At 35.9% G+C, this 144,179-nt stretch overlaps 9 protein-coding genes, 1 long non-coding RNA gene and 1 pseudogene across 20 annotated transcripts; 2 read left to right on the top strand and 9 right to left on the bottom strand.

Annotated features, from left to right (window-relative positions):
* Nucleotides 1–4,584: 4,584 nt before the first annotated feature.
* Nucleotides 4,585–5,172, bottom strand: LOC126705034 (uncharacterized). Its single transcript, XM_050403997.1, has one exon. The coding sequence runs from the start codon at nt 5,170–5,172 to the stop codon at nt 4,585–4,587; it is 588 nt and encodes a 195-aa protein (XP_050259954.1).
* A 345-nt stretch (nt 5,173–5,517) lies between these two features.
* Nucleotides 5,518–6,100, bottom strand: LOC126705027 (GDSL esterase/lipase At5g03980-like; annotated as a pseudogene).
* Nucleotides 6,101–8,961: 2,861 nt separating this feature from the next.
* LOC126715666 (putative leucine-rich repeat receptor-like serine/threonine-protein kinase At2g24130) lies at nt 8,962–13,004 on the top strand. Its single transcript, XM_050416398.1, has 2 exons — nt 8,962–11,649; nt 12,360–13,004. Exons 1-2 carry the CDS (start codon nt 9,105–9,107, stop codon nt 12,764–12,766), a joined length of 2,952 nt encoding a protein of 983 aa, XP_050272355.1. The 5' UTR covers nt 8,962–9,104; the 3' UTR covers nt 12,767–13,004.
* A 28,077-nt stretch (nt 13,005–41,081) lies between these two features.
* LOC126707448 (protein AGENET DOMAIN (AGD)-CONTAINING P1-like) lies at nt 41,082–41,996 on the bottom strand. The gene has a single exon (XM_050407094.1). The coding sequence runs from the start codon at nt 41,718–41,720 to the stop codon at nt 41,313–41,315; it is 408 nt and encodes a 135-aa protein (XP_050263051.1). The 5' UTR covers nt 41,721–41,996; the 3' UTR covers nt 41,082–41,312.
* Nucleotides 41,997–42,582: 586 nt separating this feature from the next.
* On the bottom strand, nt 42,583–48,332 carry LOC126715665 (myosin-binding protein 7). 2 transcript variants are annotated; one of them, XM_050416396.1, is made up of 4 exons: nt 48,141–48,332; nt 45,225–45,570; nt 43,165–44,655; nt 42,583–43,017 (listed from the first exon to the last, which is right to left on the bottom strand). In XM_050416396.1, the coding sequence occupies exons 3-4, from the start codon at nt 44,605–44,607 to the stop codon at nt 42,994–42,996; spliced, it is 1,467 nt and encodes a 488-aa protein (XP_050272353.1). In that variant the 5' UTR covers nt 44,608–44,655; nt 45,225–45,570; nt 48,141–48,332; the 3' UTR covers nt 42,583–42,993. The 2 variants fall into 2 exon arrangements, with proteins under 2 accessions (XP_050272353.1, XP_050272354.1); XM_050416397.1 differs by having other exon boundaries at nt 45,225–45,273.
* A 3,634-nt stretch (nt 48,333–51,966) lies between these two features.
* On the bottom strand, nt 51,967–56,152 carry LOC126715664 (uncharacterized). Its single transcript, XM_050416395.1, has 6 exons — nt 55,974–56,152; nt 55,755–55,879; nt 54,969–55,065; nt 54,752–54,861; nt 53,793–53,867; nt 51,967–52,253 (listed from the first exon to the last, which is right to left on the bottom strand). Exons 1-6 carry the CDS (start codon nt 56,041–56,043, stop codon nt 52,203–52,205), a joined length of 528 nt encoding a protein of 175 aa, XP_050272352.1. The 5' UTR covers nt 56,044–56,152; the 3' UTR covers nt 51,967–52,202.
* A 6,223-nt stretch (nt 56,153–62,375) lies between these two features.
* LOC126715663 (uncharacterized) lies at nt 62,376–67,855 on the top strand. Of its 2 annotated transcripts, none has more exons than XM_050416394.1 (5): nt 62,376–62,618; nt 62,794–62,840; nt 65,104–65,289; nt 65,491–65,530; nt 67,603–67,855. In XM_050416394.1, exons 2-5 carry the CDS (start codon nt 62,838–62,840, stop codon nt 67,683–67,685), a joined length of 312 nt encoding a protein of 103 aa, XP_050272351.1. In that variant the 5' UTR covers nt 62,376–62,618; nt 62,794–62,837; the 3' UTR covers nt 67,686–67,855. The 2 variants fall into 2 exon arrangements, with proteins under 2 accessions (XP_050272351.1, XP_050272349.1); XM_050416392.1 differs by having other exon boundaries at nt 62,379–62,618; nt 62,789–62,840.
* Nucleotides 67,856–73,251: 5,396 nt separating this feature from the next.
* On the bottom strand, nt 73,252–73,839 carry LOC126705007 (uncharacterized). The gene has a single exon (XM_050403974.1). It carries the CDS (start codon nt 73,837–73,839, stop codon nt 73,252–73,254), a length of 588 nt encoding a protein of 195 aa, XP_050259931.1.
* Nucleotides 73,840–74,842: 1,003 nt separating this feature from the next.
* Nucleotides 74,843–78,490, bottom strand: LOC126705001 (cysteine-rich receptor-like protein kinase 3). Its single transcript, XM_050403970.1, has 6 exons — nt 78,461–78,490; nt 76,306–76,420; nt 76,003–76,142; nt 75,703–75,913; nt 75,382–75,616; nt 74,843–75,094 (listed from the first exon to the last, which is right to left on the bottom strand). Exons 1-6 carry the CDS (start codon nt 78,488–78,490, stop codon nt 74,956–74,958), a joined length of 870 nt encoding a protein of 289 aa, XP_050259927.1. The 3' UTR covers nt 74,843–74,955.
* A 4,879-nt stretch (nt 78,491–83,369) lies between these two features.
* On the bottom strand, nt 83,370–122,811 carry LOC126715660 (cysteine-rich receptor-like protein kinase 3). 6 transcript variants are annotated; one of them, XM_050416391.1, is made up of 7 exons: nt 122,520–122,811; nt 85,453–85,563; nt 85,226–85,365; nt 84,921–85,131; nt 84,596–84,830; nt 84,277–84,418; nt 83,370–84,168 (listed from the first exon to the last, which is right to left on the bottom strand). In XM_050416391.1, the coding sequence occupies exons 1-7, from the start codon at nt 122,725–122,727 to the stop codon at nt 83,839–83,841; spliced, it is 1,377 nt and encodes a 458-aa protein (XP_050272348.1). In that variant the 5' UTR covers nt 122,728–122,811; the 3' UTR covers nt 83,370–83,838. The 6 variants fall into 6 exon arrangements, with proteins under 6 accessions (XP_050272348.1, XP_050272343.1, XP_050272344.1 ...); XM_050416386.1 differs by lacking the exons at nt 84,277–84,418; nt 84,596–84,830; nt 84,921–85,131; ... (1 more) ...; nt 85,453–85,563; nt 122,520–122,811 and adding exons at nt 99,708–99,852; nt 100,135–100,369; nt 100,468–100,678; ... (1 more) ...; nt 101,119–101,229; nt 101,638–103,195; XM_050416387.1 differs by lacking the exon at nt 122,520–122,811 and adding an exon at nt 86,113–87,043.
* Nucleotides 122,812–127,481: 4,670 nt separating this feature from the next.
* LOC126715662 (uncharacterized) lies at nt 127,482–136,937 on the bottom strand. 4 transcript variants are annotated; one of them, XR_007651890.1, is made up of 4 exons: nt 136,791–136,937; nt 135,965–136,451; nt 129,092–129,445; nt 127,482–128,672 (listed from the first exon to the last, which is right to left on the bottom strand). It is a non-coding gene; the product is annotated as an uncharacterized LOC126715662 (long non-coding RNA). The 4 variants fall into 4 exon arrangements; XR_007651891.1 differs by lacking the exon at nt 136,791–136,937 and having other exon boundaries at nt 127,482–128,528; nt 128,602–128,672; nt 135,965–136,516; XR_007651889.1 differs by lacking the exon at nt 136,791–136,937 and having other exon boundaries at nt 127,482–128,453; nt 128,602–128,672; nt 135,965–136,516.
* Nucleotides 136,938–144,179: the final 7,242 nt, after the last annotated feature.

Raw genomic sequence — 144,179 nt, 5'->3', positions numbered from 1 at the left:
TGTGCTGCCTTACAATCCCTTAAAACATGACTAATGGTTTCTGGCTGATCATGACAAATATCGCAGGTTGGAGAAATTTGGATGCCTCTCTGAGCTAATATCGTCTTAACTGAAATGCTATATGCTACTATGATAGCATTTCCAAAGAAACATATGGATTTTGGGCATAGTTTTTAGCTTCCATAACCAGGCACCCCTGAAGCACTCGTCTTCAGTGTTAGCACCACAGGCAATAAGGTAAGCTCCTTTGGGATCACAATCCCCTCTCGGGCTAGCAATCCATGACAAGTGGTCCTCGCTAGTTGAGGCAGTCCTTATCGGTGTAGCTTTGATGGATTGGTTGAGAAAAGGCGGGAGTAAGAATGATAGCTTATGCAGTTCCCACATGCCATTGGTGTAGATATCACAAACTCGTAAAATTGCCTCATCCTTCTGCAGTGGCCTCTCAATGCATTCCTGTACAATACCCAAGTCCAACCATTTATCATCCCAAAAGGACCGTTGACTATTATTTCCAAGAGACCATTTCGAACCCACTTCACATGCCGTAGCACCGTGAAGTATTGTCCTTCTTTTGTATTTGAACTTCAGTACTTTAGACCAGAGCTCCCCACTCTCTTCCCTCATTCTCCAATAGAGCTTAGCTGCCAAAATGGTGTTTCTTTCCCTTGTAGCATGCAAACCTAACCCCCCTTTGTTTTTTGGCTTTGTCACTTTAGGCTAACCTACCATATGAAGCTTTTTCTTCTCATCCATGGACCCCCATAAGAAATTCCTACACTCCTTATCCAAATTTGCAAGGATTCGACTGGGCAGTAAACACCCTTGCATAGTGTATAAGGGAATGGCCAAGAGCACAGCTTTTGTTAGAGTTAATCTACCTGCCATGGACAGTAGCTTTTCTTTCCATCCCTGAAGTTTATTATGGACTCTTTCCAAAACAAAGTCAAAATCCCAAGAGGAAGAGTTCTTTTGTTGAATGGGGAAACCGAGATATTTTCCCAAGTTGGGCATCGATCTAAAGCCGTTGCATAAAGAGTCACAGGTCTCCTCATCAACATTTGGCGAAAAGAAAACTCGCGACTTGTCCATATTCACTTTCTACCCCTGATAGCTCACAAAAGATATCTAAAGTGTCTCGAATGCTCTGGTAATTCTTCATATCTACTTTGGCAAAAAGAACAAGGTCGTTCACAAAAAAGAGATGCGAAAAGGAAGGTCCACATTAGGAAGATTTGAGTGGGTCCCAAAGATTTAAAGCACATTGATCAGCAATTAGAAACCCCAACATCTCCATGCACAGGATGAATAAATAGGGAGAAAGTGGGTCGCCCTGTCTGATTCCTCCTGAAGGGAGGAAAGGATCAATTTTTCCTCCATTAAAAAGAACCAAGATGGAAGAACCCGAAATGAAACTCATAATAAGCTTCACTGTGTTCTGGGGGAAGTTATAGAGAGTGAGCACATCACAGATAAAATGCCACTCAAGTTTGTCATAAGCCTTCTCAAGATCAATTTTTATTGCCATATATCCTTGCTTACCCTTCTTCGTGCTTATAGTGTGAATGAGTTCCTGCACAATGATCATATTATCAAGCCTTTTCCTGCCCGGGACAAAAAGCAATCTGTAAGGGGGAGACCAGCTTATCCAAGAGAGGTCTAAGTCTTTGTACTATGATTTTTGTCACAATTTTGTAAATAGTATTACAAAGGCTAATTGGTCTGAAAAGGCCAAGGTAGTCAACTCCTGAGCATTTAGGTAAGAGAGTGATCAAGGTTTGGTTTAGATGGCTCGGCATGACCCCAGTGCTAAAGATTTCACACACTTCCCTCACCACCACATCCTTCACAACATTCCAATTCCTCTTATAGAAACCTGTGTGCATTCCATCTGGGCCAGGGGCCTTGAAAGACTTCGTGCTCCAAAGCCCCTCTTTCACCTCCTTTTCTGTGACTAGGCAATTAATCATCTCACCTTCCTCACTTGACAGCTTATAATGCTAGCTTATAACATCCCAGCTTGATATGGGAGCACTTGCTTTGCTTGTAGTGAACAAGGAAATGTAACCCTCCCTAATAATTGAAGCAATAATCTCCTCATTATGCATTAGATTACCCAAGCTATCCTTGAAGCAATATATCCTATTCCTTTTCCTCCGGATTAGAGTTGATGTATGGAAGAAATTTGTATTTCTATCTCCTTGGATCAACCAGTTATACTTGGATTTGACCGACTAGAATTCCTCTTCTTGTTGATTTATTACCCAGTACTCTTCCCTCAACTCTCTCTCCAAAGCTAAGAGGTGGGCATTTGGCCCATTACCAAGGGCTTTTTGGATGCCAGCAAGCCAAGCCTCCACTCTTCTCTTCCTATGGAAAATATTCCCAAAAACCTCCTTGCTCCATATTTTTATTGCCTCAGTGAACTTCAAGAGATTCGTGCTGAGGCTTAAATCACTAGCCTAGTTGCTTGTAAGCACATACGCAAAAAGGGGTGAGATATCTAGATTGGCTGGAACCTGAAAGGTCTAGTCAACCTTAGGGAAAGAGGCTTATCCAAACATAGGAGAATGGGGCAGTGATCTGAATGAACCCTAGTGAGGTGAGTAACTGAGGCCTTCGGATAAAGGTTAATCCAATCCTGATTTGCAAAGGCTCTGTCCAAGCATTCTTGAATGAAATAACCTATATCCTGCTTATTTACCCAAGTGTATCTCGGACCCTGAAATCCAAGATCAATCAAATTGCACGTATCTAAACAATCTTTAAAAATTTGGGCTCTCCTCAAATTTACAGGGTTGCCACAACACTTATCAGCACTAGATAAAACCTCATTAAAATCCCCTAATACTGTCCAGGCTAAATTGTATAGCCCAGAGACTTTTGCTAAATTATCCTAGAGTAGTTTACGCTCTGCAAATCTAGGACTAGCATAAATACAAGATAAAATCCAAGACAGGTTTGAGGAAAGTACTTTTACAATTACGTGAATTTCCTATTCTGTCTTCTCCAAAAGAGTAACTTCCACAACATCTGAATTCCAGAGTAGCCAGAGCCCTCCAGCTAGCATACCCAATAGTATCAGTGTGTATGGCTCCATCGAATGGGAGCCTATCAGTAATGTCTTTTGCCCTCGGACCACCAATGAGGGTCTCTGTCACAATGACAAGTTGAGGATTAAACTTACTCATCAAACTATCCAAGGTATTTCGAAAATGGGGGTTTAAAGCCCTTCTACAATTCCAGCAGATGATATTCATGGACACTAGATGGGGAATAGGCAGATCCCTACTGATCTGAAACCGGTTCCTTGCTTGATTCAGCAAGTTCCAACTCAGCTCCCTCAGCTTGGACTTCGATATCTCCATGTTCTTTCAAATGCATATTGCATGCTCCATAATCCCCATAGGTTGTTCCCTCGAGGTGATTAGAAGATTTATCTATGGATATCTCCCACATACCTATATCACTTTGATGGCTTCCAAAGACCCCACTAAACTTGTTGCTGTTGGTCCATCCGCCATTATTTTCCTTATTTGGACCTCCTCCAATTGGTTTGATTTTGGCAAGAGACGATCCAACGAAGTTAGCGATAGTGCTCTCCACCCCATTATCTCCCCTTTTGCCTTTGTTGGGATGTCCGATGGGAATCTCCACCAGGGGTTGTCCCATACTAACCAAGCCAAGTCGGTCAGAGGTAGAAACCCCAGCTTTTGGCTTTCTGGAGTTAGGGGAAAGATGTGATTCCAAGCTTACATTTGCTCTTGATCGAAGCACCCCCAGATCATGGTGGGAGAAGCTCGGATTTGTTGAATGAAGGATATGGATAGTGGCATAATTTTCCCATGTAGGCTTATTGCCCACTGCCTTTGTGTGTTGTCTCCCATGGCTAGTCGAAGTTTCTCTTGTTTTGGATTTGAGCTTGTGGTTCACTTTTGGGTTAAAAGTGTTAGCTTTAGTCCTAGGTGAGTTCGAAAGCGGTGAAGAGTGACTACTCATGGGGTCTTTTTCCTTCGAATCTGAGGACCTATGAAATGCACTGGGTAGAGCGCCTTGGGCTGCCTTAGTAGCTGTTGCATCAAGAATGAGTGGGGTGGTGGGGTCCATCTGACTTGTATTGTCAAATCTCCTATTTTTACGTTTCCTTTCTGGTGACACAGTAGGTGACCTGGTTGGTGGGTTGGCTTCTGATGTAAGCCTTCTTAGCTGGCCCAAATCCCTAGCATTAAATGTAGAGAATTGCTTCGGATTGGACTTGAGAGAGTGGGAACGGGCTACCCAGGATTTGGACGCGTGCTTCTTACGCTCCACTAACATCCAAGGGCCATAAACCTCCCTATCATTTCCCACTATTTCCCCCTCAAGATTGGAGTGTTCTTCCTTCTCAGCCTCATTTTTTCTTAGGTTACTCTCGCCGATGTTGTCCATCTCCACCACCGTTTCCTTGACTGTGTACGGACACTGAGGTTTTTGATGTCCCATTCTGCCACATGAAAAGCATAGTGAGCCAATGCCTTCATATAAGATGGCTTGCTTTAATCTTCCAATAAGGATACTTCTCGGAAAAGGCATTTCCAAGTCGACCTATACACAAAGTCGAGCATAACGACCCCTAGTGCCTACTGCGGTATTTGCATCAACCCGGAGCACAGGTCCTATGGCCCTCCCGATCTCCTTAAGCACCTCCATTTCGTAGAGCTCAATGGGTAGCCTCGGTAAGCACACCCAAATAGCCACCTTAGAGCATGCAACCACATTGGGCTTGAAGTATGGCTCCCATGCATGGATAGTAAGGTAGTGTTCGCTTATGAACCAAGGTCCCCCCTTTAGGACTTTCTCAAAATCCTCCACCAACCTAAACTTGCATAAATAAAAGTCATTTTCCAGATCAATGTAGTCTAGTCTACCCGCTGGCTTCCAGAGTTGCATGATCCTGGAATGCAAAAAATGGAAACCTACCGTTTGCCCAAAGACTTTCACAATGAGGGAATGAGCCCATTTAGCCCGGATGTTCATCTTGGTCCGTTTGGATAACTTAATGGCAACTGTGCCCTCAGGAGGGTCATCCACCTCTTCATTAGAGAAAGGCTCCTCATTTTCATCGGCATGAAACTTAAAAGCCTGTGCGAAGGCACCAGGGATATCGCCCACCAGTTTTGCCTTAAAGGACATAGTATTACTAGCACCTTCACCCCGCTCAAGACTCGTCTACGAGGAGCCAAGATGTAGATCCTCCTTAACTTTCTTGGTACTATGTTGCAGCTCTGCATCCTCTTCACCAGACCTTACGCGTGACTCAAACTCGCACTCCATTTCTCACCGTTGAAAAAAAAAAAAAAAAAAAAAAAAAAAAAAAAAAAAACTGAGTGCTATTAACAGTGCCACCTTTCTTCTGCCATGCTAAAGTCATAATCACCTCCAAGATCACAGCAAGATTTTTGCACAAATGCATCATCAAATCTTGTACCTTGAAAAATCACAAAATCCATTTCTAAATCTCCATTATATTGTGTCCTATTAATCATGCATTCTATTAGAAGTGTAGAGAGACTCAACAAGAATTGGAGAATAAAGGTAAATCCATTGGAAAGCATTGCAATAATCACCACCGTATACTATAACAACAACAAGATTTTATTTTCTCAAATTTTCAAGGGCTTGCTTGAGTGGATCATTGTGATTTATTGAGAAATTAATCAATCCCTTCAAGTAGTAAATTTTTTCATAAGTAGCAGAATTGTTGGTCTAGAATGCTGCAAGATAGATTAGTAAATAGCATATTGGGAAGATTTTAAGGACAACCACTCGGTATGCACCATAACCAATGACCCTATGGAACAATAATAGAGAATTAGGAATCAATAAACATTGAAAGTCATTTTGCAGGAAAAAAGAAGAAGAAAGAAATGATTTTATTTTGTTTTCTAAAAAGAGTTACTATAACAGCATCCTTTATTGCTTGGACAACTTCTAGAACCATGTATCTAACCTCCTCAATTGTTTTTCCTTGAAACAATGCATAGTTATAATCATTCCTTCCAATTTCTCCAACCATGAATATGGATATTTTAAGCTTCTCAATACATCTAAAATTGTACATTATGTTCTCAGTCCTCCATTTTATGACAGCTTTATGTTCCAATTTGGAATTGCAAAGTTATTGACCAGTGTTTGAATAATGTGAACATGCTGCTGCAAGTAATATGAAATCTTTCTCTCCCTTGGTCTTAAGTTTTAGAAAGGGAAAAGATAAGACAAAAGTCTGTTTAATTTTTTGTTCCTCATGTTTATGCCTAGATTAAGATTATTAATTTCTTATATACAGAAGATCATTTATGTTGCAAGATATCTTTGTCATTGAATATTCTCTTTTTTGGTACAGAAGATCACTATGCAAATTGATTCAAAAAAGAAAAGAAAAAAAAGATCACTATGCAAATTTATTGGAAGGCCTCTGCATATAATGGAACCCTCAAGCTTCGCCTTAAATCAGACAATATTTTCTTGGTCAGTTGGCTACATCAATTTAATTGTGAAACTGCTTCATGTATTTTAAGATTTTGTATCATTAAGCTGTTTTATAAAGTATAGAGATACATTCTTATCAATTACTTAAAAAAAGAAAAGAAGATATACATAAATTCATTATTCATATACACACATGAACATAGAAATATAATACAAACACCCACACCCTCATATATTTCTTCCAATCTCCAAGTTTTGATTTTATACATCAAAATCATTGATTGTAATCAAAGTCTCTCAGACTATTTTCCCTCTCAAGAAAATTCAACGAATATCCCATTTGTCTCCTTTCACATTATCAAGACTCGAGAGCAGTTTTATTTGGAACGAATCAAATATGCCCACGGCCCACCAGACCATTCCACCACAAGACAAAGCCCAAAAGATGGATAAAAAGTACGTGCATTAGAGATTCTGCTGTATTGACCAAACCCATACACACAGGAGGAAGGATCCAAGTCCAGCACATTGGATAATTAGGAGAACTGGATCGGAGGGTAAGGTGATCATTTTGCACCGATAATGGGTTCATTCAAGGACCTTCTGATGGGCTTGGAACACAAAAGGGACCAATAAGCCCATGTCAAGTGCACTGTGCAATGGTAAAAAATAGAAAACGTTTGGGCACTGCCATATACACAGTGATTTCTCAAAAGACTTCCACCCATAGTTTCAGGCAAAGCTTCGTACAGGCAAGTGACTAATATGATTGTTAGCATGTCAGCTGCAGAGTTCAGTCCTAGGCCTTTTTGGCCTTCGGCATTTTTTAAGATTTCATCACCATTTATTCCAATTTAAAAATGTAAAATAAAATGAAAATATGGACTTCTCTTAAAATGTAATTTTGAAATCTCTGATTTATTTACGCCAATATTTTTTTTATTTTTATTTTAAGTCAGAGGTGCTAAATTTTTACAACTTGATTGGACCAATAAAAACTTATCATTTGACTAAAACAACCAAATATTAATTAAATTATCTCTATTCTTCTCCAAATAATAGAGTTTATTCGCTTGAATGTATTAGTTGATACTAAAAATGTCAGATAAGGGGCTTCATCCATGTGCTAATGGAGCTGGTTTATTGAAGAATGAAGATCTGCTCACCACCAAAATTGTGGGATATATGTTAGGTCTATGGTGTGTAGGATGGCAAATTTTGGAAAGTTGTGTTTTTGTACGCCTAAGGCTTTATGACTGAGTTCTCATTCACCATTAAACCAAATAAGATATATATGTAGGTTGGTATCAAGTTGAAATTGCTATATTCAACATAGATATGTTGCTGTGAGAAGCTTCAATGTGTTTAACCAAAACTAAACGAGCAATAAAAAAATCTGTTTAATAAATTCATTGCTATAAAATTGGTTAAACTTTAACAAACATGCATGGTCTAAATTTTCCAACAATATGTGAAAAGAAGAAACAATGCAAGAAGTGTATGATATAACAAGTAACCTTAAGGAGTAATGAAAAATCTCTTGATTGATTAATGAAAATAAGAGCGATGCAAAGGATACTATAAGTTTTACTACAAACAATGATCAAAGATCGTAAACATCTATGATTGATTTTGATACTTTGCAAAATCCAAAACATTGATCAAAGTTTGGTTCTTAGTTGTGGCATCAAACGCAACACATTGATTCCAACCCAATCTCGATCCTCTTGCCCTTTTTCATAGGGGTCATGGAAAATTCTTGATATCAACTAGCTAGTATGCGACAATGTAATTACATACAATATTAACATTCATAGGAATTGTTTCTCAAAAAAAAAAAAAAAAAACATTCATAGGAACTTTTTCTTTATGTTTAGTTTTTCTTTTGTCTTTTCTCTTTCCAGTTAGTTTTCTACTGCTAAATTTACTACAAAATCAATCTCTTTCATTAGATTAGTTGCATGGTGTGCTATATATCTATATATATTTTTGAGAGTGAGAGTGAGTGCAATGCATGATACCCAAATGAGGTTATGTATCAACTTCTGAACTGACATTGATATCAACATAGTGCTAAAAAAACACATCGCTATCTCAACCGACAAGTTTGCCAAAATCAATACCCTCCCAGTTGCCACATCACCGTCCCCTAAGCGTGCTATTATGCTACATTATCTTCCATAACAGCACACCATCCACTAAATATAGCCCAAACTCTCACTAGGAAAAAAACCAAACCACACATGTTTCAACAAAACATAACCAAATAGTAAACTATTTTATAAGTCTGATATTTAATTAGGTCGGTATAGGTGTGCTGACATGTACACCACCATTGCTCCCCAAATCTTAACGTTGCTTACGTGTCATGTCACTGTACCACTCGTGTTCCACACCTATTGGTGACTTTCAAAGTCAATTTTCACAGGCGCCAAACGTACCTTCCCTCCCTTAACGGCAGTTAGGCACAAAATAAAAGAGTTCAAATTTTTTGTAGCATTACATAGTACAATTCCTTCTTTGCATTGAACATATCCATCTCTCTCAAAGGCTTAGTTTTTATCTTCTTATTAAGCCCACGTACATGTTTTTGCATTTCTTGTGTGTCATCCACTCTCTTTCTCTTCAATTCTACAATGGGATTTTGTAAATTTTCCACGTACAATTTCCTATGTTTGGTTATTGTTTTGTATGGTGTCCTTGGTGCACAAAATTCTCAGCTTATGAATGACAAAGCAGCATTGCTTTCTTTCATGTCAGGGATTGTTTCAGACCCTGGACATGTCCTTCAGAATTGGAACTCTTCGGGTGTTCATGTTTGCAACTGGGCAAGAGTGAGGTGCAACAATGAAAGCGACAGTGTCACTGAGCTTATTCTCAATGCAACATGGCTTAGTGGCACTATTTCTCCATCTCTAGCCAATCTTTCTTCCTTGACTGTTCTTGATTTATCAAGGAATTTCTTTAAAGGTCCCATTCCTAAAGAGTTAGGCTCTCTCTCTCAGCTCAGACTACTCAGCTTGTCATGGAACTTTCTTGAGGGGAAAATTCCATACCACTTGGGATTTCTTCAAAATATGGTATATCTTGATTTGGGAAGTAACAAGCTTCAAGGTGAAATCCCGGAATCTCTTTTCTGTAATGGGTCTTTATCCTTGAAGTATATTGACCTTTCTAACAATTCTTTAAGTGGAGAAATCCCCTTAAAGAATGAATGTGGGCTTAAAGAGTTGCAGTTTCTTTTGCTTTGGTCGAATAGGCTTGTGGGACATGTACCACGAGCCCTCTTAAATTCCACACGACTTCAATGGCTGGACTTGGAATCTAATATGTTAACTGGGGAGCTACCATCAGAGATTGTACTTGAAATGCCAAGGTTACAAATACTCTATTTGTCCTATAATAGCTTTGTTAGCCATGATGGTAACAACAACCTTGAACCTTTCTTTGCTTCCTTAGGAAATTGTTCTGACCTTCTAGAACTCGAATTGGCGGGAAATAACCTTCGTGGGAAAATACCTCCCATTATTGGTGATCTTTCTATCAATCTTGTGCAACTTCATCTTGATGAGAATCTTATCTATGGCTTTATTCCTCCTCACATTTCAAACCTTGTTAATCTTACCCTCTTAAACTTGTCTAGTAACTTATTGAATGGTTCAATCCCACCTGAACTATGTCGAATGGGAAAGCTAGAGAGAGTTTACTTGTCAAATAATTCACTCTCTGGTGAGATTCCACCAGCTCTTGGCAACATTCCCCATCTAGGTCTTCTAGATTTATCGAGAAACAAGCTATCAGGTTCAATTCCGGATAGCTTTGCAAACCTTCCCCAATTAAGAAGACTAATGCTTTATCAAAACCAGCTCTCAGGAACAATACCACCAAGTTTAGGCCAATGTGTCAATTTAGAAATTCTAGACCTCTCTTACAATAAGATTTTTGGGGTGATTCCTAGTGAAGTTGCAGGATTGAGAAGTTTGAAGTTATACTTGAACTTGTCTAGCAATCACTTATCTGGGCCTTTGCCATTAGAGCTTAGTAAAATGGACATGGTGCTAGCTATAGATTTATCCAATAACAATCTCTCTAGCACAATCCCAACACAACTCAAAAGTTGCATTGCACTAGAAAGTCTCAACCTTTCGCGTAATTTTTTAGAAGGCCCCCTTCCATTTTCAGTAGGGCAATTGCCTTATCTAAAAACACTTGATGTGTCTTTGAACCAATTGATCGATGCAATACCACAATCTTTGCAGGTGTCCTCTACTCTCAAGCATGCGAACTTCTCTTTCAACAAATTCTCTGGAAATGTATCTAATGAGGGAGCATTTTCATTGCTCACCATAGACTCTTTCCTTGGAAATGATGGCCTTTGTGGCTCAATTGAAGGCATGCCAAAGTGCTCAAATAGACATTCTCATCTTATGCTTATTTTGTCAATTCTCCTCTCATTACTTGCCATTCCCATTGTATGCATACTTGGGTACCGTCTTGTACAAAGGTCAAGAATCCAATCAAAATTGGAAATTTTCAATGGAGGGGACTTGCAGGAGGAAGAACAAGAAAGGAAAGAGCTCAAGCACCCTAGAATCTCATATGGTCAACTCATTGAAGCCACCGGTGGGTTCAGTGCTTCAAGCCTAATTGGTTCAGGCCAGTTTGGTCACGTCTATAAGGGAGTTCTTCATGATAATACAAGAATTGCTGTAAAGGTTCTGGATACAAAGTCAGCTATAGAAACTCCATGGAGCTTTAAGAGAGAATGCCAAGTCCTAAAGAGGACAAGGCACAGGAATTTAATGAGGATCATCACAATTTGCAGTAGGCCAGATTTTAAGGCTCTTGTTCTTCCACTGATGTCAAACGGAAGCTTGGAGAGGCATCTCTACCCAAGCCATGGATTGAAACGTGGTCTGGATTTGATACAGCTAGTGAACATATGCAGTGATGTTGCTGAAGGAGTGGCCTATTTGCACCATCATTCTCCAGTTAAAGTTGTACACTGTGATCTAAAACCGAGCAATATTCTTCTTGATGATGACTTGACAGCTTTGGTAACTGATTTCGGAATTGCAAGGCTGGTTAAAGGGGGTGATGAGAGTGCTAATGTGAAGGAAACAATATCCTTCAACTCAACAGATGGCTTATTGTGCGGGTCTGTTGGCTACATAGCTCCTGGTAAGTATTTTTCTGCCTAAGCTAGAAGCCTAGAATTAAATATGGTTATATTTTCCTCGTGATTTCGTTGTTAGAATTTTTCATAGTGTTTATGTTTCATTATGGTTACTATCACTTATTTGCTGAGCAACTCACAAATCTATATTATATCGTTCTGTTCAACACTTCTTAGCTGGTTTGTGCAAACAAATTATGTTCAACATTCTGCACACCAAATGATTTGTCAAAATTAATTAGTCAGATGGTTTTCCTTCTTAGACACTGAATAGCCCCATACTTCTCAGAAAAATCATCAATAGAGTTCTCTGTAAAGTCTAGTGAAATGATAAGAATAATAATTTAATGAGTTAGGACCTTATTGATTTAAGCATAGTACTCACTAATCACTACACTACAAGATTATTTGGTCACAATGCTAGCAATAATTACAACGTATTGCATGTCTTGGTACCGGTTTTCCATTACACCGAAAGTCTCCTAAGGAAAATGATGCTTCATACTGGGATAAAATATATTAAAGGAAACTTCTAATGCTAATACTGTTTTACTCAAAAATACATATATATATATTTTTTTTTGAAAGCCTCAAAAATACATATTTAAAAATTGACATGATAACAATTATGATTGGCCTCACATCAACAACATAATAAATAATTTTTTTTACTATCATACTAATTCTTCTCTTTCATCAATTTAACGAAATGCAGAATATGGATTGGGCAGAAGTGCTTCAACTAAGGGAGATGTGTATAGTTTTGGGGTCCTTTTATTGGAAATCGTTACAGGAAGACGCCCTACAGAAGTTCTTATTGATGAAGGCTCAAGCTTGCATGAATGGGTTAAGAGTCACTTCCCCCATAAGCTGGATCCCATAGTTGAACATGCTCTTGATAGGTGCACCCCATCAGTCATGCCAAAGGAATACACCAAAATATGGAGAGATGTGATTCTAGAAATGATTGAGCTTGGCCTTATGTGCACACAGTTCACACCTTCAACTAGACCAACCATGCTGGATGTAGCCCATGAAATGGGACGGTTGAAGGATTATCTCTCTAATACTTCCTCATCACTGCCAATTGAAGAAGTGCCTCCTAAAACTGATGATGTTTGATTATGAAAATGGTTACAAGAAAATTGAAACTCAACTGAAATTTCAGATTTATTTTGATTTGTTGAGTACTAATTACATTTGTTTGATTAGTTTTTAATTTGTAAAGACAATTCTAATGGATACTTAGTTTACCATTGGTTCCTCAGCCACAGATGTTATATATTGTTTTACTTTAGTTTATAACCATTGGTTCCTCAGCCACAAATGTTATATATTGTTTTACTTTTGATTCCTTTTCTGTTGAAATTTTCCTTCTTGTATGACTATTGGAGATGTACATGAGGTACAAATGAGATTTTTCTCTTTTCACTGCAGGTCAACAAGCCCTTTTCATTCCAAATTTGCATTATTAATATCCCAACCAAACAACGATGGTCTTTCTGATTTGTTAATATTTTAATTGATTAGTGCAATCAGCAAGGAAGTTTGTGAATTATGAATCGTAAATTCCTTTTCTCCCATTAGTCAATTTATCACTTAAAAAATTGCTAGATATGTGTTTGTAACAACCCAGATCGATTTTTCATGACCAAATTTGCACTCAGATCTCTTTTTGCCTACCATTCATATGGAATTTCCTTAAATAAGTACCTAGTGGAAGGTGATAATAACACAATATTCTCACTTTATATAATGATACAATCCACTTAAATCCTTTTTATCCCTTATACTAGCACGAGGAAGCCGCTGCACCATGATGTATGCTTCAGTAGGTCAAATTGTCCTTCTCAAACGATAAGATGGGAGGGATTATAAAATGAAAATGCAAATCCTCATTCAAATTGAACTCAATAAAAACAAAAAAGAAATGTGAATTCTAATTAAATTATTAAAAAAAAAAAAAAACACACATAAAGATAGAAAACTTAGGCACTAGTGTTGCATGACTAAGTATATAAATATTATGATATATCAAGTTGTCAATGCTTTTTCATAAAATAAAATAAAAAAAATTGAAAGAGTTGCCAATGCTTTTTTTTCCTGAAGAACACACTTTCCACCAATCTCCTGCAAGTTATATAACAAAGTTGGTAACAAAAGATTCTTAAGTCCTAGAATAAATCATAGCCTCTACTCTTTATTTCTTCCCCCATTTCTCACCTCCTATGACCATAACCTACCACTTCCACCACTTCACCATTTATTTCCTTTTCTCTCTTCTTCTTCTTCTTCTTCTTCTTTTTTTTTTTTTTTTTTTTTTGGTTGTGATTTTTTCATATGGAAGTCAAAAACATAAAAATAAAAATTTCAGATGAGAGAGGTATCAATGAAATAACCTTGATTATGGAGTACAAGAATCTCTTCATGGCCTTCAAGGAAAACATGTTTTTTTTTCCTAGTACTTCCGGTACTATGTTAAAAAATATTCTCAAGTTATAATTACCACTGCAACCATAAAAATCCTTGCAGACTGACAATTAAATCTTCTCTTCTAGCTGCATCCATAAGAACTTAAAATTTGTAATTAAATTAAATTGTAATAATAATAAATAAATAAAACTTGAGCAAAGGACCTTAGTCTTTGACCCGGCACTTGAAACTGTATTAATTTATTTACCTGACGATCAGTGGGAGATGCAACTGGGTTCAGGTGTAGGTGGCATCATCATCTAGTGCTGCTAATTAAGTTTCAGTTGTAACAATTTCACAGGCTTATTTTCTCTTCTCTACAAGTATCACTGATCTGTATCCTAAATCTTTATTGCTTTTAAATCTAATGGGAAATGACTCAAGTAATGCTAGACATCCTCTGGTATCCAACCTAGTTTGAAAGGTTTGGTCCAGTAACACCAAAAATATAAGGTTGAATATCCACCGGTATTTAGGTCCTCATGTTCTCTCTTAGTGATTTGATTGGAAATATAAGCCCCTACTTTACTAATCCATCATTATCATTTGTCTGAACAAAAGTTTGAGGGAAACAAATTTTTTTTTTTTTTTTTAAATAAATTAATGTGGGCATTTCTTGGGAAATTAATTAGAGGTGGCAATTCGTATGTGTTGGGTTTGTCGTGTCTATCAACTCGTGAGTATCCAACTATATGGGTCAACATTAACCCGATATGTTTATTAAACGGGTTAAGATTTCTCAACCCTTCTTACGATCCATTTATTAAACGGGTCAGTCGTGTCGACCTTTTTATTAGATATTATCAAAATGAAAAGAAAAAAAATTATAAAAAAACAAACAAAAAATATTTTTAATATAAAATTCAGAAATAAAGAGTAATTGCATCACAAATAATCATTCAAAATTAAAGTATATCTTAATATCACAAATAATCAATCACAATATGTCAAAAAAAATAAACCATAACAACTAATAAATTTATATATCTAGGATTTGAAGGGTATATTGGTAAAATGTCATTTAATTAAACAAGTCAAACAGATTTCATATGTTGAATATTAACTCAATCTATTTATTAAACGGGTCAGTCATGTCAACCCGAATATGACATGAACCCATTAAAACTCAACCCATTAGCTACTAATTTCATGTTGTGTTATGTCGTGTCGAGTTCGCGAGTCGTGTCCAATTTTACCACCCCTAAAATTAATCATTATATTACTGCAACTGCATTTTATTTTATATATATGTATGTATGTATGTATATGGAACCATTAATTAGTACAAATTAGACCTTAGTATTTTAAGGAAGATCAGACATTATTAATGACTAAATTAAGGTGCATTACCAATCAACCATTTAGAAGATGATATGATTTTTTAGTCATTTTCTCCAAAACATAGTAAACACACGTACGTATGCATGTTTTTAAAAAGCTACCGTATATTTGATGAAACAAAAATATTCTAAAAATACATGTTTTTTTATAATTAAGTATATTAAACATTAATCCTAAAAAAAGGTATTAAACATGTATTATACATTTTCCCCGAATATATTTGTACAAAAATACTTTAATTTGACTTAATTTCATTAATTTTGTTGACAACATAATTACTTATTTTGTTAAGGTGTATCAATTAATATATAACTATATATGACAATAAAATTAATCATTTTTTTGTTCCATATTTAAATATTATCGGAATAAACATCAATATTTTCATTTTTTTATTATATTTTTTTATTTACTGAGATTTTTCCATAATCTAAATGCTTAATAATACGTATGTATATTAGATTTTAAATAAAGTGAAAAAAATTATAATACAATAAATACATTTTGTTATAATTATTTTTTTTCTTCTAAGTAAGTGATTGAAGTAATAAATGAAACATCATCTCTCATTAACTTGTTATATATTTTTCACAAAAACACAAAAAAATAGATACAATACTAAATATATTCAAATGCTTAATTAACTTTTTTTTACAACATCTTACAATATTATATTAAGATAATATCATAAGTATGTCATTAAATTAGGATATAATAAAAAATAAAAATAAAAACAACTTTTTCCCTATTTACCTAAGTTCTGTCCTTAACTAGAGCTCAATTAATCATTCAAAGTCTAGTTTAGGCTATCTAAACTACAACCTCGCTGTTCTTTGCCTTACTTTGCAGTTTGTAGGGCAATGCACAGGCTAGACTTCTCTGTATTAAAAATATATATATATATATATATATATATAAATATTTATATATATCTCTCTATGTGTTCTAAAAGCTCTAATGCTAATTGAAAAATTCGACTTAGACCCATTTGTGTTCTAAAAACTCTAGTACTGCGTGAAAAAAGAAAATTCTTATTAATTTGGACCACAACAACTTATGAAGCGAAAGTAATGACATTATTGCACAAGTTTATTATGATATCCACACAAATATCTCAAGAAATTTATAATAACCAAAATTATACTACTGTAGGGTGTTGGTTTTGAACGCTCCTTCTATTTGACGAAAGGTCTCAAGTCCAACTGGCCCAATATAATAAATTTTTAGAGAGTGGGCTTAAGAACTAGGTGTTAGTCTGAACCACAATCACTAAACACGGTTAGGTGTGGACGGACCAATGAGGGAATGGGTTTAAGCCTGAAATGTTGTTCCCGAGTGTTTCGTCCGAGGAGCTTGGTATTCTTCTTCTTCTACTTTCAGTACTAGGTTACCGTGGTTTTCAAGGCCATGCAGACTGCTGCAGTTTTCTCCTTTTTCTCTCTTCCTGTCCCTTTTTCGCGATCCCCCATTCTTGGAGGGTCTCTCTCATTATATACTTCTTTCCAGTCGATCTTGACCCTCCATCTGTTGATTGTGCAGGTCATTACTCGAGTGCTCGTCCCATTAACCACCTTCCCAAACCCTCTGTGAGTTGCGGCAACCAAGGCCGCACTGCTCAGGGCTCCTTTCCTCATTAATGCGGCCAGGACGTTAGTTGGGTGCATTAAATGTGGAGGTGATAGCTTTTCCTTGAACTGCTCCTACACCATACCCCCGTATGCATCCTACTGTACTCGTCCTTTCTTCGGGGAACGCTCTGGGAGGCTGCCTTCAATGGCGTGTTGTTCTTTCCTTCTGGATTTTGGAATGCCGGGGACAGAATCGTCCTCGGCAACATCTCTAGGCCATTTGGATTTTCATCATATGTCCTCGGACATTTTTCTCTCCTCAGCACGGGCCTTAGGCCTAGCACAAAGTGGGCCGAGGTCGCCAAGTTCTCTGGCCCCACAATAGCCCCTCAAAATCCTGTTGTCTGGATCCTCGGACGGAGATGAGGGTTTTGGTAACATCAGGCCTCTGTCATGGCTTGTCAAGTCCTGTCCTCCATTAATGCTAGAGTCTCTTTGTATGCTCAAGACATGTTCTTGGCGCCTTGGTATATGAAGCGTGTCTTCATTAAATGCGGGCGGCTCTGTGCTCCCCACGTTCAATGGTGCGATGGTGATTTGACGGTTGAGATTTCCTCACCTTTATAGGCAGGAAAACCTGCACAGTTATTTTTAATGGGAGGTATAAATACCCATTTGAACGGACTTGTCTCTTTACCTTTGCACTTAAGAGTTCTTGCGCATACATCCTGAGTTCAGTCAAACTTCCAGCCAAACTCAAGTCTCTTTCCAGCATAAAAAGCCTGTCCGATGAGCTTTTCCTTATTTCTGTAAGTTTTCTTCTCTCTTCAACTTGTGTTTTCCCTCTTTTAGGTTTATCTTTCTCTTGCTCCTCTCATTCTTTCGTCATCCCCTGAGTCTCTTTGGCAGTTTCTAAAGATGGGAAAATTAAAAAAGTTGGTTGAGACTAAAGAGGCGATGGAAAAATTCATCGCCGGTTATAGGATACCACCCAATGTGAGCCTGAGGTACTGTGAGGAAGGGGAATGGCACTTAAGGAGAAAAACGGGTAAGGTGGTGATCCCCATACTCGCCTTTATAGAAGGGGGCGTGAGAATCCCCATGGGGCCAGTGATGAGAGATTATCTTAGGCACTTCCGATTAGCCCCCACCCAGTATGCTGCTAATGTGTTTAGGATCCTGGGTTGTGTGGATGCCTTAAACGAGAAAATGGGGCTAAGGTTAACCCACCACGACATAAACTGGTGCTACAACCTCTAACTCCTGAAAGGCAAGTCCTACTATTTGAAGACGAGGGATGGTAAGATTCGGCTTATGCAGTGCCTCCCCGAGTCCAGCAAAGGGTTAAACAAGGACTTTCTCATCGTGTCTGGGGAGTGGCACGATAGCCTTCCTTGCCCCACGGTGGAGGGGGAGCCAGGTGGGGTATCTAGAGTGGGAGAGGGATGACCCCCTTTTTTTTGCCATCATGGTTTGCACGGTTTGGTTACTGATACGAATATGCCTTCTTTTTGCAGATCCACACGCCTTTCAACGGCACTTCCATCTGACCAACAAGGAAGATTTGGAGACTATTCTCAGGACGGCGGTTTTTGTAAACGAGACGGACAACCAAGTCAGGGCCGCTCACAAGATCTTGGGTTACGATAGCCTTCCTTGCCCCACGGTGGAGGGGGAGCCAGGTGGGGTATCTAGAGTGGGAGAGGGATGACCCCCTTTTTTTTGCCATCATGGTTTGCACGGTTTGGTTACTGATACGAATATGCCTTCTTTTTGCAGATCCACACGCCTTTCAACGGCACTTCCATCTGACCAACAAGGAAGATTTGGAGACTATTCTCAGGACGGCGGTTTTTGTAAACGAGACGGACAACCAAGTCAGGGCCGCTCACAAGATCTTGGGTTACGATCCTATTCAGAGGTCATTCGCCGACCCGAAGTACGTGATCAGAGCTAACGATCCCTAACTTCAGAGTAGTTGAGCACGGGTTTCTGATTCCCGAGGGGTCCCCTGTTTGGGAGGGCATCCCGTTGGCCGGCTCTACTTCATCCCACCAAGCGGCGGAAGCCGAGAGTGATTCGAGTTTGCCCGAGGAAGGATTCGGTGTGTTTGACCAGGCTAGTTCGTCTGCGGATCCCGCTGGTGACTTGGGTGACCCCGACCTTTCCGAGGCGGATCTCTTGTTAGCGGGGACATCCTCTCAAGCAGAGATAGGTCTTAAAAGGAAGCCCTAGACAAGCCCGTTCGACCTAATTGAGGACCAGCCGAGGAAGGAGGCACCAGGAAAGTCACAATCCAAACCTCCCCCTCCTCCGCCATAGCCTCAACTTGTTCAAACCAGGTCTTCTCCCGCCCGATCGCGGACACCATCTCCCCGGTCGAAGCTTCTTGCTCCCCCCTAATCTACTCTACCTCCTCGGCCTAAGCCCGCCGACTCAAAGAGGAAAAGGAGTTCTAAGGGCAAGGAGCCAATGGATGAGGGGAAGTCTAGCACACCTCAAGAGGAAGGCGAAGCCCCACAAGCTCAGAAGCAGCTAAAGATTGGGCCTCAAGGCCAAGGCAAGGAGGTCAATGCTCAGTCTGCGCCCGAGGCTTGGCTTCCTACCCCAATGCTCCACGGGGAGCCGTTGATGGAAGATGCCTCCCTGAGGGACTTTCGAGGCGGCGAAGGCGCTTATGTGGCCGACGCGTTGGAGAGGACCCTGTTCCCCCCTACTAACATGAAAGAGTTGAAGAATATGAGGGGGCAGGAGGTCTTCCTCAGCATGAAGAGGTACTTGGCCATGGTAAGGCTTCTGATACTTGTGACTCCGTCGATTTTTGCTCCTTAATTTCCCATTCATAGTGTGTTTGTTCCAATTGGCAGGCCGTCCAAGCCACTTATAGGCTGGAGGATGAGGCTAAGGAGCTGAGCAAGTCCTTGGAGACTGAACGTAATAAGCGCCTGGACACTGCTCTGACCCTTAAGAACTCCGAGGCTGACCTCACTAAGGCCAGGAAGGATCTGAAGGACATGACCAGGGCCAGGGACAGTGCTGAAGCAGGCTTGGCTGGTACCCAAAAACAGGCTGAGGACCAGATAAGGCGCTTGTTCGAAGCCGAGGAACAGCTGAAAATTGCAAAGGAGCAGATCGATGACTTAAAGAAAAAGTCATCCGAGGCAAAGATGGCTAGGAGCGTTGCGGAATGGGCCAGGGATGAAGCTCTAAGGGCTAAAACAGAGGCTGAATTTACCAGGTTGGAGGCTAAGACCTCCAAGGACAAAGCTGAGGAAGAGGCCTATGACGCTGGGGTGGCTGATACCCAGGCCATCCTTAAGGCTCAAATCCCTGGGGTATGCAGGCTTTACTGCTCCCAGGTTTGGAATGAAGCCCTCAAACAAGCTGGGGTGGAGGCTTTATCTGATCTATGGAAGACGGAGAAGGTGTACTATCCTCCGGCCATCCGTGAGACTAACTCCGAGACGGTGAGTGCTCCGGAGGAGGTGGAGGTTGCCCAACCAAGGGGGGCGAGCTTCCTAAGGTGACAGAAACGAGTGGGAGTTCTAACCCTGAAGCGCCCCAAGAGGCTACCGGATCCATAGTCAGCGCTCAAGACCCTCATGCCGAGGAGCCACCTCTATTGGTTCAGCCCCTTTAGTCCATTTCCCCGCCTGATATCACTCAGGGCCCCAAGGCCAATCCTGCTTAGCTTCCCAAGGAAGGGGATGTCTCCCAAGGTCTCGCGGCCAACCTGTTCAGCTTCCCAAGGAAGGGGCCAAAATAAAGTTGAAGAAGTAGAGACTCCAGCCAACTCTTGTATTGGTTTTCCCTTTAGTTTAGTTTTTAGTTAATTTGCTTCTGTTTTAAGAGTCTTGGAATTCGTTTATAATTGAATTTTTCGACTATATATATGAAATTCCTTTCTTCTTTTCTCTTTTGAATCATGTGTTTATTGCCTTTATCGATATTACTATTACTGCAAATCTCGTGGCTTGTGAATTAATTATCCTAACAGGTGTGAATGGTTGTGCACGTAATATATTTGAAATTAACTCCCTAAATACTGTCTTATCGGCATGAAGTGGACGCTTAGTTTACGTCTACCCATATTTCTAGGGGGCTAAGTGTATAATCCGAGGGGCCAAGCGTGCGCTTAGGTCACATCCACAGCTTTTACAAATCTTGAAGTAGCTAGTTTCCCCATAGGTTTGAGTCCGAGGACCATGCAAGGCCTTGGCTCTGTCTAGCACTTAGGTTTTCTTGGAGTGACTAGTTTCCCCATAGGTTTGAGTCCGAGGACCATGCAAGACCTTGGTTTTGTCTAGCACTTAGATTTTCTTGGAGTGACTAGTTTCCCCATAGGCTTGAGTTCGAGGACCATGCAAGACCTTGGTTCTGTCTAGCACTTAGATTTTCTTGGAGTGACTAGTTTTCCCATAGGCTTGAGTCCAAGGACCATGCAAGACCTTAGTTCTGTCTAGCACTTAGATTATTGCCAGAATGTGAGACATGTAATCAAGATGGATTTAAAATATGAACTAGACAAATGCTTTTATTAATAGTAATACATTCTCAGGTTATTTACATTCCATGGACGGGGTACAACTTTTTCAACTAAGTCTTCTACGTAGTGTGCTCATATCCCCGTAACTGAAGTAATCTGGTATGGTCCTTCCCAGTTGGATCCAAACTTTCCCCATGATGAGTTTCTGGTAGCACCCACAACTTTCCTCAGCACTAAGTCCCTTGGTGCTAACGGTCTAAGCTTCACGTTGGCATCATATCCCTGTTTGAGCTTCTGATGGTAATAGGCCAATTAGACCATTGCCTTTTCTCTTCGTTCGTCGATTAGATCTAGGTTCTTCCCCAGTAGTTCGTCATTACTATCCGAGGTGAATGAACTCATCCTCAAAGTTGGGAAGTTTGCCTCTATAAGGATAACAGCCTCCGCCCCATAGGTTATGGCAAAAGGCGTTTCCCCTGTCGACCGTCGTGGTGTAGTCCGATAGGTCCATAGGACGTTCAGCAGCTCTTCCACCCATCTTCCTTTGGCGTCATCCAGTCTCTTCTTAAGTCCGTTGACTATGACCTTGTTGACAACCTCAGCTTGCCCGTTTCCTTAAGGATAGGCTGGAGTTGAGTACCTATTAGTGATCCCCAACTCGCAGCAGTATCTTCTGAAGGCCTTGTTGTTAAACTGGAGTCCATTGTCTGAGATAAGGGTGCGAGGGACTCTGAATCATGTGACAATGTTTCTCCAGATGAATTTCTTAGCATCCACGTCTCTGATGTTGGCCAGAGGCTCAACTTCGACCCATTTGATGAAGTAATCTGTGCCGACCAGTAGGTATCTCTTATTTCCTATTGCCTTTGGAAAGGGTCCTACAATGTCCAGGCCCCACTGGGCGAACGACCACAGACTAGACAGAGGGTTGAGGGCCCTGCCTGGCTGATGAATATTCAGGGCGAACCTTTGGCATTGGTCGCACTTTTTAACATATTCCAGGGCTTCCTTCTGCATCCCCGGCCACCAGTATCCCTGGGTAATGGCTCGATGCGACAGAGATCTTCCTCCGGTGCGACTCCTGCAGATCCCTTCATGCAGCTCTTCAAGCAGTAGTTTTGATGCCTCAGGGTGGACGCACAGTAAATATGGCCCGGAATATGAGCGTTTGTACAATTTGTGGTCCTCGGACAACCAGAACCGAGGAGCTTTTCTTCGTATTTTCTCCTCCGACTTTTCCTCGGGCAAGATGTCATCTTTGAGGAACCTTATGATAGGGTTCATCCAACTAGGGCCCACTCTGACTTCATGAACATGGACCATGCCTTTGACTACTTCATTCGCTCTGTCCAGGTGCTCAACAAGAATAATTCGAGGCAAATCCCCTGCCGAGGAGGTGGCAAGCGTGGCCAGCGAGTACGCATGAGTGTTTCCGCTTATGGGGACGTGCAACAAGCTAAAAAAGTTGAAGCCCGGCTGTAAGCGTTTGACCCGGCTTAAGTACTCTTGCATCCTTGCATCTCTTGCCTCTAATTCTCCCTTTACCTGGCCCACTACCAGTCTCGAGTCTGAGAACATCTCTACTGCTTTTCCTTCCATTTTCTGAACCATGGCAATTCCTTGTAGCAGGGCCTCATACTCGGCTTCGTTGTTCGTGGCTGAGAACCCAAGTCTTAAGGACTTCTCTATGATGGCTTCCTCGGGAGATATTAGGACTAGCCCCACTCCAGATCCCCTTTGATTTGCTGCGCCATCAACGTACAGCTTCCAACACGGGGGTCCTGGTGTAGAGATCACTCCAACCGATTTTCCATCCATGTTCTGCTCCTCTGCCACTATTTCTACTAGGGGTTCAGCAAATTCGGCCACTAAGTCTGCTAAGACCTAGCCCTTTATAAAGGTCCGAGGCATGTATTTAATGTCAAAAGCTCCAAGAATTGTGCTCCATATGGTAATCCTTCCAGTGTAGTCAGCGGTTTGCAGTACAAACTTCAAAGGTAGTTGGGTTAGAACAACCACTGTGTGGGCCTGGAAATAATGGGAGAACTTTCGCGTGGCGTGGACCACAACCAATATGACTTTCTCCAGGGGTAGGTATCTAATCTCGGCTTCATGCAACGACTTACTCACGTAATAGACCGGCTTTTGAATGCCATTGTCATCCCGTATTAGCACCAAGCTCACGGCATGGGGGGCTACAGCAATGTATGCGTACAGAATTTCATCGGCCTTAGGACTGGACATGATAGGTGGCCGGGATAGGTAATCCTTGAGTTCCTGGAAGGCCACCACACAGTCCTCGAACCACTCAAACCCCTTCCACTTGTTGATCAAGAGATAGAACGGCCTATATCTATCCGCCGATTTGGAAATGAATCGATTGAGGGCTGCGATCATCTCAGTAAGCTTTTGGACCTCCTTTGCGTTTTGTGGCGGTTTCAGGTCGTTTATGGCCTTGATCTGGTCAGGGTTAACCTCGATTCCCCTATGGGTAACCCTGTAGCCTAAAAACTTGCCTGACCCCACGCCAAATGAGCATTTGGAAGCATTCAGGCGCAGCTTATGTTTCCTTAAGACGCCAAAGGTGCTGCCGAGGTCCCTTAAATGCTCAGACACCACTCTACTCTTCACCACCATGTCATCGACATAGATTTCGATATTCTTACCTAGCTGTGGTTTGAACATTCTTGTCATCATCCTTTGATAAGTGGATCCCGTATTCTTCAGGCCAAATGGCATTACCTTGTAGTGGTAATTTTCGATTGGTGTTACGAATGCCGTTTTCTCCTGATCCCCCAGCGCTAGTGGTATTTGGTGGTAGCCTTGAAAGGCATCTAAGAAGCTCATCCAAGGATGGCCTGCTGTCGCGTCCACTAGCTGGTCTATCCAAGGCATTAGGAACGGGTCCTTAAGGCATGCCTTATTTAGGTCTGTGAAGTCCACACAAACCCGTCATTTCCCACTTTTCTTCTTGACCACCACCATGTTGGCCAGCCATTCGGGGTAAAAGACTTCTTTGATAGCCCCAGCACGCTTAAGCTTCGCCACTTCTTCTCTAATCGCATCGGCATGCTCTTTTGAAGGGCGACGGGGTGGTTGCTTCTTGGGAATGATGGCCGGGTTGACATTGAGGTGATGGCAAATGAAGGCTGGGTAAATCCCGGGGGTGTCGCAGGCATCCCATGTAAATACGTCAATATTCCTTTTAAGGAACTCAATCAGTTCCTCCTTCTCCTCGAGAGGCAGCTGAGCCCCTACTCGGAAGAACTTCTTTGGGTCCTCGTCAATAACCACCTCTTCCAGGTCTTCGCATTTCGCCTCCCCGATAGTTGTGTTAGGGGGCGAAACCGGGGTCTTTAGTTGTTATAAATTCTCCTTAGCGGAGGTCGAGGACTCCACGTCAAGCCGATGTGAGATGGCCGCTACCACGCATTGCCTCGCTGTAGGTTGGCAACCACAGATTTCAAGGACTTGGTATCCTGATGGGAATTTCACCTTCTGGTACAACGAGGAAGCAACAGCCCCTAAGGTATGGAGCTAGGGCCTACCGACAATGGTTGTATAGGGAGAGTAGGTGTCTACCACGATAAAGTTCACCTCCACTATTTCCGGGCCGGTCTGGATGGGTAGCCTAATCTTGCCCATTGGAATGACAAGCTTCCCGTCGAAGCTCATCAAAGGGGAGTTGTAGGGCATCAAGTCCTCTGGTTTTAACCCCAGCCCCTTGTATAGGTCGGGGTACATAACCTCAGCCGCGCTGCTGCCATCCTACATCACTCTTTTCACATTGTAGTCCCCGATTCGGAGGGTGATTAGTAGCACATCATCGTGGGGCTAGATGGTCCCGATCTTATCTTCCTCTGAAAAACTCAAAACAAGATGAAAGCTAATTTTGGCCCTCTTCGGCCCTGGTTGGGACTCCTCGGCAGACAGTTGAGCCACCAATAACACTCGTGCAGGGCGCGTGCCTGTTCTCCTTGGCACGGCCACGATTACGTTGATCATTCCTGCGGGTGACCTTAGGGCAACATCCTTCCTGGCCTCTTGATGGCCTTGATGACCACTGGAATGATGCAAAAGGTGCTTCAGCTTTCCTTCCCAGACTAGCTGGTCCAGGTGGTTTCAGAGGTTCTTACAGTTCTCCGTAGTGTGGCCATGGTCTTGGTGGTATTGGCAATAAAGGTTCTGATCACGCCTTGAAGGTTCTCCTGTCATCTTATTCGGCTACCTAAAGTATGGCTCGTTCTTGATTTTCTCCAAAACTCGATGTACTGGTTCTTAAAATACGGCGTTGACAGCCTATGCATTGGTTGTTCTGGGTTGCCCTACAAAGTTCCTCCTCGGGCAGTTGCTGCTATACTGGTCCGACCTGAAATCCCTCCTCTCCTGAGGGATAATCTTCTCTTTTCCTCTTCCCTGCAACTGGTCTTCCTCCACTCGCTTGTACTTGTCGATCCTATCCATCAGTTGGTGCATACTGGTGGCGAGTTTGCTAGTCAGAGACTTCTGCAGGCCATGATCGACTGGGAGACTTTTGAAAGTGATAATGGCAACGTCGTCGAAGTTGTCTTCCATTTCATTGTACGTCTCCCAATATCTGTCCGAGTAGGCCTTTAAGGTTTCTCCGTCATGCATGGATAACGACAACAAAACGCTCAAAGGCCGAGGGGCTCTGCGGTTCGTAACGAAGCGGGAGCCAAAAGCTTGGATCAGCTGCCTATACAAGTCGATGGAGTTCGTCTTCAGACCATTAAACCACCTCATCGCCACTAGTCCCAAGCTGGACGGGAAAACCTTGCATATCAACGCCTCGTTCCTAGAATGGACAGCCATCCTTTAGTTGAACTGGCTCACATGCTCCACCGGGTCTGTTCTACCGTTGTAAATGGCGAAGGTTGGCTGCTGGAACCGTCGAGGAAGTATGGCCCCTTCTATGTGATGCGTGAAAGGCGACTTGGAGAGTTAATCCAGTACCTTGCTCATGGCGTCGTTTCCCAAGCCCCTAGGAGATGGGCTTTTGCGCCTACGCCTCCGATAGTGTTCTTCTTCGTGGGAGAAGGTCTCACTTGGGGGAGTCCTCGATCTTCGTCTATAGTCGTCGTCACTTTCATCGTCGGAGGGCGCGTCAAGTCTGGAACAAGATTGCCTTTGTTGTGCATGGTACAGCTTTCTTTTCAAATCGTCTATCTCTCGCTGCATGGACTGCCTATCGTTCTGTTCTGAGACATATGGCTCCTAAGAGCACTACCATCAGGTGTGCCAAATGCCAAATATTTGGCATTTGGCACACCAAACAACAAAATAGACCCTCATGAGGTGTGCCAAATGCCAAAAAATTTGGCACACCACTACAGTACCGTCTCAAATATGAGACGGTACAGACACAAATGCTATAAATTTTTTTTCCTTATTTTATTCTCTTTTCTCTCTCTCCGCAATGCAGTTCTCTCTCTTTCTCTCCTCTCTAGTCTCCATCTCTCCTCTCCATCTCTTCGTCTCTGCGCCTCTTTTTTTTTTTTTTTTTTCCCTGAGAAGGCGATTCCGATCTCAATTTCATTTTTTTTTATCTCTCCTTCTCTGCACCTCTTTCTCTCTCTCTTTTTTTTTTTTGGTTCCTGAGAAGGCGATTCCGATCTGAACCTCTGCTCGCCGATTGAAGCTCGCCAATCTGAACCTCTGCTCGCCCAGGGGTGGTCGCCGATCTTTGCTCGTCGTCCTCCACAGTCGCCGATCTTTGCTCATCGTCCTCCACAGTTGTCGTTCTTTGCTCGTCGTCCTCCACAGCTCTTGCCGCCGATCTCATCGCCGATGGTTGGTTGAGTTTGGTCATTGATTGATCTGTTGGGTTCGGGTTTTGTTGAAGATTTTGAGTTTTTTTTTTTTTTTTTTTTTGGTTGAGGTTTTTGGATTTGGAATTTGTTGGAGGATCCGGTGATTGTGGTTGTTGTGGCGGTGGTTGTAGCGGTGGTTGTTGTTGTGGCGGTGGTTGTAGCGGTGGTTGTTGTTGTGGCGGTGGTTGTAGCGGTGGCTGTTGGACCCGGTGGTGACTGGGCTGTGCATTTGTATTTTTGCTGTGTTTTGGGTAAATATATTATTTTAATGTATAGGAAATATTATTTTAATGTATAGAATTGAAGTATAGAACATCTGATAAATGGTATGTCGTAAAATGATGTTCTAAAATGATAAAGTAGGTTTTTGGTGTGTTAAAATGGCATTTTTTTTTTAGAGAGCTGATGAGAATGCTCTAACTTCCTCCTGTTGCGGGGCCCGGTTGTAATTTCATCTTTGAAACACCTGGCTGCCCGCGCGAGAGTGGCTCCTGCTGGTTTGGGTGGTGTTTATGCTTCCATCTCAAAACCTTCCATTCTATTCATTTCGGTCGCGCTCGGGGTTGGGGAAGTTACTCTGTTGTTGGGATTTGGCTGGTTCGAGCTGATGGGAGCCTGCTTGATGAGGGTCTGATCCTACCATGCCGGATCGTTGTCCTTACTAACACACAAGTTCTCCCCACAGACAGTGCCAATTGTAGGGTGTTGGTTTTGAGCACTCCTATTTGATGAAAGGTCTCAAGCCCAACTGGCCCAATACAATGAATTTTTAGAGAGTGGGCTTAAGAACTAGGTGTTAGTCTGAACCACAATCACTAAACACGGTTAGGTGTGGACGGACCAATGAGGGAATGGGTTTAAGCCTGAAATGTTGTTCCTGGGTGTTTCGTCCGAGGAGCTTGGTATTCTTCTTCTTCTACTTTCAGTACTAGGTTACCGTGGTTTTCAAGGCCATGCAGACTGCTGCAATTTTCTCATTTTTCTCTCTTCCTGTCCCTTTTTCGCGATCCCCCATTCTTGGAGAGTCTCTCTCATTATATACTTTTTTCCAGTCTATCTTGACCCTCCATCTGTTGATTATGCAGGTCATTACTCGAGTGTTCGTCCCATCAGCCACCTTCCCAAACCCTCTGTGAGTTGCGGCAACCAAGGCCGCACTGTTCAGGGGTCCTTTCCTCATTAATACGGCCAGGACGTTAGTTGGGCGCATTAAATGTGGTGGTGACAGCTTTTCCTTGAATTGCTCCTACACCATACCCCCGTGTGCGTCCTTCTGTACTTGTCATTTCTTTGGGGAACGCTCTGGGAGGCTGCCTTTGACGGTGTGCTGCTCTTTCCTTCTAGATTCTGAAATGCCGAGGACAGAATCGTCCTCGGCAACATCTCCAGGCCATTTGGATTTTCATCATATGTCCTCGGACATTTTTCTCTCTTCGGCACGGGCCTTGGGCCCAACACAAAGTGGGCCGGGTCGCCAAGTTCTCTGACCTCATAACTACTAAATCACAAAAGCAATAATAATTAAATAATAAACATGCAACATCAAGATTTGATAGCAAGGTGGAAAATCAATGCATAACCTCTTAACTGGAAAAACCATTTCCGGATCCAATCTCATTAGAAAAACCACCATAAAGAAACATTTATAATAGTCTATACTCACAAAACCTTTATAGTAGTTATAGACTCTGTACGTAACCTTTGCAAATATTTTATTTGCCTTTCTATCATAGTAATCCCAGAACTTTTGGAATCTTTCTTTAGTTATCTTCCCCATGAATAAACATCGCATAGTTGAATCAAAATTTCTAGCACTCTAAAGAACTCCTCAAAATTTGCAACAATAGTACATTAATTCATTGGAATTAAACTTCGTAGTTTCAAGAAGGGTTAAAAGCTCTAAGGTATGTTAAGAGCACACAATGCATTTTCTTCTTTTTGAAATTAAAGAAAGTATAAAAATGATTTTAATTTATTTAGGATTAGGAAAAAAAGCTTCAAGATTTGAAATTTTTGGCTTTGGTATGGCAGCCTTTCTTGTTCTTAAAAGTTGTGTATAATATGATTTATATATATCCAGTGATTTGGTCAGGCGAAGTACAAGCTAAGTTTTTGTCTTCGTTATTATTTCCACCTTAGTGATTTACTAGAGTGAGACGTGTTTTGCTTAAGCGAAATTTCTATCTTTAGTTCTTCAATATTTAATTTGGTAGCTCTTGACAAATTCATCATATCCAAGTATCCAACCCAATTACATCAATATCAATACCTTTTAACCTAATTTTGTCATGTGGGACTAGTGGAGGATTTCATAAGATAATGAGGATATCCTATTCTAAGTGTAGAATAAAAATCATTTATCCTATTTTAAGTGTTCAACTTTTGGCTATGTCAATCACATACAAATTTTATTTTTTTGGGTAAAGTAATTATAGTTTTAAATTTAATTAAAAAAAAATCAAATTAACCGCATACTACCGTTAGTAGAACATAAAGTAAAACACTAAAAGATGATACAAAATTTTATTCCATTTTGTAGTTCAAAATTCCAAAAGTCATCAAGATTAACTAGTATAAGCTTAATAATTAATCTTTCATACAGTTGATAATAGGACAAGTTTTCTGTATCCTTACGTGACCCGTACGTACAGCTGAAAAACTTTAATGGTCGGTCTCTGCTATTATCCTATTCGGTAATATTCCAATAACCTCACTGATCACAAGATCTTGTGCTCTCTTTTTCGAATATTTCATTAAAAAAATTTGATGAATGGATACAGCTCATTACTGACTGTGTCATCTTCAATTCCATTACGTATCTTTCCTGGGAAATATTCCACGTAACGTAATTTGATACCTGATGATATTGGAACTTCCTAGAAATTCAAGAATATATGTTTCTTCAATGACGTAAGCATAGCTTCACCGATGATATATACATCAGCAAATAAGGGTTCACAAGGGAAGCTGATTTGTATGTCCACTTACTATATATATATTAAGCACAAGCTATATTAGGCAGGAAACTAAAAGAGTGTGATTGTGTTGGGGTTTCGATTTGTAGCAGACACGTATAGAAGGAAAAAGCTTCCCTATGTACTTTTTTTGTTTCAATGAATCTAAGTTGAATGACAATCTATATTAGGTAAGAAACTAAAAGATTGTGATTGTGTTGGGGTTTCGATTTGTGGCAGACACGTATAGAAGGAAAAATTTCCCTTTGTACTTTTTTTGTTTCAATGAATCTAAGTTGAATGAGAATCTATATTAGGCAGGACACTAAAAGAGTATGATTGTGTTGGGGTTTCGATTTGTAGCAGACACGTATAGAAGGAAAAAACTTCCCTATATATATATATATATATATATTCATTAGTGTTTACTTTGAACATATAATCTCTATAATTTTAAGTGTGATGTTCCATATTTTTTAAGAATGTTCACATTTAAAACGTATGATATATAGAAACAGATCAATGAAAATCATTGTTGTGGCCACCAAAAACCCTTTTAGTAATAGCATTTGGGTCCCAATTAATTTATATGTGGGCTATATCACGACCCGGTTGGGCCGCAAACTTGGCCTGGTTCCTCTCAGCTAAATCTTACTACCAGTACTCCCTCTTTGTTTCCCTCTGTTCCCTTGTATTTCTCAATGCTTCCCTCTCAATCTCTCACTCCCCAGATTTTCCAACCTCCTCCTGTGTTAACCTCTTTCACCTTTTTATAGTCTCTCATTAGTGGGATTATTATCAATATTTTCCTACCTCACATGTATTCCCACATCCATCAAAATCCCAAGGAATCCTCACAACTTCAGAGGATTCTCTTGGAACTTGTACTAGACGTCAAACAATGTTCGGCAGCAAATTCCCCAAAGGCACTATCAATCCTCGATTACCGACCCCACTATGTTCGCACCTTATTCTGATTTCCCTCATCACTGGTCAACTTTAATCTCAATAATTTTAAGTGTGAAGTCAATATTTTTTAAGAATGTTCACATTTAAAACATATGATATATAGAAACCAATGTTTTTAAATTCGTTCCGTTCCGATCGGAATATTTCATACCAAGATGTAATCCGGAACGTTTATACCACCCATTCCACCTCAGGTCCAATTCCGGCTAGTTTCAGGTCATTCCGGTCGATTTCGATCAATTTCGGCTGAAATGTAAATTTCGGTCAGTACCAATTTTTACCCCCCCCCCCCAAAAAAAAAAAAAAAAAAAAAAAAAAAAAAAAACCTTAAACTAACAAACCCATTAGCATAGCATGTTTCCACCTAGCACTGATCGCTTGAAGAAGTTCAAATCAGATCTACTATGAAGCTACCAAATGATTTGAAAAAAAAAAAACAAAGGGAGAAAAAGAGAACAGAAATTTAGAGTAGTTGTGGAGGAAGCTCAAATTTTAGCTGCGTTTGAAACTTTCTTCTTCAATCCTGCACTTAAACTTCTAGTCTGGGTTTCTAAAACTTTCCAAAAAGTAATTCTGTAAGTGTAAGTAACTGATGGGAATATAAAATAAAGAAGAAAAAGAGGAGGAGAAGGTGTAAGGAATGCACGTGGGTGATGGAATGTGATTAGGTGAAAAGGTGAAAAGGAGGCTTCCTAGAAGCTTCCTATTTTATAAATATTAACATGTTTATTTACAAAAATACCTAAATTTAAATTTTAAAATAATCAATCTAATCACTTTATTATCATAGTAATATTTATTTTAAAACACTATATTACATTCATTAAATGATGATATTACATTTATAAAATTTGGCTTAAGAATAATAATGAGTAATAACATTTTTTTATTAATTACTAATATAAGTGGTAATTCCAAAACGGTCTAAAACGGTACGTCGAAATAGGCCGATACCGAAATATTCTATTCCAATAGACAAACCAAAACGAGTACCAAAACGGTATTCATAACAATGATAAAAACAAATGTGTGAGGATCATTGCTGTGGCCACCAAAAACCCTTTTAGTAATAGTATTTGGGTCCTAATTAATTTATATGTAGGCTATATCACGACCCTACAGGTTGGGCCTCAAACTTCGCCTGGTTCCTCTAAGCTAAATCTTATTACTAGTACTCCTTCCTTATTTCCCCCTGTTCGCCTATATTTCCCAATGTTTCCCTCTCAATCTCTCACTCCCCAAATTTTCCAACCTCCTCCTGCGTTAACCTCCTTCCCCTTTTTATAGTCTCTCATTAGTGGGGTTATTATCATTATTTTCCCACCTCACACATATTCCCACGTCTATCGGAATCCCAAAGAATCCTCACAACTTCAGAGGATTCTCTTAGAACTTGTTCTAGACGTTAAACAATGTTCGGCAATGAATTCCCCAAAGGCATTATCAATCCTTAACTACCGACCCCACTATGTTCGCACCTTATTCTGATTTCCCTCGTCACTAGTCAACTTTAATCTCTATAATTTTAAGTGTGATGTCCATATTTTTTAAGAATGTTCACATTTAAAACATATGATATATAGAAACAGATGTGTGAGGATCATTGCTGTGGCCACCAAAAACCCTTTTAGTAATAGTATTTAGGTCCCAATTAATTTATATGTGGGCTATATCACGACCCTACAGGTTGGGTCTCAAACTTTGCCTAGTTCCTCTCAACTAAATCTTACTACCAGTACTCCCTCTTTGTTTCCCTCTGTTCCCCTGTATTTCCCAATGTTTCCCTCTCAATCTTTCACTCCCCAGATTTTCCAACCTCCTCCTGTATTAACCTCCTTCCCGCTTTTATAGTCTCTCATTAGTGGGGTTATCATCATTATTTTCCCACCTCACATGTATTCCCACGTCCATCGAAATCCCAAGGAATCCTCACAACTTCAGAGGATTCTCTTGGAACTTGTTCTAGATGTTAAATAGTGTTCAGCAATGAATTCCCCAAAGGCACTATCAATCCTCGATTACTAACCCCACTATGTTCGCACCTTATTATGATTTCCCTCGAGTGATCGTTTCTTTGACCCGTCATCCTAGCTTCTGGGCTGGGCCTACTGTGATAGGGCCCAAAGTAAACCTCCGCCACAAGGACCATGCTTAGCTTCTCTAATGGGCCTTAGGCCTTATTTTGGGCTCTAGTAAGATAGGCTGGCACATGCTTTCTGGGCCCAACCCCCTACAATTGTTTTTTTATATAATAAAAATGACTTACCTAATTATGTAACCGTGGTGAAAGAACAGGAGTAAACACGTGTCTATGATTATATCTCTACAAATATGAGTACTTATCTTTTGATTTTGACAAAAACCTTTAGATCCACCTGTGTGCAATGGAAGAATGTCTAACCACATCTTTCCACAATTTTTAGCAATAAACACAATCCCTAGGCATTTCAAGGACTTGTTGGTATGTAGGAATCTTGTGATAAAAGTAACTACATTGATGGAAACACTAAAATAGAGAGAGAGAGAGAGAGAGAGAGAGAGAGAGAGAGAGAGAGAGAGGGGGAGAGGGCTAGGGTTTCTTTTATGTGGTTGGTTGGTTATAAGGGACGCTGGATTTGGATTGGGTGCAATCCATTTCTCCCTACATACAAACATTTTTATTATTTTTACTTTTTAACTTTAACTTTCAATTTCTACATTTGATAGCTATCACATCAAAAACAAATACCTTAAGTATTACTCTTGATCTCAATATACGGAAGTCATCTCCTTCTTTGAATCACTTTTTATTATTTAGGAAAGCGTGCTTAAATAGTTTATTATAGTAAACCCTAGTTACCCTACAACTAGGGTTTTCATTGATACTGGGTTATCCATATGTAAGCCTATTGGGCCTAAGCACATGGTCTAATGCTGCAATACCAACACAAGAACATACCTATCTGCCATTTGGTGTACCAGGGTTGCAATTGCAAAGTCACATTTTTATGAAGAGATTTATAAGAAATCACTATTCTCAAAAAAAAGGTGAAAAAAAGAAAATGAAATTACTAATCACATGCGGAGGGCTCATAAAAAAAATATTGATTTTAGCAACATGCATTTTGCCACTCCAAAATTTTCTTGTGCTTCCTCACATGGGAAAGGGACCTTTGAGAAGGTTTCTTTATCTATGTCAAACTTCAAAAAATTGGCTTTAAATCGGGTTGTTCAGACTAGCGACAATATGACACTACAATTATATAACCATTAGATACGACTTCTTTGTACCACTATCATGCATTTAATATTATATGCTTCGTTCTTAATCCTTTTTATTCTATGGCAATCAGGAGCAGAGCTAGGATTTTAAATTTGGGGGCTAATAATTTGTGGATTGTGATTGTTTGTACCACTATCATACATCTAATATTGTACACTATATTTTTTTTTTTTAGAGAGAGTTTCAACCTATGGCGTCCGTTCCTGATAATATCATTAAACCAAGACACCAATCAGTTTTTGGTGTAGGTAGAGATTGAACCCCAAATCTCTTATTCAACCATAAAAAATTTTACCAATTGAGCTAGCTGGAACCCACGTACACTATTTCTTAGTTCTTTTCATTATATGTACTTATTAGTTCTTTTCATTATGACAACTAAGAATGGAGCTAGGATTTCAAATTTGGGGCTAATAATTTGTGGATTGTGATTGTTTAGGGTGATCTATAGAGGGGAGCCAAGATTTTGGAGGCAGGAAAGCCTGGCCAAGTTTTATTTTCCTTGGGTCCAATTCGAATTAAGCCCTAATATTTCTTTTTATTTATATTTTGAAAAAATATTCTGCAACTCAGGGGGTCAGGTCCCTAGTGTGGCTCTGTCCCTAATGACAGCTTTGCGTTCCGATTTGGAATTACAAAGTTGGTGACCAATGTTTGAATAATGTGAATATGCAGCTGCAAGTAATATGAAACTTTCTCTTGATCGTCTTAAGTTTTAGAAAAGGGAAAAGTACAAAAGGCCTTTTAATTTTCTATTCGTCATGTTTATGTCTTGATTAAGATTCTTAATTTCTTATATATATACAGAAGATCATTTAAGGCTTGTTACAAGATATCTTTGTCTACATGAACAAATTCTTAAAAGGTAGATTATAAATATAAAATGTATCCCATTGCAAATGGTAGAGTATGATCTTTACAGCTTCAATATATATTATAGTGCAGGAGTATAATTCTTTACAGCTTGATCAATATCATAGTGCTGCTGGCTCATCATCCTCCTAAATTGGGTGGAAAGCCATTAACATATATATTATAGGGTAGAAGTTAAGAAGATGGGTTATTGTCATCTGAAAATTAATTAAATTGATCAGCAGCACTTTTAGTTTCCACCCAGGGGCCTGCTCAAATATTGGCTGATCATCATGACTTCAATAAATATTTCAAGTTGAAGCCCTTAATGATGACTTACTGCCGTATTAGGAACGGTTTTTCTACTTAATTTTTACTCAACTTCACATATATTTTTTGCGGTTCAGAAGATGATAAATAGTTTTTTATATGTTAGTGTGCGTTTGACAAGGTCAAAAAAAAGTCTAATTTGTTTTTTTTTTTAATTTCTTTTTGAGCTTATTTAATTTCGTGGTTTCCATACCCCAAAAAAAAAAATACGTTTTATTTTATTTTTTAATTTTTTATTATAAATTTCAATGCTTTCATTTCAACAAACAAATCATCGATCAGTATAAGGGCAATTACGTTCAGTCACTGTCCTCAGTTGTTGCAATATATATAGCCTTATCCAAAATTATTTAGTAATAATAAATAAAACGATATAGAATATGCACACAGCTGGTAGATTACAGGAGCTTTAAAGGTTGATTGCAAATGATAACATTTACACAATGCTCATCCCACTTGCGGGTTAAAAGAAGCAACGTCACATTTCCTTGCTTGTGCATGGACATGGAAAAGAGGAAAGTAAAGGATGACTTGGTGATCCATGATAGTTACGTCCTTAAGCAACTTTTACTCTCTATATCTATTTCATCTTTTACACAGAAACTTGACTAATTTACAAACATGTAAATATGCAAATGACCATTGTTACTGTGTTGCGCAATGGCACACCCTCAGTATTCAAAGTTTCAAACAAATATATATATATATACTAGTTATAAGCCCGTGCGTTGCACGGTTTTATGAAAAAAGCCTATAAAATAAATGTATAAATAATTATATATTTTAATAGATTCAATAAAGATAAAAGAAATAATTGTCTCGCTAAAATAAGGGGTAAGATTTCTTCCTAAAACTAAATTAAATTGATAATTCCAAATTTATAATTATTTAAAAAAAAATATACTAAACAATTGATAAATCTAAAATTAATATAATCTTGATAGTATTATAAATTAAAATTAAAGTTGATAATTCAAGAATACACATGTGAGGGGGTAAAAGACCAGTAGGCCCATGTCGATGTTTATATTGGGCCAAAGGCAAAAATCTCTCCTCGGTCGCAGGGAGGAAAAGCCCTTCCTCGGCCACGGGGAGAGCCCTCCTCAGCACATTGTAACCGAAGATGGGAGAAGTGACCTGCCACCAGCAGTGACACTCTCTATCATCCCACGGAGTGGGAAGAGTACTAAAGCAGGAAAGGACAACGAAAGTGTTTAAAGGAAAGGCTGCCATTATCGCATTCAGTACCATGCACCTGACACGGCCATACTTCTCTGTCCTTACAACCACTCCCAACAACTAGAGGGAAGAGCTGATGGGACAAGTACCTACTCTAGGGGTTCCATTCAAGAGGAAGGAAACTACTATAAAAAGGGAGTAAAGAGAGACAGAGAGGGTGGGGCGGAAACCCCCCAACACACCAGAGGCATCAAAGAAGGCTCCCCAGACTGTGGCGAGGACCAACCCTCTCTAAGGAATCCGATCCGCCTCAATCTGATCGTAAAGAGCACCATGATAACCGTTGTTCATACGCTAAAACCTAGCTCTTTGGCCCATTCTCTACAAATTTATTGTAAGGGGCTTAAGGTCTAAGGTCCCATTCATTTTGGGCGTGGCCTGAAAAACGTGACCCTACAACACATGTAGAACATCTTGATAGTTTAATGTAACATAAAAATCAAATAAGAAAATTTGTTAAAATTAATCTATTAATTCTAACCATATTTAATCATTAATTCTAAGACCCTAACCCTAAGCATATAAATGAGATCAAAGCTAAGAAAATTAGTTTAAACAAAAGGCAACCAATACACAAAACCTAATCAATTTAATAAAAACAAAATACAAAAACAAAGAAGGAGCCTTTAGAAACTTGACAACATTTTCGAATGTTTTGAAATCATTAATTAAAATCACATGAAGACAAAAAACCAATAATAACACTAAAGAAAATAAATAAAATGAAAATAATAATAATAAAAGAAGAAAGAATGCGTACCTGCATTGTCATGGGATTTAGGCAATCACATATTGAAATAAGCTTCACTCCGAAAAGGATATATAGGGTTATATATATTGGTAGAATTCCATTAAAAAAAAAAAGAGAAAGAGAACATGATTTGATAGCTATAAGGAATTTTAATATATATATATATATATATATATATTTTTTTTTTTTTTTTTAAATGTCATCAACGTAGAAATTATCAAATTAATGGAGATATATATTGTTTTTGGGGATAGATAGAGATTATCAAATTATTGGAGATATATACTGTTTCTTGAGATAGATTTATATTAATCACCTCTTGAAGAATTTGGATTGTATTTATCCCTTAATAATTAAGTTTTGTAGCTTGATCTTCTAATAAAATAATATTAAAATTTGGAAAATTTAGATGATAAATATTATCTAAATTAAATTTTTTTATGTTAAATATTATCCCCTAATTTAAGAAATATATCCTAACAAATAAAAAAATAATGTTAATTAGATGATAAATATTATCTAAATTAAATTTTTGTATGTTAAATATTATCCCTTAATTTAAGAAATATATCCTAACAAATAAAAAATAATGTTAATCTAATTTTATCTAATGATAAGAATAAATTAGAGTCCTGGTTGTGTACTATTCTTTTTTAGTTCTTTAAAAATTTAATAAAATTTCTGCAATTTGGTTAAGCCATGTGGCGTAATCACGGCATCTAAGCCCAACTTTTATTATATATAATATGATATATATATATATATATATATAATATCTAAAATGATTTCTTGTTGCTATACTCCTATTGAGCTATATCAATATAGCATTTCGGTCCAATTCGGTCTACTTCGGTAATGCTTTGGAAAGAGAGATTTGTATAGAAGGAGGAGCTACTTTATTGACAACTATGTCACATCTTTAGCGTAATGTTAGTAGATTCTTAATCAAATTACATTTTCCTTATGTTATTAAAGTCTTGTATTTTATTTTTAATATAAGTGATAAGTGATGGATTTACTTATATATATCTACTTTCTCTTTAGACTATTTAAGATGTATAAAAGATGATCCATTTGACATTTGCAAGGAGTACTAGAAATAGATTCTAATTACACATTACATTATTTACAAAATACATATCTCACCTTGTATAATAATTAAATGTAAAACGCATTATGTTTTATTGAAAAAAAAATTACAAAATTTAAAACACGTTCAAATAACAAATATAAATAGCTTAATTTATAAAATCTAATATATTATATCAACTATATTTTGTTAAAAAATAATCTCATTATTTTAAGAAATATTTGGGACTAACACTTATAAATCTTATTTACTATTTTTATTTTTCACTTAACAAATTAAAAAACAGATTATCAAAACTCGAGTGATCTGGACTAATAATAGTAAAGGCAAAATCACAAAATTATGTATATAGGCTTTGTAATTTTTATGGCCCAAGTAATTTGACTAATTTTTAATTGAGCAAGTCTATTCAAGGCTCATTTTTAAAAAATAAAAAATAAATAAATAAGAGATCTCATTGGAGAGGTCAAGTTATGAGAGTGATGGAGGGCCTTAACCCCCGGTTTCTTTACTAGAAAATACATGGGTCGAAGATTTGGGAGAGGGGATGGGTTGAAGATTTCGTGAATTGAAGAAAATTTAGTAAGTCGTGAGTCAAATTTATGATGAGGTTAGGCTCAATATGCGACATTAAGAAAAAAAATGTAGTACTTTTAAAAAAATAAAACACACACATGACACAGGGGAGAGGGGGTAGACTTATAGCACAATGCACACCGTAAACTCTACTCAAAATAATATTTTAGTCCATTACATGATGTAAAGAAGATGTGGGCCATGAGTCAATCTTATGCAGTGATAAAGTTTTGTGTAGGATGAGCCCAATCCGAAAATATGTGAACTCTTCCCACGTAACTGCATAGACTTTGGGTTCCCTTGGGCTTTGAATGAATTTGATATATCCAAGATCCATTTTAAGGAGAGGGAATCCAAAGGCACCCAAGATCCATTTCTTATTATCCTTCTTGTAAAATATGTGTTGTTGTGTACCATATGTATTATTTTAGCCTTTTAGGAAACTCAATGATTTATTAGTATTACTGTTATGTGCTTCAAAACATGTTCCTATTTATCAAAAAAAGTTGCATATATATATATATATATATATATATTCAAGTCCATGAAATTTGCTTTCTAAAATAATTACTATTTACTTGCTATAAACTTATCTACTTAATTTAGCTAGTTGAAGTTACTGGTTATTTACAAGTTTACTGCTAATAGATTGAACATTTAATTGGAGCGACATGTGAGAATAGTTTTAGAGTCGTGTTAATATGTAAGACATTAATTTGTTTTTTATTGAATCATGGAATTTTTGTAAAATTGTGGATTTCCTTTTCAATGGTAGTGGATTGTGTCCAAATATGATTGGTTATGGAATTATTTATTTTTAGATATATAATTGTTGATCATTTCTATTAAGACCTTGCATGTTTGTGGTGTTAAATCTCTGTAGGTCTTGTGCTTTTTGTGGGAGAATCATCATATCCATTTACCATGCTGCTTGGAAGTGACATTTTAGTTGGATAAATGGGAGAATCATCATAACCATTTACTCATCATTGCTAGTTGCTGCTTTAATGCTTTGCAGAATAAAATAGAATTTTGTGTAAATTTTTCTCCATGTACAATTAAATCTTGTATGTTGATCAGGATGACCCCAAGATTTGATAATATTACGTTAATATCCTTATAAATCTTGATCTTATTGATGATTTTTTTTTTTTTTGAGAAAAATCTTATTGATGATTTATGTTATTGTCACATGATAGAATTCAAAAAAAGAGAGCCATACATACTATTTTATGTATCTGAAACAAAAAAATCATTGAGATGGATGAATGCCAAATTTTTTTATTAATTTTTTTTTTTTATAAAAGTCAATATGAATACTAAAGTTGGGTAAGCATACTTAAACATATTTAACACCTGACTAAAAGAAAATTCGTAACATTTGAAATATTTGGTCTTGTTGCCTTTGGGTTGCTTGGGATGAAAGCTACCCCTCCCAAAAAAAATAAGCTTGTGATATGATCAAGAATTTTCAATTTCCTTAATGAAAAGGAATCAAGATACCAAAATAATGAAATTTCATATTTTGTTCATTATTAGAAATTCAATATATCATGTAAGTGCATCAAAAATACAATATTTAAGCACAAATTGAGTTAAAAAAAATAAAATAAAAAAGAGAGACCATAGACATTCAAGAAAAAGAATTACATATTTTTATGAGAAGATTGAAAAAAACTAGACTAGAAAAAGCATTCACATTCAAGATGACCCAAAAAAAATATATAGCAAGAATATCTCATGCAATTACATTAACCTAAAGAAACTCTACCAAATTAATAAGACCCCCCAAAAAAAAAAAAAAAATAGTCCCAAAAATTGAGCAAGACTGTCTCAAGCTTATACAAGAAACTCAACTAAGTTAAAACCCAACAGTACTCAACACTCAATAGAGACCAAAAGAATGCACCATTGACCCTTTTCAACCCAGTGGTACTCAACACTCAATTAGATCCTTTTCTTTGAAACCCACTTGCCATTGACCCATTCAAAATGAGGCCTCAACCGAGAGGTTGGATAAGGAATCTCAACCCCATATGTGTCAAAGAAAACAAAGTAATCGAAGCCTTGTCTCCCAGAAACCTTGCCAACCCACCAGCCATCATTATCAAACGCATCAACCACATCAAGTGAAGCAAACCCAGTTGCTGAAACCTTAGGTGGCAAGGGCCTGACCTCGTCTGCGCTGACAATCTCAATGAGCGGGTGAGACTTGTCTTCTGTGACCAAGTTCTTGTACTGCACTGCATAGGACTCGTTGCCATAGTTGTTGATCACAGTGGCTGCGTAGTAAGACCCCACAAAACCAACTTGTTTGCTGCAAACTTCAACTTCATCACCCCTCAAGAATGCCATTCTTGAATGCGAAAGATTCACTTCTTGAAAATAACTTTTTAGAGAGAGAGAGAATGAGATTTTAGAACTTTGGAAAAGAGAGAAATTCAAAAAATACTAATGTGGAGACTGTGGTGTATTGCACTGGACTGGCTGGGTATATATATATATAACAGGGAAGAATAAAAAGAGTCGGTTCAGAATTCCGACCTTGGGTCGAATAAAAAGAGTCGGTTCAGAATTCCGACCTTGGGTAGGTTTAGGAAAGATTTTGTTTTGGAAATTTCTAAGTGATTGTTTAAAAAAATTAAAAAAAAAAAAATGGGGAAGCTCTCTTTTTTTTTTTTCAAATTTTTGGCCAGAAATAATATGTTACCTTTTCAATTTTTGTTGTACATTAAGTGCCAATCAGATAAAAATACATAATTATACTTAATTTAATGTCCTGGGACCAAAAAAAAAAAAAAAACATTATTTATGTTTCATTGATTTTTTTTTTTTTTTTTTGTGTCAATTTATGTTTCATTGATAAACCATATTTTCTAATTTTTCCACAAATAAATAAATAAAGAGCCTGTGTTTTATTTTATTATTAATTTTTTTCAGATGTTGACTTTTAGTTAGACCTTGGGCAAATATGTGCAACCATTGTCACTTTCTTGATTCATACTGTTAGATTCAGAGCTTGAACAAAGAGACAGGAGTCCTCCCATACATAAGACTGGTAATCTTTTATTTGAGCCATGGAAAAGTTAAAGGACAAAAAAAGCTGGATCTGTTTAAAGAATGTCATTGAGGCTGGACTATTGGGTATGTTGATATAGCTAACCAGGACAGCATGGAATCTTCTTTCCAGTTTACATGAACAGAGAATTACAGATACTAAACATAAAAATTTGAGAAAAGATTCCCTTAAAGAATGTTGAATACAACCATTTTTCATTAATATGATACAAAAAGTACAGTATTTTGTTTGAACACAAAGCACTCTCAACTCTCAAATCAGATCAAGGTATGTGTGTTACTTACAACCTATATCTCAAGCTCAAAAAAAAACATGCCCTATACAATCCTCTGAAAGCCACTCTTCTTTCTTTATGTTTCAATGTACTGTATGAAAATCTTTTAAAATCTATATTTTGTATGGAAGTCATTCAAATTAAATCCAAAAACCTAAAAAAAAATTTGGTTCACGCCATTTGTATGAAAGATCAAAGATACTCTTACTGATTCCTTTGTGCCAAGCATGTCTGAAATCAATGATCTGTGACATATCAAGGTTCCAATTGATTTCTTAAAGCCAAAAATGTAGCAATGCCTGTCCATAAAAATTTCCCATATCATCAGACTTTTAATTCAGGATGAACACAAGCAGGAAGAAGACAGAAATTCAGCAGGCACTTGGTAATTGTTAAATGAGCCAAAAAAAAAAAAAAAAAGGAAAAACGGAGAACGAGAGCCAAACCTCAGAAAGAAAATGTAGAGGCTGGTCATCTTGTGGAGGGGATTTCTTAGTTCTCGAACTTCTCAACTGGTCATCTTGTGGAGGGGATTTCTTAGGTCTCAAACTTCCCAACTCAGTCTGTATCACATTAAGTTGATCTTGTATCTCCTTTAACAACTTCAACTGCCCTTCCCCTTCCTCAGTAATTTCTTGCCTGTTATAGTTTCTATCTCCCTCGAGCCGCTCAATTCTGTGACACAGTTGTTGAAGCTTGGCCTGAGACTCTACATCACCTATTGTTGGCTGAACAAGAGCTGCATTGCAGTCATCACTTAATCCATCTCTTGGTTTAGGTATTTTGTTATCGTGGTTTGCAAAAAGCAACATTTTCTTTATCTTATCTGTTGCATCTGTAATATGCAATCCAGAGCTATCCTCAGAGACCAAATCTGGCTTTCTAGGCCTGTTCTCACCTTCCAAAACCAACTTACTTTGTTCTTTCTTCTGAACTTTGTATGCATTATGATTCTCAGTACTTTGTGGGACTTCAAAAATATCCTGGACACTTGAGGTACAAGAAGAATTAACTATTGCCTCCCTTTCCTGTATATTTTCATGAAGTTTAATTTTCTCAAAATTAGTAAAACTTTCTCCTTTATTTGTGCCATGGAATTTGTCAATACTTACTTGTGGAAGTAATGAACGGGGGCTGTACTTTTCCTTCAAGTTAAATGAATTTTCTCTAACAGAAACTTTATCACCCGATATATCTTTCACTCGGTCATCTAACTTTTTGATCTGCTCCCAGTACGAATCAGAGGTTACAAAAATAGGACTTCCTGAATTTTTCTCTAAATCCAAGTTTTGAACTTTAACATTCTGGTCAGTGTTTTGCTTCCCTATCTTTGGACTCCAATCTGACATGGGGATCACAGATCTTTCTTTTTCCAAATTACTTTTCTTCTGATAGTGTTCTTTTACTTGAATTGGAGGCAGAGAGTGTAATCTTCTTAAATTGCTATTAGCACCCATTTCCACCTTACATGAATCACTTCTTTGCAAAACTAGATTCTCCGGAAATTTACATTCATAGTCACCCAAATCATTGCAACCCATGCTAAGAAGTCTGCACCTGTAAGCCTGAACTTGAAACTCAAGAGATGAAATTTCCATTTCTTTCTGATAGATTAGATCTTCAAAAACATAAAGAGAATTCTCAGCATGAGACATCTTTTCCTCTGCCAATCTCTTATATTGGTTTGCTTCCATCTGCACAACAGCCTTCTCTCCTTGCAAACGCAGTATCATCGATAGAGCTTCACTAGCTGATGTAGCTGAGGCTTCTCTTTCCTCATCCAATTCATTGTACAATTTTTGCAGAAGATTTTGTTGAGATTGAAGAGTTTCCTTTAAAGCTATAATATCCGTTTCAGGCATTGCAGAACATAAACCACTTTCGGTCATTCTACAGTTGATTAGTTTTGGTCCTTTCGGAAGTTATTGAAGTTAATTCTGGGCACAAAAGGGTAGTAGTTCTCCATTAGCATCAGTGACATATGAAGAATTAACATTATAACAAAAAAAGGGGGTTCAATTTTCAAGATTATAGCATGATAAGCAGGTAAATATGATGTGTGCAAGTGACACAACAGAGTTTAGGCTCCAAACTACCAAACAGTGTAAGGTTCTATATTAGCATTAATGAGATGGGGAAATTTATGGGTTTCCACAAAAGTTTTTCCAAAGACTATCTTGATCGAATATAATTCAACAGAAAAATTTTCCTGAGAGGAAAAAACACCAATAACTATATGGACCTGGTTTTAAAACATGATTCTTGAAAGCAGCCTGTCCTTAGATAACATCAATGGCCCTTTCTGCACCTAATTTAATGTTTCTGATTTGGAAAAAGGAAAAGTCGGGGTAATTATTTCAAAATTACTTATGGTCCATCAAGAATGGCTACACAAAATTGACCAAAGAGACACAAATTCATTACTTAAAGATAAAATATGACATCTATGCAAACATCATAAACATGTAAACACAAAAGGAAAAGAGAAAGGAAGGTGAGTTTTTACCTGGTAGTGATCAAATTTGATCCTCAGAGCAAGACCCAATTGAAAAAGACTACAACATGTGTTCAAGAAGTCCAAATTTCATTGCAGAAGTCAGAACCCAGAAGAGCTAAGAAAACCCAATTTATAATCAAGAACAATGCAGTAGTTTCCAGGAAGCTACAAACTTTAACTCTTGTTGATTCTTATAAGGAAAGATAGCTAATTGAAAACTGAACCATCAACTTCCCAAATTCATACAAATATTGTGATTATCACATTTTGTGATATGACACTCTTGTCAAGAAGCAAAGTCTATATTGTGATTATCACGAAGACATAGAAGCAGGTTTTATCCAAAGAAAAATATCTGAAACAGAAAGAAAGTATCTATATTAAGTAAGCAACCACAACTTGCTTACCAAAATAAAGAAGAGAAAGTGATGATGTTGCCAAGGCAGTGTGCTGCCTAAGCAATAACACACTTTGTCAAAGAGTCTGAACGATGTCGTTGTACCTTGTGCACAGTGGCACAAAAAAAATTCTAAATTTCTTACAGTGTCACTTTCTTACTTTTAATCCAAATTTTTTAGATCTAAATCTTACTTATATTTTTATTTATTTATTTTATAATTTCTTTAATCATTGCCTTGTAGACCCACAGTCTTCTTTTCCCGCAATGAGGTTTCAAAAGATCGTTGGTGGCGAATACAACGGCTAGAATAAGGCTCAGTGGGGTCCACCTCTTGCCGACCATATGATCTGAATATTACTCATTATGTCTGGTCAACTCCAAATTTTTAGTCTCACCTTTTTTTAAAAAAAAAATTATTTATTTTAAGTATGTTGGAGTTGAGAATCCAACCTTGAATTTTCTGTTCTCACTTCTCACCAAAAATAAAAAAAGAAAATAAAAGAATTTGTAGGCCTGTCTGGCGGTGCTGATTTGTATTGTATAAATTTATTATTGATCAGATAATCTCAATAATAAAAAGATAAAAAATTTTATTGTATTCTAGAATAATTGAGGTTCAAGCTCAATAACCATGTGTGAGGTCGTAGGGAAATTGAGAGTGTTGTGAATTATTGTTGTGATCCTAGTTTAATTTATATATATATATATATATGCTAGTCGCAAACCAGTACGATGCATGGAAAAACTTTGCATAGATATATAATTTAATTATGTTTGTCTTGAATTGAAACAAACATAATATTGGCTGAAAAAAAAAAAAAAAAAAAAAAAGAAACCGTTTAAGAAAAGTTCTATTAAGAATTATCAAAATAACCGATGCAATTGAATACTTATAGTTATAGATGTTTATACAGCTACACATGCACTTCATAGATGAAATAAAACTAAAAAGGAAATATTAATGTAGCAGCTCATATGAAAGCCAACCATAATTAGTATTACTATTGCTAAACGCTCTAATTTTTCCCAATTACTCCTCTTTAATCCAAATTTGATTGAGTTCTTTAAAAAGTTTAGAAATAAAGCCTTCAAGATATGTAACAAAACATCATTGAATTGATTGAACGAAAAACGATTTAAGTATTTGTACATCCAAGACCCCATGGCTGCTTCCACTTATTCAGAATGCAAAGATAGAAGTAGAATAACATCATTGAATAGTAATCAATTAGATAATGAAATTGCAATTAATATGATCTCACAAAGTACAGCACTTGAAGAAAGCAAATCTTCAATATAAGGTGTATCATTAGTCTATCATATATCAAAAGAATGAAAATTAGAAAATCTTAAGCTAAACTAAAGTCTTTCAATCAAATGAATGATATAGTCATAATTATAAAGAGAGAGAGACATAAACCTGAATAATGTAGATCAATAATAGTGCAAAAGTGATTTAATTAATGGTTTTATACTGAATATTTATTTATTTTTGTTTAATAGACATAAGTAAAACGTAATTAAATTTAAATTTCTTTATTACTTATTTTTTAATTTTTTTAGAGATAATTACAACTTGATGCTAACATTGCAACTCAAACTCAGTAGCAGTTTTTAAACTTACCACAAATCTTTTATTCAACCATTAAAAATTTTATAAATTAAGTTAATTAGAACTTGCAATAAATAATTAAAATTATTTTAACAATAGGAGGAGGTAAAAATAAGTTGTTAAAAAAAACAAGACAAGAAAAAAAAAAAAGAGCGGAGTACAGAGCAAAAAATGATGATATAAATAGCAAGAAGTGTTTTTGCTAGCAAACAAAGAAAACCACATCAAGTGTCAAAATTCACTTTTTTGGAAACTGGAAAGAAACGAATGAAATGTTTTATTATCCTAAAAAAAACTAATGAAATGGTAAAGTTAACAAATAAAATTGTAAATATATTGAAGAGGTTGAAAGCTGGTGACCAGAACACGTGAGCCACACACGTGGTTCGAGTTGGAGCATTATCCAGCAAATTGTAACGTGAAAAAAAGAGATTCATAACTCATAAATAAGTAAAAAACTGTAAAAGGGATAAAGAAGTAAGGACGAAGAAGAAGAAGGAAGAAAGAAAAATCAGACTAAATATTGGGTCTCCTTTCATGGTCAACTCCAGCTCTCCAATGTAAGTTTGTTTTTCCTTTTTTAAAAGACAAAGAGGCAAAACTGAAGCCCCTGTTTTTTTGAGATAATTGTTCAAAAAATTTTGGTATATATCCTAGTTTTTTTGAACGTCCATTTATTTATTTATTTTTTTTTTTGTTTTTGGTGTGGGATATACAAAGTTTATCAATATATAGGATGAGAATCTTATCTTTGAAAAAAAAAATTATGGGGACAGTTTGGGGGGCCAAATTTGGTTATGCATTGGTTTGGATTTTGTATGGGTATAATTTGACATTTTATTTTATGAGTGAATAAATTCTAGAATGATCAGAAGGGTAATTAAAAAGGCGTTATAAAATGAGAAGTGCAGACCTTTGAACTTGATTTGGCACTTGGCAAGAAGTCCCTGGTTCTGAGATTGTTCAACAGCAGATAGAGGAACACTTATTTGGGAAAACTGATTCAAAAAAAAGTGTCCACAGGAAATAAATGTTAGAGTGAAGGAGAGAGAGAAAGCGAGAGAGAGAGAGAGAGAGAAGAGTATAGATAATGAAAGAGATTAGAAAGAACCGTTTGTTTGGTAAGGCAATTGAAAAATCAACTGTATTAAGAATAGCATTGAATGGACCGAATGGTTCGCATAAACCACCAAACTGAAAAGGCACTTTTGTTTTGGGGGTGTTTTAAAATGTGAGGGTAACATTAATTTGTGTAGCAATGTGTTACAATAAGGAGTTGTCAACAAAAAATCAAACTTTTTTACTATTAGTTATTATATATATATATATATATATATATAATTAAAAGTTAGAATTAGATTAATTTAGAAATACAATGAATCTATGTAAAAGTGATTATCCACTATTTCCAACCGACCACTTTTATAAGTTATGGAAAAAATTGTGGTAAAAGTTGTGTCTCTAAACTTATTAGTTCAAGTTATAATTATTGTTACTTTTGGCAATATTACACTATTTAATAATTGTTTATTAGATGTATATTTTGACAAATTCATTTTTTGCTTACATTTCCCATTATACCTTTCATTCTTATATTCTTGGAGTATTTGGAATTATATAGGTGGTTATATATTTAAATTTATATTAATTTGATCACCATAGATCAATAATTATTTACCTATATAATGTTAATTTCAAATTTTTTGTTACTTTAAAATATAAATAAAAGATAAATATATGAACTGGTGAATAAATAACATTTGCTTAACATATCAAGAAAAATAAGAACTTGTAATTCAATAGTTGAATTTTAATATATTAAACTAATAAGAAGTTATTGAGCAATATAATATTAACAAATAACTACACCAGATGTACTTGATTATATATAATCTATAATATATGTAAAATCAAAGATATTTGAATTTTGGTTGACCTCTTCATATTGTGCTACATAAGCTCGAGAGTCCTCACAATTTTATATTTCATTATTCTGATTTTTTTACATACCTTTTATATATATATATATATATAGTGAGAGCACAAATTGACCCAAAGCCCAACGGATATGAACAATGGCCCAACAAGCCCACAACAATAGATTTGTTAGAGAGTGAGTTTAATAGATGAAGACTTAATGAATCAAATAAGAATCACAGTGAATTGGTTTAGTGTTATAGTGATTGAGATGTATAATTTGAAGAGAAAAACACTCATCGGTCAAATCCGAGAAAGGTGTGTTCTTATATATATATATATAAATTTCGAACTTGTACAAATACCCAGAGTTCTTAGTTATCTTCAGCTCTTTTTCTCCTCTCTTTCTTTTCTCAGCTGCCTCATGTAAAGGAATTCTTTCCTTTTTATACTCATTCTCCTTCTCCCATCTTAGCCTTCCACTTGTTAATCAAATAACTAATCTTCTGGATGCTTATCCCATCAGAACTTTCCTGAAATCTCTGTGTGTAGCTATAAGGCTAAAAATCATTGTTTAGACATCACCTCCACGTTAATGCGGCCAGTTGGTTAGTTGCAAAGCATTTAATGTGGTGGTAGCAGCCTTCTTCCCAGCTATTTCTCAGTTCTTTGTTGACTCACCTCTCTGAAACTTATCCTCCCAAGCATGGTTGCCCCTTGCCCAATATTTGTTGGGTGGTCAGGCTTCAAACTTCTATTCTTTTGTCTGAGGAAGTTTGGCTCCTCAGGCAACATCACATGTTTGTTGTTATCGGCCCTTGTCTTCAGCCTCTTAACCCTCTTGTCCTTATTAATACTCGGTTGTCCTTGGGCTCCTTAGCGTCCTCGGTCATGGCTCACGATCCAAGACCTTACTCGACTCTTTCATCCCCACATATATATATATATATATATATGTGTGTGTGTGTGTGTGTGTGTGTATAATTTTATATACAAACACAATTATAATAAAATACATATTAATAGCTACCATAATTATCAAATTTCAATCCCACCTTTCCTCCATCACTATCTATCTATAAAAAAAATTTGTCAAATTTTATATTTAAATAAAAAATATAATAGAAAAAAAATATTTTGTTAAACTTCTTTTACTTGGGTTACTTACTAGTATACCATACCATATAAAAAAAGTTTGATCCTAGAAGCGGCAATTGTGCCATGTGGCTACCCTTACTTTACACCAAGTGGCTATCCTTTATTTAAAAAACTAGTAATAAATTACATAATTCCACTTGATGATTTTCAAATTAAACCCTAAATTTTAAAAATTTTATTAACCAAAACCATGAATTTTTATATTGTTTCAAATCACACCTTGAACAAGTCTCTATTAACTAAAATCAATAGTCAACTTATTTAAAAAAAATCATTCCATATGAAACTATAAAATTCCAGTATATCATATGAGTGGAGTTATTCAGTTATTATTATCAAAACATTCACAATAAAATTTCATAATATAAGTTCATGTTCAAACCATATCTTATATAATTTAAAAAAAAAAAAAAAAAGGGTCTTGTAGTTGTGATTGTGGTAAATGAATGGCAAAAAAAAAAAAAAAAAATTATTTTCCAATTTTTTTCTCTTCATATCATGTAGTTAACATATTTGCTCTATGTGAATTTCCAAAATTAATTCAATTAAAATTTCACTACAAAGAGTTTAAGTTTACTGTTATTAGGTTTTGTCATGAAATTGCCAAAGGAATAGATATTGTTAGTTATAGTGTTGACAAATCCATGACTTTGTGCTGTAACTTGTAGTATCAAATATCAAGTATAAGATCATGTCCAAGAAGCAGCACAAAAGAAAGAAGCTTGTGATCTTAACTGACTCTCAATTGATAAATCAAAATATCAACTTTTTCTTGACATGTTTAGTTGGATAATGATATGGGTGTTTTTTTTTTTTTTTTTTTGGTGGTAAATATGATATGGGTTATTGTAACCCTAAGATGTTAGGCACCCAAGACTGCCCAGCTTGTGAACCGGCCTCTATTATGTGTTACTAGGTCACATTTAAATAAAAAATTTATTAAAAGAGCCATAATCCTTAACCTAAACATACATCATGCACTTAATTAAAATAGCACACACAACATGTTTAAGATCACATCACAATATAAAAAGGAAACAAATCAAATACAATCAAACAAATATATTAAAAAAGAAAAAGATAACAAATAAACAAACACAAAAGAAAAAATATCACAAATAAACCAAACATGGCAAAAAGACTCAAACAAACGTGGAAAATAATTAAACACAATTAATTAACCTAAACAGAGTCAAACAGAATCAAAGAACATGTGAAAAATAATTAAATAAATAAAAACAAAAATTTTGCCCCTAATCTGGGTTCCGGGTGCATGCCCATATAAACACACATTAATCACAACTTTCACAAGGTTGGAGAGTCAGAAAAGCTTATGTTAGAGAAAATCCTAACCTCCATATATCCAATTTGTGAGTACAAAGAAGATTTTCTACAATGTTACCGCTACTGTTGTGCAAATCAAGGCGAAGCCACGGATGCATTTCAAGCTTTGCTGCAGAAATAAAATCTACAAGAGGTTCTTGAAGTCACAAACATGGTTTGTGAAAGAAATTCACATTAGAAGAGTCTAAAACGCTTTGAGCAATTTGTGGGATCAAAACTGTAAGTTCTGGTGGAGGTAGCAATTAGTGATGGGGTTTGATTATTTGGTAACATGCTTTACTGTGGTAATTAAACAGAAAATTGAATTGATTACATAATCGTTTAACTTAACAAGTTGATTTAATTCGCTATAAAATCAACCAACGAGGTCTAAACTATCCTCCCAAGTTGAAAATTGAAAAGTTATTCACAGTTTACCATATTTTTAAGATCTTCCAAGTTTATTAATTAGGTACATTTACAACCATTGCCTTGCCCATGGTTCCATTAGCAGAATGGTGCAATACAAGTACTATAATGGAACACAATCAAATGAGAAATTATTACTACCCTCACTTTAATCCACTGGAACTTCGACCTCCATCTTCAAACCAGTATTGCCAAGAATCTGTAACAAAAGACAAAGTTTCTTTTAAAAGAAAACTTGCATAAATGTAAACAAATTAATATCTAAATACAAAAGGGGTTGTGGTTCAAATCCCCTCAAACACCAATCCTGTGCACACTCAATCATGCAAGACATTTGATCAAAGTTCCCTATATGAAGCAAGCTATAAAAAGTATAATAGAAAATGACTGAATCAGTGAAACACCAACTTATGAGGAAAAGACGGTTAACATAAGTAAGCTATAAAAAAGAACAACATAAAATGATAATCAGTCAAACCTAACACACCTACTTGGTCAACATAATGAAAAATACCCAAAGTGCTCAGCCAAAAATTCATAAGAAATGGGACTCACTATTTAGAGACACCTGATGGTTGCAATGGGAAGGAATATCTAAGATGATCTTTTAATAGATATTGCTGAGCAAAAAAAAATATGTGAATGCAGTGAGGCAAAATTATTTGACAGCATTCACATATCATATAAAGGAATTTTAGAACAAGTATATAATATTTAATAGGATTAGAAAAAAGCACAATTAAAAACTTTTATAAAGCATTAAATTAAATAGGAGACTCAAGTTTAGGAAGGCTAACTCTTAAGAGTAAATGCAGTACTGGTTGATATTTCAAAGAAAGTACATTTGAAGTTTGAGAAGATTTGAACAATACAAAGGAAGAGATACTCCCTCCAAGGGATTTCCCATATAGGCTCAGGAATGTACATTTACCATGTACCCTACTGACTAGATCATTCAAACTAGAAAATGTAAAATAATGGGAAAAGGAAAACATATCAGACTCTTATGGTACCTGTAAATCATATTAACCAAATCTGAGTTGTATACTAATATTCTGTAATCACCAATGATCACGATAGAGATATAAAATAGTAATAGAATTCCTACACCAAAATATTTCTCCTCCTCCCTTCCCCCTGGAAAGGGGGGAAAAAAACCATGTCATGCTTAGTTGGAATAAAGTTTCCAGAGAACAAATTGAAGTTGAGTCTTATATAATTGAAGTAAAAATGCAAACCACTAAAATCTGTACATACTAATCCATGTGAAATCAATATTGTGAAACTCCCCATTTGACATCCCCAATAGACTCTTCAATAACTCCACCTAAAAGACTCTGTGCATGCTATTGGGTTCCTGATTTTCTGAGAGTTGAAATTAATAGCTTCAGAGAATCGCTTTGCAAGGGCTTGATACAATATGTTGGATCACCACCTTAATCCTAAAAGCTTAAGCCTGTAGGTTTGGGCCAAAAATGTTATGCTAGCCACTCACTTTTGTCACTACTATTTGATGTGGGAATTGACTACAACCGCAACACTCATAGGTGAATATTTCAACATATGCCCCTACTTTGATTGAATTAAATTAGATATGTAGGAAAGAAGTATTAAGCTAAACTTTTTAAGAACATAATCACAGGGTTGTCTTTAAACAAATTATGCAAAGAAATTGGAACAAACTTCTGATGAAAGCTCACATAGAAAGGAATTTATTTGAAATAAAACTACATAGTACCTTCATGAAGTCAGACAAACCCAACAAAGAATTCTTTGTGTAGCCTGCTTCCTCAAGGACATGGGTCAGAACTTGCTGTATCAGGCACCAAAAAATCCACACGTGTAAAAAGGATATATCACCAGCTGATCTAATTATCACACTTTTTTTAAGTTCAAGTACAACCTATATTTGCAGTAACTAATATGATCTCCAAGCTTTTTGTAATTCATGATCAGAGATGCTGTTCCAGATCAGCAATATGTATACAAAATGACCAATTTGAATGAGATCAAGAATTTCCATAAGAAACTAAAACCTAAATTGCAAACCCTATCGGTTTACAAAAAAGGCATAATTTTTAGTCAAATATAGGGTACTTCTTGCATCATCACCCATCTTATACAAAGAGAAAAATAGTATAAAGTCATCTGTCAAAGTGCATCAGCATTTTTAAGAAGTATTAAATTAGACAAATGCTTAGAATTTCAAGAACATAATATTTATACAATTGACTCAACTTTCAAGAATAGTTTCTTACATCTTTTCCTTGTCCTTTAATGTTCCTTTCTTGCTTTCATTTTCATATTGTGGACAATTTGCAAACCATATCACTTACCATGCAATTGGAGATCATTGTAAGACATTAGAAGTTTAAAATTTCAAATACCACTATACTTCCAAGTTCTAGATCTATATTTCAAAAGACCACTGGATATAATCAAACTAACTCAGTTTGAATTTGGCATGTTAATAACCTCAGGTGATCAGTAATCCACCACAATTCACTTTACAGAGAGAATAAAACTTTTAAGCCCAAGATTTACCAAAAAGAAAACAATTAAACCCTATCACTATTGGAGACCTGAGCCATTAAAAGAAGTAAGCTTTTCTTTTATAAATTGTATAGCCCCACACCTTTGATGGAAGGAAATTATTTAGATGATACATTCTTCAAGGATTTTCTAACAAGAACTGACCTCCCTCTGTGGTTCAGATATAAATTGTCCTGACAAATCCCGCAAAACTTCCAACATGTCACTGAATGTGACTTTCCCATTGCCATCCGAATCATACACCTTAAAAATAACTAGGAAACAAAAAGAGACACCAAATGGAAATTCAAAAGAAGGAAATAGTCAAACGCAACTTCTAGAAATATGACTTCACAAAACTATGACAAAAAGGAGTCATTACATTCAACTTTCTGCTGCAAGGTGGCATGAGGACTAAATGCAGACAAGAATGCTACAAATTCCTTGAAGTTCAATCCATCCAACATCCTCAACAATCTCTGGAAAATGAATAATGAAGCACACCATCTGAGTAACCAAATAGCACACAACAAACATGTACAAATATGTACCTCCAACACACACAAATGCACATGGTCATATAAACACCTACATACAGACAAAACAAGAGGCCTTAGTCCAAATATTTTGAGGTCGGCTATGGATTCTGATCCTCAATAAACTATAGGTTCAGCCACGTGTTCTTTTTCGCCATTCTATTCCATTTGAAGTCATACACTCCGTCACTTCCTTAATTGACATTTTCATTTTTATTACTTCTATTGATTTATTTTTTTGTCTTCCTCTACATTGTTCCGTTCCCTTAACTTGAATAAACTCACTTTTTTTTTACTGTTGCATTAATCACAACCTTTGACCATACATACATACACACATGATACAAACATATAACTCCTTTTGGATTAATATCCTCAAAAAATTTTAGAGTAACTCCATGTCATCAATAACATAAATAGACATCGCAATCTAGCTAATTAATGTTTGATGATGTAGAATGAAGGTTTATGATTTGAAGAACTCTACCATGGAATGAAGCTAGGAACTCTAGAGTACCTTAATCTCATGTGGGTGTTTCAAATCAGATGCCACACCATTAACCTTTATACATATACATGTTTATAGACATAAATTTATACACACAGAGACAGAGACAGAGAGAGATTAGGACCTGAGAGAGAGGGTTGACAGCGAATTCAGGTACGGACAAGAACTCCTCAGCAGAGATGAAACCAGAGCCATTGCGATCGAGTTGGCAGAACCTTTGGTACAGTGACACTATCTCCTGCTGCGAAACTAAAAAATAAAAATAAAAATAAAAAACCAAATCAATCAGTAAGTGTAAAAAGATGAAAAATAAAAACTAGAAGAGCTTGTTAGCAAGTGGTACAGGTGTGGTTGCAGTGTTCCTGAACTTCTTCGATGTCGTACTGAGTAAGCATTGATGATGTGTTTCCCATGTTTGTTTTATTAAGGTTGCTGGAGTGATGAGGAGGAGAGGCTAATAACTAAGTACAGTACTTAGTGAAGATCCAAAATGCCAAGACAATACAATACTTGTCCACACTCCACAATAAGGATATGCATTTTTTTCCTCGGGTAGGTCGCAGTAGTTAGCTTAGCTGGGATGTCTTTTTAAAACTTAAATACCCATTCCATGTGTGGGTCCTATCAATCTTTTATTTTAGATTCTGGATGATTTTAATTTATGTCATTTTAGGATTATACATATTCTATACTTCTATTTAGTCTGTTTGGATACAGTTTATTTTATTTAAAAACTGAAAATACTGTAACAAAATAATTTTTAAATGTGTAAATAGTGTCTTGACCTATTTTTAATATTTTTTCTGAATAAAGTAGTTGTGGGTCCTAAGAACAGTACGTAAACAGTGTGTGAACAGTGCACTTTGTCCCCTAAAACTGAAACGCGTGGAGGAAAAAAAAAAAAAAAAGAGGCGTGAAACACCAGAAACGCAAACGCAGGAGAAAAACGCTGAACCCAAACGCTCACTTAATCTATACTATTATTTAAAGGACTTCTCCGTTTGGGATCATAATTTTTTTGTTCAAAAATGCCCCTACAGCCTTATGGTTAAGTAAAGACAAAACTAAAAAACAATCTAGTAAAAATATAACTCTAACTCTTACTAAAACATTTCCTAAAAAATAGGGTCATTCTCTTGTTGATTTTTAAATTGCGTTATTCACTTATAAATTCTAAAGACGTAATATTAATGAGAAAATATGAAAACCTTAAATTAGAATGAATGAAAAATTGTGACAAAAAAAAAAAAATTCATCGCATGCGCAAAGTGCATATGATGAGTCTAGTTATTATTATTTATATTTATACTATCTAGTTATTATTATTATTATTATTATTATCATCTATTCTATCTAAGTATTTATAATAGAATTCCACTTTTTGGACTGAATTTTAATGTAGTTTAGAAACATTCCTAAATCCTATGTTTAACAAGACAATACTTGAGGACAACCCGGTAAAAATATATCTTTAATTCCACTTAAAATGTCTACAAAATAAGACATTCTCTTACTAATTCATATCTTTAAAACAAACTTATCCAAAAAAATAAAAATAAAAATAAAAATAAAAACTTCTTGTAAGGACTGAATTTGGATTGGACCCAGTGTAGGATTAAGTTTAAGCCCAACAAGCCCAAACAATAAATTTATAGAGCTCGGGTGAAAGAACTAGTTCTACTCCAAAAGATGGACAATAAAAGTTGCTGAACTAAGATTATTGAACACAAGTAGATGAGAAAATCTATCCTCGGCACGGCTTGAGGAGCTTATGTTATAATATCCAGTATTTGGACAAAACTACAAGAGTTCACTGTATTCTTACAAAGATTTCTTGATTTTTCTGATCCCTTCTTTAGGTCACCTTCCCGTGCTATATATTGCAATTTTGGTGTTATCCCTACCATACACGTGTAGGTTGGATTCTAAGAGCTCCTTCTTGTCCCATCCAACATCTCCCAGAACCATCAAATAGTAGTTGTAAGGCTGATTGGTCACTATTCAGGTATCACTTCCACATTAATGCGGCCAGAGAGTTAATTGGGAGGCATTTAATGTGGAGGTAGCAGTTTTTGAAGATATTTGTTGCCTCCCTTTACTTACCCCTTGTCCAATGTCCAACTCCTAATTATGATGTAACCTTGAAGAAGGTCTAGGATGATATGACACTCTTATTGACCTCGGATCCTTGTTCCCGAGATGGTTTTTCTCCTCGAACATGTGTCAGACTTGTCTTGGACTATCTTTATTTTTCTCTTTATACCATTCCCATTATAACCTCATTTGGCCATTCTTGAATTAGTTAATGTCCTCGGATTAGGCCATAGGCCCAATTCGTACAGCCTTAATAATACCTCCTGACTAACTGGCCCCCACACTTCTCATTCCACTTTGTATATTTCCTTGAAGACCACGTTCCAACACTTTTTTTTCAAACTTTATTAAGACTCACGGTTTCTTTTATTTAATTTTTTTTGTTTTTTTTTTAATTTCCAATTTCCTTAATTCCTAATCTCAGGGTTTTTTTTTTTTTTTTTTTAGTTTTCTTAATCCCTAATCTCACCTTTTTGTTTTTGTTTTACCTTCTCAAATCTCCTTTTATTTATTTTGAATTTGGAAAAAAAAAAAAAAAAACACTCCAACTATAAAACTATTACTAAAACTTCTTATCTATTCTTTAAATTTAGGCACTGCTATATATCCTCATTGAAACACTGCATGCAAATTTAAACACCTCAAATTTTAATTGAAATTCAAATAAAAACAGTTTTAACAAGTTAGAACTATATATCTCTCTAATTCTTTTCTTTTAATATTATTCAATTTTGAAAAGAATTCTACTTGCACGCACCACATTTGGTGCTCTCCCACAAAGAAGATAAAGGTTCCATGGTTGGTTCATATTGATTTTTGGTAGGTACATTTTTTGGTTACTTTCTCTTCTTCTTATTTTTTGCCTTTTTAATTTGTATATTAGTTTTTGCTGAATCCATAATTTTGCTGAAACACCATTCCTGGCCAAGAGGGCCAAGAGTTTCAAACATCTTGCTCATTTTGCACTAACAAGTAACAACAAGAATGAAAAAAAAAAAAAAAAAAAAATTGAGTTGACATCGTTAAATGACAGCTTTAAGGCTTTTTTGTTTGGTCATAATCTAAAAATTGAGATTAATGAAAAATTATGACACTAGACCAAAAAAAAAGTCACATAGTGTGCGCAAATAATGAGGCTAATTATTATTATTTTTTATGTCAAGGCATTAATTGATTTTGTTGTAGGGAAGCTTACATCCATTATAATAAAAAGGTTTACTGATTAAGCTAACTCAAACCCATTCCAAAATTCTCTCAATTGAAAGAATGGAAGTCAATTTTAACAAATACAATGCTTTTTTTTTTTTAATTTTTTTTTTGAGGAACATATTCAAATTTCCGCCCTTTTATTATTATAAATAAAAGACCAATGATACAAGAAACAATTGATAATGACTCATTAGACTAGTTCTTAATATTTTAGGAGTAGGTAAGTCAAAATTTTTAGTGGCCAAATTGTCAAAAACTTCAAAAATTACATATGTTATCATTTTTTCCCCCAAAACTTTCCCCCCTCCTCAAGCGTGCTCTGCCATTGGTTACAAAAAATTAAAAAAAAATATATTAAAAAAAGATGAAGAAGAAGAAAGTCAGGATAAAACAATTCAAAAAAAAAAAAAAAAATTATTTCTCAATATGTAATGTTCACTGTTGTCACATTATTAAACTTCATTAATATTTTTTTTGGGAAACAAGATATCTAATATTATTTAAACCAAGTTAGCTATGTCGGCTTGAAGTACATGATAAATTGGTGATGGAACATCCTTCATCAACACAACACAATCTGAAAATTTAATAGATAATTTAGCCAAATTGTGAACAACCTTCGTTAATATTAGTAAGTAAAAATTGGTATCAGGAAAAAAAAATAGAGCATATAACATAAGGATGGTCAATGTAATTTACCATAATTATATTTTACCATCTTACCAACCTTAATTTCTTACAATTTACGGTATTTAAAAAAAAAAAAATCAAGTTATATGAAATTGGGCAAACTTTTTACTTTTTGTTGAGAGAATGAAAAATCAAAATTTAGTTATAATTTCTTATGCACCTTTCATTAGTTAAAAAAAAAAAAAACACTAGTTAGGGCAACACGTGCAAAGTAGTAATTAAAGTCAATTCTAGATTTTATTTGTATCACAAAACAAAAATATGAATCATTTGTTTTTTAATGTATATAGAGATTTACATTAATCAAAAGAGACATTAATTTTAAGAATTTTGATAATTATGTCGTAAAAAGTTAATCTCATTCACATAAGAATTTTGATCAACCACAAAGTTAGGATAGCTATTTAACATATAAATATTTATTTAACTATAATAGTTTTTTAGTACCTACTTACTAAAGACAATATATCTACTTTCTAAAAACTTCTAAAAATGATAATGAATATCATCATCTTCCAACAATAAACAACTGAGTTTTGCTAAGAAATTAAAAAAAAAGAAAAAAAAAGGCATGTGTCATCGAATTTTTCATTCGATAAATTATAAGTTTTGAAAATTTAAACCTAGAAACTCAATGTTCTTTAGATAACAAATAAAACACCTAATATCATGTTCTAAATTTCTAAGAATTTCTATCATTTAAAACTCAAAATATATAAATAAAATTTTTAGGATGTTAAAATCTAGTGGGAGTAACTGAGAGAATAACAATATGACATATTTGCTCTTTTCTAAAATATTAAGGGAAAAATTGCTTGATTTTAAATTTTAAGGAAGAATTGTAAACTACCCCAAACATAAATGATGAAAAATATTTTTTTCCTAAGTTTTTGTTTTTGTGTGTAGAACTATGTGTTTCCACTTAAAATTGTATGTAAAGAAAAAAAAATATACAAAAAGTCAACCCAAGAAAATTGTACGTGGTGAATTTTGGCTCAACAAAGTTGATTAAACCAACAAAAAATTTCTAAAAACACAAAAAATGGCGCAATATTTTCATAATACTTTTATAATTTTGTTATATTTTATTTTAACTTGTAAAGAATTGACAGCTCAGCAGTTTTGAAAATATTGTGACAACATAAAAATGTCTTAACATTTTTCACACAAAAAAAATGTTATGTCCATGACATTTTCACAACAAATCATAAGTAATAGGTTATTACAAGTTGTTATTGGTGGGTAAAAAAGTAGTTTCATTGGTAAGATTAAATTAGAACCAATAACAATTTACCATATTTGATTTGTTATGAAAGTATTGTGAAAATTATTGTGGATATAACACTTCTTTTTCACAATACTATTATTTTTAGTTGTAATTGGTTCTAGTATGATATTTTATTATTTTATTTTGACTTATAATAAATTAACACCTCAACAATTGTGAAAATATCGTGCCAATTTGTGATGTTAATATTTTATTATAATGTGAAACAACGTGAATTGGACAAACCAAAAATAATATAGCAAATATACTACAACTTTATGCATTCAAAAAAAAAAAAAAAAGGCCAGCAAAATAGTGAAAGTTGAACAAACTAAAACTATTGTAACGAAATTACTGTAATTTTTCCCATTCACTTTTTTTATATATAGAAATATACAATACACTTACAATGTAAATTTATATTGTAAACACATAAAAATTGGCAAATGTTGTACACATTTGCAAAATTTGTACAATTTTTTTTTTTTGCAATTGTTTATAATATTTGCTACTTTTTGTGTGTATACAATGTAAGTTTACATTATAAGTAAAAAGTAAACCTATAAAGATCCCTTAAAAGAAAAAGAAAAAAAAAAAAAGCTCAAACCAAGTTGGTGAACTTGAAGGAATTAAAAAAAGAAAAAGAAAAGAAAAAAGGCAACTCACTAAACCAAAAATACTATTCATAACACTGTTCATGAGCTTATTAAATATATATAATATTTGCTACTTTTTGTGTGCATACAATGTAAGTTTATATTACAAGTACAAAGTAAACATGTACAGATCCTTTAAAAAAAAAAAAAAAAAAAAAGCTCAAACCAAGTTGGTGAACTTGAAGAAAAAAAAAAGGAGGGAGAGGGCAAGTTACTAAACCAAAAATACTGTTCGTAACACTATTTATAACCCTATCCGCTCATTTTATATATAGAAAAAAGAGTACAAATCGATGACTGAAAAAAAATTTAATAAAAGAGATGAATAGTATATATTGAACAAACTAAAAGTACGGTAGCTTTTACACATTCATCTAATAAGTGTCACAAAATTTTCACAAAACATTTATTTTCAGTTGTGGTTGATCACAGTTTCATATTTTATTATTTTATTTTGACTTATAAAAAATTGACACTTCAATAATTATAAAAATATAGTGAAATTTATTGTGTTAGTATAACAATATACATGGGGTTCTTATAAATATTAAAAAAAAGTACAAATAGAAGACTAAAAAAAAAAAAAAACTGTACCTACTATAGCTACAGTGCCACTTGAATAAACCAAAGTGGCACTGTAGCCATTGTTCAAAACTTAAAAAAAAAAAAAGAAAAAAAGAAAAAGAAAAAAGAAAGTGTACCGCAGTGGTATTGCCGCTTTTTATATAACTAATAGATAAAAATTAAATTCAAAAAGAATTAATTGAAAAAAGAAAAAGAAAAAAAAGTCACTTGCTTTACATGACTCTTGAAAATTCTAAGTTTATAGGTTTTCTTTCTCTTATTTCATTATACGGTGAGCTTTAACTTAACCAAGTTGGGTACTGGGTAGTGTGTGAAAGTCTTTTCCTTTCAGCCAAACACTACTTTTCTTCGAGGAATCAGAAAGCTTAATCAGACAGATTTACATCTCTCTCTCTCTCTCTCTCTCTCTCTCTCTCTGTGGAAATCGGAAGAGCACGTAGATTTACAAACCTGAATTGCCCAGAAAAAGAATTTCACCAATTATCAGGTTTGGAATTTTTCTTCTTAATAACCTAAACTTACAATTCTTATTTTTCTACTTTGATTCACAATCTACGCTTTACTAAGCATGAAATTGAAGAACTAAAAAAAAAACCCAAAATTCGATCTTTCTATATGAACTTGTTTAGTTTTACTCACTCTATGGGTATTGAACAGGCCAGGTCTCTAACGTTGTACCTCGATCATCTTTGGTGTACGGTCAAATATGGTATGTGCATTCTTAATTTGCGTTTTATTTGGATTAAATGTTTGACCTTTAGTACATGTGGTACATTTTAGGCTTACTTACTCAAACAACAAAAAAAAAAAAGGGAAAATTTTGTAAATGTGGGTACATATATATATATATATATATATATAAGCTTGTATAGGGTCAAAAGGATGGCATGAGCATAAATTGTTTAGCCCGAACGTGGTGAATGCCCCTGGATTGCCCTGCAACTGGTTATGACAGGCGGGTCAGTTGACCGTAGGGTTTACTTGCTAGAGGCGAGTCCAAATGGGTCTTCTTTAGTACATATGGTACATTTTAGGCTTACTTACCCAAACAACAACAACAACAAAAAAGGGAAATTTTTTTAAATGTGGGTTCATAGGCTGAGATAAAAATTGTTCTTTGTAATATGTATAAGCTTGTATAGGGTCAAAAGGATGGCATGAGCATAAACTGTTTAGCTGGTTAGCGGTGAATGCCCTTGACTGCCTGACAACTGGTTATGACAGGCGGGGTCAGTTGCCTGTAGGTTTTACTTGCTAGAGGCAAGTCCAAATGGGTCTTCTTTAGAAAGGTTCCCTACGTTATTTATTTATTTTTTTTTTAAAAAAATTTATGAATGATGAGGGTTAGTTATTGCTATATATGTTGTTGGAAATTGGAGTGTTAGAAGAAAGCAAAAATGTTTGTTGCTGTTGTGATATTGGTTACTTACTGAGACTTGTTACACTAGGGGTGTAGATGAATGAATTTTGATACGAAATTGTGGTGTGAGTTTTGTGTACAAATTCTATGTACTTAAACAAGTTTGTGCTTAGATGAAACTATTCCTGAGTGGAGTTGTTATTATGTTTTTACAAGTAAACGGGATGTAACCAGTCGATGATGTATGAGTAGTTAATGGTTTAAGAAGCTTTACTTTTTCTTACAACTTCTACATCTATGAATGATGATATGGAAGGTAGCATACCATTCACCTAAATAATTTGGAGGAAAAAATGGTTAGAAGAGTAATCATGAGACTAACTACCCTAAGACAGGTAACATTGATGGAGATTTTCATCCTGAAGGTCCAACAAGGAAGTAATTGCTATACAAAAATGATTGGTATGAAGATTGAAGTTATTCTAGAGGATTAACTGCTAGATTTTATGTAATTTTAGGCATCTAATAAGTGGAAAATAGAACACTTACTATTACAGGGGTGGAATGATGGGCAAACAAAATTTGGTGTATGCCATCAAGTTTGAATATTAAGAAGCTACATAGCGGACCCTGACTTATATTGAAAGGCAGACATATGTTAAGGGATCATGGAGCAAAAATATAAGGTTTCCTCTTCTACATTATTATGCTGCATGCATTCTTGTTGTTAGGCCCTCATTACTAAGCTAGCTTGTATTCAAGTTCAAGCTCATTTATTCTTGCAAGACAAAATTAATGGTTTCGTTTAAAAGGAATATTGATGGGAAGTACAAAGGGTTCAAGATCCACAAGGTGCGTGTATAACTTAACAATGAAAAGAAGAAATGGCCATCTTGAAATTAATTTTGGCTTATACTAGAAGTAGTTTTCTACCTAACTAGAGGAAGTCAAGATATTCTACAGCTTTTACTTGAGTAGTTACAAAATGCAGCATATTGACTTGCTTTATTGGACTGCAAACATAATGATCTGGTATAATCCGGGTTCCAGGCAACTAAAAAGATATATTTTCTTATGTTTCAATCTCAACACCATTGATATATGAGTTGGATACTACATTATGTGTCCATTATATCACAAATAGAAATTAAGTTCTTCCTACTTGTTATAATTTTTTTCCTTACATTGTTATTCAAGAAAGGGATTATTGCTAATCTTTATACTTTTTATGTAAACCATTGATGTCAATTTCACCATCTCAAAAATAAGTTAAGATGTTTTGTCATAACCTTTTTGTTTCATTGAATTTCATTGTTCAAGAAAAGGATTGTCATGTTTATGTTGTATTCAAAGCATTACTGTCCGTATTAATCAAGAAGATGTTTTATAATGTGAAAGCATTGAAGGCATTTAGGTCATGTTTTACAGGCAATGTAAAATACAAATCTAATGAAGTATATAATGCTTTAATTGCAGTTTTTGCTATATCTATTTCTTCTAGCAACTTTAGCTATGTTTAGTGTTTTTCATTTTCCTGCTGAAAGAATAAAAAGTTATACTCCTATGTGTCCTCGCAACTTAGTCTCTGATTTATACTGTAACTGTTGTACAGGCTATGTATATCCGTGTTAAGCGTAGTAAGACAACTTACTTCATACGGTGTGATCCTACTGAAACAGTTCTAGACATAAAGGAGAAATTGCAAGTCCTCATCGATCAACCAGTTAACAATCAGCGTTTGATCCTAGTTGGTACTGGGGAAGTTTTAGAGGATTCAAAGACATTGGCAGATCATAAGGTATAATCCTGTGTGTGTATATATGTGTGTGCATATATATATATATATATATATTTTTTTTTTTTTTCATTTTTTTTTTTTATCCTTATTTGTATTTAAGAAATTAGTACTCAGAAGCACCTGCAATGCCCTAAAATCTTTTATCATATGAGCTTTAAATATGTTATAATTTTGTCAATACATTCATCGTGTCTTTTTCAGGTTGAAAATGATTCAGTTGTGGCACTGACCTTGAGAAAAGGTGGTTTTCTTCATTCTTTCCTCTCTGATTTTTATGCATCACCTATGTACTACTGGGTACCCTTGTGCATTTTTGATGTTGCTGATAGGAGTCTGAACAGCTAAGTTGCAATTGTTTGAATTTCTATAATTTTCACCTTGTACTATACTAAGCTACTCTTTAGCAGTAAATAGTTGAAAGGTTAGATGTTAATATTTTCCAATGAACTCTAGCTCAAATAGCACTTCCTACCATGGCCTCACTACACTATTGTAATGAGGGGAGTAAATGCAATCTTAGCTAGAGCCCGTATAACATTTGCCATTTGAAAAGGTAAGAAGTCAACTGATACACTATAGCTTTATTTTGGTACCCTAACATGGCCCGTCCTTGCACATGTCCACCATGAATCTATTCATCTATGATGCTTCCACCAGTCCAATTTTTCTATTGTAGTTTTGACCTGTTAACAGTTTTAATCTTAGAAAACCTGACTTTTTCATGCTGGAGGATAAGCAGTTGGAAAGTATTGTGATTCAGTTAGTTAGGTGGCTCTCATAGCTCATGAACAAGTTTATGTCTCTTCAAGGATGCATGAGGTTTTAATTTTTCATAGGTTCTGTAACATTGGGACAAATTTTGGGGGCTCTGGTGGGTAGTGTTTCTTTATATAATATGGGTCTTATGGTTATCTTAGCCAATGTGGACCATCTTAGATTTGCTGGTCGTGAATTTTTTTATTTTTTTTGGGTAACTAATGAAAATTTATTGATCAAAAGGAATATACCAATGTACATCGGATGTGTACTCGAGTAGCAGTACATCAGTCTATCAAATTACAATGCTCAAACATATCTAATAAATTAGAGCAGCGAATAGAATTAAAAGCAACGCTCCAATCCAGGCTGTTAGAACAGTGAAGTGCTTTAATAGGACATCAGTCTAAGTCAGTTAGTTGTTTGGACCCTTAAATTCTGAAAAAGGCTGTTACTAACATCTGCTTGTGTATTTTTCCAGAAGGATAATCATAGGATTAAGTTATTTAAAAAAGAAAAAAAATAGTAAGAAAACCCAAGGAACTTGAGTGAATAGCAATGTGAGATATCTGTTTGAGTGATAGTGTCATGATAAATGTGCATACTAAAACTACAAGTTCTATCTTTTGCTTGTTCTCACTATTGGGAGTGCCATTGTACACATATATCTTGGGCTAGGCAACATTGTGGCCCTGAAAGGATCTAAAGATGTTACTCATCTTCAATTTGGTTTTCATTGCATGCTTTAAAAGGCAAAGGCCCAATTTCCTTAGGACAAACAACTTGTTAACCTAGCAAACTTTGATTTTCAGATTTAGAATTAAACTTGATTAATATAATATTTATATATATGAACCTGAGGTATCAATGACGGGCTATTAGACTTGTTTTCAAGATTCTATTTTTGGGAGAACTTAAGTAGAGACCAAACCATCCAAACTGATCATCTGGTCTTGATGTGTTTGCTCATCATATTGCTTCTTATGTCTTTTTTTGATAAGATGTTGCTTGTTATGTCTTATGTTTACTGAGTGGCCAGATTGGATGTAGAAATGTGTAGTTATATTTTCTTTACACTTCATGAAATCTAATCATATAAGAAGAAAGTAGTTGTTAAATTTTAAGACTTGCATTCTAAGAATATTCGTGGGTGTCAGATAATAATGGAAGGTGTTATGCAACTGAAGATATTTATGAAGAGCTTGTCTGATGTAGTAGTTTAGTGGATATTTCTTTGTAGTTCAGGTCCATTTTGGTTAAGATTTTCTCTCTCTCTCCCCCTCTCCATACAAATGTATGAGTTTATTTAGAGGAAAGAAAATATCTCTCTATATACAAAATTAATGGGTGCACTTCAAGAAAATGTTGTATAATCAAGTGGCAGCAATGAATATCAACTGGGAATCATACTTTGCCACTCTGGAAGTAGAATCCATGCCTATAGTTTATGGAAAGTTAGTTCATAATTCTTGGAGATCACCTCAGTTCCATCTGTGATCTAACTCCTGTACTTGTTTAAAACTATCTTTATCATGGGCTTTCTTGTGTTGCTTCCAGATGATAATGAGTTCGAGGAGGTAGACATTGTGCGGCCAAATGATTTTTGCCAATCACGGGATGCAGACACTGGCAATTGGTAAAAAGACCCGGAGGGCTCTAACTTTGCCAAGAATTTACTCTTTACTGTACCTTCTAATCAATCAATGGCATCTTGAAATGTCAATTGGTTCGAGTCCAATAAGTATTCTTGTACTTCTCGATTAAAAAATGTTGTACACCTTCTCAAGAAATGCATGCCTAGTGTAGAAAATATGATTTTGTTGAAGTTTGCTTAATATTACTGAAGGATTAAGTAACTTAGGTTCCGATGGTAGGTTTTATGAAAAGGTGACCCTGTACTTCACAAAAAAAAAAAATACCTTATGGTATAGACTTCACTGCATAGTGCATAAAATTTGGAACTGCCTTGTTTACAAACTTAATCACCTTTCTGATTTTCAAAGGTATTAGATAATAATAACATTATGATTATTGATATTAATAAGAATGTGTTTGTAGGACATGAAAATGGGTTATTTGAAGAAGAGAATAATGTGTGGATTGTAATTTATGTGTGTGTAAAAGTAGATGTAATTTCAAAATGATACACTAGTATTAATTGGTATTGAAATATTTTGTTTCTTTAATCGAAACCAAAACAGTCTTGGGTATAGTATTGACTCCATTGGATTAAAATATTAAATTTCTATGATGATGTCAGATGGTGTAATGGATGGTGTAGTGTAATGGCTTAATGGGAAATAACGCTTATTCCCAAAACTTTTTTTTTGAAAGCCAAACCAATTTCATTCCAAAGACAAATAATTTGAGTCTACATGTAAAGCTTCAAGGGCTGGAGGAGGATCTTCCTCCAACCAAACAACATCCTCCCTAATATTTCTAGCAAATCTAGCTAATGAATGGGCAGCCCCATTAGCAGTACGCCCAATGGATCTAAACTCCACCCTACGCAACCTACCAGCCAAGCAGCGGACATCATCAAAAATGGCACCCAGTCGAGACCAATCAGCCTGAGATGACACAATGGATCTCATCACATTTGCATTGTCTCCTTCCACAATTAAATCCGAGAATCCAGCATCAGCAGCAAATTCCAAGGCACGACGGCATGCTAAAACCTCAGCCTCATCACTGTCCAAGACCGCAAGTCCTCTTGACGACAAGGCAGCCATCACCTAACCACCGACGTTCCTGATCAGCACGCCCACACCAGAAGCTGAATCGTTTGAGAAGACCGCCGCATCAAAGTTCAACTTGTACGTTGAACTATCAGGTGGCTGCCAACCCAGACACGGACCAGCAGGAGCAGGGAGAGACAGTAGCACCTGAGCTTCCTTATACTCTGCCAGTAAACACTTTGCCCGATCAATCAACGCCCTCGGCTCCTGCAACAGACCCCCATGCACAACCTGGTTGCGCCTATGCCAAAGCAGCCAGCATTGCACCATAAAAGCTTCAAAATCATCCTTAGGCAGCCTATGCATTAGCCCCTCCACCAGCTGAAGAACAGAGGACTGGGCAGTCAGCCCCTTCTGCAAAGCTCGCTGAGAGCAGCCAGCCCAAACGTCCTGGGCTGCACCACATTCCCAAAGAGCATGAATAATAGTTTCAGAATCTTGCATGCAAATGGGACACATATCATTTTCAATAATCCTCCGCTGCTTAAGCCTTTCAAGCGTTGGAAGAATGTTGTGACAAGCACGCCATATAAAAACTTTTATCTTATTTGGAAGGCGAAAATTCCAGATTCTCGCCCAAATTTCGCTGCCTGGCACTGGATTGGACCCCCCACCCTCCTGCTTCAGCTCATTCCACAAAAACCTTGCTGTATGATAACCGGATTTCACCGAATACCTCCCATTTTTGTTATGCAGCCAGAAAAGCTTGTCCGGAACACAACGCCTACTCAAGGGGATCCGGTATATAGCTTCTGCATCGAACCTATTGAAAGCCATGTCAATAAAGGCACGGTTCCATTGGAGGGTATCCCAATCAATTAATTCCGATACAAACCAATCTTCCCCAACATCATAAGGAGTGACTAGAATCTTGTTAGTTGGATGGTCAGGCAGCCATTTGTCAAATAACACCCGGATAGAAGAGCCTGAACCAACCCGCCAACAACATCCTTTCTTCAAAATAGGCTGAGCAGCAAGTAAGCTCTTCCAAACATATGAGCTATTTGGGTGATCAACCGCCTCAAGGAATGAACACCGGGGGAAGTATTTTGCTTTAAAGCACCTATATAGAAGAGAACTGTGATCAGTTAACATTCGCCATCCTTGCTTTGCCAACATTGCAAGGTTAAAGCTTCGAATGTCTCTGAACCCCAGACCTCCCCCTTTCTTTGGCTGGACAAGGGACTCCCAACTCTTCCAATGAATCTTCTTTTCATCTCCACATTGACCCTACCAAAACCTAGCACACATCATATTAAGTTCATTACAAAGTTTCATTGGAAGTTGAAACACTCCCATCGTGTAAGTAGGAATTGATTGGGCCACAGCTTTTATTAGGACTTCCTTCCCCGCCTTAGATAATAGCTTTCCCTTCCACCCTTGAATCTTCTTCCAAACCCTTTCTTTAAGAAAAGAGAAGGCATGATACTTTGACCGGCCAATCAAAGTGGGCAAGCCTAAATAGGACTCAAATTTCTCTACTTCCTGAACTCCCAGCTTATTTTTTATCCAATCTCTTTGCACCCTCGTTGTATTAGTGCTAAAGAAAACCGAAGATTTTTCGAAGTTGATACATTGCCCGGAGGCCACAGCATACAACTCAAGGACTTCAGAAATCACTTGCACTTCCTCCTACTTGTTTTGGCAAAACAAAAGAGAGTCATCCGCAAAAAGCAAATGAGATATAGAAGGGGCATATCGGCTAATGGACACTCCATGAATCCTACTATTCTCCTCTTCCTTCGCCAGTAGAGATGTGAAGGCCTCAACACAAAGCAAAAATAAATAAGGGGAAAGTGGATCCCCCTGGCGAAGACCCCTAGAAGGTCTGAAATTCCCATAGGCCTTGCCATTTAGACGGATAGAAAAGATGTGGTGGTGACACAACTCATGATCCGGTCAATCCACCCTTGCGGGAATCCCAACTTGATCATCATACCCCTTAAGAAAGGCCATTCAACTCTGTCATACGCTTTGCTAATATCCAATTTCAGAGCTATCGCGCCTTTTTTGCCCTTTTTCCGACCATGCAAAGAGTGCAAAGTCTCATAGGCCACCAGAATATTATCCGTAATTAAACGCCCCGGCACAAAAGCACTTTGGTTAGGAGAAATTAATTGGGGTAAGATTAACTTCAACCTATTCGCCAGCACTTTAGAAATTATTTTATAAATGACATTACATAGACTAATAGGTCTAAAATCAGACATTTTTTCCGGAGACTTAACCTTAGGTATGAGTACAATATGGGAATAATTTAATTCAGGCAACAAAATACCAGTATTTAGAAAATCCAGCACAGCACAAGTTACATCATTACCGATAATATGCCAAAATTTCTGGTAAAATAAAGCATTCATACCATCCGGTCCAGGAGCTTTGGTCGGTCCCATCTGGAAAATCACCCTTTTAACCTCCTCCGCATCAAAATCATTGGACAAAATATTAAGCATCTCCGGAGAGAAACGAGGGTTTACTGCATCCAAGCATTCCTCAAGCCGGTCACACCTTCCAGAGGAGAACAAATTCTCAAAATATTGGACTGCCACTTCTGCTACCTCTTCAGTCTTCTCAACCCAAACCCCATCAGAATTTGTAATGCCATGTACAAAGTTCCTACGACGCCGTTGCGAGGCCTTAGAATGGAAAAATTTAGTATTCTTATCTCCGGCCTTTAACTAAGCCAAGCGGGATCGTTGCGCCCAATAAAGTTCTTGCTTCAATAACAAATCATCGAGTTGTTTACTGGCTGCCACAAATTCAGTTCTGGTTGCCTCAGTTTGGTCATCTTCATGTAGTCTTTCAAGCACTTTCTTCAACCTTTTGATTTCCTTCACCTCCGGTTTTGTTCTAGACGACCCCCAGGAATTTAAATCAGCCCCACAACATTTTATTTTAGTGCTAATACTGGCCATAGGCGACCCCACACATCCTACACGGCACCAAGCTTCTTCAATCACCCTACCACAATCCTCCTCTAACAGCCACCTTTCTTCAAACATGAACCCCCGAGCCATTCTGCCTTTGAATTTACAATCCGACCCAGTCTGTAAAATAATAGACATATGATCCGATGCATGAGCAAATTTGTGGAAAACCGAACTTGTTGAGAAATAGTCCATCCATTCCTTATTTGCAACCACCCGATCAAGTCTTTCTCTAGTATTTGCAGCACCTGGTCTCTTATTATTCCAAGTGAATTTATATCCTTGGAACCCCAAATCAATCAAATGGCACTCCTCTAGTGCATTCCCAAAGTCTTCCATATGCTTCACCGGAGGTGGGTGGCTACTTAGCTTTTCCGAGGCATGTAGAAATGCATTAAAGTCTCCAACACAGCACCACGACCCATTAACAATTGAGGATAGATGCCTTAATAAGGTCCAAGACTTGTGTTTTTGACTACCATCCGGCCAGCCATAGAAGCCAGCCAAGAACCATTGAAAACCAGACCCCTCGGTCACTTTCGTCAAAATATGGTTATCTGTATAATTAAAAACTTCTAGCTTCACATCCTCTTTCCAAACCAGGGCTAATCCTCCACCAGAATGAGGCTTTTTTACAATAAATTTATTCGGAAAAGCTAATTCTCTACAATGGTGTTTAAAACCTTCTTTATCAAGTCTGGTTTCCATGAGGAAACAGACGGTAGGAGCTTCATCCCTCACGATATCGTAAAGGTTTCGAACTGTCCAAGGGTTCCCAAGCCCTTGGCAGTTCCAGCTTAATAGCCTCATTGTGTTCGGCGAGGGTGTTCCGACACCCCCGCCGTTTCAGATGTTTGATTAACATTCCCAGTTTTAGCTTTCTTTCCTACGTGCTCATCTAAAATAAGAGAACTTACTTACTGCTGCTGTGCATGGTGAGAACGTTTGCCTAGAATTTGTGTTGAGCTTTCTTTTGCTGCCTCCATAGGCCCATGGTCCATACGGGCAAGCCTGGTCCACGTTCTTTGTTTTTCATTTCCCTGAGGCTTGTTGTTTCCACCTTCATTTAAAGGCCCAGCCCCTGCATCCAGCCCATTCATGCATGGCCCATCAACTTCCTTCAACTTGTCTATCTCCGTACTCTGCTTGCCACGCTTCACGGGATTCGCCGGTAAGATTTCTGGAGCAGTCCCAATGCTCACGTTTCCCTCATTAATTTCCTTGTCATTTTCATCATTAATGCCTTTGTCATCTCCATCCCTTCTATCTGGCACACCCCTGCCGCCGCCCCTGTTCATCATCTCCCTCACCGTTCCTCTTTCTACATCTCCATGATCTTCCAATTCACGAGCTTGACCTCTGCGATTTGGAGAACGGACACGGCTTCCAGATGCTTTCATCCATTCCCCATACTGGTGCTCCACTTCCCCATTGCCCTTGCCCTTAGCCATTGCGAAATATTTGGCGCAATGCTTGAGGTCATGGCCGAGCAACCCACAATGATAGCAAAACAGAGTGAGTCTTTCATATTTAAAAGTTACCTAGCTTCTTTGTCCACCTGAATCAGCTAGAAACGCTCCTCTCCGAATGGGTTTGGCTAAGGGAATGGCCACCTTAACTCTCATAAAAAAACCAGGAATGTCCTGTTTTGATCTCTTCTCCACTTCCTCCACAATACCTAACCGGTTGCCTATTTCCTCTGCTACTTTTGGGGAGACCATATCAAACGGTGCTCCCCAAATTTGCACCCAAAGGGATGCTGATTCAAACTTAACATTACCGGCAGTCATTCCAGCTTTCCATCGAACTAATAATAGGATTTGATTATCAAAAGTCCATGGCCCATCTCTTAGAACCCTCTCCATATCAAACTCAGTCTGAAATTTGAATTGAAAAAGGTTTGCTCCAACCTCCACTACTTGGACTTTATTCTCCAAACCCCAAGCTCTTTTTAGGGTACTTTGGGCTGCTCTCTTATTGAAAGGTTTGCAAGTGAGAAGCTTACCGATTAAACTTTGAGAGCAGCTTTCTATCTCTTCCTGCCTGCCTTCATCTGAAATAGCTATTACTTCCTCCTCCTCTGTAGTTAATTTCAAGCTTCCCAGGTTGTGTATTACTTCTTCAGCCATATCTTAATAAGCTCTCTAACTAATGTTAAAACTGAAGCAAAGACAAACCCTTAGTCAGACCTAAGGGAGAAAGTCTCGTATCCCAACGAGAGAGAGAAACTCCTACCCTAGAGGAGAGGGTTCTCAAAATGCTTATTCCCAAAACTTGAAGTTATGGTTGGACAGAAAAAAAAAAAAAAAAAAAAAAAATAGTAGTAACCTTAGATGTTAGATCTAGGTGATATAATGAAACTATTGCACGAGTGAAATATGAGAAATGATTAAACCAAATTTACAAGTCAATAAAATCTTAGAATATGTAACCATCATGAAATCTTTTTAACAATAATGCAATTGCATTAATGCGTTCAGTATATGATCCTTTATTGTAATATAATTATGCTTTTCAAATATCATTTTCAAACTAAATCATCTAAGATCAAAAAATCTTGATGTAACAATAGTTTGCTTAATCATTTGTCGACCTTGCTTCTCCACATACCTTAAGCAAACAGTCATACTTCAAAAACTAAATAATGTCAAGATGAATTAAACTTTTGTGCAAAACATCCTCTGCACTAATTCAAGAAGGAAACACAATAGAAAAAAAATTCTGAAAAGTCATGAGTTTGGAGTTGGCAACAGCAACACCTGGTGACATGGGGTTCCTATGAAAGAACATATAGTAAGGTTGTCTTTGAAGCAAAATGTTCATCTAGGCTCAATCAAACTTCTTCTGTCATGCTGTGTCAAACAAATTGGCCCTTCCTCCAATGCTCAATAATTAACCCAAGGTGGAGGCGTTGGTTGAGGAATTTCATCTTTATTGATTAGCATTTTCACAACTACCGACATTGATGGTCTTAGCTCTGCAGCTACTTGTACACAAAGCAGCCCTATTTGAAGTAATCGGGAAGGGTCCACATTCCGAAAATAATCCTCTGAGACTGGATCAGCAGCTTCACATAGCCTACCCTTCTCATAAAGATTCCAAACCTTATAAAGAACCCCACCCCACCCCCACACCACCCCCCCCCCCCCCCCCCCCCCAAGAAAAAAGGAAATTTTTGTTAAAGATTTCAGTCTTGATTCATGAGAAAAGAAAGTATTTCTCTAAAAACATGAATTGGTGATACTTCAGGTAAAAAGATTTACCTTTCTGAAAGTCCAATTTCCTTTTCCACATACAACTTGAAGGACAATAATTCCAAAACTATAAACATCTGCCTTCTCAGATGGTTTGCCAGCAATAGCATACTCTGGAGCTATATAACATCTAAATATGCACGTTTAGAAATGGAAATATAATTAGAGATGATAGGTTTAATATTGCATAGCAATAAGGAAAATTGTCATCTATGACAAAAAAGAAGAAAAGAGTAACAGAATTGCAAATTTTTTCCCCTATGGTGAATGGTATTAATTTATCATTGCATAACAAAAATTAAAAGTAGATGACAAGACATTTGCTCCTAGTAAAAGTGATGCTAAGTTACACATTCCTACGTAGTGCCAAAACAGAAAAAGGTGCAAAATGGGAAGATAATATGTCTAGGCACTTACCCTGTGCACATAGTCATACCGTTCGCCTCTACCTCATGTCTTGGAAATAATCTAAGAAGTCCAAAATCTGCAATCTTTGGCTCAAAATCACCATCAAGTAGAATATTGCTTAATTTCAAATCTTGATGGATAATTCTCAAATTTGATTCCTCATGAAGATAGGCCAAGCCCTCAGCTGTACCCAATATGATCTTATACCTTACATCCCACCTCATCAGCTGAGGATTAATTTTAACTGACTCAAAAGGCGCACAAGTAAATGAACTGAATAAGAAAAGTTAATATTCTTATATGAACAGGAGTTCAAGATTATTTCAATACCAGAAAAGTTATCAAGAAGGCTTTGGTTTGGCACATATTCATAAACAAGAAGGCTTTCAGGACCTGTAATGCTGCATCCCAACAGCTTTACTAGATTTTTATGATTGATGCCACTGATCAAATTGACTTTATTAAAGAAATCATCTGCAGTTTGTTTACTTTTGAAGAAGAGCCTCTTAACAGCAACAACTTTCCCATCTGGTAAAATTCCCTGATTAACACAAAGAAATGTACCTGGTTGATTTCATATACAAAATTTTTATTCCCTCAAATAATGTAGAATTTGAATCTTGAAGTTACTTTGTAAACTGAACCATAACGCCCTTCTCCCAGCTTTTTGGAATTGTGGAAGTAATTTGTGGCCGATTCTAGACTTTCATATGGAAAATTTAGTATGGACTTGTATAAGTTGGACAACAGACCCCCTAATTGCTTTTTCTCTGAAATAAATGCCAGAAGAATAAGCTATTTATTAACTCAATAAGTCAGACATAATCTTTTTCCTTTTGAATGAGTAAATTTGGCTGATTAGCTGAACAACTGCTTAAGATTAAAAGTGAATCACAAGTAATCCTTCAGAATCTAAATGTAAAGCATAGTTACCTTTCCTCTTCTTCAATACATTCTTCCTAACAATACAAACAACAGTTGTGATAATCAACACAAGACCCGAAGCTAAAGTTGTTGCAGCCAAAGTAAGGACTAGCAGAGAGATTTCCTAACAAAGATTAACATATTGATCAGTAAACAATATTCATGAGAAATTAAATTATTTTACCAAAAAAAAAAAAAATGAAATGAAATTAAAGCACTTTGTAATACCCACAAACATATATATATAAATATATATACACACACAAAAAGAATTCTAATTTGTTTGACTAGATAATTATACAAATTGATTGTGGGGTCAGTAGTGGAATTATTTATGTTTGAAGGGGTTTAATTAAAGCACTTTGTAATACCCACAAACATATATATATATATATATATATATATATACACACACACAAAAAGAATTTTAATTTGTTTGACTAGATAATTATACAAATTGATTGAGGGGTCAGTAGTGGAATTATTTATGTTTGAAGGGGTTTTCTACCATATTAATAATGAAGTGCTTCTGGTTAAATTTAAAAAAAAAAAAAAAAAAAAAAAAAAAAAAAAAAAAAAAAAAAAAAAAAAAAAAAACAACAACAACAACAACAACAACAACAACAAAGTGATTATGCAGTTACCAATTTGATATATGTTCATAGAGAATTCTAGATAAAGAGCTTCTCAAAATTTTTGGATGAAGATTGAAGGCCAAATTCTCCATAAAGGAAATGGTAAGACTAATTGCTTTAATGAGCTTAAAAAAAAAAACTCACCATTAAAACTTTTGAGTGGAATACCTCATGTAACAACCAACATTCAAGACCCTTTCCTTCTTCCTTTGGAGTACATGAACTAATATTAGAGACCCCCTTGGCCAAACGCTTGTCACAAGCAAACCCACTTACTGATTCTCACAACCAGTTCTTCTTCTTATATTATTATTTTTTAACTGGGATTGAGTGGGGTTGGACTTGGACATGGATATAAAATAAAAATGGTAGGGAATGTAAACATTAATTCATTGTGTTTGGCTGAAAGAGTTGGGTATTTATAAGAAATTTAAGTGGGCAAACTGAAGCCGAAGAATAATATGTGAAATCTAAATAGTGGGGGGAAAAGCATTGTTAGATATAGAAAGTGTGTGGTCAAGTCCTCAAAGAACACTTTAGAAACACGGAAGTAAATTAATCTTTCTCAAAAGCATATTGTTTTTCAAAGCTTGAAATTAAAAGTTGATTTTTCGTGAAGTTATATATATTTTCCATTTCAAGAATGTTTTGAACAAGGAAAAGAAAACCCTGAAGTTGATATTTTCCATTTCAGGAATATTGATTTTGAACGAGAGGAAAAGAGAACGTGGTAAGCCTTAACGTACGCCACAGGGAAACTTTAGCCCTTGACCCACACACCAACCACGAAAGTAGTGTAAGAAAGTTGTAGTGAACGAAAGCTTTGCTAATAATTGCCATAATATACCATTTATGTAGGAAAGAAAGAGATTAATTAACACACCACATACTAGTTGTAGATTATCATTTACCAAATACTTCATCTTGTATACGCTTTAATTTGTGATTATTTGGTGTAAGTGAGGTTGAAGTCAAAAGAAAGTTGTTCATTGTGCAAATCTAGGAATTTTGGTTGAGAGAACTAGAGATTGGTCAAGCCAAATTAAGGACATTTGAAAAACTGGTTGGACAAAAATTTTCACTTAACTTGTGCCTAAGGATTCTCCAAAAAAAAAAAAAAAAAAAAATTGTGCCTAAGGGAAAAAAATTATTTGTTGTTGATAGTGTAACGACTTACAAAACTCTTGATGTGTCGGTGGATATATAGATAGATTCAAATTATGGTAACGGTGAGGATATTACAATTTTTACTTTATAACTATTATAAATTGATATATCACCAATCAAAATAATAATAATAATTAAGACATTCATTTATATATTGTTGGTATCCTAACAATTATATTCATTGCCATATCATTGATTCATTGTAAAGTTTATGTCGCAAAATTTGTAATAGTTTTTGCATTTTCCTCCAACTTATATTGAAATATACAAAAGCTACTACAGATTATTTACAAACTCATGTGATGATAATCAATATATATATATATATATATATATATATATATACACATAAAAGTGCAAACCTCATCCGGGAGTGCATGAGCTTCTGCCATGTGATGCTCTAATATTTCATTTAGCCTTTTTAACCTCTTTTTATTAAGTCTATTTACTATTAACCAATAGATCATTGTAACTTCTTTTTACTGTTATATAAAATATGGGCCACTTTTAACAATTATACCAAATGTTATTTTCTACAAAATGTGCTACTTTTTAGAAACCAACCAAACCTTATGAAAAACTTAAGCCCGGTTATTACTTTACATATTATGACCCAGGTAGATCAAAGCCAAAAATCTTTCCCACTTACAAACTCTCTTTCACCTCTCCCACGTGCAAATGATACTTCTAGAAATCTCAAGCTCATGAAAGCATGTCTTTATTTTTTCTAAATTTCAATTCAATACATTTTTGTTTACTAATAATGTTCTATGCAATTTATGTAGGCAAATTCTCTTTGTCATTGACCAGTACAACAAAAATATATATAAATCTTGAGATTCCTGAGGTTGATGAAATAATTGACAAATGCATATTCTTAAAATTATTAATAACAAAAAAAATTCTGATAAATAGCATATACTATCTCACAAAATACCATTTACATAATATTTTCTTTAAAAAAAAGTCAATGATAGGAATGGTAAAAAAAACGATCCTATACAGGAAAGATAAAAAATACATGCAAAACAATTTTCATAGGAAGATTTATCTTTAAAGAATATAAAGACCATAGAAGAGATCAAATGCATCGAATGAGATCCTACAAAATAGGTCTATTAATCATTTCAAATTATACTCATCATTTACATGAAAAAAATAATAATACATCATACTATTTACATTAAGAAAATTCATATTAACTTCAAAGTTTGCAAGATGTAAACTGCTACGGTATTACAACAAGCAACATTGATACAACGAAGGGTTGGTATTATATTTCATGCGTGCTTTATGAAAGGAAGGTCACATCACAATTAAGATCATTTTGGTGTGCAAAATGTGAAATATCTCACTATCTTAAGGTTAAAGGCACTTACATTTGACAGGCCAAAAATGTATTGACCTATTGTGATGAATTAACCAATTAATTAGTCAAGTTAATTAATTAATTAAATTAGCATGCAATAAGCGTGGCAGTACAAACAAATCACCAACTAAGTTAAAATGCAGCGAAAAATAAATTGACACGGTGGTTTGTTTACGAATTGAGAAAACTTACACGATAAAAACCCCACGAGGTGATTTTAAGGTCACCACTCCTGAGAATTCATTATTATCACAACAAGCGGTTACAAGTAAAGGAATCCTAATACCTTATACCAACCTACAATTAAACCCTTACCCCAATACCCAATTGGACTTGTTCTGTAGTGACAATCTCTCCTTTCAATGCACGACTTCCAGTATGTGACTAACCAATTTGATGCGTGGATCCCAGTACGTGGCTTACACATCAACTTGAGAAGGATGTTGGCTGCAAAGTTCTTCAATTCATCATATGATGAAGATCATGAAACTCCTTGGTTACAAAACCCTGCGATGTACAAACACAACAGCTTCTTGAATAGAAAGATGAATTAGGGCATATGTCTCCAGTTCACAATATGCTTGTGAAAAACTTTTGCATTGAGGTGCATCAGCTGTGACGGCCCTTAAAACAATCCTTATATATGTTTAGGGTTATGAGAAAAGAAAGATCAAACATCTATACACGGATTGGATGAATCAGAATTAAAAATCTGATTTTCTTAAATCTCGATAGATACCCTATCTATCGAGCAATTGTCAAGCATCGAGCTTAAACAGCCTTTTAAACCTCGATAGATACTAGCTGTTGAGTTTTAAAATCCAGCACTTTTTCACTTGATTCTTGAACAAACTTGCATGACTTTAACACTTGAACTTGAAATCTTGTTCCTTGAAGTATTAAACACATCCGAGATCTACCCAATTACAAGTAAAGTGCATTTTGTAAAAGGATTAGCCAATTCTATATTGACATATGTTTCTAACATGATTCACATATGTCCTAACAACATTAACTACATTCTCTCCAAATATTTGTAACATATTCATCTCACTATAAGTACTATATATACATTTGCAAACTACTTCATATACATTATTCAAATTGAAGTTTTTGATGCAATTAATAAACCAACTTTTGTGATAGATCAAGACGTTGAGAAAATCCTAAATAAATCTGCAAGAGATCTCGTTGAAAAATAAACTGAGGTACAACTTATTTAAATTGTTAAATTATTGTATAGTTTTTTTATCATAATATATATTAAATATATTCCTCATATGCATATTGATATTGAAGAAGGAATTCCACATGATCTGGAAAAAAAAAAAAAAAAAAAAAAAAAAAAAAAAAAAAAAAAAAAAAGAGGAAGAAAATACATTTTCCTACTTTGTTTGAATGAATTCAATTTAAAGGATGGTTTTGAAAATTACACAACTACTATGATTTTTGATGCACCTTCAAATGACAAAAAAGTATGGAAAAAAAAAAAAAAAACACAATCCAATGTGCTATATTAACTCTTTTGCTATGCTATTCTTTATACAGTAACAAAAAAAAAAAATATAAAATCATTTACAAAAAACTGTCACATCACTGAAATTTAATATGAACGCAGATACTTACATAAAATCTTAGTGACAACAAATCCACAAGTCCAAACTTTGTAAGATCCGGTCAGGAATCTTCCAATGCCAATTTATTAGTGATTAACACAAATGATGCGACAAAAGAAAAAACTAATGAAATCTCAAAATTGAACAAATAAAGATGGACCAAACTTGAAATGTTGAAAATGAAGAAACAGATGATGATAATATGGCGCCCCTCAACAAGATTTACATAAAGCATTGAAGAACCAAAAAAAAAAAAAGATTTCACAGTGAAGCTCTTTATTACGTCACATAATAAAGATCAATAATATGGAATAAATTAACATGCTTTTATCAACTTTTATTATACAATATTACTCCAAAGTTGTTTATTTTATTGCTCATTACTTGAACAAAATATTTACAATGGATTTGTGTGTGCAATTTATAATTATTACTTTTTATAATGAACTTATTACTAACAAAGTTTTATAACAAATATGCTATAAGATATGTAAAATATTCTCCAAAAAAAATTATATAAAGTATTACACTATTATCCGTGCATCGCACGGGCAACATACTAGTTATAATTAATGATGGACTTTAACTACCTGATAAATGAACATTTTAAGTACTTTTTATGAATATAATTAGTAACACATTATTTTATAAGCCTCAAATAGTCAAATTTATAGTTTCCCAATATCCCTAACATGACTTGAATAAATTTGATGTACCCCTTGTTAATGTTGCATTCCTTGATATCTTTCTATTAATTGTGTTTTTGTGACAAATTCTCATTGGATTACATTGTTTTCAAAAAGAAATCATGACTAACACTCCAGAGAATTAGAATCCAAAAAACTTATTAAGAATTGGGTAGACTAGGTGCCTAGGGGACAACCCTGCCACCTTTCTCCTCTCTCTTTCCCTTATGCTGATTAGGGGTTTTAAATATGCTGTGTTAATATATTGGGCTACTGTATTATGGGCAATGTATTAAACTTAAAAAGTGAATTTTTAAGTGTTTGTGAACACACACCTTTGCACATACTTCCTTTCACAGCTCATCTCACAATGGCGCACCCTAGTTCATCCAATCAACACACCTCATTTCACAGCCACCCCCACTTGAAAAGGTATTTGTGGGCCTCATATGTGTGGGACTCATACGTGTTGTGAAAGAGATGTTTTTGTAATACCATTTCAAAAGATAATTTTTCCAAATAGTGACATCACACAAATAAAAATCAACACCAATCTCCTTTGCCTTTCTTATCATTGTTTTTTATTCTCAAATTGCAGGTTCTTTGAGATTATATATGATTTTGACATAAAATGATTAATGTTTTTTTAGGGATTTTTGTAAAGGAAAGTTAGGTTTTAATAATTTTTTTTAAAACCACAACTTATGTTTTATTTTGAGTAAATTTTTGGTTAAAATAACATTTCAAAGTTGAAATTTCATTTTTTAGCTTTTCTTGTTAAGAGTTTTGTAGTTTAACTGATTTGCACATCATGATATTTTCAATGGATACATCCAAGATTCAGATCCCCCCATGCCCAACTATCGATGTATTAAAAATAAAAAATAAATAAAATATTTCTTGTTGGTTAATTTTCTTTGGAAACAAACAAGTCTCAATTCTTAGCTTTTTTTATAATAAAATTTATTTGTCGAATTTAAAGTAGAGCCCAAGCTCAAAATATAGAAACCCATAAATTTAATATAGAGCCCAAAATCTAATATCGAATTTAACAAGAATGTGTTTGAAGGACATGAAAATGGGTTATTCGAAGAAGAGAACAATGTGTGGATTTTAATTTGTGTGTGCATGTAAAAGTAGCGGTAATTCCAAAATGGTACGCTAGTATTAACTGGTATTGATATAAAAGAAGGGGTTGAAACATAGGAGAGAATGCCAAAGTTAGTAACTATAGGTTGGAAGAAGTAATATGGGAGATGTTTAGAAAGAATTTTTTAATTTAAAAAAAAAATTGCAAAACATTGTCATGTTAGAGCATTATAAGAAATAATATCGACATTTTTTAATAGTTATGAAAAGATTTGAACTATGATATCCACTTCATAACTATTGCATGTTCTTACCATAAGGTTAAGATACCAATTGGTTCTTCATATAGACAAGATAATTTTGTACATGTTGAATAAAAATCTAATAATTAATATATATTGCATCTAGGAGCCTCCGTTGGTCGTTGGTTATAATGAAAGCACACATCATAGTAATACAAGAATTAAAAGTTAGGATGAAGATTGGAAAAAAGAGAAATACAGATCTCATAGAAGAGGAAGTGTGAATGGCATTGAACACTTGAATACAAGGCGTCATATCCATGAAGTTCTATGGTTTCTTAATATTTCAATACCGTGAGGTTTTCTAATTTTCTTGTATATGCATTGTAGAAGAGTAATAAGCAACTCTTTTCATGTAGGATGTGGCATTTAGCACTACCCATATTGTTAGAATATCAAGAAAATAGACAACAATCTAATTCTATATCAGTATTTTAGCACCTGGTACAGGTCATAGCCCTGGATCACTTTGTATCCTATGAATTATGATCTTCATTAGGCTCCCCAAGGACTGTTACCTGACCTAGTCACTTGAGCCATCTGAGCTCTGCCTCTTTGAGCAAGAATCTCCTCTGTACTAATTCAAGAAGGAACACACTGGAAAGCTAGGAATTTCAAGCTGGCAACAGCAACACCTGGTGACATGGGTTCCCATGAAAAAGTGAATAAAATAAATGTTCATCTAGGATCAATCAAGCTTTCTGTCATGCTGTTCCCTGAAGTCTGGGTGTCCGAATCGAGCTGAAAATTATAAGCTCTAAGTGGAACAATTTGGTTAGCTTCTCTAATGCTAGAATTAAGAAATGGTGGCTGTGTTGGTTGAGGAATGTCTTGACTATGAGTTAGCATTTTCACAACTACTGGCATTGATGGCCTCAGTTCTGCAGATGCTTGTACACAAAGTAAGCCTATTTGAAGTAATTGAGATGCTTCCACTTCTTGAAAATTAGCCTCTAATTCTGGATCAACTGCTTCACATGGCCTACTCGCTACATAAAGATTCCAAACCTTTAAAAAAATGGGGAAAAAAAAGGCTTTGTCAAGATTTTAGACTTAAGAAGAGAATTATTTATCACTAAACGTATATTGGCTAATAGGCCAGGTAAAAACATTTACCATTTGTAGGATAGAAGAATTTTCGGAAAACGAACTATTTCTCTTTCCACATACAACTTCAAGGATTAGAACTCCAAAACTGTAAACATCTGCCTTCTCAGTCAACTTGCCACGAACAACATATTCTGGAGCCATGTAACCCCTAAAGAACACAAATATGGACAATTCTTATCTTGGAAATGAATATGTAATCAGAGATAATAGGCTCAAATATTATTAACATGGAATTTTTTACATGTGAATGTGACATTATTAATCACAGAACAATAAACTTCATTATGAACAAAAGAAGATAATATAGAAGGTCATGGCACTTAACAATGTGCCAGCAATTGCAGTGCTGATGTGAGTCTTATCTTCTGGAAATAATCTAGCAAGTCCAAAGTCTGCAATCTTTGGCATAAAGTCCTCATTGAGAAGAATATTGCTTAATTTTATGTCTCTATGAATTATTCTCAATTTTGATTCCTCATGAAGGTAGGCCAAGCCCTCAGCTGTACCCAATATGATTTTGTACCTCACATCCCACCTTAGCAGCTGAAGATTCTTTTTAACTGAATCAAATCAGAAGCGGGCACAAGTAAATGAACTGAATAAGAGAGCAATATTCTAAAGTGAATGAGAGTTCAAGATTAGTATGGAACCAGAAAAGTAATCATGAAGGCTTTGATTTGGTACATATTCATAAACAAGAAGGCTTTCAGGGCCTGTAATGCTGCATCCCAATAGTTTTACTAGATTTTTGTGATGGATGTCACTGATCAAATTGACTTCATTAAAGAAATGATCCACCCATTGTACACTATTGAAGAAGAGCCTCTTAACAGCAATAACTCTCCCATCCGGTAAAACTCCCTGATATGAAACAAAGAAATCTACCTACTTAATTTAATGTGCAAAAATCTCAGTACCTCAAATGACAAATATAGATAATGAAACCTGAATTTACCTTGTAAACTGAACCAGAACCTCCTTGTCCCAGCTTATTGGAACTATGAAAGAAATTTGTGGCCCTTTCTAGAATTTCATATGAAAAATTAAGTTTGGACTTGTTTAGGGTGGCCAGCAGATCACCTACTAGCTTTCTCTCTGAAACAAAGGCCAAGAAAATAAGCTAACTATAAACTCAATACGTCACATAAAATATTTCAAAATCTAAATATAAAACATAGGTACCTCTCCTCTTCTTCAATATTTTCTTCCTCACAATAAAAACAACAGTTGTTACAACCAAAACAAGTGCCAAAGCAGAACTTGTTGCAGCCAAAGTAATAGCTGAGTGGTATCCTAACCAAGAAAAACATAATAATCATTATAAAGCATATATATAAAGGAATGTTTAAAGCATTTATTAGACGAAAATTGTGAAGGACTTTTATACAAGCACTCTCTTTATATGTAAATGTCAAATTCTCACGAAAAAAAGATGTTTTATTTGTCATTTACGAAAATGCGAATTCTTAGTTATGTTTTCTGTGTAACAATCATATTATAAATGGATCCACTACAACTTTTTTGTGTAGTCATACCATTTAGTAAATTATTTAATTTATGAATTCCAAAGCCCGAACAATCTAAAATCTAAGCTCTGAAGAAGTCCACCTAAGAAAACAAAAGAACCAGAAACAAAACTTTATGAATCATCCTTTTGATGGCATAAAAGTTTTAGATTATATAAGGCCAATTCCAAATCCACTTTCATCTATGGGCTTTGGCTAAGTCAAGCAAGGAGGAAATCCTAAAACTAAATAATTGGTGTAGTCAAGGACTAATTGCTTTGATGAGGTAAAGAAGAAAAAAAACTATAAATCTTTACCAACAAAAGAAAAAACTCACCTTGATGGATATTATTTCCTCCCACTGTATTACTTGAATTATAATAAAACTTTTGAGTGGAATACCTCATGTAACACCCAGCATTCAAGACTCTTCCTTCTTCCTTTGGAGTACATGAACTGATATTATAGAAAGCATTGGCCAAGCACCTCTCACAACCAGTCCTACTCACTAATTCCCAACACTGAGCCAATCCATAAACCATTATATTTCCTTTATTCACGAATCCCACAAAGAAATTATCATTCTTAGGTGCTTCCACACTCAGATTCCTCACCAACTCTTCTACATTAGCTCCAAAAACACTATGGTTCCCCACAAAATCTTGTGTCCCACACACGGTTATGTCTCGTGAATCCAAAGTACTATTGAAGAAATTGTAGTCATCGTACCTGAGATAACACCCGTCCATGAAAAGCCTGCCTCCACGAATGGCTCTCACAAATGGATAGCAGTATTGTATCCTGGTCTTGCTCTGTGCAAAACAGAGATCACAGTCTGTCTGAGAGAGATCTTTCATGCACTCACCAAAGGTGTAAACTGTGGTATTACCAGTCCCATTCATGACAGCTGCATATCTTTGTGTGGCAACCAATGGGGTCGTAGTGTCCATGGTTGCCAAGAAGTTTGCTATGAAAGTTTGACGCTCAGACAAGGCTGCTGATTTGTTTGTGCATATAAGAGCAGCCTCTGTGGCTCTTGGGTCAGAAAGAGAACTATATACAAAGAAAGATAACAAGAAAAGAAGAAGAACAAAGATTGAGTGATACATCAAACCGAAAAAAGAGCAAGAGTTGGATATGTAATCGTTGAGAACAGACCAACTCTGTGTTCTGATTGATGGAGAGTGCTCTGAATTGATACTTGATTGGCTTTTTGTATAAAGAAACTATGCAAAGAGATATCAGTTCTCTTCACGCAACATTTAAAAAAAAAAAAAAAGGATCAAACTACGAGGAAATTTGCTTTTAAAAACACACAAGTAGTTCGAGCTATCAGTGTGGTTGACATTTAACTCCAATTATTGATTACTACTTTTTTTTTTTTCTTTTTTCTTTTTTTTCAAATAGCCATTAGAAATGTTAGTATGTTACGCGTCGAAAATGTAATTAGATCTAACCGAGGACGGTTGCTATGATATTTCCTATTCTGGTGGCTTTGAATTGAAAAGACAAAACGAATTTAGAGCAAACAGTGGTCCCACCAAAGACAACTTGAATAGCCATTCACCAACCAGTAATGCCAGGGAAGGACACATCTATTCCGCAGGTACGTGGACTTCGTGAAAATGAGGACTTATGCAACCGAAATACGATATATTCTTCCAATTTTCACACCCAAAAATACATCATCCTTATGTATCAACTCTTAATTGAATTTAAGTACTTTCACATGAATTTGCCAATTTCAGTTCCAGCATTTAACTTTTTAGTTTTTATGTATAGTTTTTTAAAATCTCACCTTTTTTTTTTTTTTTTTTTTTTTTAATTTTCAAATATAAATATACTTTAACACACTTTCTTTTTTTTGAAATGTACTTTAACACACTTTCAGTAAAATGTTTTCAACAAAAAACTAGATAAGTTATTCTCAAACGGACATACATGTACTTAAAAATACTGAAATCCAATCAAGAGTTGACACATAAACAAGATATGAATTTTTTTTTTCTTTTTTCTTTTTTGAAGGAGCAACGTGTGAATTTGGGTATGTGAAGGGTGTCTCCATAGCATTACTAATTGACTGACCTCTCAGCTGCCCAATAGAGACCACTTAAAGAGAAGTTAAGATGAAGTCTTACTTTTACGTGACCAATAATGAGTACATATACGCAACTTGAAATTAATATCTATGTTAAAGTGGTCGGTGTCTAACATCTTATCAAGGATCAATAAGAACCCAAGCTAGGAGAAGGTCTGAAATTTTGAGCCAAGTTATTTGTGAAAAGAGAAAGGCAAAATGATCATGAGCATGAGCCATGAAGGCTTACTCGAGTATATATAGCAATTTTAAAGACCAATGCTATGAATTATGAAAAAAAAAAAAAAAAAAAGTTACCCAGAAGAATAAATGGAACATACTTTCAGCCATGAATGTTCAAGTTCTTGAAGAGAAAACCCAAATCTTATTAGAGAAATTTATTCTAGGGTCAAAATCTCAGGTCTAATACAAGATGTTTGTGATTAAACCCTTTTATGATTCTAATTATGGTCTGGAAATAATCTAGCAAGTCACATTTATAATTAGAATCATAAAGCATCACACATACTTGTGCAATTCGGGATTTATTTTTCCCCAAAGTGGTTGGTTTTGGTTTTTTCACTTATTCTTTTCCAAAATTTTTTTTATTTTTTATTTTTTTTTTTACACTGGAACCAACCAAACCAATATATAATTGGTATTTTATCAACAATATATATATATATATATATATATATAAAACATTGGTACGAAAATTAACTCCTTTGAGATGAATGGAACTAATGGGCTTTGGGTTGAACCTGCAAGGCTGTAGATGCCTAATAATAACACCAAGCTATAGGCATTTGTGTATATGAAAAACCAATAGTTTTGGCTCGACATAAAATCTACCTCAAATCCAATATTAAAAATAAACAAACAAACAAACACCCTCCTTCTCAAAAAAAAAAAAACAAAAAACAAACAGACACCCTAGCCTCAATCGTGGAGAAAAAAACCGACATCAGAGGTTCCATCCACCAAGGACCTCCACAAGCAAGCCACAAGGCCCATTTAGTAAAGAAAGCCCAAAACTGCTTCTCAACCTTTACTTTCAGGTACTTCCCGAACTACTAATCAAAATAAAAAATAAAAACTATTTCGCTAACCAAATCTTAAATTATAAACTTGAAATCTTTGCTCAAGCCTAATCTAAATGGAAGTGTGTGAAATTCTTTTCTATAGACTTGAACTCCAGTATTAACTTATTAATTGGCGGCTCCAGTAAAATTTTTTAGGATGATCATTAAAAAACTTAAATTATACAAAATCTAATATTAAAAAAAAAAATCATATTTTGACTAAAAAAAACACATACATAAAGTTTTATAATTTTCTTCTACGAGTTTTTTATGTATTTTGAAATCGTTGCATGATAGTCTCATTATCAATGCCGCAAGCTATATCTTATTTAAAAAAATTAGTTAAATAAAATTTTTCTTGAGTTTTTTTTTTTTTTTTTTTTTTTTTTTTTTTTTTTTTTCCTAAGGACCTAATATATTGTTAAGGGAAATCAAAGTTTAAGGAAAAAAATTGGCTACAAACTTAGTTGTAGCCTTAGGCTACAACTTTTATTAAACAAATCAATATGGCTACATATTTTGAATATCTAAGAGTTGAATTACATGTTCTTTATATTCTTAAAACAAATGTCAAATTTAATGCCAATTGGATATTATTTATTGTGGGGCCCAATAATTCGTGGGCCAATCCCATTTATTCATTGGGGCCCAAGGCCCGAGCCGAGAAGGGTTATAGCCCAAGATCATTAAAACAAGTACAAAATAGCCTTGGGACACAGCCGAGGACGATTCAGTCCTCGGCATGTCCGAGATCTCATAAGAAGAAAGGGCAAAAATGGTACAGAAACAACTTGGGAAAAAATTTAAAATATCTGCGCCAATAGAAAAGGGTATGCTAGAAAGTATAACGACCAGGAAAAGCTGCCTTTACTGCCATTCAATACTCTGCACCTGACAGAGCCATACTTTCCAGCTTTTACAACCACCCCCAACCACTCTGGGTATGGGCTGATGGGACAAGTATCAGTCTTGGAATGTCGATCTTACATGTGGACGAAGGATAAAAAAACACAAGCTAGTATAAAAGGAAAAGGGAACAATCAGGACAAGGGGCTGGAAATAATGGCCAAAAACCAGAGCCTCCCAGCCCTCCTCCAGGAGAAAGACTCCTAGGGCGAAGGCGATTCAACCATGTATGGATATCATGAAAAACCCACTGCCTGGTGACCAAGGCCTAGCCTTTCAAACCCACGCTCTACAAATGATATTGTTTGGGCCCTTTTTACGTGCGAACCCAACACTGTTATGGGTCATTACGAATCGTGTCCTTACAATTGGCGCCGTCTGTGGGGAGGCTTGTGTCTTGGCATAGGCGATAGGTCGAGACAATTCCCTTGTCATTTCTAACAGCTGGTTATAGTGTTCTAGCGTAAAATTTCACTAGGGGCTATGACTCCTGACTAGGGGCTACGCTTTGTAGCGTCAATCGCATGGATGGTTCTAGGGGCTTGGTCGAGGAGCTAATCCCCCTAAAACCAAGGCTCCATGCCAAAAACTGAGTTTTGGACAGAACCTAGGTATTGTATGGTCCTCGGACTCAAACCTATGGGGAAACCAACTACTTAGATGAGAAAACTGAGTTTTGGACAGAACCAAGGTATTGTATGGTCCTCGGACTCAAACCTATGTGGAAACCAACTACTTAGATGAGAAAACTAAGTTTTGGACAGAATCAAGGTATTGTATGGTCCTCGGACTCAAACCTATGGGGAAACCAACTACTTAGATGAGAAAACTGAGTTTTGGACAGAACCAAGGTATTGTATGGTCCTCGAACTCAAACCTATGGGGAAACCAACTACTTAGATGAAAAAACTGAGTTTTGGACAGAACCTAGGTATTGTATGGTCCTCGGACTCAAACCTATGGGGAAACCAACTACTTAGATGAGAAAACTGAGTTTTGGACAGAACCAAGGTATTATATGGTCCTTGGACTCAAACCTATGGGGAAACCAACTACTTAGATGAGAAAATTGAGTTTTGGACAGAACCAAGGTATTGTATGGTCCTCGGACTCAAACCTATGGGGAAACCAACTACTTAGATGAGAAAACTGAGTTTTGGACAGAACCTAGGTATTGTATGGTCCTCGGACTCAAACCTACGGGGAAACCAACTACTTAGATGAGAAAACTGAGTTTTGGACAGAACCTAGGTATTGTATGGTCCTTGGACTCAAACCTATGGGGAAACCAACTACTTAGATGAGAAAACTGAGTTTTGGACAGAACCAAGGTATTGTATGGTCCTCAGACTCAAACCTATGGGGAAACCAACTACTTAAATGAGAAAACTGAGTTTTGGACAGAACCAAGGTATTGTATGGTCCTCGGAATCAAACCTATGGGGAAACTAACTACTTAGATGAGAAAACTGAGTTTTGGACAAAACCTAGGTATTGTATGGTCCTCGGACTCAAACCTATGGGGAAACCAACTACTTAGATGAGAAAACTGAGTTTTGGACAGAACCTAGGTATTGTATGGTCCTCGGACTCAAACCTATGGGGAAACCAACTACTTAGATGAGAAAACTGAGTTTTGGACAGAACCAAGGTATTGTATGGTTCTCGGACTCAAACCTATGTGGAAACCAACTACTTGGAAGAAAAGATGAGTTTCGAACTCAAACCTATGGAAATGTCAGCTACTTAATAAGAACTCTAAATTACTCAATCCTCAGATCAAGTACCAGAGAAAGTTAAAGCCTTGAAGGTTGTTAGGCAGATGGTGAAACGCCTTCCTACTCGGCAACCTGTAGAGGCTGTTCATTCTTGGGTTATATGTCCTCGGATGACTACCTCCTACACCTCCCTGAGCATTCAGCTGTCATCTTGGCTATTCTTGGGGTAAGTATTTCTTTTCCAGGTTGGCATTATAGTGCTGAACAACTCTATTAAGTTCATAATAATATGTTTTCCTTAGCAAGGGTTTCAACCCTAAGTGTCATTTGTTCAAGTTGGCATTATTGTGCCAAACGTCTCTCATAAGTTCATAATAGTATCTTTTATCTTGGTAAGGGATTTTGGCCCTAAGTATTTCTTTTCCAGGTTGGCATTACTGTGCAGAACAATTTTGTTCAGTTCGTTATAAACATTATGGTCTCAGTAAAGATTTCTGCCCTAAGTACCATTTGTTCAAGTCGGTGCTATCATGCTAGATAATTCCAATAAGCACAAAGCAAGATCCTTTTACTAACTAGGATTTTGGCCCTAAGCATCATTTATAGTATCAAAACAAAAAAAGAAGTCCCAGGACAGTACATCTATTCACGGCACAACCATTTCAAAAAAGAAGGGATAGGATATATGAAATAAAGCAAAGACGTCTTTTATTAATATGAAGATGTATTACAGCGTACAATGAGGGGCTTAAACAAGCCTACATAGAAAACAAGCTATAAAAACAATAATAAAAAAAAGACAAACAACAACAACAATATGACAAATCAACATTCAGATGTCTTTTTAAACCCGTCTCCAAAGTCCTTCTAAACTCTACCCCAGTAGCGCCCATATTGAGAGGAGGACCTTCTTCAGAAGAAGAGGGAGGAGATGAAGAGAGAGGAGGAGAAGAAGAGGGAGGAGATGAAAAGAAAGAAAGAGGAGAAGAAGAGGAAGAAGGAAAAGCACCAGGATGGATCTGGTGGTGGAAAGAAGAGGAAAGAGAGGCAAAAGGAGGCACCAGTGAACGAAGAGAGGAAGAAGCAGGGGCACTTAGTCCCTGCATCAGTCCTGACTCCTAACACGCTGGTGCCATGTTAGCTATGCTCATGAGAGAGCGGCTGGTACTGATAATGGGTAACCCCAGCTCAGTCACGCCGAAAGTTTGACGTGACGAGCCCCTACTTCGGATCTTGGCTGAAAGGAGGGTAAAAAGGATCTTGAGTCTCCGCCATCCTTACTCTGACCGAGCCATTTTAAGTTTTGTAAGAATGCGGAGTTTCTGGGAAGGGTATGGTTCTTTCATTATTTACTCCTATCTCGAGTGTATCACGAGTTAAGATACAACTAGCGAATAAAGTAAACTCTGGAGGAAGCTAAAGGTTTCAGACTTCAGAAGGATTGAAAGGGTCTCTGTACAAGAGAAATATCATCTTGCCTTCCTTCTTATACGAAGGGTGGAACGGAAGGTATTTAATCCGTCTAGATTTCCAAGAAAATCTGTAAACGAGAATGTACCCGTTCCACTTCCTCACATCGTCAACAAACCATCGAAATTAAATGGTCTCATAAATGTAAGTCATTAAAGGCGCGTTTTGGATAACCAAACGGCAGGAACGTGTTGTGAATGAATTCAGAGGAATGTCTCGTAGATCGGTACGTTTCTTGGGCAGATAAAGAAACGCCAACATTAATAAGAGGCTGAGTTAAACGAGCCATAATAAAGGCTTGGTATTACCAAAACCCTCCTCTCCAACCAAGAGGTCGGACAGTAGGGTTTTGAGGGGCTATTGTGGGGCCCAATAATTCGTGGGCCAATCCCATTTATTCATTGGGGCCCAAGGCCCGAGCCGATAAGGGTTATAGCCTAGGATCATTAAAACAAGTACAAAATAGCCTTGGGACACAGCCGAGGACGATTTAGTCCTCGGCATGTCCGAGATCTCATAAGAAGAAAGGGCAAAAATGGTACAAAAACAACTTGGGAAAAAATCTAAAATATTTGCGCCAATAGAAAAGGGTATGCTGGAAAGTATAACGACCATGGAAAGCTGCCTTTACTGCCATTCAATACTCTGCACCTGACAGAGCCATACTTTCCAGCTTTTACAACCACCCCCAACCACTCTGGGTATGGGCTGATGGGACAAGTATCAGTCTTGTAATGTCGATCCTACACGTGGACGAAGGATAAAAAAACACAAGCTAGTATAAAAGGAAAATGGAACAATCAGGACAAGGGGCTGGGAATAATGGCCAAAAACCAGAGCCTCCCAGCCCGCCTCCAGGAGAAAGACTCCTAGGGCGAAGGCGATTCAACCATGTATGGATATCACAAAAAACCCACTGCCTAGTGACCAAGGCCTAGCCTTTCAAACCCACGCTCTACAAATGATATTGTTTGGGCCCTTTTTATGTGCGAACCTAACACTGTTACGGGTTGTTACGAATCGTGTCCTTACATTTACTATTTAATTCATAAACCTATTTTGTATCTATAATTTTAGAGTAAAAAAACTCAAAATTTAAACATTTAATTGATGAGCTATTGATTTTTGATATTCTTAAAATTTTGCAAGCATGGAAGTTATAAGAAAAAAAAATTAATTCAATAGTGAATTTGTCAAAATTCTCATCCAATAAAAAATTATTGAGTGGAATTATAGCCTTTGTCTACAACCAAATTTGTTGCCAAATTTTGTCCACAATTTAATTATGTTGGGCCTAAAAAAATTTAGGATAGTCACAAATTTTTTTTTTAAGTATAAAAAATCATAAAATTTTTAAAATTTATATGTAATAATTTTTTTTTCCAGATCAAGGTGACCACCCTAGCTTCAGTCTGGAGCCACCTTGGCTCTTGCGCCCAACCCCCGTAAGAAATTGTACTTCTTGTGGTGGTGATTATAAACTTTCAATTGCCTTCTAAATGGCTTCTATTTCTTCTTGTTTTTATTGATCCAATTTTCAGTTTAGTATTAAAAGATTCTCAAAGCATCTTTAAGTTTATTGGTATTGTTAACATATATAGGAAAGTGACAACAACATATATTTCTAAAACATCACCAAGGACTATTACAAACAGCTGACTGAATCACTCGAACCAAATAAGGTCAGGATAATTTCATCTTTTGAGCAAATCATCCTCTGCACTAATTCAAGAAGCAAAACACAATGGAATGAAATTCTGGAAAGCCATAAGTTTGGAGTTTGGCAACAACAATACCTGGTGACATGAATTCCAATGAAAGAGCATAAAGGTTGACATTGAAGAAAAATTCATCTAGGCTCAATCAATCATGTGTCAAACAAATTGACTACTTTCTCCAATGCAAGAACTAACAAACCATGGCTCTGTTGGTTGAGGAATTTCTTGTTGATCAGTTAGCATTTTCACAACTACTGATATTGATGGCCTTAGCATTAAAGATTGTGCACAAACCAACCCTATTTGAAGTAATCGGGAAGCCTCCACTTCTTGAAAATTAGCCCCTAAGGCTGGATCAATGGCTTCACATAGCCTACCTTTCTTATAAAGATTCCAAACCTTATAAAGAACTCAAAAAAGACAAAGAGGCTTTGTTAAAGATTTTGGTCTTGATTCTTCAAATAAGAAAATAATCTATATCTATATATATCTAAAAGCTGAGACGTAGAATTTAATGTTGCTGTACTCCTGTTGAGCCACCTCATCAGCCTCGTTATATTTTTTTTAATTTCCTTTACGATTTTTCTATTTTATTTTATATAAAATAATTAAATATAGCTAATAGAAAAACCTGTTAATGCACTCTATTATTATTTAACATGTTACTATTCATTTGCTTTAAATGCAAATATTTGATTATTCAGCTACCCAAATTGATTTCAACTTTTCATTTTCTTCTTTCTAATTTCAAGTACTCCATCCGTCCTAATTTGTTTATCTACAATTCCATTTTGAGTTATCCCAAAATATTGTCCTATTTCTAAAAATAAAAGTCGTTTATTTACTAATGTTCCTATTATACCCTACCTTATTTTCAAAACTTTTTGAAAAAAAAAAAAAAAAAAAAAACTTACAAATATTTAAAAAATCAATTTAATTGGGGTATCTTTTTAGCTGCCTCATTAAGAATAACTCTTTAAAAAAAAGCTGATAAACTTATTTAAAGGTAGTTTTGTAAACTTATACATTTTTATGAAGCAGACAAGACAATAAATGATATTTCCTTAAAGAGTTTGACTTTTTAAACAGGACAAACACATTGGGTCAGAGGGAGTAATTGTTTTTTTTGGAGATTAATTTCAGGTAATTATTAAAATTGAATAATTCAGTACCATTTAGTGAATATAAGCACATGTTTACTATTCATTACAAACGTTACTATTCATTAGATACAAATGTTTAACTATATTCAGCAATCCTTATTGATTTAAACTTTTCATCTTTCTATTCTAAAGGAAATCCTTATTGATTTAAACTTTTCATCTTTCTATTCTTAAAAAAAAAAAAAAAAAAAAAAAAAAACTCTTCTTCTCTTCTTCCAACATTTCCCCTCCTTCTTTGCCTCTTTATCTTCCTACTACTCTTTATTTTACCGTTAAACTTTCTTCATCATTTCCTCTTTATTATATTTTAACTCTTCTTCTCTCCATCTTATTTTATATATAAATATATATATATATATATATATATTTGATGTCATTTATTCGATTCAATTCATATTTTTTTTTCCACACAAAAACTGTGAGTACTCTCTCTCTCTCTCTCTCTCTCTCTCTCTCTCTCTCTCTCTCTCTCTCTCTCTCTCTCTTTATATATATATATATATATTGCTTAATTTTTTTTCTTTCTTATAACTGTAATTTAGGTTGATGGTTTTTCTATTTAATTTTTTGTGTTGTATTTTCTAAATTTTCTATCACAAATCACTCTTATAGCTTTGGTTGAATTTTGGTTTGGGTTAATATGTAGTTTTTTTAAAAATAGAAATTTGAGTTTATATCAAAACAAAATATAGATGGCTACGAATTTGAATGTGCCTACCAATGGACTTCCACTAGACAGAGATGTATTCACAATATTTTTAGTTTCATATACTTCTTTGGTAATGTGAATTTGAGAAAGAGAAAGGGGTAGACAAAGAATGTATAGTCTTTTATAATCCCCTATGTCTTGAAGAAAGTGGATGGCCTATTAGTCTCCCTTCTATTGGAATTTTGAATAAAGAGACTTTTGCTATAAGTTCCTTAACTTTTTATTATTTTGTAATTGCTCTATAGTCTATACTAAGGCAAAAAGTGAATAAATTTTTTATTTATTTATAGAGTATCAAAAAAGTAAAAAAAATATTCAGGATAGTAATTTTGTATTGTTGCATCCATGTGTTTGGTAAAATTTCTTTTAGAAATCTTATATGTTTTTCTCAAATCTATTTGTTATTTTTATTTTGGTCATTTTATTACAAATAATTAGCATCTCCACCATCAAATTTTTAGTTAATCTGAATTTTCTTGGTAAGTTTTTACTTTGTTTAGTTGATCATCTTTACTAAAAATGCCAAAAAGAGAATAAAATAAAATATAATTTACTTTATAGCATCATTGTGCTATTAATGTTTTTATTTATAGATACTTAAGGAACTTTTTCTTTTTGCATTTTATTTTATTTTATATTTTCACTTTATAATATATGATTTATTGATAATGATCTATTACATAGTTATCTTTATTTACTTTTTCACTTTGTTTCAATTTTGAGGAAGAAAGAGACATGGATTTATGTTTTTGAGAAAAATATATCTATAAGAGTTAAATTGCATATATCCGTATAGTAATAAACAAAGTATACATAGTTACAACTTAGTCTAATAGTTCTCACACGATCATTTAAAAAAAAAAAATTATTACATTGTGTTTTCATACATATCTCACTATATGTAATACGTGATTACAAAATATATTTTGTTACACTACAAAAAATTTCTAATTTAAAACATAATTTCAAATAACACATATTGAATTTTTAATAATATACAATCTAATATATTAATTCAATAATTATCCAATAAAAAATAATCATATCATATTTTCGCGCACATCGCGCGAGTCTGCGACTAGTTTCTCTAAAACATGAATTGGTGATACGTCAGGTAAAAAGATTTACCATTGTTAGCATATGATGAGAATTTTGAAAACACCAATTCCTCTATCCACATACAACTTGAAGGACAATAATTCTAAAACTAAAAACATCTTCCTTCTCAATTACCCTGCCAAAACATGCATACTCTAGAGACATGTAACCTCTAAAGATGCACATTTAGAAATGGAAATGAATTAAAGACAATAGGTATATTGCATGGCAGTGAGGAAAATTGTCAATCTATGACAGAAAAGATGAAAGAGTCACAAAATTGCTACTGTTTTTTCCCCTAAGGTGGATGGTATTTGCCTTTGCATGACAAAAATTAGCAGTAGATGATAGGACATTTGCTCCATGTAAAAGTGATGCTAGTTACACATACCTACATAATGCCAAAACAGAGGAAAAAAAGGGTGCAAAATGGGAAGATGATATCCCTAGACACTTTAACCACCCCCCACTTGAGAAGGTATTTGTGGAACTCACATGTGTGGGACTCATATATGTTATGAGAGAGATGTTTTTATAAAACCATCTTATAAGATAATTTTTCCAAATAATGACATCACCCAAATAAATATCAACGCCCATCTCCTTTGCCTTTCTCATCATTGTTTTTGGTTCTTAATTTGCACGTTCTTTGTGGTTATGATTTTGATATGAAACGATTAGTAGGGATTTTGGTAAAGAAAAGTTAGGTTTTTAATAATTTTAAAAAAAAAAAATCACAACTTATGTTTTATCTTGATTAAATTTTTGGTTTAAATAACACTTCAAAATTGAAATATCATTGTTTAATTTTTCTTGTCAAGAGCTTTGTAGTTCAATTGGTTGGCATATCTTGATATTTTCAATGGATGCATCTAAGGTTCTGATCCCCCACTCTCAACTATCGATGTATAAAAATTAAAAATAAAAACTCGTCTTTGTAACTTTGTAGTTCAGCAGAGTGTGCATATGAAAAGGCAGAAAACCCAATAGGCTGGGCTCAATGTAAAATCTACCCCCAATCCGATTGGTCCAAATCAATGAATACAAATCCTATGATATCAACCCTAGCCTCAATTGTGGAGAAAAAACTTCTAAATTGCTTCTATTTCCTCTTCTTTTTTTTTTCTCTTTTTTTTTTTGCTGATCCAATTTTGAGTGTAGTCATACTGAATTCAATGATTTTGGGAAAAAAAAAAATATGAACATTGTATGTATGGAGTGTAAAACAACAAATGTGAAATGATATTTTTCTTTTAGGTTTATCGACATTTTATGTATGGACATTGTTAAAATATAAAGTGAACAATCTAATTCTAAAACAGTATTTTTAGCATTTAAATCACTTTGTATCGAAAGATATTCTCTAGGATCACCAAGGACTATTACAAACAGAAACAGCGGACCTAATCACCTAAACCGTATAAGGTCATGATAATGTCATCTTTAGAGCAAAGCATCCTCTGCACTAATCCAAGAAGGAAACACAACAGAGTGAAGTTCTGAAAAGCCATTAGTTTGGAGTTGGCAACAGCAACACCTGGTCATATGGGGTTCCTATGAAAGAGCATAAAGTAAGGTTGTTTTTGAAGTAACATGTTCTCCTAGGCTTTATCAAACATCTTCTATCTTGTTGTGTCAAACAAATTAGCCACTTTCTCCAATGCTAGAATTAATAAACGGTGGAGGTGTTGGTTGAGGAATTTCATGATTATCAGTTAGCATTTTCACAACTACTGACATTGATGGCCTTAGCTCTGCCGATGCTTGTGCACAAAGCAGCCCTACTTGAAGTAATCGGGAAGCCTCCACTTCTTCAAAATTAGCCTCTAAGATTGGATCAACAGCTTCACATAGCTTACCCGTTCCATAAAGATTCCAAACCTTATAAAGAAATACAAAAGTTTTGTTAATGATTTCAGTCTTGATTCTTGAAAAAAGAAAATTATTTCTCTGAAACATGAATTGGTGGTATGCCAGGTAAAAAGATTTACCATTTGTAGGATAGAATGAGAATTTTGAGAAAATGAATTATTCCTCTTTCCACATACAACTTCAAGGACAAGAATTCCAAAACTATAAACATCTGCCTTCTCAGTTAACTGGCCATGAACAATATACTCCGGAGCTAGGTAACCTCTATAGATGTACATTGAGAAATGGATATGTAATTAGAGATAATAGCTTCAATATTGCATAGCAGTGAGGAAAATTGCCAATTTATGACAGAAAAAAGAAAGAAAGAGTACTACACTCTTTTTGTTCCCAAGGTGAATGGTATTTACCAATGCATAACAAAGATTTAAAGTAGACGACAAGGCATATTCTCCTAGCAATAGTGATGCCAATTTACACATTCCTACATAGTGCCAAAACTGAAAATAAGTGCAAGATGGGAAGAAAATAGGTCTAGGCACTTACAGTGTGCCAGCAATCTCAGTGCTTATGTGAGTCTTATCTCCTGGAAATAATCTAGCAAGTCCAAAATCTGCAATCTTTGGCTCGAAATCCCCATCAAGAAGAATATTACTTAATTTTATGTCTCTATGGATAATTCTCAAATTTGATTCCTCATGAAGATAAACCAAGCCCTCAGCTGTTCCCAATATGATCTTAAACCTTACATCCCACCTTAGCAGCCGAAGATTCTCTTTAACTGACTCAAAAGTCAAATCAAAAGGAGGGCAAGTAAATGAACTGAATAAGAAAGAGCAATATTCTTTCATGAATAGGAGTTTAAGATTAGATTACTACCAGAAAAGTGGTCATGAAGGCTTTGATTTGGCACATATTCATAAACAAGAAGGCTTTCAGGACCTGTAATGCTGCATCCTAACTGCTTCACTAGATTTTTATGATTGATGCCACTGATCAAATTGACTTCATTAAAGAAATCATCCACCCATTGTGGATTTTTGAAGAAGAGCCTCTTAATAGCAACAACCTTTCCATCTGGTAAAATTCCCTGAATAACACAAAGAAATCTACCTAGTTAATTTTAAGTACAAAATTCTTATTCCTTCAAAAACGGTAGAAAATGAAACTTGAAGTTACTTTGTAAACTGAACCAGAACCTCCTTGTCCGAGCTTATTGGAATTGTGGAAGTAATTTGTCGCCTTTTCCAGACTTTCATATGAAAAATTGAGTTTGGACTTGTATAAGCTGGACAACAGACCTCCTAATTGCTTTCTCACTGAAACAAATGCCAGAAAATTAGGCTATATATTAACTCAATAATTAAGACATAATCCTTTTCCTTTTGAATGAGTGAATATGGTTGCAAAGGGAGTGGGAAATTTAAACCAGTAACCTCCATTTCATAAGGCTGATCAACCGAACAACCACTTAAGATTAAAAGCGAATCACAAATAGTCCATCAAAATCTAAATATAAAACATATGTACCTTTCCTCTTCCTCAATACATTCTTCCTCGCAATAATAACAACAGTTGTGATAATCAACACGAGAGCCAAAGCTGAAGTCGTTGCAGCCAAAGTAATAGCAGAGAGGTTTTCTAACAAAGATTAACCATATTACTTTGTAAACAATATTAATGAGAAATGAAATTAAAGCACTTTTTAAATGTATATTAGTAAGCAAAAAGAATTCTAATTTGTGACAGGATAATTATACAAATTGATTGTGGGGTCATTAGTCGAATTTTTCTTATGTTTGAAGGGGTTTTCTATCATATTAATAACAAAGTGCTTATGGAGTTACCAATTTGGTTTATGTTCATAGAGAATTCTAGATAGAGATTGAAGACCAAACTCTCAACTCTAGAGTTCAAACACAGTTCCAACACAAATCATTGATGAACCAAATAAGAAAAAAGTAAGACTAATTGCTTTGATGAACTAAAAAAAGAAATTACAAATCCAAACAGAATCAATTGAAGTAAGAAAAAAGAAACAAAACTCACCATGAATATGTCCTCCAACCAGATCACTCGAATTATAATAAAACTTTTGAGTGGAATACCTCATGTAACAACCAGCATTCAAGACCCTCCCTTCTTCCTTTGGAGTACATGACCCAATGTTAGAGACCGCCTTGGCCAAGCAATCCTCACAAGCACTCCCACTTACTGATGCCCAACACTGAGCCAACCCATAAACTGTAATATATCCTTTATTCACAAACCCCACGAAGAAATTATCATTCTTAGGTGCTACCACGCTCAAATTCCTCATCAACACTTTTACATTAGCGGCAAAAACAGTATGGCTCCCCACAAAATCTTGTGTCTCACACACGGTTGTGTCTTGCACATCCAAAGTCTCATTGAAGAAAGAGTAATCATCGTACCTAACATAACACCCGTCCAAGAAAAGCCTGCCACCACGTGTGCTTCTTGAAAATGGACCGCACATTTGGACCAAATTCTTGCACCGTGCAAAGCAGAGATTACAGTCTGTTTGAGAGAGATCTTTCATGCACTCACCAAACGTATAAACTGTGGTATTACCTGTCCCATTCACCACTGCTGCATATCTTTGTGTAGCAACTAGACGGGTAGCTGTAACCATGGTTGCCAAGAAGTTTGCTATGAAGCTTTCGCGCTCAGGAATTGAGGCAGTTCTGTTGCTGCATATGGCAGTAGTGTGTGTGATTCTTGGGTCAGAAAGAAAAGGATTTACAAAGAAACATAAGAAGATAAGAAGAACAAAGATTGAGTAAGAGTAAGACATTGAAGTTGGACATAGAATATTCATTAGAAAAATGGATATAAAAATGTTGAGAATTGATCAACATGCATTGTGCTTGGCTGAAAGAGTTGGGATTTATATGAAATCTAAGTTGGGAAACTGAAGTCAAAGACTAATATATGAAATCTAAGTAGTGGAGAAAAAATTTTCTGTCATTATTCTTTTATTATGTCACAAATAAAAAGATAATTGACAATCAAGTGTAGAAAAGATATTTTGTATAACAGGGTAATTAACTTACTAGTCCAAAGTGCAGGAATGCTACACTATCTGATAAAATAAGATTACTTCAAGTGTGTTTAGATTTCTTTTTTCTTTTTTTCTTGCTTAAAAATATGTGGAATAAAAATAATTGTATGTATAAAGACTAAAAGAGTAAGACTCTCAGTGGCGACGCTACGTTTGGTTCAGGGTGTTCCCAGGAACACCCTGACCTCTGAAGAAAAAAAAAATTATATGTAATAATTTAAAATTTTTTATTTATCTATCCTTAAAAAAAATGATGAACACCCTCAAAAAAATTAGGAACACCCTCAAACTTTTTTTATGCCAAACAAACTTTGAACTAAAATCTAAAAAAAAAAAAAAAAAAAAAAAAAAATTGTAACAGAGAATATGTGAGAAAATGATTATGAAATAAGAAATATATCTTAATTTGGGCGAGGAGCCGAACTAGGCTTTGGAGGAAACAGAGAAAGAGAGGAAACTGCAGCTCTGCCGCTGCTTCTTCTTTAGAGTGAGAGAGAGATTTAAGCAATTTGTTTAGACTTTTTAGATAAGGAGAGGAGAGGACAATCCTTTTAAAAAGTTTGGTATAAATGTGGATGGATATCCTTTGGCCACGTTGATGCTTAGGTGGTGAGGCAGACCACTTTACTCTTTTTTTTTTTTTTTTGATGAGAAATACGTTTGTGATATGGCTTATGTGGGTTTGAGGGGTCAATCAAAGGCAAAAAATCTGAATTATTTGCACTTCGTACACCGGTAAGGTTATTGCAATATTTAAGACAAGCATAATATATTTTTGTAATAAATACAATTTTTTTTAGAAGAAATATTTAGATGTGAAATTATATTAACATAGATAAATATTTTTAAATTAAATAATGGTTTTGTTAAAAATACTGAAAATTATATATGATTATAAAACTTTAAAACCATAACCTTTTTTTTTGGGGTAGTTTCTTTAGGTTAACTTCTTTTTCTTCCTCTAAAAAATTGATAATTTATTTTTCTTTTAATTTGAGTTAAATTTAACATGAAAATACTTCTAAAATTTTATATCTTTTTTTAGTAAATATCAGTAGCTATATTCTTATTTATTTAATTTTATTATTTTTTATAATTATTTATTTATTAATTAAATTATTTATGATGTCACTAGTTTGACCACCGGTTAGACTTTGGTCTGACCAGAAAACCGGTAACCAGTCTCTTTTTTGGTTCTTTTATCATATCGGTTTTTAAAACCATGGTGGGGGGTGGATGGAGGCATAGGGCCGGGGGTGAGATATTTGAATTGGGGGAAATAAATAGACGTGGGGTATGCGCTAGTGCAACTAATCTATATATATAATAATAGGTGAAGCAGAGAGAAAATTCAATTAAATTTCAATTGGATTCTCAATTTTGCGCCACTTGTCCTAACCAAAACTCAAAAAAAAAATTAATTAGATTATAAATTTGACTTCAATTTTGTGTAATGTATCTTATCTAAATTTTCTAATTTTTGTGCCCAAATAAATAATGCATTAACATTTAACACGGAAGCCAATAAAACCACAATAATAATGCTCATTGGCCTAAGCAAAAACATCTTACCTGCACACTTTCATGAAGATTATAAATTGGACTCCAATTTTGTGTCATGTATCTTATCTAAATTTTCTAATTTTTGTGCCCAAATAAATGATGCATTAACATTTAACACGGAAGCCAAGAAAACCACAATAATAATATTCATTGGCCTAAGCAAGAACATCTCACCTGCACACTTTTATGGGTGATCTCAATAGAGTCTGGAGCTCTTCTAATCCCACAACCAGAACCAAGGAGTCCAACGAGAAAGACTATAAAAGTAAAACATCATCTCCTCCTAATTCCATATCTTCATACCATGTCTCCTCCTCTCTCAACCTCAACCAACTAGATCCACACACTGCCCTTTCCTCCTCCTTACGGATTTTTTAGAGCAAGGCCGGGTTCAAACACAATGTTCAATCCCACTCTTCCTTGCTTCATTGGCGCCTCCAAGAAGATTCCAAGCTCAATGATTAGTTCTTATTTTTTAATAGTTTTTATTGTGTCTGGATTAAGATTTTGTTAATTTGTTAAAAGTGACAAAAATATAATCATATATATTATATTAAGTTGAAGTTCAATTTTAGAATTCAAATTGAATCAAATTAATTTCTAATTGTAGTTTAATTTTGTGCTATGTGTCCAATTTGATTTTTAAATGTTGGTGTTAAGTTACTTCCATTCATAATGCTCAATGTGGAAATTGAATCTACTAAGATAAACATCTTATCATCACAATTGTTAATATTTCCGTGCGTAAGCACGGACTACATGCTAGTAAACAATAATTTAATTAATCAATAATTAATTGGGGGAAGCAACTAATAAATAATAATTTAATTAACAAATATATTATAAAAAACAAACAAATTAAATTATGTTATGCTAAACAACAATTAATAATTTTATAATTAATGAAACAATAATATAACAAATTATAGTTTATAAAAGACAAACAAATTAATGAAACAACAATAATTAATAATTTTATTAATATTTCAAAAGAACTTATAGTTTATTATTTATTATTTTGCTAGAATTATAGACAAATATTTGATAAGAAAACCACGACCCAAGGAATACCCTGAGAAAAATTCTTGGAGTCGCCACTGAAGACTCTGTATATAAACCAAATAAACTGAAAAAGAAATTCATCTAAAAATAAACTAGAGGTTTTTCTATGATTTCTCTTTAAGGTGGAATTTTTCTTTTAGAAACACCAGAAGTAACTCGATCTTTTCGTTTTTGGGAGAGTTTGTCTGTTTTGGTTGACTTCAGTTCAAAAAACGAACAGTTCAAAGCATTGATTTTTAAAGCATCCATAGGGAATGTTACACGTGGAAAGAATAGTTGACAAGAAATTCTGAGAAAAAATGAGGCAGGTGAAAGTTTGAAAAAGTATTGAGAATTCTCTTACGTCAAATATTATAATTGATTGTTTGTTACTATTAACACAGTACTCCTCCCCTATCACACGTAACAAGAGACTAACATTGGGAGAGGGGTCCGCCGGCGTACAATAATTTCTTGTGAAGTTGATATTTCATTTGAAGAATGATTTTGAACCAGTAGCCATTGATGATTGACCCACCTACCCCAAAAGTCAAAGAGAAGGTAGGAAGGTGATAGTGAACGAAGAGCAGGGTCTTGCCAATAATTGCCATAAACATTTTATGTAGCTAGGAAAGGAAGAGAAGAACACACCACATAATGATTGTAGATTATCATCTACCAAATATTTCATCTTGTATGATGATAACCTTTGTAAGGAGGTTTTTTAGTGTTTGTTAACTTCCATGACAAAAGTTTTTTTGTAAATGTTATTCAAGTTTATTTGTCATTTGTTATTATTTGGTGCAAGTGAGGCTTAATTCAAAAGAAAGTTCTATTCATTGTGCAAGTTTGGAATTTCGATCGAAAGAGCTAAAGATCGGTTGAGTGAAATCAAGTAGATTTTTTTTTTTTTTTTTTTTTTTTTTTTTTTTTTATACAAGATAAAAATTCTACTCTAGCCTAATCTAAGTGTATATGTGTGTGAAACTCTTTCCTGAAAATTTAAATCTCAGCCTTTGCCTCCCACACTCCACAAGCACTTATATTTGTGGAGTGACCATCTTATCAAGGGTGTGTGGTGGTAAAATCAAGTAGATTTGAAAAGCTATTGGACAGAAAACTCCGCCTAACATTTGTTCAACACTCAGTTAATCGAACCTATTGAGGAAAGTTGCTGACTAAGGCGTTCACTTGCCTTTTGAAGCATTTAAATGCTCAAATCCTACACCATTTAAGAACAAAACTTAACCCTAATATTGGGTGGAGAAAGTCGGCAAAAGAATTCCTTGAGAAAACCTTGCCAAATCAACAAAGTCTTTCCATTTCTCCAGTTGCTATATTCCTGAGAGGAAATTTACCACCCAAACACAGAGATCACCAATTGTGTGTTGAAGTACTGATTTGAAACCACAAAGATAAAGCAAAATCTATAAGAAATCTTGAAGTAACTAAGAGATTGGATTGGCGGTCGACACATCAACTTGCGCCATTAAAGTAGATGTGAAGACCCAAGGTTGGAGTTAGAAGTAGTGAGCAGGAGCGAAGAGCTCAACTATGGTGTCTCTTCTCATGTACGGGACATCTTGTAAGTGAGTTTATATTGCAACAATCTTCATAGTGGATTTGATGAGTTGGGCTTGGCCCCAAAGTGTGTAGTGACCAATTCTTTGTCTCAATATGCGTGAGTTATCCTATATGTGTGTGAAACTCCTTCCTGAAAATTTAAATCTCAGCTCTTGCCCCCCACACTCCATAAGCACTTATATTTATGGAGTGACCATCTTACCAAGGGTGTGTGGTGGTAAAATCAAGTAGATTTGAAAAGCTATTGGACAGAAAATTCCGCCTAACATTTGTTCAACACTCAGTTAATTGAACCTATCGAGGAAAGTTGTTGACTAAGGCGTTCATTTGCCTTTTGAAGCATTTAAATGCTCAAATCCTACACCATTTAAGAACAAAACTTAACCCTAATATTGGGTGGAGAAAGTCGGCAAAAGAATTCCTTGAGAAAACCTTGCCAAATCAATAAAGTCTTTCCGTTTCTCCAGTTGCTATATTCCTGAGAGGAAATTTACCACCCAAACACAGAGATCACCAATTGTGTGTTGAAGTACTGATTTGAAACCACAAAGATAAAGCAAAATCTCTAAGAAATCTTGAAGTAACTAAGAGATTGGATTGGCGGTCAACACATCAACTTGCGCCATTAAAGTAGATGTGAAGACCCAAGGTTGGAGTTAGAAGTAGTGAGCAGGAGCGAAGAGCTCAACTATGGTGTCTCTTCTCATGTACGGGACATCTTGTAAGTGAGTTTATATTGCAACAATCTTTATAGTAGATTTGATGAGTTGGGCTTGGCCCCAAAGTGTGTAGTGGCCAATTCTTTGTCTCAATATGCGTGAGTTATCCTATAATTGTTGCTTATTTGCTTTATCCATATTGCACTTAAAATAGGCTAATTAATTATCCAGATATATTAATTGCAAATTAATAAGGAAGCAAACTTAGGGATCTAAACAACACTTTTCAAGCTTTTTTATAAAATTCAAACTCAATTGACATGTATCTCTACATGCAATTCTATGTGTTAAACAAAAATAACTCTTTGTAAGTTTATGTTTCCATTAAAGATGCCATAGAAGGATAAAAAGGATAATTCTATGATAAGAAAAAATTTCTTCTAAATCAATCAAAAGAAAAATTCCTCTAACCAACCACATATCAATTAAATCAAGAATTCACATATATTGTTAATCGTATTTAATAATTATGTGATTTGTTTAAAATGATATATCAAATAGACTGATTTTTTTTTAATAATTAACCGAGTTTCTAGATGGATGAGCTATATTGACAATAAACACAAATTTTAAAGACAAATAACAAAAAGAAAACTTAAGGAACCAAAATGGCAATCACTAACCTAGGTATAATTTGTATTTTAATCTATTTTATACATGACCATTTAAATAATTAAATTTTAGCTAAAATGCAAAACTCACATTCTAAATTTCACTAAAATTCATTTCAGTACTCTAAGTTTCAAGTTTATTCAATTATGACCTCCTCGTCAACTTTTGTTAATTTTTTTTTAAAAAAATAATTCTTGAAAATATTTTTCAATTATTAATAGGATTTTTTTTTAATTTAAAACATTTGAAGGAAAATATTAAAAATTTGAACAATTAATAGCAATATTTAACAAAATTTGATGAAAATACCTTAATTAAATAAACTTGAAACTTAGAAGACTGAAATAAATTCTAGTAAAACATTGAGCTTTGTATTTTGGCCTTAAATTTTATATATTTTATTCAATTTTCATATATATATGTAAGAACTCAATTTGTAACGACCCCAAAATGATGTTGGGTTCGCACGTTAAGGGCCCAAACAATATAATTTGTAGAGCATGGGCTTAAAAGGTTAGGCCTTGGTCACCTAACGGTGGTTAGTCATGGTACTCATACAGAAATAAACCATGTTCACTCGAGAAGTCTTTCTCCTCGGCATGACCTGGAAGGCTCTGGTTCTTGGCCTTTTTTCCCAGCCTCCCTTTCTGGATTGCTTACTTCTCTTTTTATATTAGCCATTACTCTTCCTCCAACGTCCACGTGTAGGTTCAGCTTTCCAGGGCTGATACTTGTCCCATCAGTCCATACCCAAAGTGGTTGGGGGTGGTTATAAAAGCTGAAAAACATTACTCTGTCTAGCGCAGAGTATTTAATTGCAGTAATGACAGCCTTTCCTTTGTCCTTTGTCGCCATATTGTCCAGGGGTCCTTTCTCCATCAACGTGGATGTGTTTGGTTTTTCCCAAAACTGTTCCTATACCGTTCTTGCCCTTTCTTTTAGGAGTGCCTTGGGGATGCCGAGGACAGAATCATCCTCGGCTATGTCTCAAGGCTATTTGGACTTTCATTGTATGTCCTCGGCTATATCCCTCATCGGCTCGGGCCTTGGGCCTTAATGTAAAGTGGGCCAGGGTCACAAATTCTCTAGCCCCACAATATATATATTGGTTAAAATCTTCATATTTCTTTTGTTTTGTCTTTGCATATATTTATTTTTGTTTTTAAATTTTCTAACATGTCATTACCCTTAAAAAAAAATCATTTATTCATTTTTTTACGTGCAGAGTTTTCCTTATCCCAAACCCAAAGTCAAAGCTCTCACTCACAGTATCTCACTCGCTTCACTTCTTCAATGTCTCTTCTTCCTTCCAACCTCGTTCCTCTCCGTCTCCAAACTCTCCACCACCCTCCAAACCCTAACTGTGGACTCCCCTATCCAATCCCAAGGCACTCTTATCCTCGGTCCCAAACACCCCGAATCCTCTGCGCTAAGAGAACCGGCAAGAAACACTACCCGTCAAAGAAGAAGAAGCTGAAACAAAAGCAAAAGCAAACCCTAACCCTAACTCTGGTCGACAACAAATTCGAAGGCGTTTGGAGGCTCTCCAAGCTCGGAGTTCCGATTCATAGTGACCTCGGCAAGGACTTTCTCGGCGTATCACCGGGTTTGCTCCAAGAGATTGCCAAAGTGATCGAATTCCCGATAATGTTTCTGTTTGGATGCTGAGAAAGTGATGCAGCGTGAGCGTGTAGAAGCAGAATCTGTAACACACAATTACTACAACTCTTCCACGAAACCTAAGTTCTACAAGAACACTAGGCTAGTAGGCAAAATAATAGAGAAAACCTCTCTAACAAGCTTTTATTAATCAACACATAACAATAATCAACCTCTCTATAAAGTGTATTTATAGGAATAGAATTTCTCATACTCTTTTTAGGAAAAGACATAATAAACCTACGTCTACTTGAGAAAGGAAAAACAATTTAACTTGGAAAAGAAAAAACAATTAAAATCATAATTCAACTAGAAAAAAGAAAACAACATAAAATATTAAAATATTTTATTCTTCCTTAACCAATCTGCATCATTCTCTCGGGATTGGGGAAAACTCGTCCTCGAGTTTTGTGGCAATCTTCCACGATCAATTGGAACCCCGAATAATCCTCTCCATCCTATTCTTCTGTGCAAGACAAGATGGATCAATATGCTACTTATCAATCTTTTCTCACTCATAATAAATCTTGATGTACGGATTTTTATTCTTGACCTCTTTTGCCACGGCGGGATATATGAAGCAAGTACTAAAAAAGAATCCATGTACACATCCATAAACTTCATATTTCCTCCTTGACAAAGATTACTTAAAATCATTCGTTCACGCCTCTTGTTGACCTCTATCAATTCTTGTTCAATAAAATCCTCCCAGAAGGGATCAATAACCTTTTGTTTCTAAATGTCGAAAGTCTCATCAACGATGTGAGTTATGGGCTCATCTCGTATGTATATGAATTTATTTTTTTCAAGCTCAATCTTTTCTCCTAGACTAAAATCTTCAGGATAGTCATCATAAATTGGTGGAGAATCCCAATTTACTTCACAGACTCCTTCAATGTATTCATTCTCATTTTTGATATCGTAGTCCTCCTCCTCGACATCAAAATACTCCTCCTCCACATAATGTGGATTTGGATGGCAGTTTTGAGGTCGATTTTCAATGGCTAAGGCGGTGAGCTGCTTTGAAAGCACATCAAATCACTTCTCTGTTCGTTGAAAGAACGCCTCTAATTGTGCATCACATGCAATCTCATCGCGTTTATACACGTCATCTATGGCAACAGGACTTCCCCCACACGCTCCTCTTTGTGACATGGTAGGAACCTAGCCTTGCTCTGATACCAACTGATGCAACGTGAGCATGTGGAAGAAGAATCTGTAACACACAATTATTACAACTCTTCCACGAAACCTAAGTTCTACAAGAACACTAGGCTAGTAGGCAAAATAATAGAGAAAACCTCTTTAACAAGCTTTTATTAATCAACACATAACAATAATCAACCTCTCTATAAAGGGTATTTATAGGAATAGAATTTCTCCTACTCCTTTTAGGAAAAGACATAATAAACCTACGTCTACTTGAGAAAGGAAAAACAATTTAACTTGGAAAAGAAAAAACAATTAAAATCTTAATTCAACTAGAAAAAAGAAAACAACATAAAATATTAAAATATTTTATTCTTTCTTAACCAATCTACGTCAGAAAGTGTAGGAAAATTATAAAAAATAAAGTTTGAGAATTGAGGAGTTTTGGGGGGTTGGAGTATGGGAAATGAATGAATGACCTCAATAATGAGAATTATTAGGGCTGGTTCTATAAGTAATATATAGTTTTCTGTTTGGTTGTCGAGAAATTTGTGATATGGAAGAAAGAAGAAAGGAAAATTTTTGAACTGTACTTTAAAAAAAAAGGGTTTATATATGTAATTTTGACCTTGTTGCTTGTGGTACATTTTATTGGCCGCCAAAGAGGATTTATAACAACCTTACCGTTTGGATGCTAAGCAAGTGTTGGAAAATAAAAAAGTTTGAGAATTGGGGGCTTTCGGTGGGTTGGAGTATGGGAAATGAAAGACTGTCCTCAATTATGATAATTATTAGGTTCGGTTTTAAAAAGTAATATGTAATTTTCTGATTGGTTGTGGAGAAAGTTAATGCTATGGAAAAAAGAAAAAAAAGGAATATTATGAACTATACTCTGTTTTTTAGGCTCATAATATTAGTATATAATTTTGACCTTTTTGCTTGTGAGTCATTTTCTCGGACGCCAAATGGGATTAATTACTGTTTTCTGCCACTTTTTTACTAATTGGTCTGTTTGAACGCTGAGAAAGTTGAGGAAAGGAAAAATTTTGAGAATTGGGGATTTTGTTGGGTTGGATTATAGAAAATGAAAGACTGACCTCAATTACGATAATTATTAGGACCAGTTCTACCAGCAAATATAATTTTTTGTTTGGTTGTTGAGAAAATTTATAATATGAAAGAAAGAAGAAAGGAAAATTTTGAGCTATACTCATAATATATAATTTTGACCTTTTTGCCTGTGGTAAATTTTATTGGCTGCCAAAAAGGATTAATTGATAATCTTTGAAATTAGTTTTGCCCAAATGTATGTTATAGTTGATTATGTTTCTCATATGTAAGTATTATATTTTTCTAGCCAATACGCTCTAGATTAAATGGCATCTCCTCCCCTTGTAAGAGCAAGGTAGACAGTGAGGTTGTGGGTGCAAGACCCACCAAGTGTGTCTAACTTATTAATATAAAAAAAGGAATTGCGTTATTCTTTTTTTTTTTTTTCTTTTTTTTGTGACCCGGGAATCAGCATGTCCAAAAAAGGAAGTGTAGGGTAGGTCTCCTAGAACCCACAAAAGTGCAAGTTTTGTGCATTGGGCACACCCTTTTATCATTTTTGAGATGAGCAGATGAGTGAACAAATAAAGAGGAAAGGAAGTTATGGGAGTTTCATGCTTATACATTTAAGGTGGGAGGAAATTCTAGTTTTCTTGGATACCAAATGATGAAAATTTGGAAATCAAAGTTTTGCATATCTTTATAGTTCCCACATTTTCTCAGTGACTAGTCTTTCCAATATACACTTGTTTATGTGAGTAATGGATGGTAGAACTTTGTATGGTGAGGTATTTCATCAGCATTCTTTTCTTAATTGTGCCAGGTTGCTTCTATGCTGCCACAGGATGCTTTCTCCGTTGTTCGGAAATCTTTTGATGCAAGGAAGGTCTGTTCAATGAGAGAATTATATGTACAATTAAAGAAAGAAGTTGGATTCTAATTACTGTTGTTAACTTCAAAAGGTTTTTGCCTTGTTCTTTGTATTCTAGTATCCTTATTTAATTTGGTGACCCGGGAATCAGCATGTCCAAAAAAGGAAGTTAAGGGTAGGTCTCAGGGTTGGCTCAACAACTTTTGGGGCCTTATGGAAAATTTTAAATAGGACCTTGTTCTTTTTGATAAGTTTCTTGTTCATTTGTAATATTTTCACCCAAACTTTCTATTGTGTTTTTTTTAACACTAATAACAAATTTATCCATAAATCCTTTTTGAGATTCAATTTGTTTTTCAATTTTTCTCTTTTTTTGAAGTTTTTCATATCCGGATAAATATTTTTTAGTAGACATTTATAATAAGAAAATATTTATAGATAAATAAAACACAATTTTATAATTAAAATGATAATTTAACTAAAAATAAAATTTAAAGTATAGAACAATAGAATCTGATTATTGTAATTTTTTTAAAGCCGTGACCACTTTAAAGTTTAAACCTGCACAAAAAAAAATTAACTTAATACATGGTTTAATAAATTAATGTCACTATAATATAAATGAGTTGATATGATAGACATCAAATTATTAATTGATATAATAATTTATAATAATAGATAAAGTGTCACTGTGTCAGATTTAAAATTTTAAAAAAAAAATGTGAGTAACCGGCCAGCCTATACTCCACTACCCCTATCATCCAATCCAATGGCTAAGTTTTAAAGAAAAAACATGTACTATCATTCTATCAATTCATGGCAGAGAAGGGTCCAAACAGGGGCTCAGGGCAGAAAAGCTACCATAGCAAAAAAGTGAAAAACATGTCCCATCCCATCAAACAATTGTGCAGACTGCAGTGGAAGTGTGAAACAAACTAAAAATATATATAATTTAAGTTAAATAAATAGAAGACTTTGAGTCTTCATTTTTGGAAAGACAAAAAGAAAGAGGGGAAGAGCTGAATAAGAATACCTCTAGTGGATTTTATCCTAGTTCTCGGACTAGGGCTTCTCTTAAACCCTAGTCTGTAGTAAATACGTTACCTTTCTCCCTGAGAAAGACGGCGCTCCCTATAGCATCTCCAGTGCTAGTAGGGCTTTAGTGTGTTTTCGTTCAGCCTTAGCAGTAGGTCCTCTGTTCAGATCATGGAGGAGTTGACAAGGAAGTGTGATGGGTTGTCGTTATCAGCGAAGGAAGGGGAGAAACTGAGTTTGTCTAAGAATCTTTCTAAGACAGACCACATTTTGGCTGCAAAGTTTCTCACCAAGCGGAATCTTAATATCGAAGCAATGGCGAGAACGTTTCGACCGCTGTGGAGAACTAAGGAGAGTTTCGGTGTTACTAATGCAGGGAATAATGTGTTATTGTTTGAGTTTGATCTGGAAGTTGATGCTGAGAAAGTTCTTCAGGGTGAGCCTTGGTCTTTTGATAGGCATTTAGTGATTTTACAGAGGTTTGATGGCAGCAAGTTACTGAAGGAGTTGGAGTTTAAGTTCTGTTCGTTTTGGGTTCAGATTCATGATTTGCCTTTCAAGTTCATGACTCCGAAGACGGCTGAGTTTATTGGGGCGACTGTTGGTCCTATAATTAAGTCGAATGATCCGACGGAGTTGAAAGGTGGTACCTTTATGAGGGTTCGGATTAGGGTGGACGTTACCCAACCGCTTTGCCGAGGGAGAAAGATTAGTTTCGATGAAAAGGAGGAAGGGTGGGTGGCTTTCCAATACGAAAGGCTGCCTAATATGTATGTTTTTGGTGTGGGATGTTATCACATGACGACAAAGATTGCGAAATCTGGTTGAAGAGTAAAGGTTCCCTTCCTGTGGAGCAGTAACTGTATGGCCATTGGATTAGAGCTTCTCAGTTTAGTCCGGTTCGTCGTCAATATGTTGAGGTTAAGGGGTATGAGTCTAGGGGGCCTCAAACTTTGGCTAATGGTAGGCAATATGAGTCAAGGGATCAAAGGGAGAATGTAGAGGTTCAACCTCTGCTGTCTGGTACAGTGGAGACAGGTGTAGTGGAGTTGGTGCAAAGCTGTGTAACAGAGTGCACTACGGAGGGGTTAGGTCCGAGTAGAGGTGAACCAGATTTGGGTGTTACTACAACCCTTGCAGATGGGTCGGACTTTGAGACAATGATTGAGGAAATTGATGAAGGAATCCGGAATGAGGGGGCTGTAACAAACCAGGTAGTTATTGAAATATTAAAGGAGATTCAAGGGTCGGGGAAGGCGGGTCTGGTGGAGGGAGAGGTACATGGTGACACACCGGTACAGGCCGTAGTAGAGAAGGGACTGAATGAATACAGTGGCAATGTTTCGGGAGTGGAAGACATTGGTTTCAAAATAGGCTGGTCCGAACCAAAACAAAAGAATAAAGGATTAAAGAAGCCAAAAGATAAGGGTGAAGGGGCAGTGGTTAATGATGGGAATGAGGGTCACAGTTTGGCTCAAAACAGAGAAGTAAGGAAGGGTAGTTGGACTAGATTGACAACCAGACCCGTGGGTAATGAGGATCAAATTATGAGTGAGAATGAAATGGGTTCTAAAAGGAAAAATGTCATGGGGAATAAGGTGGAGAGTGAGATGATTGGAAAAGAAAAGAAGTTGAAATTGGAGGAGGAAGCTAAAGCTTTGGGCTCTCTTTTTGCTACACACTTAGGAGCGGCGGAGGTTGCTAAGCAACCCCGCCGAGCCCAATGAGTCTATTAAGCTGGAACTGTCGAGGGCTTGGGAACCCTTAGACAGTTAGTACCTTGCAGAAGGTCATTAGGATAGAGAAGCCCAATTTTGTTTTCTTAATGGAAACAAAGTCAGATATCGATTGGTTGAAGTTGGTTAAAGGAAGATGTGGGTTTCAGGAAAGTCATATTATTCCGAGTAATGGCTCCAGTGGGGGGTTGGCTTTATTTTGGCAATCTGGGATTAAGGTGGAAGTATTGGGTTCTTCGGTGTCCCATATTGATAGTATTATTGATGAGGGTAACAATTCTGCTAGATGGCGTTTGATAGGGTTTTATGGTAATCCAGAGACTTCTAGGAGGGTGGAGTCATGGCAGCTCCTCCATTCTCTCTCTACTGTGTCTCCTTTGCCTTGGGTAGTTATTGGTGATTTCAATGAGATTCGGTTGGATTCTGAAAAGGAGGGTGGTGTTCCTAGACCCAAGCAACAGATGACAAGGTTCAATAGCGTGATAAATTCTTGTGGGTTGCAGGAGGTTGATTTTATTGGGCCAAAATTTACTTGGCTTTTCCAAAGAAGTGATGGGTTTCAAATCAGAGAGAGGTTGGACAGGGCTTTAGTGAGTCCGGGTTGGGCTTCATTGTTTCCCTCGGCAAAGTTGATCCATAAGTCTTCTTCAACTTTAGACCACAATCCACTGCTGCTTCAGCTTAAGGTTACCAAGAAACGGGGCAAGCCCAATAAATCTTTCAGATTTGAATCTATGTGGTTGAAAGAACCAAAGTGTGAAGAAGTAGTGACCGAAGCTTGGAATGAAGGTTTGGTGGCAGCCAATTCACATCCTTTGCTGTCATGTCTGAATTCATGCAAAGCAAAACTAGAAAAGTGGAATCGAACTGAGTTTGGGCACGTGGGGAAAGAGATTGCACTGCTTCAGAAGCTTTTGGAGGTATTGGAGGTTCAACCAACTAATTCGGAGGTCATTAAACATTTAAGGGAGACTAGGGTGGAGCTTAATTGTTGGTTGGAGAAGGAGGCAGCCATGTGGAAGCAAATATCTCGAGTTGATTGGTTTAGAGAAGGGGATCGAAACGCAGGCTTTTTCCATGCCAAAGCTTCTTCAAGATCTCAGAAAAACTTGATTGAAGGGATTATTGATTCTGATGAAGTTTGGCAGGAAGAGGAGGATGAAATTGGGAGGGTGTTTGTTAAGTATTATTAGGAGCTATTTTCCTCATCAAACCCTACGGATTTTAATGAACTCTTGGAAGCAATCCAACCTAAAGTATCTCGGCAGATGAATGAGCAGCTGATAAAGGAGTTCCAACCGAATGAAGTACACAAAGCATTGAAGCAGATGTATCCTCTCAAGGCACCTGGACCTGATGGAATGCCTCCACTATTCTACCAGCATTTTTGGCCTACTGTGGGTAATGTTGTCACCAAATCTGTCCTTGATTTTCTTAATCTAGGTATTATTCCTCCTCATTTTAATGATACTCAGATTGTCTTAGTGCCTAAGATTAATAAACCACAAAGAGTTACTGAATTTAGACCGATCAGTTTATGTAATGTGGTGTATAAAATGGCTGCCAAGACCCTTGCTAATAGATTGAAGAAAATCATTCCTGCTATAATCAGTGATACTCAAAGCGCCTTTGTTAATGGTAGACTTATCACTGATAACATTTTGGTTGCTTTTGAAACTATGCATCACATTAGTCAGAAGAAATCAGGGAGAGGAGGGGAGATGGCTTTGAAGCTAGACATGAGCAAAGCTTATGACAGGGTGGAATGGATGTGCTTGGAGAAAATTATGGAGAGATTAGGGTTTCACCCTCGTTGGAGGAGCGTGATGATGCAGTGTGTCTCAACTGTGACCTACTCCATCCGTATTAATGGCAAACCTAAAGGCCATATTGTTCCTTCTAGGGGTCTTCGGCAAGGTGACCCCCTTTCTCCCTATCTTTTTCTGATTTATGCTGAGGGTTTGTCTGCTTTAATTAAGAAAGCTGTTAATGATGGATCTATGGAAGGCATCTCTGTTTGCAAGAATGGTCCTTGTCTTTCACACCTATTCTTTGCTGATGATAGTCTTATTTTTTGCAAAGCTTCTATTGAAGAGTGTGAGTCCCTTCAGAGAATTTTGAAAGTCTATGAAGATGCATCAGGACAACAATTAAATAGGGCAAAGACTTCGCTTTATTTCAGTAGAAATACAGCCACTGAGATTCCAGAAGAAATCAAGAACAGGTTTGGGGCTCAAGTTATTAAACAACATGAAAAGTATCTGGGCCTACCATCTCTCGTGGGGAAGAATAGGAAGAACTCTTTCAAGGGGATTAAAGAAAAGCTGGAAAAGAAGTTGGCGTGTTGGAAGGAAAAACTACTCTCAAAAGCAGGTAAGGAGATTCTGATCAAAGCAGTGGCTCAGGCAATTCCTACGTATGCCATGAGCTGTTTCAAGATCCCGGATAAACTCTGTGATGAGATGACTAGTCTTATGAGGAATTTTTGGTGGGGGCAACAAAGAGATGAAAGGAAGATGGCTTGGATTAGTTGGGATAAACTCTGCACTCCTAAAGCTCAAGGGGGGTTGGGGTTTAAACAGCTAAAACAATTTAATCTTGCCTTATTAGCTACACAGGGATGGAGATTACAAATGGGGGGAGACTCTTTGTTCTATTGTGTTTTTAAGGCGAAGCATTTCCCTAGGAGTGACTTTCTACAAGCTGGTCTAGGAGCTAATCCATCATATGTGTGGCGAAGTATCATGGCGGGACAGAACATTGTCAAAAAAGGAATACAATGGCAGGTAGGCAATGGTCAAAGTATCTGGATTTGGAAGGATAAATGGACCTTCAACCCCTCTACGTACAAGATAGTATCCCCTCCGGTTGGTCTTCCTTTGGAGGCTCGGGTGTGTGAGCTTATTGATCCAACTCTTGGCGCATGGAAGACTAACCTGATTCAGAGCATCTTTCTCCCACATGAAGTTGATGACATATGTAGTATTGCATTGAGTTCAAAACTCCCCGAGGACAGGCAGGTCTGGGCTCCTACAAATAACGGAAAATTCAGTGTTAGAAGTGCCTACAAAGTGGCTGTTGAGCTCACCTCTGAAGGCTCGGCTAGGGCTGCTTCTGATGATAGCAGGTTACGGAGGTTCTGGAAAGGGTTATGGTAGCTTAACATCCCTCATAAGTTACGTCATTTTGCATGGCGAGCTTGCCGAGACACACTGCCCACCAAAGAAAATTTGGTGCGTCAGAAAGTATTGAATGACGGAATGTGTGAGCTGTGTAATTCGGGTTTGGAAAGCTCTTGTCATTTGTTTTGGGAGTGTAGCCGAGCACGGGAGGTTTGGGATAGTTTAAAACTGTTCAATATTCCGCCATCCATACATTTCTCTTCGTTCATGGATTTGCTCTGGTTCGGAGCAATTGAAGTAGAGTGGGACTCAACATTGATTGAAAAAGTAGTTATGCTTACGTGGGCTATCTGGTCGAATAGGAATGAACAAAGGAATGGGGGAGTGATGAAATCTACTACGAGATTACGATCTAATGCATTGGAATATTTGGCTGAATACCAAGAAAGCGTAGCAGTGCCGAAGCAGCGAAGGGACATTCAACCCGAGGTTTGGAAACCACCACCAAGAGGATTGTTCAAGCTTAACGTTGATGGGGCTGTTTTTGCTGATCAGAGAGCTGCAGGTGTGGGTGCTTTGATTCGGGATGAGGAAGGTAATGTTATTGGAGCCCTTAACAAGAAGATTTCAGCCCCCCTAAAAGCAGTGGAGATTGAGGCGAAACCAGTGGAGGTGGGTTTGCAATTTGCTAAAGATCTTAGTGTACAAGAGTTTATTCTTGAAGGCGACTCCCTTTTGGTAATCAATGCTCTGAAGGATCTCTCTCCGCCACCATCATTTGTGGCTGCTATTATTTCTAGCTCTTTGTCTGTTTCTCAAGAGTTTAGACAGGTTGTTTTTTCACCTGTCTATAGGCAAGGCAATAGGCCAGCCCATTTATTAGCTAAATATGCCTCTGGTATAGATGATTTTTCAGTTTGGTTAGAGGAGGAACCGTGTTTCCGTAATCTAGCTCTGATTCAAGATGTAACCTTTTCTTCTTTGGTTTAATAAAGTCTTTAGTATTTCCCATCAAAAAAAAAAAAAAAGAATACCTCTAGTGACTGCCGACTAGTATGCTGGAATCAACAAAGAAAAATTTCAAGCCAGACGACTGAGTTTATGGAAAAAGATCAAGAATCAAGGATTCAAGATGAAGATGAAGAAAAGAAAGGTGAGACTGTAAGAATATAGATGGAGAGGCAGAGAGATAGAGAGATGAGAGGTTTTTTTTTTTTTTTTTTTTGAAATTTATAATCTCTATTTTAGCATATTTTAAGACAATTAATGAATTTGTCTGCTATTAATTTTGATTTTAGTATATTTCAAGAATGAATTAATAAATTTGTCTCCTAAAATTTAATTTGGTTAGCAGAAGTTTGACTATTTTTATTTTTTCCGTTTTAATCTTTTGCATTTTAGGATACAATGGGGCCTTTTTAATGCATTTTATTGACCAATGAAAGGGCTTAAAATTTTTTTTAATTAAAATATATAAATAAATATATTTTATATATATATATATATTTTTTTTTTTTACAAGTGGGGCCTTAAACGATTGCATCAGTTGCATCACCTGTTGAGCCGGCCTGATAGGTCTGCCTATCAATCACCTCTCCTAAAACTTGCAAAAGTGCAAGTTTTGTGCATTGGGCAAACCCTTTTATAGTTTTTGAGATGAGCTGATGAGTGAACAAGGAAAGAGGAAAGGAAGTTATGGGAGTTTCATGCTTATACATTAAGGTGGGAGGAAATTCTAGTTTTCTTGGATTCCAAATGATGAAAATTTGGAAATCTAAGTTTTGCATATCTTTATAGTTCCCACATTTTCTCAGTGACTAGTCTTTCCAATATACACCTGTTTATTTGAGTAATGGATGGTAGAACTTTTTATGGTGAGGTGTTTCATCAGCATTCTTTTCTTAATTGTGCCAGGTTGCTTCAATGCTGCCACAGGATGCTTTCTCCGTTGTTCGTAAATCTTTTGATGCAAGGAAGGTCTGTTCAACGAGAGAATTATATGTACAATTAAAGAAAGAAGTTGGATTATAATTACTGTTGTTAACTTCAAAAGGTTTTTGCCTTATTCTTTGTATTCTAGTATCCTTATTTAATTTAACGAATGAAAGAACAATAAGTTTAGTAGAGAACTAGTTGCATGGACATGGTTCAACAGACTTTACATATATATATATATATATATAGGGAAAAGTTAACAGATGTTCTAAGAGCATTGGTTTAAGAAATATTTTTAGAAACTTTTTTATGGGAAAAGAAAAGAGCAATTAATTTTTTTGATGGCTTTTTTATATTTCCCATGAAAATGGTGTCAAAACTTTTCAAAAATAGTTTATTAACAATTGTCCTAAGAACACCCGTTAACAGGACCCATATATATATTCAAAGCTTATTGAGCAGACCTTGATGATTCTATGTCATTACTCAAACTAATAGGTTTAACCATGTTGACTATATTCATTTGGGATGATTCATGGATATCCCTTAGTCTTATGTTCCCTGCAGTCATCACTCTAGATGTAAATATGCGAAGGCACAACATATAATAAATCTTTGGGCAAGTTACTATACAGGACAATAAAATTTTCCTTATATTGCTGCCATGAAACTTGAAACAATTAGTTAAGGATTTCTGATTTCATTGCATGAATGCGTATATATATGACATTATGACTTGAGATTAAGTCAACGAAAACATTGAAGACATCTACCTACTTAATTTAATGTGCAAAAATCTCAGTACCTCAAATGAAAAATATAGATAATGAAACCTGAATTTACCTTGTAAACTGAACCAGAACCTCCTTGTCCCAGCTTATTGGAACTACGAAAGAAATTTGTGGCCCTTTCTAGAATTTCATATGAAAAATTAAGTTTGGACTTGTATAAGGTGGCCAACAGATCACCTACTAGCTTTCTCTCTGAAACAAAGGCCAAGAAAATAAGCTAACTATTAACTCAATACGTCACATACAATACTCCAAAATCTAAATATAAAACATAGGTACCTCTCCTCTTCTTCAATATTTTCTTCCTCACGATAAAAACAACAGTCGTTACAACCAAAACAAGAGCCAAAGCAGAACTTGTTGCAGCCAAAGTAATAGCTAAGAGGTATCCTAACCAAGAAAAACATATTAATCATTATAAAGCATATATATGAAGTAAATGTTTAAAGCACCTATTAGATGAAAAAAAGTACCACGGATATTGTAGGGGTTGTTAGCACGATGAACAAAATTGTGAAGGACTTTTATACGAGCACTCTCTTTATAAGTAAATGTCAAATTCTCACCCAAAAAAAAAAGATGTTTTATTTGTCATTTACGAAAATGCAAATTCTTACTTATGTTTCCTGTCTAAGCATCATATTATAAATGGATCCAGTACAGCTTTTTTGTGTAGTCATACCAATTAGTAAATTATTTATGAATCCCAAAGCGCAAGCAATCTAAAATCTAAGCTCTTAAATAGTACACCTAAGATAACAAAAGAACCAGAAACAAAACTTTACTAATCATCCTTTTGATGGCATAAAAGATTTAGATTATATAAGGCCAATTCCAATTCCACTTTCACCTATGGGCTCTGGCTAAGTCAAGCAAGGAGGAAATCTTCAAACTAAATAATTGGTGTAGTCAAAGACTAATTGCTTTAATGAGGTAAAGAAGAAGAAAAAAACTATAAATCTTTACCAAAAAATCTCACCTTGATGAATATTATTTCCTCCCATTGTATTACTTGAATTATAATAAAACTTTTGAGTGGAATACCTCATGTAACACCCAGCATTCAAGATTCTTCCTTCTTCCTTTGGAGTACATGAACTGATGTTATGGAAAGCATTGGCCAAGCACCTCTCACAACCAGTCCTGCTCACTAATTCCCAACACTGAGCCAATCCATAAACCGTCATATTTCCTTTATTCACGAACCACACAAAGAAATTATCATTCTTAGGCGCTTCCACACTCAGATTCCTCACCAACTCTTCTACATTAGCTCCAAAAACACTAGGTTCCCCACAAAATCTTGTGTCCCACACACGGTTGTGTCTTGTGAATCCAAAGTATCATTGAAGAAATTGTAGTCATCGTACCTGAGATAACAACCGTCCATGAAAAGCCTGCCTCCACGAATGGCTCTTACAAATGGATAGCAGTATTGTATCCGGGTCTTGCTCTGTGCAAAACAGAGATCACAGTCTGTCTAGGAGAGATCTTTCATGCACTCACCAAAGGTGTAAACTGCTGTATTACCAGTCCCATTCATGACAGCAGCATATCTTTGTGTGGCAACCAATGGGTTCGTAGTGTCAGGGCCGGCTGAATGTAGACATGGCAAAATGGGCGGGTCGGGTCGGGTTCAGGTCGGGTCAGTTGGGTCACGGGTCAAACGGGTCACGGGTCAAAAACGGGTCATTTTAAGCGGGTTGAAAACGGGTTCGGGTCAATCGGGTTGCGGGTTGGGTCGGGTTGACCCGGGTTTTTTACATGAAATTTTTTACTTTTTATTTTTATTTTTTTTTTATAAAGAAAACAATATGTATTTGCCATTTGGATAGTTATGCAACATATTACTTGATGTAAAATGCATTATTTTGAATTCACTACTTATATTAAGAATAAACTCAATTAAACTTATTAATACTTATTCAATAATTTTAAAATTATACAAATCCTAACATTGCTATCTAAAACAAAACAACACAAAGATAAGTAAAACAAATATACAAGTTTTATTTTTACACAATATCAACATTCTAAAAAAAAAAAAATTACAAATGACTTATTGGATAACTCATTTGATAAAGAATAAAAACATATAAGAAAATTACAATTTTAAAAATTAATTTTATAATCTATTATCAATTGTGGTTGACACTCTATTTCGATTTGAGATATACATTAAAGTTTGATTGCTTACTTATTTATACCTAGTCTCTTTTATGAAGATCATATCATTGTTAAGCAGCACACACTCTAGGAAATATCATAATTTATTTTGAAAAGCCGTTTATTTTGAACATAAATTGTTAAAAAATAGATCTAAGCATTCATAATTTATGCTAATTTGATACTTTGGCTTTACTATTTTCACACTTGTGAATGTGTCTCACACATATTTATAATTTTAAATCTGTTTTTAACTTTACTGTAACCATATTATCTTGGCATATACTTTGCTATTTGATATCTAAAACTCTTTACTCGTTACAGAATGCTCAACCATTTATTTTTCAATTAATTTGCATGCAGTTATGTAAATGTATCAATTGTTTCCTTAAAGCTCACAATAAACAATTAAACCAATCTTGTCTTAATTTCACTATTTTTTTTTTATCAAAAAAAAAAAGTTTTAAAAAAATGGTTCGGGTTCGGGTTCGGGTCGCGGGTCGGGTTGACCCGCAAAAAACACGGGTCGAGTCACGGGTCAACCCGTTTTTGCTTCAGGTCAAAAAATCGGGTTCGGGTCGGGTCGGGTCAGAAAATTCTGACCCGTTTTGCCATGTCTAGCTGAATGGGTGAGCAAAAGATGCTATCGCCTAAGGCCCCAAGTAAAAAATAGGCCCTCAAATTTTAACCAATAGAGTTATTTATAATCAATAAATAAAATAATTTTTTTTTCCCAGATGAAAAACAAATAAAAAAGAGAGAAAAATGCAACGTTCACAATATTTTTCACAACACTTTTATAATTAATGCTAAGTAGTAGGTTGTTACAACTTGTTATTGATGACAAAAAAATAATTATAGTGATATTATCAAGCAGAAAACAAAAAGCAACTTAAAACCTAGGATTTTTTGTAAAAAAAATATTGTGAATGTTGCACTTCTAAAAAAAATAAGAATAATAATAAGAGTTGAGTTAACAAACTTTTATTAGTTCTCATCTAAATCTACCACTAACATCACTCTTTTACTTACTACTACAATCTGCCACATCAATAAGTATGAAAAAATTTGCCAAATTTTTTTTATCTATAAAATTTCTAAAAAAAGAAAAATTTTTACATAGCTCATGTTAATTAGTAGTAATTTTACATCTAAAACAAGATAATCAATTTTCGCCTTAGGCTCCCAAATGCATCAAACCGCCCCTGCGTAGTGTCCATGGTTGCCAAGAAGTTTGCTATGAAAGTTTGACGCTCAGACAAGGCTGCTGATTTGTTTGTGCATATAAGAGCAGCCTCTGTGGCTCTTGGGTCAGAAAGGGAACTATATACAAAGACAGATAACAAGAAAAGAAGAAGAACAAAGATTAAGTGATACATCAAACCGAAAAAAGAGCAAGAGTTGGATATGTAATCGTTGAGAACAGACCAACTATGTGTTCTGATTGATGGAAAGTGATCTGAATTGATACTTGATTGGCTAATTGTATAAAGAAACTATGCAAAGAGATATCAGTTCTCTTCACGTAACATTAAAAAAAGAGCAAAGATCAATCTACGAGGAAAATTGCTTTCGAGCCATTAGTGTGGTTGACATTCAACTCCAATTATTGATTACTACTTTTTTTTTTTTTTTGGTTAGAAATACTGAAATCAATAGTATTGTAGTGAAAAAATATACATGGGTGATTTTATATAAGAGGGCATATATGTGCAGTACAAGTAAAAGTGTTGTACAAGAATGTGTACTGTATAAATAATCTAGTTGCTAATGCCTACAACACTGTAGGCGTTAACATTTTTATTTTTCAAATAGTTATGAGAAATGTTAGTTAGTATGTTACGCGTCGAAACTGTAGGATCTAAGTCTAACCGAGGTTGCTATGATATTAATTATTGTGGTGGCTTTGAATGGAAAAGACAAAACGAATTTGGAGCAAGCACTGGTCCCACCAAAGACACAATTTGTCTAGCCATGCACCAACTAGTAATGCGAGGGACATACCCATTCCGCAACTTCACTCTCGTGTGAGAAAATGAGGATTTATGCATTCAAAATATGATGTATTTTTCTCATTTTCACATTCAAAAATACGTCATGTTTATGTGTCAACTCTCGATTGAATTTCAGCACTTTCACATGAGTTCACTAATTTCAGTTTAGCTTCTAACTTTTAGTTTTTATGTACAGTTTTTTAAAACCTCATTTTTTCTTTTTTCTCAAAAAATTTCAAGGTATAAGTATACTTTAGCACACTTTCAGTAAAATATTTTTAGCAAAAAGTTAGATAAATTATTCCCAAACGGACGCACATTAAAAATACTGAAATCCAATTAAGAGTTGACACATAAACAAGGTGTGATTTTTTTTTTTTTTTTTTCCTTTTTAGAAGGAGCAATGTGTCAATTTAGGTATGTGAAGGAGTGTCTCGTTAGCATTACTACTTGGCTGACCTCTCAGCTGCCCAATAGAGATCACTTAAAAAGAAGTTAAGATGAAGTCTTAATTTTACGACCAATAATGAGTGTATATACGCAACTTGAAATTAATATCCATGTTAAAGTGGTCGGTGTTTAACATCTTATCAAAGATCAATAAGAACCCAGGCTAGGAGATGGTCTGAAATTTTGATCCAAGTTATTTGTGAAAAGAGAAAGGCAAAATGAGCATGAGCCATGAAGGCATACTCGAGTATATATGGCAATTTTAAAGACCATGATATGGATTATTAAAAAAAAAAAAGTTACCCAGAAGAATAAATGGAACACACTTTCAGCCATGATTGTTCAAGTTCTTGAAGAGAAAACCCAAATCTTATTAGAGAAATTTATTCTAGGGTCAAAATCTCAGTCTAATACAAAATATTTGTGATTAAACCCTTTATGATTCTAATTATGTTCTGGAAATAATCTAGCGAGTCACATTTATAATTAGAATCATAAAGCATCATACATGTGCAATTCGGGATTTATTTTTCCCCAAAGTGGTTGGTTTTCGTTTTTTCACTTATTCTTTTCCAAAATTTTGGATTATGGTTTTTATTTTTTATTTTTATTTTTTTCACAGGAACCAACCAAACCAATATATAATATTGGTACTAAAATTGACTCCTTTGAAATGAATGAAACTAATAGGCTTTGGATCGAACCTGCAAGGCTGTAGATGCCTAATAATAATACTGAGCTATAGGCATTTGTGTATATGAAAAGCCAATAGTTTTGGCTCGACATAAAAATCTACCTCAAATCCAATATTTAAAATAAATAAATGTTTACCAAAAAAAATAAATAAACAAACAAACAAACACCCTAGCCCCAATTGTGGAGAAACCGATATCAGAGGATCCATCCACCAAGGAGCTCCAAAAGCAAACCACAGAGCCCATTTAGTAAAGAAAACCCAAAACTGCTTCTCATCCTTTGCTTTCAAGTACTTCCCTAACTACTTATCAAAATAAAAAATAAAAAGTATTTCGCTGACCAAATCTTAAATTATAAACTTGAAATTTTTGCTCAAGACTAATCTAAATGGAAGTGGGTGAATCTCTTTTATGAAGACTTGACCCCAGTCTTATGTGGCAACTCTCTTAAATTTTTTTAGGGTGATCATTAAGAAATCTAAATTATACAAAATCTAATATAAAAATATAAAAATAAAAAACTTCATATTTTGACAAAGAATTTTCTTATTTTGAAATCGTTTTATGATAATCTCATAATGCTGCAAGCTACATTTTATTTTAAACTTTAGTTAAATAAAAAAAAAAAAAAAAATTCTAATAAGAGCGTACTGTACAGCACCCTTTAAAAGCACCCACAAACAAAATACAATATGCTATTGTAGTGAGTGCATTAGAAAGAAATTATATTTTGTATATCACACGCTACAAATTCTGTACATCACAACTCAAGAACCTCACGTCATTGACCTTTCAAACAACTTCATCTCTCAAGAGTTTCCTATAGCTCTCTACTACAACTGTTCCAAGCTAGAAGACCTTGACCTGTCACAGAATTACTTCAACGGCACAATCCCGGTGGAAATTCACAGCTTGTCTCGCCTGCGCAGCCTCAACCTTGGAGTCAACAGCTTCTCTGGTAACATTCCACCATCTATTGGACAGTCAAACAACTTCATTCTTTCCCAAGTTTCTTAAAGCTCACTACAATTGTTCTAAGTTCGAAGACCTTGGCCTCTCACAGAATAACTCCACCCGCACAATCCTGGTTGACATTCACCAATTTTCTAGTTGGATCCCAGCTAGAGTGTCTTCCTGGAGGATGGTATTTGAGGCTTGTAATGAACATCTCTTCCTTATTTAACAACTCTTTTGCTTGATCAAAATCAACTCTCAGGCATCCTTCCATCAGATATTATATCATGGAAAACGTTAAATACTCTAAATCTTCGCCAAAATAAAATCTCTGGACCTATTCCAGAGGAATTAGGTAATTTGGCAGGTCTTACAGAGTTGGACTTGTCAGAGAACCAATTTTCTGGCCAAATACCACCCCAACTTGGCCTCCTGAAGCTCACTTTACTCAATCTCTCTTCCAATCATTTGATTGGGAGGATCCCAACACAATTTGAAAATGATGCATATGCCAGCAGCTTCTTGAACAATCTTGCTCTCTGTGCTAATAAGCCATCACTAAACATTAACAGCTGCAACAATTCTGACCATCATAAATCAAGCAAAGTTCCATCCATATATCTTGCATTAATTATTAGTTTGGTGGCAGCAGCTCTACCGGGTTTAATAGTTTCAATATCCATGATCAGGAAGAGAAAGCGGGGATTAAAAAACAAACCATTATAGTAGCTGTTACCAAAAACATCACACATTATCATATTTAAAAAACACGTAAAAATCAAAGTAAAGTTTTAGTTTTTACCATTTCTAGTAATTAAGAACTGCTTCTCTGGTGGCAAGTATGACTTCCTCTTGTTTGGCTCGACTGATTCCCTGACATAATCACATTAAAAAAAAATCCATTGAAATAAATTCAATCTAATTAAAATTTTAAATAAAAAAACCTAAAAAGCAAATTTTAACAAGAAATACGAAAACAATGGAAAAAAAATTTTTCAAAAATTTGAAGCTAAATTCTATATTGTGAGACCTAAATTTGAGCGAAAATTGTATAAAAGGTAAAATTGAGGTTCTGATATGGTTTTTGGAAGAGAAAGCGGGGATTAAATCCAATCCATATATTTATAAATAAATAAAATGCATGCGTAGAAGTTGGCATTGAGTGAGAGAGAGTTGGAGTAAACTAAACTTCCGGACTGTTTTCACAATCCAATCCATATATTTATATTTAATTGATATATTTGGAATGAAAAAATAAAATAAAGGAAGAAGAAGAAAGGAAGCAGAGTTACCTTTGAATCAAACTGGGGTTCACCATCTCTTTGCACATACACCCAATCCAATTTGATGTTAGAGATGTGAGAAATCTTGTGCCAATTCTCTCCGGTCCCTCTTTGGAAACGTTCTTTGAGAAGCTGTGAACCAGAAATCTCCAATTCCTTCAATAATGGAGCAGTAAGCAAGTAGTCTGGCAGAGACTTTAGGAAGGGGCAGCCATCAATTGTCAAGGACGTGGCATTATTTTTATTATTATCGCATTTGTAACAATACCATCATCATTTTCTTCTTCTTCTTCTCCCGTTCCTCCCATCCCAATCCATTCTTCCCAGTTTCTCAAATACGAAAATTCTGGCCGCTTTCTCTTCCTGATCATGGATATTGAAACTATTAAACCCAGTAGAGCTGCTGCCACCAAACTAATAATTAATGCAAGATATATGGATGGAACTTTGCTTGATTTATGATGGTCAGAATTGTTGCAGCTGTTAATGTTTAGTGATGGCTTATTAGCACAGAGAGCAAGATTGTTCAAGAAGCTGCTGGCATATGCATCATTTTCAAATTGTGTTGGGATCCTCCCAATCAAATGATTGGAAGAGAGATTGAGTAAATTGAGCTTTAGGAGGCCAAGTTGGGGTGGTATTTGGCCAGAAAGTTGGTTCTCTGACAAGTCCAACTCTGTAAGACCTGCCAAATTACCTAATTCCTCTGGAATAGGTACAGATATTTTATTTCGGCAAACATTTAGAGTATTTAACGTTTTCCATGATATAATATCTGATGGAAGGATGCCTGAGAGTTGATTTTGATCAAGCAAAAGAGTTGTTAAATAAGGAAGAGATGTTAATTACAAGCCTCAAATACCATCCTCCAGGAAGACACTCTAGCTGGGATCCAACCAGAAAATTGGTGAATGTCAACCAGGATTGTGCGGGTGGAGTTATTCTGTGAGAGGCCAAGGTCTTCGAACTTGGAACAATTGTAGTGAGCTTTAAGAAACTTGGGAAAGAATGAAGTTGTTTGACTGTCCAACAGATGGTGGAATGTTACCAGAGAAGCTGTTGGCTCCAAGGTTGAGGCTGCGCAGGCGAGACAAGCTGTGAATGTCCACCGGGATTGTGCCGTTGAAGTAATTCTGTGAGAGGTCAAGGTCTTCGAGCTTGGAACAGTTGTAGTAGAGAGCTTTAGGAAACTCTTGAGAGATGAAGTTGTTTGAAAGGTCAATGACCGTGAGGTTCTTGAGGTCACAGATGAAGGGTGGGACTGTTTGGGTGATGTTCTTGTTTTGAAGTAGTAGTTGGGTGACTGTTCCACTGGTGCAAGTGATCTCTGGCCAGTTACAGTGGTGGAAGGAGTTTAGGGGGTTCGAGTGGCATAGAGATGGTGGATTTTGCCAGTGGCTTAGAGATGGTGGGTTTTGCCAATGTTGCTTTAGTTTCAGGAGAACTGTTTGTTCTTTGTCATTTAGCTGAGACTCAGTGTTCATTTGGAATTTGGAATTTGGAGATGGTTGTTTTGGTCATTTGGAATTTCGGACGTTAAGTTCGTTATTCCGGTTTCTCAACTCATAGATGAGCAATTGGCAAGCAATCACAAAGAATTTACTCACTTTAAGACGGAGGGAAATTGACGTTGGGGCCCAAGTATGAGAAAACTTTGCACCATTTTTGTAAACTAATCATTACCCATTCTAAAAATAATTGGTGATTAATTCTTTTTTTCTTTTTTTTCTTTTTTGAGAAAATTGGTGATTAATTCTAAACTAAATTCGTAATAATTTTCATTTTGTTATAAAAAATCAAAGAATTAGTTATGATTTCATCTTATATTTTGTTGTGAACCTTGTTTTAATAATATTCATGATTTAAAGTTCTCAGTGCCATTGTTGCAATAAAAATTATTAGAATAAGTACAAAGTATAACCACTATAACCACTTTATTAACAAATCAATTAATTTTCTAGTTCTTACTAGTCATTGGCACAATTCAAAAATATTTAATATTCTTTTAAAAAAATTGAGATATCAAAACCATATTATACTAGTAATGGTAAAATTTGTCACAAGTCTTGTATCTAACTGACACATCATGGTGTTTTTAGGGTTCAAATCCTCACTCCCTTCACTATTGTAAGCTTGTAACTATCAAATAATAATAATAAAATTTCCTTTTCAGTAGTTTTTGTTTTTTTTTTAATAATTTGTAAATTCTTTAGAATAAAACTTAACTTACTAATAAACAAATATCTTCAACTCTAAAAAGTTTTATAGTCTCTCAATCAAACCTTGAGCATTTTTTTTTTTTTTTTAGGAGAAGAAATCAAACCTTGAATAAGTAGTAATTGACATTTATAGCAACATAAAAAAATCTAATCAATAATGATACTAAATCATAAAGTCATCTTGTTAATGACGAAAAATATAAAAAATAAAATTTTTTAAAAATAACTCTGTTGGTGGAGTTGAGCACTGAAATATATAGTCATACTATATAATTCATTTAAAATTTTTTTTCTAGGCGGAGATTTTTTTTTTTTTTTGGTTTTGTTTTTAGTCTAATATGATTTTTATTTTTGATTTGGGGTCTTTAAGGGGGCTTAACCGAATTTTCCAAAATATTTCAAAATTCCAGTTACCCAGTGTGAACAGAATATGGTAGCTAGAAATAACGGTCAGTTTTCTAAGTCTTTGGCAGGAAAATTCTAAGAGCTGGGATTGACAGTGACACTGCCGCTGCATTTCCACGCAAGGGAGAGCTTGACCTTTTGGGGTCAGTCTTCGGGGCCGGGAAGTAAACAATGTAAAAGCATTACATTACACATGGTAAGTTGGAAACATAGTAGAAAAGATTTGAAACTTGGAGTATTCACATCTCAAAATTCTATCTCATCTTATTTTATCATTTTAAAAAACTATTTTATCAATTATATTATACAATTTTCCATTATTCTCAGTATCCTAACTTTTATTTTATAATACAATATATTAAAATAATATTTCTACACAATAAAATAATATATCCCAAAATCCAAATAAAAACAAAAATTCAGAACCCAAAAACCCGGTGAGAGAGAGAGGAATTGATAAAGTATAAGTTTAATTTGTTTCTTTATGTAATCTCAGTGTTAAATTTTTTACTTTTGAATTGAGTTTAATTTGTTACTTTTAAAATTTGGAGGCTTAGGCTTCGTTTGTTTCGGTGGTAAAAGGAAATCCGGAAAATATTTTACACCCTTAAGGGTGTTTGGATGCACATGAAAATTTGGTCAAACTGAAAACCAACTTCAGTTGACCGTAAAATAGACACCCCAACTTTGTAAAACCAATTACATACTCATTTTACCTTCAATTGATTTCCAGCCTCACTTAGAACTCAACAACCTGAAGAGAGAGAGAGAGAGAGAGAGAGAGAGAGAGAGAGAGAGAGAGAGAGAGAGAGAGAGAGAGAGAGAGAGAGAGAGAGAGAGCACTAGAGAGAGAGAGAGAGAGAGAGAGAGCACTAGAGGAATCGGACCGTCGTGCAAGCTCCCATCATCCGCCGTTCGTCATGCAAGCTCTATCCACCATCTGCCGTCCGCAATGCAAGCTGCATCCACTGTCCCTCTTCTCTTCCTCACTTGTTCTCTCTCTTTTCCTTTGACCAACCATGGCTGAATCTTCAACTGCGTGTCACCAATCTACAACCCACCACCCACCCCCGCCATCACTACCGCCTCTAGATCGAACCACTGATCTCGTCGCCCAAAACCCCATGCTCAACACCGATCTTGACAACCGATTTGGCCGCCACCACCAATCGTCGATCTGGCCGCCAACGATCACCAGCCCACTCCACTCACCCCCAAACCCACCCGATCTGGCCGCCGCTGTCCTTCATCTACTCTGATCCTCTCTTTCCCTCAATCTCTCTTTCCCGATTTGACGAGTTTGTGAATAAAAAATTTTTTTATTTTGATTTTTGGTTGTGTTAAGTATATATTTTGAAATTTTCTATTATAAAATTTGTTTGGGAGCTAAGAAAATGTAAAAAATTTGTAGGAAAATAGCATTTTCAGAATGTTACCAAACACTAGAAATTGTTTTCCGAACTATTTTCCATTGCAGAACCAAACACTCGGATTTCATTTTCCTTACGGAAATTTACTTTCCCCTGCATTCATTTTACACTCGGAATTCGATTTACATCGAACTCAACGCAGCCTTAATTTGTTACATTTGACCCCTTAAACTATAGGTTTAAAATGTAGTTTTCCCAAAATTAAAAAACTTCAAATAATACGATCAAATAAGGAAAATAATTATTTCAAACACGTAAGTTTAGGTCAAAGTTAAAATTTAAAGCACAGTAGAAATTAAAACTCCATATTCCCCATTCTTTGCTTTTGCACTGGAAGGATTGTGGATAACTCCCTACAAGGCTACATTATTATGATAAAAATAAAATAAAATAAAAACCCTATTATTTAGATATATTTTTATGAGGATAAATGTAAAGATTGGCAGAAAAATTCCAAGAGCTGGGATTGACAGTGACACTGCCACTGCATTTCCAAGCAAGGGAGCGCTTGACCTTTTGGGGTCAGTCTTCGGGGCCGGGAAGTAAACAATGTAAAAGCATTACAATATACAACTGGCAGAAAAATTCTAAGAGCTAGGATTGACAGTGACACTGCCACTGCATTTCCAAGCAAGGGAGCGCTTGACCTTTTGGGGTCGGTCTTCGGGGCCGGGAACTAACAATGTAAAGCATTACAATACACATGGTAAGTTGGTAACATAGTAGAAAAGATTTGAAACTTAGAAAATAAAATAAAATAAAAACCCTATTATTTAGATATATTTTTATGAGGATAAATGTAAAGATTGGCAGAAAAATTCTAAGAGCTGGGATTGACAGTGACACTGCCACTGCATTTCCAAGCAAGGGAGCGCTTGACCTTTTGGGGTCAGTCTTCGGGGCCGGGAAGTAAACAATGTAAAAGCATTACAATACACATGGTAAGTTGGTAACATAGTAGAAAAGATTTGAAACTTGAAGCATTCATGCCCCAAAATTCTATCACATCCTATTTTACCATTCTAAAAAACTACTTTATCAATTATACTATATTATTTTACAATATTTTCAACATCCTAACTTTTATTTTACAATACAACACATTAAAATAATATTTCTCTACAATAAAATAATATATCCCAAAACCCAAATAAAAACAAAAATCCAAAACCCAAAAACCTGGTGAGATAGAGAGGAATTGATAAAGTATGAGTTTAATTTGTTACTTTTAAAATTTTGAGGCTTAATTTGTTACTTTTGACCCCTTAAACTATAGGTTAAAAATGTAGTTTTCCCAAAATTAAAAAAATTCAAATAATACGATGAAATAAGGAAAATAATTATTTCAAACACGTAAGTTTAGGTCAAAGTTAAAATTTAAAGCACAGTAGAAATTAAAACTCTGTATTCCCCATTCTTTGCTTTTGCACTGGAAGAATTGTGGATAACTACCTTATTATGATAAAAATAAAATAAAATAAAAACCCTATTATTTAGATATATTTTTCTGAGGATAAATGTAAAGATGTGTTTATAACTATTCCCAACTTTTTTATTTAAAAAATCTCTCTAAACACACGCATAACAAGTGTGAAGAGGCTAATTACATTTTATACATATTTAATTTGAGTATTACATTTTAATTAAATCTACCTTTCTTTTTTAATTGATTTTGTTATCTATTGCTATTAAAACACCTCCATTATTTGTATATTTTTAAAATCACACTTAGAGACAACTTGTGATGGCACTGGCACGAGGATATAGCTTAAGAGGTGCACAGGAGATAGCGATGACACATGCTTCTGACGATTTGAATAGGCACTGTTGTTGGCTCTGGATTTTGGAACCGACCCTTGAATTACGTGGAGACTCTGACGATACAAATGACTTTATTATTGGAGAATTGTGTGTGCAGAGATAGTTACCATCAACTATTAGATTTATAAGGCGCGATTTATTACCTATATTTAAATGATTCTATCTCCTAATTTAAGCTAAGGAATAACCTACGGGTCCCTAAGCTAATCAATAGTCTAAATTCATGTCTCCATCTATAAAACATAAAATTAGATTAGAAATTCGGTTACGCATAGAAAAGGTATTAAACACCTCATAACATCTATTTTTTTATGGTATCTTGTTTTGGATATCCAACATAAGATTTTTGGAAAAAATTATTTTTAGAAATCATTTTGGAGGCAAAACATACATGCTTTTATTCAATTATTTGAAAGAAAATCAAATTACATTTTGAACTAATACAGCTAAACTCACTCCTTTAGAAAGCATAGCAAGCTTAATTTGCAATTTTTATCCCCTTACATTTCCCTCATGCAATTTTGAGTTAAAATGAAATTTTAGGAATTGAAGAGTTTTGGGAACAAAAATGTAATTTTGAAAATGTTGGGTTTATTCAGTTATGTGATTCCAAATTAGATTATGTTTCTTATTTGATATGGGATACTCATCTTAAAATGGGCTTACTGTGTTTTTCTATTTAAATGGGCTTAGGTCTTTTATTTGTGGATTTAGTTTTTTTTTTTTTTTTTTTTGCTAGGTAAATTTGCGGGGGTTCGAACTCCCGAGCTCAAGGTTTATAGGGGCACCAGGCGTGGGTTTGGTTTAGTTTAGTTTAGTTTAGTTTGGGCTGTCTTCTTATTGACTGGCAAATTTAAGATTTTTAATCAAAGCCCATTAGCGTTGGATTTTTAATGGAACCTTTGACCGGCTTGGAGAGTTAAAAGTTGTATTCTTACTAAATTGTAGTGGCATTTTTGAAAAAAAAAAAATCAAAAAACAAAAAAAAATCCAAACAGGAGACTAACCCGGCCAGTGGATTTTCCATGCACTCAACCAACCAGGACTCTTCATAACCTGATCCATCTCTTCTTTCTCCTCATCAATCCGACTAACCTGAACTTATGGCAGAGCCTTCTTGCTCCGCCTTTCAGAGTTCGCTTCCACCATTATCGGTGGCGGGTCACAGCGAGGGCCGAGGCGACTGGCTTCTGGCGAGCATGGATGGCCGGAGAAGGTCCTTGCAAGCCGGTGACGGTTGTTGGGAGCTGCTGTTGCTCTAGGCACATGGCGACTGGCGGCATGGTGGAGACCAAATTTTGGCTATCATATTCTAGAATTTGAGGGGGCAGAGATTTCTTATTTATTTAAATGGTAATTTTATCACAACCTCAAATAGGAAACTTAGAAAGCCACGGGGCCATGCCCCCTAGCTCCGCCACCGTTTTTGAATCTTCTTTGCCCGTGCTTGCCTGGGCCGTACGCTGCTAGTCTCATCTGCAATAACAACCCCATCTGCACACATATATATAAAGCAGAATATTGTTAAGATAACAGATCAATAGTTTTGAGAAAGATAAAAAATAAGACCAAATTTCCTATAAAACAGAGCTGCTGCATAATATTGAAATAGAAACGCGTACAACTGATATTTAATCTTCTTGTATTTGAATTGTTATTATATCTGTTTAGGTGAAACAGATTTACATGTATATCTATATAAATATTAATGCAAATACACTGGTTCTGGTCATTGAAGCCAAAACCAGTTTCCCAACTTAATTTTCAAATATGAGCAGAGAAAAAAAAATCATAATAAAGATAAGCAGATGACAGTAGAAAGAGGATCGTCACCCTTTGCAAGGACAAGTTCTGAGATTTTTGGGAAGAAGAGATGGACAGACAGATGCTCTTATAAGGAAATTTATAGCGCTCTGCAGGACCGATTCCTACCGAAGACTTTTTGTCAACCATCTTGTTCCTGCCAAACATCTGTAAGTAATGCTAGAGTTACCTCTTTTTATAAACACTGCGTGCTACCGAAGACTTCCTGTAAACTATCTTGTGAATAATGCTTGAGTTTACCGAAGACTTCCTGTCAACCATGAATAATGCTTGAGTTTAAATTGCGCGACAATTTCCCTCGTTTGCATTATGTAAAAAGGTGCAATTTTCGGAACCCACCACTTATAAAAGAAAATTTCAGTTTTGTCCCTCACAAACGCTCTTGATTTTATTTGGAGTATTTAAGTAAAAACATATATATCTTTTTTTTTTTTTTTTTCTTCTTCTTTTCTTTTCTCTTTCTCCATTCTTTCCTGACATGTAAAAAGGTAGTATTTTCTTTTTTATTTCTTTTTCCGTTTTTTCCTCTCTCTTCTCTTCTTTTCTCTTTCCCTCATTTTCACATACGTTGGATTTTTTTTTTTTTTTTGAAAGGATTCAATAGTTACAGAACCATCAAGGGAAATTGGAAAAAATCAGTTATGTAGGGGCTCAGGCTCGAGTGAACCAGAACGACCCATATGTAGGGGCTTGGGCCCAAGTGATTCAGAACGGCCCATATGACCAAGGCCTAGCACTATTAGGTTAGGACTTGTTCACTGTTAGATGTGCTAAGGTCTAATTACAACATTCTTGTAATTGTACTACGTTTGGGACCATGTTGGACTATATGCAAACTGATAACCGAGGGGATCCAACGAGGGGATAGGGCGAATTTTGGTCAGTAACCAATCATAGTTAGTGCCTTTGGAAAATCCGCTACCGAACACTATTTACCGTCTGGAATGAGTTTCAAGAGAATTTTCAGAAGACATGATTTTTATGGGGATTAGAAGTAAAAGTGGGATTGCATAGAAACCGGTGAAATGTAATGATTTGAGTCCCAATACGGGGAGGCTATATATGGGACTGAGGGCACACAAATAGGGGGTTGGTTGTTTTGGAGAGAGGGGCAGAGCAAGAGTAAAAAAACAATGAGAAAGAAAGGGAGAGAGTAGTGAAAGTATAATCTTGGAGGGAAGGAGAGAGCAATTGGAGTAGAAGGCAAGTTTTGCCTAGGGAAAGAGGGTGTTGGGCCAAAATATTAAGGGATGCCTGATTGTTGGGCCATAAGGGCTAGGTTTGAGGCACAACCTGTAGGATAGTGAGGATATCCACTAACAAATAAATTGGGAGCCCAAATCCATTGATTCTCGTAGTAACGTTTCCAGTTTGGGGTCACTACAATTGGCGCCGTCTATGGAAATCCAACTCATTTTGGAGCTTTGAACGAGCCTGATACTGTCCAACTATGGAGAGCCTACATGTTGGAGGGGTTTTGTTGGAGGAAATCACTTAATGGCCTCATCAAGGGGTCGTAGGAGGCTAGAAAAGGAGTGTAGAAAGGAGCAGCTACACATGCAAGATGGGCATGAGAAAAGGGTAGACTCTGACGAGGGATCTTCATAGGGAGAAAGAACTGTATCTTATGTTCCCAAGTGGTCTCATCACAGCGATCGGGTGAGGGAATTGGAGAACCTACGAAAGTAGGTTAATAATTTGAAAATTGAGCTGAGAGCATGAGGATTCATCTGACAATCCCGACTACATTGCAGGAGAGTCATCTCAAGGTAGTGGTTCGCATCTGTCAAGAGATAAATTATGTGAAACTATGGGGCGTTATCAAGAATTCCCCCATCGTAAGAGATCCGGACACCATAATGCTGCTATGGATGCAATGAGTTGGGCACTGAGGAGAGCTGCCCGATCACTGTTCTCAAATGAGATCAAGCGCACAAAAATACCTAGACGGTTTACATGACCTCTGTTCACCATTTATGATGGAAAACCAATCTAGTGGAACATGTAAGTCACTACATACAAATGATGTCGCTTTATTCTCATAATGATGGGTTGATGTATAAGGTATTCTCGTCCAGTCCCAGACAGACAATTATGAGATGGTTCAATGGTTTAAAAAAAAGGTCTATATGAAATTTCGGGGAATTGATGCAAGCGTTCAGTGCCCGATTTATAACATGTAGTAAAGTTCCTCAGTTGATAGATACCTTGCTTTCCATAAGGATGAGAAGTGGGGAAACCCTCTCATCTTACGCGAATAGGTATTGGGAACTATATAATGAGATAGGTGGAGGGAACGAGTGGGTAGTTGCCAACACCTTCCGGCTGAGTCTCCTTGAGGAGTCAGATTTGAAGGATTCTTTGACCATGCAGCCTCCCGAAGACATGCATCAGCTGATGAGAAGGATTGAAGAATATAAGAGACTAAAAGGTGATCAGTTGCAAGGCAAAGGCAAAACCCCAACCCCTTCACAGTATCGTAAAGAGAATCGTCCCGAGAAGTTTCAGCAGAGGACAAGGAGAGAGCCAAGAGCCCCCAGGGAGGGTCCAACGTAACATGCTAAGGGAGTTAATATGACATTCAAAGATCCCGTCTATAAGATCCTCGAATGCATTAAGAAAGAACCTTATTTTCGATGGCTAGACAAGATGGGCTAGGACCTGGCGAGGAGGAATCAGAGCTTATATTGCACATATCATAGAGAGAAAGGTCACACCATTGAGCAGTGTCGTGTATTGAAAAATCACTTGGAATAGTTAGTGAAAGTAAGGCACCTAAAGAGTTTTTTTTTTGGTCAGCTAAGAAGGAGTAAATGTAGGCCGGGGATCCGGAAGTCGAAATGATCGTACTCTTCCCCCTTCATTAAGGATTATTGAGGTTATTCATGTGACTTTGCGGGGCGTAAGTTTGAATAGTTGGAGGGGAGTAAGTGTAGTGTCTCCATCTGAAGCAGATGTCATGGATCGACTTAAGAAAAGGCCCAGGAGGACCTCAGTCCTGATCACTTTTGGTGAAACAGATTTGAAGGAAAGCCCCAGTCACATAATGACGCTTTGGTGGTGACTTCTTAGATTGGAGGTTTCCTAGTAAAGAGGTTCATGGTAGATCAAGGGAGTGAAGCTAAAATCATGTACCCCAACCTCTATAAAGGGCTGGGACTGAAGCCTAAGGGACTGAAGCCTAAGGATCTGAGTAAGTATGACAGCCCCCTGGTAGGGTTTGATGAGAAGGTTGTAACACCCGAGGGGCAAATAAAGCTCCCTGTGGTAATTGATGGAAAAGAGGTGGAAGTAAACTTTATCGTGGTCAACGCCTACTCACCCTACACGAGGTGGAAGTAAACTTTATCGTGGTCCATGCCATAGGGGCGGTACCCTCAACACTACACCAGAAGATTAAGTTCCCTACGGAAGATGGAGTCGCAATAGTCCGGGTTGATTAGAAGGTAGCAAGACAATGCTTGGTGGCAGCAATAAATCATGAGATTAAGCAGAAGGAACAAGTTGATTGGGAGCAGTTATAGCAATTACCGATAACCGAGAGTCTGACGGGCATTGACAGTAGGAATGGCAACGGGTCGAGTTTGGGCCGGGTTTTTTCATACCCGAACCCGACCCGCGGGCCAAGACCTAGCCCATTTATTAAACGGATTTTTTTTTTTGGGCCCAGACCAGCCCCACCGGCCTCATTTAGGCCAACCAAATTTGGGCCCAATCCACGACCCAAATCATGGCACCACCAAAGTCTGTGGGGCACCACTGGAGACACTTGTGAGAACAAGTTAAAAAAAGAGTGATTTCAATTCAGCAGGAATAGGCAGTTTGATAGCAGAACTCTTTTATATGCCTTATTGCAAAGAAACATTGAAAAGAGGAAGATGAAAAGGGGTGTTGTATCTAATTCATTTTTGTCATCTTCAATACAACATCAATGTCCCTTTTCTAAAACGCCCTTCATGGATCAAAAACTAAGAGAAGCTCAAGATTGTGAAACTAATAAGAAAACCCAGACCACCATAACCAACACCACAACATCCACTTTGTCAGTACCCAATATCCCAAAACGGCAACTACCCCAAAAAAATAAAATTAAAGAAAAAAAATAACAGCCCAAGATTGTTCTAGCTCTCCAATCATACTTCCCCAAATCACCCTCTAGCTTATCGCTCCTCAAAGTCACTTTAGAACTCTCCAAAGTAAGCAGATTTTTCTATATTCTTCTCACCATTCTTGTCGTTGGAGGTCCAAGTGATGGCCGGCAGTGAAGGGCTTTAGGCTAATCAGGCTGGCAGTGACAGATGCTCAGGTTGGCAATGACAGATAAGAGGTTAGGGGTGAGTGAGAGGGAGTGACCGAGTGAGAGTGGGAGTGGAGAAAGTGAGTAAGGGCGGCTGAGTGATTGTGTTGTGTGAAATGGGATTAGGGTTTTTTTTTTTAACTTATATATATGGGGGTATTTTAGTATTTTTAACATATATATAAACGAGTTAGGTCGAATCCAGGTTCAGGCCGGATTTTTGCAAAATCTCAGACCCGACCCAGACCCATTTCGAGGGGTTTTTTTTTTTTTTTAAACCCATACTCGACCCTATAATTTATCGGGCCAAGTAAAATTCGACCCATTAGGGTCGGGCCGGGCTGGGTATCCGCGGGTCAGATATAAATTGCCATCCCTAGTTGACAGTGCAAAAAAAGTTGGTCCAAGTACGAATTTTTCTATATTCAAACAGGTATTTATGAATAGGTAAAAGCATGTCAGTGGAAGACCAAGTGGAGATTCTGTTGTCATTAGTGCAGAACGTAGACGTGTTCACTTAGAGCCCGTATGAAATGCCCAGGGTGGACCCAGCTTTTATTATGCACAAATTAAATGTAGACCCTTTAGTCCCACCAAAAAAGCAAAAACCAAGGAAGGCCACGAAACCTCATATGGAGGCGGTGAAAAAGGAAGTGGAAAAGCTAAAGTGGGCGGTGGCTATTAAATAAGTGTTTTTCCCAAAATGGTTAGCCAACACGGTGGTCGTGAAAAAAAAGAATGGCAAGTGGAGGGTTTGCATTGATTTCACTGACCTTAACCAAGCATGTCCAAAGGATCCTTTCTCGATACCGAAGATAGACCAATTAATGGATGCTACAGACGGGCACCAGAGAATGAGCTTTTTGGATGCCTTCCAAGGGTACCGTCAAATCGCTTTGGCCCCCAAGGATCAAGAGAAAACCTCCTTTATTACACCCGGGGGAAATTACCATTATACAGTGATACCCTTTGAGTTGAAGAATGCAAGGGCTACTTATCAGCAGATGGTTACCCGTATGTTTAAGGATTTGATTGGTAAGACGGTAGAGGTTTACATCAATAACATGGTAGTAAAAACCAAGGAGAGTGGAGGGCATGCATGTGACTTGATGGAGGTCTTTATTGTATTGAGGCAGCACAAGTTACGCCTTAATCCTAAAAAATGTTCCTTCGGAGTGTGATCGGGTAAGTTCTTAGGTTATATGATAACCACATAAGGCAAAGAGGTGAACCCCGACCAGATTACAGCAATCCAACAGCTGCACCCCACCTCCCCCCAACAACCCTAAGGAAGTGCAAAACTTAGTGGGATGGTTACTGCCTTGAATAGGTTTGTATCAAGATCGAAGGGAAGGGCTTTCAGTGGATAGAGGAATGTGACACAACATTTAAATATCTAAAGTCTTACCTAGTCAACTCGCCCATTTTATCCCGACTTGAGCCGGAAAAGGACCTATACATGTATTTGGTAGTATCCAACCACGCCATTAGTTCGGTGTTGCTTAAGCAATAGGAGGGGGTCTAAAGATTGATATTCTACCTCAGTAAGACTTTAGTATATGCAGAGACTAGAAATCTACCATTGGAAAAGATGGCACTGGCACTAGTGCATGCCACAAGGAAACTACCACATTATTTTCAAGCTCATACAGTGTGGGTGTTGATCGAGTACCCCTTATAATCACTTTTGAGGAGGTCGAATTTCACTGAGAGGATAGCAAAGTGAGGGATAAGGCTGGTAAGTTTGACATTTGGTATAAGCCGAGGAATTTGATTAAGGGACAAGTATTGGCCGATTTTGTGGCTGAATTTATCCCTTTTCAGGGAGCTTCCGTCGGAATATGTCAAGTCCGGGTTAAATGCTAGAAAGTGTATGTGGACAGTGCATCTAATGTAAGGGGATCGAGGGTCGGAATTGTTATGGTGTCTCCTAAAGGGTTAAGAATGGAAAAGTCAATTAGGTTGGGCTTTCGCGCCTTAAATAATGAGGCCGAATATGAAGCTCTCGTTGCTGGATTACAAGCAATGCAAAAACTTGGTGCCAAGGAGGTCGAAGTATACTCAAACTCGAGATTGGTGGTTAGTCAGATAGAAGGTAGCTTTGAAGTGAAGGATTACCACATGTTACAGTATTTAAAGTTGTTCCAATCGCTCATATTGAGTTTCCAAAAGGTTAGTGTAGTTAGAGTACCGAGGAGTCAGAATAGCCATGTTAATTCATTGGCCACGTTAGCCTCGTCTTCGGAAGAGTCTATTCCCTGAATGATTTTCGTGGAGCTACTGGAGCAACTGAGTATTGAGCGACGAACGATGGTAGGGGTTGCTTTGGCAAAAACATCGAGTTGGATGAATCCTTACATCACATTCTTATCTGATGGGTCTTTACCGACAAATGAAAAAGAGGCAGAGAAAGTATGGAGAACGTCATCCCATTTTTGGTTATTCAAAGATAAAAAGTTGTATTGACGTTCGTTTGGAGGGCCATACTTGTTATGTTTGCACCCAAGCAAAACTACCGAGCTATTAGCCGAACTTCAAGAAGGAGTGTGTGGAAGGCACTCAGGTGGAAGATCACTAGCCCACCGGGCAATGACTCAAGGATTCTGGTGGCCGAATATGCAACGAGAAGCGGCTGTATACGTAAAAAGATGTGATCAATGCCAAAGAAATGCTCATATCCTGCAATAACTGGGCAAAAATTTAAACCTGATTATTAACCTTTGGCCCTTTGCTCAATAGGGGCTAGATATAATTGGACCATTCCCTTAGGCCTCGAGTAATAAGAGATATGTGGTAGTTGCTACCAACTATTTTACCAAGTGGGTAGAAGTAGAGTCCTTAGCAAATATCAGGAACGTGGACATGAAAAAGTTCGCGTGGAAGAACATTGTTCCGAGATTTGGGGTTACCCGAGTACTCATATCCGACAAAGGGCTTCAATTTTCCCAATAAATTTTTCTGCAAATATTGTGGCGAACTTGGGATAACCAATAGATACTCGTCACCAGCATACCCTCAGAGCAACAGGCAAGCGAAGGCAACGAACAAGACAATAATTAGTGGCTTGAAGAAGAGGTTGGAGGGAGCGAAAGGCAATTAGG

The sequence above is a fragment of the Quercus robur genome, chromosome 2 (genome assembly GCF_932294415.1).
Source record: "Quercus robur chromosome 2, dhQueRobu3.1, whole genome shotgun sequence".
Classification (NCBI taxonomy): Eukaryota; Viridiplantae; Streptophyta; class Magnoliopsida; order Fagales; family Fagaceae; genus Quercus; species Quercus robur.
The sequence above is the reverse complement of the archived record's forward strand: the minus strand, read 5'-3'. Positions and strand labels throughout refer to the sequence as shown.

What these genes read in the sequence shown, in the direction of transcription:
- LOC126715660 (XM_050416386.1), bottom strand. Translation starts at nt 102,430, where the DNA reads ATGAATATTCTATGTCCAACTTCAATGTCTTACTCTTACTCAATCTTT. An exon ending in TGTATTGAGGAAGAGGAAAG is followed by an intron (nt 100,908 to 101,118) that starts GTACATATGTTT and finishes CATTTGTTTCAG; the next exon opens with TGAGAAAGCAATTAGGAGGT. An exon ending in CTCATTCTATCCTACAAATG is followed by an intron (nt 84,169 to 99,707) that starts GTAAATCTTTTT and finishes ATTTTTTTAAAG; the next exon opens with GTTTGGAATCTTTATGTAGC.
- LOC126715665 (XM_050416396.1), bottom strand. Translation starts at nt 44,607, where the DNA reads ATGACCGAAAGTGGTTTATGTTCTGCAATGCCTGAAACGGATATTATA. An exon ending in CTCTACATTTTCTTTCTGAG is followed by an intron (nt 43,018 to 43,164) that starts GTTTGGCTCTCG and finishes TTTTATGGACAG; the next exon opens with GCATTGCTACATTTTTGGCT.
- LOC126705034 (XM_050403997.1), bottom strand. Translation starts at nt 5,172, where the DNA reads ATGTCCTTTAAGGCAAAACTGGTGGGCGATATCCCTGGTGCCTTCGCA.
- LOC126715666 (XM_050416398.1), top strand. Translation starts at nt 9,105, where the DNA reads ATGGGATTTTGTAAATTTTCCACGTACAATTTCCTATGTTTGGTTATT. An exon ending in TGTTGGCTACATAGCTCCTG is followed by an intron (nt 11,650 to 12,359) that starts GTAAGTATTTTT and finishes AACGAAATGCAG; the next exon opens with AATATGGATTGGGCAGAAGT.
- LOC126705001 (XM_050403970.1), bottom strand. Translation starts at nt 78,490, where the DNA reads ATGGCAGAAGCTCATGCACTCCCGGATGAG. An exon ending in CTCATGCACTCCCGGATGAG is followed by an intron (nt 76,421 to 78,460) that starts GTTTGCACTTTT and finishes AATCTTTGTTAG; the next exon opens with GAAATCTCTCTGCTAGTCCT. An exon ending in GGTATGACTATGTGCACAGG is followed by an intron (nt 75,095 to 75,381) that starts GTAAGTGCCTAG and finishes GTGCATATTTAG; the next exon opens with ATGTTATATAGCTCCAGAGT.
- LOC126715664 (XM_050416395.1), bottom strand. Translation starts at nt 56,043, where the DNA reads ATGGGAAACACATCATCAATGCTTACTCAGTACGACATCGAAGAAGTT. An exon ending in TATCTGAACCACAGAGGGAG is followed by an intron (nt 53,868 to 54,751) that starts GTCAGTTCTTGT and finishes TGCCTGATACAG; the next exon opens with CAAGTTCTGACCCATGTCCT. An exon ending in GTTTGTCTGACTTCATGAAG is followed by an intron (nt 52,254 to 53,792) that starts GTACTATGTAGT and finishes CTTTTGTTACAG; the next exon opens with ATTCTTGGCAATACTGGTTT.
- LOC126715663 (XM_050416394.1), top strand. An exon ending in AGACATTGGCAGATCATAAG is followed by an intron (nt 65,290 to 65,490) that starts GTATAATCCTGT and finishes TGTCTTTTTCAG; the next exon opens with GTTGAAAATGATTCAGTTGT. An exon ending in GGCACTGACCTTGAGAAAAG is followed by an intron (nt 65,531 to 67,602) that starts GTGGTTTTCTTC and finishes TGTTGCTTCCAG; the next exon opens with ATGATAATGAGTTCGAGGAG.
- LOC126707448 (XM_050407094.1), bottom strand. Translation starts at nt 41,720, where the DNA reads ATGGCATTCTTGAGGGGTGATGAAGTTGAAGTTTGCAGCAAACAAGTT.
- LOC126705007 (XM_050403974.1), bottom strand. Translation starts at nt 73,839, where the DNA reads ATGGCTGAAGAAGTAATACACAACCTGGGAAGCTTGAAATTAACTACA.